The sequence below is a fragment of the Lycorma delicatula genome, chromosome 8, assembly GCF_047948215.1.
Source record: "Lycorma delicatula isolate Av1 chromosome 8, ASM4794821v1, whole genome shotgun sequence".
In the NCBI taxonomy this organism is placed as follows: Eukaryota; Metazoa; Arthropoda; class Insecta; order Hemiptera; family Fulgoridae; genus Lycorma; species Lycorma delicatula.
Window position 1 is genome coordinate 10358736 of NC_134462.1, and position 144179 is coordinate 10502914.

Sequence of the window (144179 nt, forward strand, 5' to 3'; positions counted from 1 at the left end):
TTTTTTCTTCTTGTTATACACATAATATATATATATATATATTATGAAATATATACTTAATGAAATCAAATCATGCATCAGATATTATGTATGTTTATATAATAAATAATAACAAACAAAAAAGTTTAACAAACTAAAAAGAAATAGTCAAATTAAACGAAATAAACAAATTCTGTTCAATCATTTGAAGATTATTAATATTATTATTATTATATAATATAGATACTTTTAAAATAATTAAACTAAAATTATACACATAGCATTTTGCATAATAATAAAATTCCACTTAAACATAATTAACTTAATTACATCTTCATAGTGGATCGTCACATTTAATAACTAAATAAATATTATTTATTTATTAACTCAATCATAATATCCTAAACAAAAATTTGTTCAGTTTTTATTTCTATATTTTTTCATTTCTGCAAATACAGAAGAAATCTTGGTCTTTCCTTTAACAGGAATAATAACAAAATCAAAACTAAACAGGTTATGTTTACATTTCATCTCCTCATAAACATCCTGTTTATTTTTTAATGGAATCTTCTTCACTAGACCAACGTTTCTCATGTTCTTCCAATTCAAATTCCCATCTTAGTTCCAATTCTTTTATATCATTAGCAATACCTGCTTCATATGAGTCTTCCTATATGTAAAACAAAAGAAAATTCAATACTACAATCCAATAATAACAGATATGAATTTAATAATATTTTTGTTTGGATATGCAGAAATTACAAACTGCAGTACATAAAAAACCAATACTGGTTAATACATGAAATAATAAACAAACTGCAAATTTCTGCTGGCAAAAAATCAGAATTATCAAAGTCAATTATCTAGGCTCAAATCCAGTAAAAGATATTGTAATGGGTAGAGAAGCTTCCAAAAAGAAGAGAGAAAATGAAGAATACCTAGAGGGAACGACAAAGGGATTCTTTCTAGAAAAGGAATTGTAGAAGGCACAGATAATGAATATTATTACGCTTAAATAATCTTTAGGAGAGGTCGGGTACTGGTATTTCAGGAAATAACAGATTGTTCATGGCCACTGTATACACTCCATGTTGCTACAGCAACTAGTTTATTTTGACAGCTAATCAAAAGTCAATTTTGGAGTACTCCCTCAGAGCCTGGAAATCTCATGATAAGACTTTTGTGAACCTTATGCAAAGGTTATTAAAACGACCACCGTTTTATATAATTTGTACTACCAATTTCTAGTGGCAGTAAATTTTTAATTTAAAAATAATTAAATGTCTGTAATTCCAGTGTACTCTGGCTGATATTTTTTTTCATAAAACATTACAATATTTTTCAGTTTGTTTTAATTCTTTTTGGCTTTAAAACAGGAAGAACTGGTGAGAGATAATTGCACATAAGACTGATCCAGCGATGATATCAGAGATGAAGAAGCTTCATGGGAGTATGAACATACGAGGTATGATAAAAAAAATATGGTGAATAATTTTTTATTAAAAAAAGTAATAAGGTTACGTAGAATTCGATTTAATCTCCTTCAAAGTACTGTCCTTGGCTAGCAATGCACTTATCCCAATGTTGACTCCATGACTGAAGGCATTTCTGGAAGGCGTTTTTCGGAAGGGCTTTCAGCTGTTCGGTCATGGGCCTCTCAATGTCAGCAATGGTGTCAAAACGTTTTCCTTTAAGCACAGTTTTAATTTTTGGAAAGAGCCAAAAGTCGCATGGTGCTAAATCCGATGAGTATGGACAGACAGGAACACTTTTTTCTGCCAAAAACTCGGGAATGAGAAGCGAGGTGTGACACGGTGCGTTGTCATGGTGAAGGAAGCCATTGGTCCATTTTTCTGGTCGCTTTCTTCGTATGTCGTTTCGCAAACGTTGCAGTACACCCTTATAAAATTCAGAGTTTACAGATGTTCCCCTTGGAACGAACTCTGATCGCACTATGCCCTCACTATAAAAAAAACAAAAACAACGAGCATGACCTTGATGTTGGATTTTGACTGACGTGCCTTTTTAGGGCGAGGAGATGAACTGGTTTTCCATTGGGAACTCTGCATTTTGGTCTCAGGGTCATAGCCATAGACCCAACTTTCATCTCCAATTACAATTTTGGCCATGAAGTCCGGATTTGCATGAAGATTACCCTTCAACTCTGTGCAAATTGACACACGATTTTCCTTCTGTTCATCACTCAAAAGTTTGGGAACAAATTTTGCACTCACTCGTCTCATTTGCAATTCATTAGTTAAAATATTTTGAACGGATCCGTACGAGATGTTAAGGTCTTCCGATAGCTCTCGAATAGTCATTCACCTGTTTGAACGAACCATTGTTTCCACTTTTTGCACATTTTCAACTGTTTTTGAGGTTACTGGACGTCCCGCATGCTGCTCATCTTCAACAGACTCATTTCCGTTTTTAAATCAGTTATACCAACTTGTACACAGTCTTCAAAGTTACCACATTATCGCCGTACACCAATTCTAACATTTCGTGAGCTTCTTTGGCACTCTTTTGCAACTTAAAACAAAACTTAATGTTAATGCGTTGTTCAAAATCCATGTTGTGCGACAGACACGATAAACATAACCTCACTCTAGCGGCCCTGGCAAGCTCGAACGTGTTACAACTTGTCCCTGCCTGTCTCAGTTGATCACGCTATTGGACAAATTACAGCATATGGATGTAGCGTCGGCAGTTGCCACTGCAAAAATTCATTCACCGTATTTTTTGATCACACCTCATAGGATTGTATTGGTCTTATCTATAGTGGAGTTTCAAAAGAGAGTAAACTAGTTTCATTTAGTAAATGAGAGTAGCGGTTTTAGTAAATGATTACTGGAGCAGGAGACTTAAGTCATAGGCTTGGCACAGTGAAAGGATCATGAGTTGCAGGTTCTAGATTGATAGGGGATCTATCTGTGGTAGTGGTTTATGCTCCAGAAGAAGGATGGGATGATGTTTCAGAAGAGTTCTACAGGGAATTGCAGCAAGTGATAGATACATTGAATAAGAATGATTACTTGTTGATAGGAGGTGATCTAAATGCAAGAGTGGGGAACCAGCCTATTAGTGATATTATGGGTCCACTGGTGAAACATGTTTAAATAGATATGGAAAGATGTTGCGAGATTTTGCAAGTTTTAACAGACTGTGTATTGAAAACACATTTTTTAAACACAAAGAAATTCACAAATATACTTGGACTAGTAGAGGATACAAGTCGCTTATTATTTCTTGGCTAATGAAAGACAGTCAAAGTTATTCCATGATGTTAAGTCTTTATAGAATCAGATATTGACTTTGATCATTATCTGATGCGTGGTGAAGTAGCTTTGAGACAGAAATGGTTTAAGGCTAACCCGGAAATGCAAAATGTAGGACACAGGAGTGAAAGAAACATCTTCTGATGGATCTCTCTATAAGATTTTTGTACCAAAATCGTGTACACCCCCATCTCAAGGATAACATATGTTTGGATGTAAATGATGTAGAAAAAAACTGGATGAAATATTAAAACTTTCTGAAACATCTGACACTTTGGGTATGAGGTATAAGTCTTTGAAAAAGAGAGGGTTATACACCTGGAATGATGATCTTGAAAGAGAAATTAATAAGAAAAAACACAATTGCACATAAACGCAATCAGAGATCAATAAAGAGCAATATAGACCTAAGGAATTGCAAACGGCTCTTGCTTTAGTCATAATAAGAAAGCACCAGGGACGGACAACTTGAACATGAAATTGTTTAAATTAGCACCACTGGAATTGCACACCCAGTTAGCAAGTTTCCTTGACTTATGCTGGAAGCAGAGGATTGAGGACGACAATGCGTTGATTGTACCTATTTTTAAAGGAGGTAATAGAGGTCTTAGTAATTATAGAGGAATAAATTTGTTAAATTCCGGTTATAAGTTATTTCCCCAGATTTTGATTAATTGAATTAGACTCACTGTAGAGACTGTGCTGCTGAAAGAACAAACTGGTTTTCGGAAGGGATGTTCGTGGACAATATTTCTATATTAACACAAATTACATTGAAGAGAAGAGAAGGGAATTTAACTGCAGTACTTAATTGATTATGAAAAGGCCATTGATAGAGCACTGAGAAATAGATTACGGAATATAATGGTGGAAAGAGGAATTCCTTTACAAATTATAGAGATATAGAAAACTTTATACCAGGAGAAAAGAGTAGCGGTTAGATTGCGATATGGAAAGGTTGAATATAGGAAGGTGAACATGGGCATTAGACAAGGGTGTGGAATTTCACCTATATTTTAATATTATTTAGAATATGCCATTAGGGAATCGAAAAATGTTAAACATTTTAAAAGCTGATGATGATATTCATCAGAATAATTTTGTAATGACACTTTTGTTTGCCTATGATCAAGTTATTATATCCAACAAAGAAGATTATCTACAGCATTCTTGTTTGAATTGAATAAGACAGTCAAAGAATATAATTTTAATATCTCACTGGGTAAAACAGTTTCCATGTCCTTTTCTGGATTAAATCTACTGTGATGTAAGTTAGTAATGAAGTATAAAATCATTGACCAAGTGAATGAATTTAAATTTCTGGGATGCAGTAGATCACCTCTTTTGTGGAAATGGATGTAAAAAATAAGATAGTAAAGTTTAATAAAATGTGTGGTACTCTATTAGAACATTGCATGGCAGGGTGAGGAATGACAAAACTTTATAAAAGCATAGCTGTTCCAGTGGATCTGTATGGCTGTGAAACATAGTTTTGACTCAGCTGATAAAAGCCGATTACAGGCTACTGAAATGCATTTTCTTAGATTTGTTATACGAATTAACCAAAGGAATACAGTATGAAATGACAAAGTGCGACAACAGCTGAATATTTTCAGCTTGAAGAACAAAATTATTGAATATAAAAATAATTGGAAACAAAATGTGGATAGAATAGATAATTTTCATTTTCCCACAAGGCTAACGCAGTACAAGCTGGTGGGATACAGGAAAATTGGAAGACCCAAGAAGAGATGGGAAGAAAATTGACTTTAAGTTTGCAACTTAAAGGCCTAAGGCTTGAAGTAGATGATGATGATGAATTTTTATTGGCAGTAAATTTTTAACTTAAAAATACTTGAATGTCTGTAATTCCAGTGTACTCACTGATTTTTTTTCTTCATTAAACATTATTTGGCAATATTTTTCAATTTCTTTTAACTTTTCAGCTTGGGATGATGTGTACAACACGTCATGTGCACTTTCTTAATTTCATGGCAACAACAATTTTATTCTTCAATTAGTGTTTTTGATAATATGCTATTCACAAAAATGAAAATGAATGATTGCCTTTATATATAATTACCATTCTTAGTATGCTTAATTTTTTTTTTCATTTCAATGTACAAAATACTCTCTTTTCTCTTTTAAACAAAGTACTCTATTCTGTAAAATGTGCTTTTACAGTAACATAATTTTTAATTTATTAGTGTAACAATAATTTTTTATTCTAAATGTTTTCCTTTGTTTATAGACATTTTTCCCCACAAATTTTTATTATTTAACCTTGTAATAAAATGTTTAGCAATCAAATTATTTTTCATGTTACAACCAAGTTATGGACATCACCAGATGTTTCTTTCTTGGAGGTTATTGTTTTTAGAGCCTTTTTATTGATCACTTTCCCTCTACATTTCATCTACCACCATATTTGTATATTTGAAACTCTGATCTCTACATCTTCCTTAATTTGGCCAATCCGTCTGATCTTTGGTCTTCTCAATATGCTTCTTACATTTACTCTCAGTCCAGTCCTGCAAATAATAATATTTCCTCAACTGTATCCTTAGTATAGCTAAATCAATCTCACCTTATCTCACTTATAACTTCTCAAGTTTTGTCTTTATACATTTGGCAGAATGGGACTGCACACTGTCAAGCTTTTGACAATTTCTGGCATCATTTTTTCTCATAGTAGTATCAAGCTTAACATAGTTACTGTAAAACAGTATAAACAAACACCTTGCTGAGTTACGCTTGCAAAAACATGAATTGCATCATGGATCTCACTGTTGGCAAAATTGAAAATGGCAAGTTCTATGTTATAGTGTTATTGATAATATAATTACTGATTAGAATTGGAAGCAAATGGGAATATAATCAGATTACAGGTTGCTGCACACCATTATGCTACCATTTTGCTATTACAACTGGTTTATTTCAGTAGCCAATATTAATTCAAATTCGAGCACTTATATTGTGCTTGTCTCATCAAAAGGGTTTTTGTGATTCTTTAAAGATAATGGAAGTTGACAACTATGAAACAAAGATAAGTTTCAATGAATAAATAACAGAATCAAGTTAAAAAAAAATCCCTGAAGATACAAAAGATAATAAATCCTTATAAGTCCTTATGTAAATTAGTAATAGCTGTATATTTTTTGTTAAATCATGGCCATTAGGTAGTTTTAATAACAAATTTCATTTGTAATTTAGAGGCAACTTATCATCAATCAACAAATCAACACACTAACAAAGATGGTTGATTCTGTAAATAAAAATTAACATACCAATATATTTATAGGTAATATATCCTAAATTATTTGTGAAGCTAATTTAAAAAAATAAAATAAAAATGATAGTAAAGTGAATAAGAGATAGCTTACATCATCACTCCTGTAGTCTGTATTATTCCAACCTTCTCTGTTATTATTGTTGTTATTATTATTATTATTCCAATTAAGATTTGTCAAAACTGGTGTACAGGAAACCATTTGAGTCTGAAAATAAAACTTTAGTTTTATTCAAAGCCCAAATATAAAAACTGATCATAACTGAGTAAAATGTATATGTTCAAATAAATGTGTGGTATGAAAACAGAAATAAAAGTTGATAAAAAAAAATCTACATGTGATGCTTATCAAATATAAAGCAAGTACCATATATTTACATTTTATTGTGTTAAAATGTTAAACATAATAAAATATTAATATCTGGTGATAGTACATCTTTAAATTTACCAGAGGAAAATTATAAAACACACTATTTGTTTTTTAAGGCAACAAATTCCTTATTTCTTAATTGGTTATTTTATATATGTATAACCTGCATTTTATTTTTCTTCCAATACCTACTTCTTAATTTTGATTTCCTCATTACAACAGTATATCTTGAATAAAAATTTATTTTGTGATGATTTATCTCTCAACAGAAACAATTATTAATGCATTTTAAATTATGTTTAGCAGCAACAATGTGAAACCATCTGCGTTCAGAATTTAAAGTATCATTCAGACATGTTTACCGCTTCTTAAAATAAAAATCTATTCTCATAATAATTACTGTTCTCTAATATATTACTACAAACATTACAATGAACGTTATTATTTTTATATTAGACTAGCTTCCTGTCGCAGCTTTGCCCATGTTATAAGGTTACTTTTGTTTCCCGTAGTGGTCAATCTTTTTATTTTATGTTTGTTAGTCAAGTAACTGGAGGCAGGCGCAGCCAGTCACATATACAGTAAAAGTGACAGTGACAGTGGCAGTGGCGACTGAGTCACAGTGCTCTATACCTACGCACCCCTTATAAAAATCAAAATTAAAATAACCTGAAAGTGGTTTTTAAATATTTATCTGAAGTTTGCAAGCCCAAATCTACTGAATATCTCATTTACAATAGTTGGGATTGGGAAAATTTACATTATTGTTCAAAAACATTTTTACTTTTCATCACCTTTCAAGGTCAAATTAAAAAAAATTAGAAATTGGTTTACTGACAATCAGGTTGATTTATTCAACCTGATCAGTTCATTTGTTACAGAGAAATTAAAAAAATAACAGAGTTTCAAAAAAATTCAAAATCAATTTTATACTGTGGAATTCGGAATGAAACTCAAAAAATCTAGAAATTGGTGTTTAGATGTTCATAATCAATCAGTTCAAGCCCAGCTCACAGTTAACAATTTATTAAAGTTTAGACTTCAACCAGCAAATCTCCACTACTACATTTTATATACATATATTTTTTCAAGATGAAATATATCCATAAACTTTCTCAGTTTTTAAACCAAAAAAGATGGGTAAAAATGTAGTAGCGATGGAACGGGTAGTTTTTTCTTAATCCCAAACAAAAAAAAATTCTCTTCCTTTTTTTATAATAAAGGTTTATGTAATATTGCAGTCACAAATAAGAAAAACTTACCAACTTCAATTCCTTTTCTTTCTCTCTAATGCCATGTTCAATCAGTTGTAATTCTTGAGAAAGTTTTTCACTTTCTGTCAGAACTGCTCCTTGCAACTTCAAAAAAAAAGACCATGAAGAATAATCAAGTAATAACACTATAATTTTTATCAGCAAAAGATAATATGAATTGATATTCAAATAGTATTCTTATTCTAAACATACTTTCAGTCAAACTTCTAAACTTTTTTCAGGAGTTCGAACTTCTTCATAGAAGCAAAGAATTCAATATTTGTTCTTTAAATGAAATATTTTAATCATGCATTTGAGAATATACATATATATAAAATATAAACAACCAAAACACAGTAATTAGATAAGTTAAAATTATGATATTAATTTACAATAAACTAGTTTTCACGCTATCCTTCATCTTCAGCTGGTATTAATTAACATGTTAATAAAACATATTATATGAAATATAAATCACTGAAACACAGTAATTAGCTAAGTTAAACTTACCATACATACTAATTTCCAAAATTGATACATTACGGATCAATTGGAAATTGATATGGTAAGTTTAACTTATCTAATTACTGTGTTAAGGTGGTTTATATTTCATATAATATTAAATATATAAATAAAATGTTTTGTAATATACTTTTTATCTAATTACAAAAAAAAAATGTTGTTTATATTTATACAATATGCAATATAAGAACTAGGCAACCCAGATATAAATAATAATGAAAAATACTGCACATGAGAGTCTGGCAATTATTAAATGTAAACTGTGAGCAAATTATTTTTTGTAATTTTTAACTAACCCTAGAAATGCTTATATTTTGATGATTTACTTTTTGACTACAGTAACTACTAAATTGTGACTTGTACTTATTTGAAGCAGCCAATATACAAGAGTATTTCTCAATTAGTTATACAAAAGTAACCTTTAATAATGAAAAAGAGTAAATAACTTACAGAATTGTTGAATACAGTACATATATCTTCAAGTTCCATTCTTGCCTAACACAGTTAGTTAATATGTGCCTGCATGCCACCTAGTGAAAACTAGGTGACATGCATGAATGAGTAATTCTATCAGTCATCATGGAGTCATATACTTGTGGAAAGCATACTCAGTTTTGTTTATGGTTTCATGTATCCAAATCAGCTGTTACCATTTAGACACAATTCACGACTAAATATTGCAAGCATTCACCTCAAAGACAGCCTACTATTGTGTGGAACAATCGTTTCATTGATACAGATTGTGTATCACATAGGACGCCAGGTCAGGGTAAACTTTCAATTTCTGAAGCAGCGATCTAACAAGTATTGCAGACAGTCATTTGTAGTCCAGGAAAATCAACGAGACGTGCCAGCTGAGAACTGAATATTCCTATGATTACAGTACGGAGGGTATTGCATAATTGACTGTTCTATATACTGTACAAATTATAACTGATCCAAGCTTTGAGTGAAGGTGATAAGAAAAACTAACTGAGTTTTGTGTAAACATGTTAAAAAAAATTGAGACAGGAGATAATTATCTTAACAAAATTGTATTCAGTGACAAAGCAACCTTCCATATCAGTGGTAAAGTGAATTGACATAATGTTCTGATAGGGGGTGAGTAGGATCCACATCACACAATTGAACAGATGACCCTAAGAAATTGTAAAACTAAAGACAGAAACATTTCATTTTCTCCTGAAATGGTTTTTATGTTAGACCCTAGGTTAAACTTGTGATACAATGCCACATAACAGATACAATCCACAAACATGTGGTGCACTGTCAGTTGGCAGTTGCAGCAAGCACAAAGCACAAACTGGTGCATCTGTTTGAGTCATCAGATTTCGATGAGTGAGCCTAGTGTGTCCTATTCACTAATGGCGGATAATAACGTCCTCTCGGTGGTTTTTCTGCATGAGCAGCTCTATGGTGATATAGTGTTCTTAACTGGTATTATTCATGGTAGCATTCCAATCACTAGCCCACCGGGTTGGTCTAGTGGTGAACGCGTCTTCCCAAATCGGCTGATTTGGAAGTTGAGAGTTCCAGCGTTCAAGTCCTAGTAAAGTCAGTTATTTTTACACAGATTTGAATACTAGATCGTGGATACCGGTGTTCTTTGGTGATTGGGTTTCAATTAACCACACATCTCAGGAATGGTCGAACTGAGAATGTAGACTACACTTCATTTACACTTACACATATCATCCTCTGAAGAATTATCTAAACGGTAGTTACCGGAGGCTAAACAGGAAAAAAAAGCATTCCAATCACTGTGCCACTCTTAATGAACCACCCGCTTCAGGAAACAGACAAGGAGACTGGAAACTAGCCTCCTTTGCTTCACTACTAGTGCACTCATTGCTTGTAATTCCTGTATGGCTGGGGATCCAGCAGAAACTCATTGTTGTGTTATGTCTAGTCATTTGCAAAATGACATAATGAATCTCATAGACAACGTAGTGTCTAGAGTAAACATCATTAATCGCCTGTAGGACATATGGAATCTGGGGAAACAAGAACATATCAATATTTTGGGCTAATTATAAGGCCTTATTAGTGGTATACAGTTCTACAATGAAAATACTGGTAATGCTGGTAAGGTCAAACATGTATGTTCTGTTGCCAACCATGAAACCATAACTAATAATCAACATTTTTAGAACCGTCTGTGTAAACTGTAACATCAGGATTTGTGCTATTTTTAATATTATAAAATCGTTTTGTAAGATTACTAGATTTGTGTTCTGTTTATTATAATGAAAAAGATCAAAGCAGTAATTAAAATGAGAATGGGCATGTATGGGACTCGCATAAGGTAAATGGTTTTTGTACTGTAAGCTGTCAGAAAATTTACGGTCCTTTGCCAAGTCAACTGTAACTGGCATATTGTACTTGGGCATGCTTGAACATTACATAATGCCACAATTATAGCAGGATGTAGGCACAGAATTAATTTTCCAGCAAGATGTGCGCTACCACATTATGATCATGCAGTTGTTGTGTATCTCAACAGCAAAGTACAGACTTGGATTGGACACTGAAAATTTCCTAGCCACCACAATAATGCGCTTCTCTGTATGGGATTAGGTTAAACACAGTATTTGTTCCTCTGCTTCCAGGAAATGTTGATGAGCTACAGCACTGGATAATACAAACAGTTATCAAGACATGCTTCATAGGATTTGGCAGGATATTGATTGATTACAGATAGGACATCTGCTATGTCACACTGAACACTTGTAAATAAATCTTTAAAATATACCTGCACTCAAGGTTATATAACAAATATTTCTGTAAGTTATTTACTTTTTTCGAGATTAAAGTTTACTTTTGTAATCTTTGGTATTTTCTTAAGAAATAGTTCCTTTTATTACTAGTAGAAATAAGTTTTGCAAAAAAATTGTCACCTAATTTAAAAAATATAATCATCCCACTGCAGGTAAAAAGTACATAATTTAGATGAGTTAAGATTAAAATGAGCTAGATGGAAACAGTATTTAAAGAATTGATAATATTTATAAGATATCCAGTAAATTTGTGGTTACTTTCATTGATTATTACCACTAATTTTCACAAACAAAAAATTTAAAAAAAATCCATACCTTTAGATCATTTATCTTCTTTTCTAATGAACGTATTTGTTGTTTAACTTTTTGAGATTCAGCATAAATTCTGGGGGGAAAAAAAAAATCACATTAAAAATAATTGTCTTCATATTAGAAACTTTTCATAAAAAAAGACTCACTTTATAACTTGACTTAAAAACCTAACACAGAAAACTTATAAAATTCAATATGTGAAAATGGCCAGACAGATATAAATTGAAGGTCTACCATCAGTGATAGTTATCCTTGAAGGTGAATGTTTAAGATCAAATTGTCTAGAATTATGGTTGGTAGTTTATTTTTAATGAAATGTTAGTATTTAATGTACTGGATAGTATATGTAATATCTAGAGGTGGGTTCTCTCTACAAGCTTCCTCTACACCACTCCTATAACCCAACATGCAGAACACATGTTACTGGTTGCCACAAAAGTAAGACCTCCAAATTATACAGATTTGTATTTATTATTATTATTTATATTTTTTTAAATTATTGTTTATTCTACCATATTCATATATTTTTGCTATTATTTATTTAAATTTGTCGTTTAATTATTAATTATTTATTTCATCTGTTATTCATTTTTTTACTGTATTAATTAATTAATTTATTTGAACTACTATATAAATTATTTTGTATGAAATCATTTTATATTTTTTGTAAATATAGTACGAATTAACATTTTAATTAATTAAATTAATTTTACATGTACAACTGAAGAAGTTTTATATAGTATTTCAGACTCATGATTATTGCATAATCACAGCAAATGATTCAATACAATGGTTGAGTGGTATGTACATGCTAGTTGAAAATATTTTTGATAAATTACTACACCACGTCAAAGAAAATCATAACTTTATAACCTAAATATAAACAAACAACTCATTTCATATACTCTTATATTACTTCATTGTTATTATTTATTCACAGCAAAACCTTAGTTTGGCAACATACTTAGAAAAAACATATACTTTCAAGAAATAAATTACTTCATATAAATCCTTAATTACGCATAAGTAATTTTATTTGTAATAACAGAGCATATTTTGTTACTGTAATAATGATGTGATAATTATATTCAGTGCAAGTCATTGCAAATTAACTGATGTAACTTTTGGAATACACTACTTTGAAACTGCTGGTGTGAGAAGTCGTGAGTGATGTTAAAAGCAGTGGAGGAAATGCCATAGCATACTACGAACCCACCTTCAGATATTACATAAACTATAATGAGTTCCAATGAACATTCTTAACATTTTTTAGCCTGCAGCTCAAAACAGAGTGGAAATATTTAAAAATATTCATATATATATATATACATAAAAATATAATGAATAGTCCTTTTCGTTCTTAATTAATGAAAGCCAATAAAAGTACAAGCAGCAAACTTACAAAATCCTCATGGTTAAATATAAATTCTCTCAGAATACCTCTACCATTGTCAAAATAAATCTCTGCAAATCATTTCAAGAGATTTACAACAATCATCAACTGAAGAATTCAACTTGATGGATACTTTTAACTTCTACATAAGAAAAGCTGCAAACATAATTTTGGGAAGCAAGAGGCCACTCTCATATAAACATATACTGCTTGCGAGTTACGGTTAGTGAAAGACTTCACCTGTTGTTTAGCTACCCCAGTGAAATGAGGCCATACTGAAATTTTTAGGATGTTAATTAAGGAGTAGGAATTATGATTTCTTATAGTTTTTAACCTGAAAAATTGAATAAAATAGCTCCCAGAACTATATCTGCAGAAGGCTTTTCTGAAATCTGGGGTGAAAACCAATAAATTGGGGTAAAAAACCCTGTTTTTTATTTATGTACAATAAATTTGTTAAATGAGTAATGAACACATAAAACTTTTCAACAAAACTTATACAGAATTTCATTTTGAACAAAATGGTATAAGGCAAGTTGAATAAAACTTAGAATTTTATTTAAAAACATTATACTAAGCCAAAGTGCATTACACATATTGGCATATAATAAATGTTTAAAAATTAGCTAGCCATTTTCAACAGATTTCTTGGCACACTTCTGTAATGCTTTTGTTCCCCTTAAGTTCTTAAGGGCTATCTTCAAGTTGGTCAGCAACAACTATAATGCGGACAATTAATTCCTTACGAGAATGTATTTTTATTTTGTATAAGGTATTTTCATCTATCCCCAGACGCAAAATTCTAAAGGTGTTAGGTCAGGCGATCTTGTTGGCAAGGAATATGGATCTCCATAACCAATCCATTTCTCAGGGAAATGATTTGAATGAGAGAAAATTGCACACGAGAAGAGGGGAGGCATGCCGTCGTGCTAGAAGTAGACTTTTTGTCTCAGTGCTAGAACATCTTCAAGCAGCTGCAACAATTTTTCTTGGAGTGCAAGTAGACCTCAGCATTTAAGCGGCAGGTAATATGAACGATCCAAACAGTTGATTGTGAAGAAGGATGCACCTTATATTGACACTTAATCAGTGTTGAAAATTGTCTTCCACCATTTCATGAGGATTTACTTCTGTCCAGTATGCTCATTATGTAAGCTAATGACACCATGTAGAGTGAAATTTGCCTCATTGGTAAAAACATACTTGTAGAGTTGTCAACTTGTATTTGACATTGCATAACTCCAAGCGAAGCGGACGGTCTCCTGGGTGTATATGTCGAACTGACTGTTTATGACAAGGATAAAACTTTATTTTTTTAAGTGTCCTCCAAATCATAGAATACAGAACTCCGATCTGCTTAGAAAGACGTATATTGATACTTGGAGCTGTGATTACGCTGAACTGTATCAATAATAATTTCATTAATAACAGTGTTGTGTTGGACAGATTGTTCACAGCTGGTACGAATACTAGGTTGTGATCCTGTTCAACATTACAAAAAGTTGTGCTAATTGTTTTGGGATCTGGAAAACATTTCATTTCTACTGCAGCAGCTACAACATTACCATTATACACACCCAAAATGGACACCGTTTCAGCATTTTCTGCTACTGTAAATGAGAATGACATTCCTTCAATGGCAAACCAGTCACGTTCAAATTATAATTCACAGAAAACCTTCGCTAATGACACTGAAGTTCACAGTACCCAATATTACTTAACATACCTTACAGAATGATTTTAACACTAATACAGTGTTGCACACTGTTCATCAGCTGTTATTTTATAGCGAACTTTAGCGAAATAATTTTTCAGTTAATTTATTGTATTTCTGTCATTAATAAAAAACAATTATTATCTAAGTGTTTATTTTTATTTTACAATTGTTGTGTAATTTCCAGTTCTTTTCTAAATTAACAATATTCTTTAATAATAAATTTTACTTTTACAAATTTTTCATATCACAAAAAAAAGGAACTGGTTTTTGTTTACACTAAACTACTTTTCTGATAAATGTAGTTTACCGTTTCTAAAAGCACTAAAAGTACTGTTTCTAAATAAAATTCAATTTTTTCTCATTTTTCTTTGTTTTATTCAACTTATCTTACACCACTCTTTTCAGAATTAAATTTTCTACAAGTTTTGATTAAAATTTTTATGTATTTATTATAAATTTAACAAATTCATTGAACGTAAACATAAAAAAAACAGGATTTTTTACCCCAATTTATTGGTTTTTATCCCGATTTCTCAAATACTACTTCAGATACGGTTCTGGAACCTATTTTATTCGATTTTTCAGGTTAATCCTAGCGAAATCTTTCACTATCCATAACTTGCAAATGAAGCATTTTAAGACATATGTTTTTATAAACTTTTCCATTATTTTCACGAATAGAATAGGTCATGAAAGTCCTGGGAGAATTTTGTGATACACTGTGTGCATAATAATTTTTTTTTTTATCAATTAGTGTTTTTTTTTTTTTTTTGTAATAACGAATTGGATGTTTTCTGAATAACCTCTGTAAAAATACATCAGATAAATAAAAAAAAAAAATTAATGGTGTGAACCAATATTTCATATGAGCAATCTACTAAGTTTGCTTACCATATCTCTAGTTGTCTAAAAAAAATTAATAAGTCTGTACAAGTATGAATAATTGGTTAGTTTATAAAGATTATTGATATTATTTCAGTACAGCTCATTTCACTCAATACACTAAACTGTTTCTCCGCTTGTAATTTATTTGGTGCATATCAATATTTGAAAATATTACTAATAATTAACATTTTTATTAATGATTTTGTAATTTTTATAAAGTTTAAAATAAGCTGTGATCCGTAATTTTTTCAGCGTTTAATTTTTTTTTTTCAATTTTGAGTATCTTAACTACTAGGCTCATTAGCTACCATTAAATTACAGCTACTCATGGAAAGGAAACCTGCATGCAAAAAATATACATTATGATGTATTGGTAATATATGAATACCTATTAGGCGTTTTCATTATTCATATTTCATATTTGCTTTCCATTTTTTCAAAGGTGCCACTATCTGAAATATTCCAGATGTTTTAATTACCACTTTTAAATATTAACTTAATATCCATAGTATGAGTAGAACGGATTAAGGCAATATTCAAAGAAACAATATAATTTTAAGTAGACCTTATTATATAATATATAAAATCAAATCAGAACTAACAATTTGAAATAATGCATTGTAATCACCGATGAACTAACTATTTCACTCATATCTTAGGAATAATTATAACTGGGTATATTGATTACCCAGTACCTACTTTTTTAAATTGTACACACACTTACTCTTTAGATGCAGATATCGTATCAGTTCTTTGAGTTGAAAATATCTGTGGAGGATCAATTATTCCATGTCCAATAGTAATAAAACCATCACCCAGTGTAGCTGGAGTCGGTGCAGCCATTATATGAGCTGTAGCAGGATAACCTGATAACAATTAAAAATATAAAAGCTGTTTATTATGTGTAAAAAATTAATACACAGATCTCTTAAAAAATTTTTAAAATATATATAAATATTTTTCTACATCACTAATAACTCATTTAAGAAGTTTTTTCTAAAATTATATAAGTATTATGTCATAAATCGACCACTTCTTTATGTTGCAATCCACACTTAATCAGAACTCATTATTTATAGATTATAATTATAAACAACTGTGACATTGAAACCATAATAGGTGTACATGAACTGATATTACTACAAAAGATAAAATCAGTATCTAGAATAACAAGATCCCATTATAGCCAAATTAGGAAAAGTAAGATGTTAGTTATTTTATTTCCTGCAGTCCTCTACAAAGAGCTTAATATAATGTTCCATACTGAATATGCTGAGCCCACTGAAATGTCTAGTTCACATTTATATCCATCATTTTTGTTATCGCCAGCTCACTTCTAAGGAAATTCCTATCTCTTCAGCCCTCTCTGAAAATTTTTTTAGAGTATCCACATTTTATACAAGTTTCAGCAATTTCAAAATTTTGGCAGTAGATTTTCCAATTTTCATACAAAATTTGATACAATTAGTTTACTCACAGTTCTACTGTTTTCACAATATTCAATTAAGGATGGCCACCAGCTCGATGTTTATGTATGTATTAGTTAAAAATGTATTAATGAGATAAGACATGTACTAACAAGGAAACTCGTATAAACCAACTTTATCAAAATGTAGGTAACACTTTTTTGGCTGTTATAGGAATTAGAGTGTCAGACCTCATATACAGACCAACTCTAAGAGAAAAATGTATATTTTTATCTTTAGTTTTTAAAAAAATAAATCAGCATTTCATTCTTAAATAACAGAGTAAAACTCTTGTAAAAAAACCTTTGACCAGAATAGAAAAAAGTGCCACTAAGAAAGTTCCATATAACCCAAGTCTGGGTTATTAAAGACAACTGAACCAGACTAAGGGAAGTAAAGGGGGAGGTGGTTCTCTATTGCTCATCCTAAATTATGTTTATTGTTAAACACTGGGATGTCAAGTTCACTGGAATGCAGTTCAGCTCAACAAGCAATATCTTCACACTCTTCATCACATCTTGACCCCATAGAGGAAGACACCCTCTTCCACCCCCTCCATTACGAGCCCTTATGGGCTTTACCAGAGATCATTTTCAAAACCTCGGCTAGGATGCCACCGATGCGAAGGCCATGAGCGACATTCCCATCGGTGTACTATTAATTAAAGAACTCCTGAATATCTCACACATTTCACCAAGTCTAAAGCAAGACTGAAAATACTTAACTAACAAAGGAATTGAACTACCTATCTATATAAGGTAAAAGTGAGTTCAACACAACACGAAACATAAAAGTATTACATGGAACAATAACAACATAGGAACATTGAAACAAAACAAAACAAGGACAAGGACAAGAACAACAACAAAAACAAAAACATAATTTACAAGACAAAACATCAATAAAATTAGAATAACAGAGATACCCAAGCAGAGCTCTAGATCCCCTCAACAATCCTTTCCTTTGCAAAGTACACTACAAAATGCTCCACTATTGCCCATTCAGCCTGGCTCCTCCCTAGTTTGAGAGATCAAATGGAGATCCAATGCCGACCTGATAAGATCAAGCTGACAGATGATCTCCATATGCATTAACTTATATTTCAAGCATTTACAAAATCATGGTAGATGTCGTCCAATTGTCCACATTGAGGACACACCCCAGAATCTACCAAGCCGAATTTCTGCATTTTGTCCCTAAAAGCACCATGGCTGAAAAGAAATGGCATCACATATTTATTAGGGTGCACCCAAAAGACATCCCGCAAACTAAGAGATCATGCGTATAACGCCCACCATCTGTCTCATCCCATCTGGCCTGCCACAAGGCGTTGCCATGTTGTTCAATTTCTCGAACTTTATCTGAAATCAACTCACTGAACTTCTTAACAACATACCACTGCTGCTTCTCAGATGTAATCAAATCTTATCGGTTTCACACCTGCAATCACCAGGATTGAGGAGCATCATCGTGGTCTTTCCCAAGCTAAACGTCATCTTGTGTTGATGACTCAACAGCTCAAGCATCCTGCAAGCCCGAGTCGCTCGGAGCTCAACCTCCCTCCTTCGACCAGCAGGAGTCCATCATCAGCATAAGCCACTATGCAACACTCACTGGACAACCTCAGCTGCAGAAGAGAATCAAAATCCACCACCCACAATAATGGACCCAACATGCTGCCCTGGGGACATCCCTTAGACAGCATCTTGCCAACCTCAAGGCTGCACTCGCGAACCAGTACATCCTGTGACTGAAGTAACTTTGCATAAATTGCAATTCACTTACAGTACATTCTCTTTTTTGAAGTTTGTAAATAGCAGAAGGCCACCATAGATTATTGAATGCTCCGGAAATGTCCAGGAAAATCCCCAGGACATATTCCGTCCCACTGGTTGTTACCGCACTCATCCCACAGAGTATAGCATCCTCCGTACCTTTTCTGGGATGAAACTCGTACTGATTCCCCATCAACAATCTTTGTGAAGTTAACCTCTCATTTATATGCAGATACAGAACCTTTTAAAAGACCTTGCCAATAACCAGAAGTAATGTCGAGGCCTATACGACAAACTAACAGCACGATCCTTGTTGCCATTTTTAAACAATTTCAATTTCACAATCCCCTTCTTCCAACACACAGGGATATATCCTCCAAACAACAATTTATTAAATACACGCATGACAACTCTCACACTCTCCCCTACCGAGCGAACAAGAAGCTCCACCATTATTCCATCAAAGCCTTACCCCTACCTAAACTACAGATAGCATGACGCACCTCAGCCTCAGTGATTTCTAAGGACACTGCACCCACACGGAACTGAGCAACCTCTCGCCGCACCCACAGATGGTATGCGGTCTCTCCAGCTTCACTATCATCAGGCAGTAAATTGTCTAGTAATTTGTGTAAAATCTCAGAAGTATCCAAAATTACACCAAACCTGGTCAAGAGAGCAGGCAGAAGAAAATCCTTTCGTCATTTGTGTCCCAAGACCCTATATACTACGCCCCAGAGATCCCTGTTCCCCTACTCATGAACAAAGGAAAGCCAGGAGTCCCTTTTCGCAGTCTGGACTTTATGAAAGTAATGACACCTCAGGGTCCTGTATTCAGCAACAAGGATGGCCTGACATTCCGAATCACCATCACATTGAGAAGTTCTTCGCAAGCGACAAACCACCCTCTTCATGCCGGACAGCTCCCTATTCCACCATAATGCAGTCTTCTCTCAACCAGAACTTCGGGGACTCAAACACTTAGCGGCATCAAGAAAAGCTGCCGACAAACCAACTGCCAGATCTTCCAAATCCAAAACATCCAGACTTCGATCCAAAACTCTGAGCCTGGCCAAAAGTAAATCAACAAATTTCTTCCAGTCTGCATGCCTGTGCAGGAAACAAACCTGCTGAACCAGAACGTTACATCGGGAGCCATCAGCAATCTCATAGACAATCAAACCATGATCACTCAAGCAATCATCAACTATCTTTTCAATTACAAACATTGGCAGGGATAAACCTACCAACGGTAACGACAATGTTCATTCCACCAAACAATCGATGCCCACCTACCATACCTACATAGGTGGGTAAAAAGCAATCGGTAAAAAAGCCATAGGTGGGTAAAAAGCCAGTGAATTAATAATTCACTGCCAGCATCAGTGAAACCACTATGCTACAAGAGTGACTTATATGCACCTATAAGGATTGGATCAGTATCAGAGACTCATAGGATTTTATCCCAGACCTCAAGATGACAATTGGCAGGATCTCTATACTGGTAATATGAACTAGTTCTTCACCATAGGGACTAGATATACAGTGAACATTAATCTTAGAAAAACCAGCTCTCTTTAATGTCTCTCATTTCAAATGCTTTTTATGTGTTACAGCCAAAGTTTAAGACAGATATTCTAAAGTTAATTAATATTTTCAATTCTACAATAATTTATTTCAATAATAATGTTAAAGTGGTAAATTGAAATAAACTCAAAATAAAACTAAGTTGAGAACACTGTATTGCACAACTAGCTGTCTAATTTAAAATGAAAAATCTTTGAACCTAACACCTGCATAATGCAATAATTGAGTTAAGAGTTACTACAATAACATTTTTATCATAAGGATCTTAAACTCTACATATTATTAATCCTTCTAATTGTTAATGAGTTGAATTACTTGCGAAGGGCAGTCTAAGCCAACACAAACTCAATAACATTAATCAACACAATGTCTTAATTTTTTTAAACATTTTTTTGTAGAAATGATTAAATGAAATTTTCAACCTAAAAAATAGATCCTTATTAAAAATTTCTTATATTACCATTAAAAATTTAGTACATAATTTCATGTATTTAATCAAGAAGTTATTCTTTTTTACTAAAATATTATAATATTAAATTCAATGAAAAGTATTGTAAAAAGACAATATTGTACAGGACGATTCAAAGAAACGGGAAATAAAAAAAAATAAATAACAATGAAAAATTTTTTTTAGAAAATGAATTTTATTTCATGTAATTGTACAAATGTTGTCAATTTTAGGATACATACATTTTAGTTTATTGTTTAAAGATGACATCTTGCAGGTGACCTCCTCTTCTATGTAAACACTCACGAAGTCTCTTCGTTAAATTTTTCATGATTTGATGTAACATCTCAACTGGAATTTCTGCAATTGCTTCTCGGATCTTTGCCGTTGTAGCTGCAGTTCTTCCGTTGTAGCAGGTCTACTGTGGAACACTTTGCTTTTAAGGAGACCCCACAAAAAGGAATAGCAAGCTGAGAGATCAGGCGATCTGGGAGGCCATCTAATGTCACCATTTCGTGAAATGACACGTTGTCCAAACAATCGGCGTACAGCTGCCATCGATATTTGTGCAGTATGTGACGTTGCTCCATCTTGTTGAAACCAGGCTGTGTAAAGAATTGGTGGAAATCTCTTTTGTTGTTCCACAACAAAGGTTTCAAGCATGGCTACGTAACGAGCCGACGTCACTGTAATCGCAAGACCGTTGTCATCCTCAAAAAAATAAGGGCCTATAACACCGTAAGATGACATAGCACACCACACGGTCACTCTCTGGCTGTGCAACGGACGCTGGTGTAGCTGCGTAGGATTTTCTTATGCCCAATATCTGAAATTTTGCTTGTTAACAAATTCACTGAGGTGGAAATGCGCTTCGTCTGACATCCACAGTTTGTGAGCAAACTCTTCGTTATCATTTATCTTCTGAAGCATTACATTACAGAATTGTGCTCGCACAACTGCATCGTTCGGTTTCAGTTCCTGGACGATCTGCAAATTGTATGGATAGTATTGCAAGTCCTTCACTAACATTCTTCGAACACTTGAACTATGCAATTGTAAAGATGCTGAGAGACGACTGATTGACCGATGTGGACTTCGTGCGACAGCATCTTGACAAGCTTGAACATTCTGTGGTGTACGGACGGTTCACTCACGGCCTGGAGGTTTCTTCTTCATTGCCGAACCGGTTTCCTAAAAATTAGATATCCATGTTTTAATTGCATGTGCTGATGGAACACGGTCGTGCCGTCCCAGATTAAAATGACGGCGAAATTCTCTACGCGCTCCCTCCACACTGTCATTGTTTTTGTAAAACGCTTTGATAGCAAATGCACGTTGCGCACCACTCCAAGGATCCATGACAACTAAATGGCAGGTTAGGTTAGAGAGGCTGGCACCACTTATTAAGTGGTATTAAGTGGTACCAATCGCCAACTGCTACCAACACAACTTTCAAAATTTCTGGTTTCTTTGAATCACTCTGTATTATCTTAAAATATATAAACTTATTGTACATTTTGTTAATTTTTAAGAAAAATTGTTTTGCAAGTGACTGAAGAAAAATGCACACATTTTAGCTTTGAATGGGATTATTATCATAATTATATGCAATGTCTTAAACAATTTGAATCTATGATGTAGCAAACTATTACAATAATTTTATCATTGTTGCTGCTCAAGTAGTATATTAGTTAAATCTGTACATTTATCTTGAGCACAGAAAAAAGAGAAGAAATTTTAGGGTAATTTCAAAATTTTTGTAGCTGTTCAAGATATGTCTGGCTAAGGCACTGGTGCTTAATAGGGGTCATTTTTCAATAGAAATAAAAAAAATTAACATTGGAGAGAATGATGCTGCACTTAAGTACCACCAACTGGGGGATTTTTATTGACATGAATACACCACATAATAAAAGGCTAACAAAACTGAGATTTACTTACTGTACAACACTTTAGTTAAGCTAAACAGAAATCAATAACTTCAATAAACTCATAAGAACCCAAGTATTTAGACAATATTTCTATTAACTTTTGCATACTGTTCTGTATACTAATGAAAATAAACAAGCGATAACTTGACCACCTTATTAGTCACTAAAAAATCTACATTTATCTATCACATTAACACATTTTTTCTCTGGCTTTACATGTTATATTTTTATCTTCATTTACTTCTTCTATGTGTAATGAAATATACAAAAAAAATCCACATAAATATATCTGTATACTTTATTTTTTTGTGTTGGTGAGTGTATCAAATTGTCTTGTATACTTGCATTTATTTATATTTTATCAGAATACTTGTGTTTGTCTAAAACCACACATAAGTCAGCTCAAATAAATAAAGCTTAAAAGCACCAGAATACAGTATAAAAAGTAATAAAAACAAAAAAACAAAATTTTTAACCTAGAATTGTACTGTTAACACATGTTATAAGAATTATTGAGCTAACAGTTTGATTTTTTTTTTGTCAGAGAGGAATGACAATTATATTATACCATAATAAATTAACAGATTGGTTGCAGTATTGACTTGCCTCATCAGTTTATCTGTACCTATAATATTTGTATACTAAAGTGTTTAAATACAGGTAAAATCTCAAACAAATAATTTTAAATACCCTGAGGATTATTGAAGACCCATGCAGCAACCGGACTGGGAGCAGGCAATGGACGGCGTAGAGTAGGTGTCGGGGTTGCAATAGTTCCATCAGTGAAAGGAGCAGCAGTCTGTAAAGCAGGTCGTACTGCAGTCCTGGATATTGGACCATACTTGCTTACTATGGGAAAATCAAATGGTACAAATTCATCATCTGTCAACACCGAATCTGGCCTGAAAGTAACAGTTATAACAATACATTTTTCAGTAAAATAAACATCTATTAAAATCACTGCAAGAATATACAGATTTATAAATGCATGTTTACATTCACATATATTAAAACTTATATTAGATATTCCAATACTGAAATGATTCTTGTTCTGGTTGAAAATTATAACAGTATTTTTCTGCCAAGTTTTGGTGAGTTTTTTTAAATTAGAATCACTCACAGATTCTTAATATAAATTAATATAAAAGTTAAAAAATTCTCCATATTTATTTCCCAAAAATTACTCACAAATAAAATAGTTTTTTAAAAAAACAGATCTACTTTACACTAAACGTTAAACCATAAAATATTAACAATACTTACTCCTGTAGCCATCTAGAGCCTAGCAGGATTTGGGGCTCTATTTAATAATGAAAGATGTCTCCTCTAGTTCTAGAGTATTCAGCTTTTTTCTGTGTTGTTTAAATGCAAAATAGTAAGAAAATTACCCAAACTGGTGTATATCAGATCATTTACAGATGGCAAGAAAATAATTACACAAACATAACTTAGAATTGCAAAATACTTCTAATTTAATAGCAATAAAGTCCTACATAATCCAAGACTCATGTCTTTGCTTCCTCTACAACACTTCACACTACTCCAACCATTCCCCTTCATCCACTGCTTCCCAACAAGACCAACTCCTAATTTACCTTCTCCAACCATAATTTCTTGGGTTAACTCTTCCTTCTGTTGAACAATCTATCCCTGAATTTAGTTTTCTGTATCCTTTTCTCATAGTTTTCATTCTCTTAGAATCAAAACACTTTATTAAATCTTACATTATTAATCATAAGTTATTAATCTTATGTTATTTTAGTTTTATTATAGTGTTTTGAAGTGCCCAAGCCAATGACACCTTTGGGCCTTTTGAAGCACACAATATCCTTACAGTTCATTGGTTTGCTGAGCTCGTAAGGCACTAGCTGTATCATATTTTTGTAAATGCTAACCTTTATTTCTCTCAAAATATTCCTGTTCTTAAGAAGTTTTGGACTGCAATTACAAAATGTTTATCACTGAAATGTGGCAAATTTTCAATTAAAGATTTTAACAACAATATTTATAATATTTATATTTACGTTTTTAAGTTTAGCAACTTAAAAAATTTTTAACAAAAAAATAAAACAAAATTATAAGTAATTATACCTAAATAAACACACAGTATGTTTGATGCTCAGAAAAACAAATACAAAAAATAATACCTGAAAAGCATAGGTCTAGCAGAACTAATGTGAGATACATGTGAATTGGTCCCAGTACTTGTATGAAGGATGCCCCCACCATTCCATATAGAATATGTTGATGTTGAATTTAAATTATCCTGAAATATAACAGAATCTAAAATAAAACAATGTATAAGATAAGATCTTCCAATAGAAAATCCTTTATCTGTACATGCCCTATATATATGGAGAAGAATGTAGTACAATACCCAGATTAAGTATTCTGCTGAAAATTTGAGGAGAATGATAGGTGGGTATTATTTAACATTTTACTGCATCACTATTCAAACTGGTTAGCTAACAATGATTTGCTTGCATTAAGCAAATGTTTGAAAATTACTTTCATTTTATATTGTTAACTATTAATTACAGTTTATATACAATTAATTTTTAATAACTATAATTCTGGCTTGCTCAATTATCAAGGGAGGAATTGGTGTAACAGATAAACTCTGTGTTGTAACTAATGAACAAAAACAGATAAAATAGTAAATTAGAATTGTCAAAATATTAAATCAGTAAAAACATATTCAATCAAACTCTAGCTAACTTAAAGAATTACAAACTTTTTAACATTGTCCACTTATTGTTTAATTAGAATAAATTTGGGATTTTAACAAAAGAAAGATATTTCAACTGGAATTATTTCTCTTGAAAAATTGAAAACTCTTGAGCTATTTATCAGCTGAATAAATAATTTTGTACAATAGTTGATTATTCTAAATATGATGAAGGGTGTATAATTCGTATTTTATTATGATTTGAAATTGCATTTTTGTTAACTTCAAATTTTTTTGTTATTCAAATTATACATGTTATGTCACATTTAATGACCTGTCTATAAAAATAGATAATTTTAAACTATTGTTTATTTATAATGATTTCATAACTGGCATTATGTCTAGTTTTAGTTCATTTTTTATTAGCATGCATCTGCACTTGTAATTGAACCTTACAGTCTGCGCGATATCTGTTTTAAAATGAGCATATTTGGACCTTTTCTATATGATCGCTAATTTTTGCTTTAATGCCTCAGGAATATAATCAGAAATGATTATTTCATTATGTGACAGTTAAAAAAGTTGTGCTTAAACTTTTATTAAAATACAATGTAAAAAAAAAATATCCATTTTTTCTCCTATTTCCCAAGATAACTGTTAATTTTAGAGAAAAGATCGAGAGAAAAAAGTTTTGTTATTAAATTTTACACACAATATCATCTGGTTGCAAATTGAAAAATACATTATTATTGATGCAAAAATAGCAATAACTGTCAAAAAATGAAAAAAAAAAAATTTCTGAGAATTTTTTTTGGGTACTTATATTATACATGCGACCTCAGATTTTGCCTCAAAGAACTTTTTCATATGATAAAGCAACATGCCAAATTTCAACAAAATCTACTGGACAGTTTTTGCACAATAATTTTGCAATCCAGATTTAAAAAAATAAATGTGATTTTTCAAATTGTGTAGAGCTTGAAACTCTCTAGATACTTGAAAATTTAATTACATATAAAAAGAATATTCAAACTTTCAAATGAATTTTGAAAAATTTAAATCGGTTAATAAGGAGAGCCTAGAGATTTTTTCAAACATACACCTAATTGTGTCAATGAAAAAAAAAACCTTTGGCATCACTCTGAACCTGTGCATGTTATTCCACCCAATACCAATAAAGTATACTCTAATCCAAGGAATCATCTGATATCCCTTGTAAGTTAACAGATAGATCTGTTGGGTAAATCTATGGGTATAAAAAAAATTTCCAAGCACGTTCAGTAGATGCTACAACATAAAAGCAGGGATTTTTTTTAATGTTTTACTGTTACTATGTCTGCTACATAAGGTGTAGTCTATTTTTTAGACCTGCATCATTGGTTAATAAATTGGAGTAAAATATATTACATTATAACTTTCAGATACAGTAAACTGTAATATCTTAAAATATGATAAATGTTAACATGTGTGTTTATAACAGGTAAATGTGCTAATCTATAACACTAATTGTTTTGTAAGCACATATGTAGCAGTGAAATCACATTTCCTTATAGTACAAGTAAATGTCTTTTTTTTTAACCTCAGAGTCTACCATTAGGTATTTCCTCAGAAGATGAGATGAATGATTAGTAGTGTGTGTGAAAATGCCTGACCAGGATTCAAACCCAGGACCTCTGGATGAGGCTGAGACACTACCACTTGTGCCACAGAGGCCGGCACAAGTAAATGTCTGCTTTTGAAAGTAAATCATCATTATAATTTATACCAATTAATGTAAGTCTGACTTTGAAGACCGTTTTGTAATCACAAAAGGTTTTAAGAACCTTGATTTTGAACAATAAAATATGACTACTATGTGAGGTGTGGCTATTAAAAAAGATTAATACTGTAAAATATTTTATTTTAAATTTATACATATTTAGTTATTATCCCCTTTAATATACACCCTTCCTCTAACCCTACATCGAACCATGTGAATTTTCCATTGCTTGAAACAACACTGGAGGTCTTCTTCTATGAGCTCCTTCAAACCTGTGCTGCTTTTTCTTTCACAGCTTCAACGGTCTGAAATCTTGTTCCTTTTAATGCAGATTTGACCTTGAAGAACAAATAAAAGTCACATGCTTCCAGGTCAGGTGAATAAGGCAAATGGTCTACACTGGGTATATTTGGCTAGAAACGTCTTGACAGACAATGCAGTGTGAGCCTGGTGCGTTATCTTCCACAGTTCAGGTCATTTTTTTTCTTTTTTTTTTCACGGAGTTGTGCAAGGACCTTGAATAAAGACTAGAATAGTAAACAGATGGTCAAATCAGATCAGATTACCAATATTTTATATGTTTTTGATGTGGAAGGGGCAACCAGGATGAACATCAATGTCTTCTTGGCCATCTTGGAAACGCTTAAACCACTTAAAAACCCACACACATGATAAACATTCGTTGCCATATACTTTTTTTAATAAACAATAAGTTTCAGTAGTGGTTTTTCAAAGATTCATATGAAATTTTGTGGCAATTCTTTGCTCTAATAAAACACAACATTTTTTCAGTATAACAAAACAGTGTTATCCAAACGAAGACCATGGGCAGACTAATATGTCTACAGAAATGGAGTGGCAACAAATCGAAAGAGGCTTCATGCTACACAGCTGTCGGTTGTACAAATTTGGAGCATGCACAGTTCTTCTATAGCAGCATTTAGACTTGTTATTTAATAGCTACACCTATATACAATTCAAATTTTATTACAGTAAACAAAAATTAATGTTACTTGTTGAAACTTCTAGTTCCAAGTTTCCATTAATTTATTTTTATATATTTATTTCATAATGAATGTTATACACTTCAACCATTCCTATAAAAGGAATACACAAATAAAACTGTTATTTTAATTTACATAGCTTGCTTGCTTCCACTAGAAGACAAATATTTTTCAGTGAGCCAAAAGTAGTGTATATGTATATATATATATATATACATAATTGTATTTGATTTCTTTTCTTACCTTTTTTATAAAATATTCTTTAGCAAATGCATGAAAAGTAGGCTAATCTAAGGGGTAAATAAATTTAATATTTTCTTGTCTTTACTTACATCTACTCTTAAATGTAATTTACATCTTACATATACATTAGGCAAATTAAAATTTTTATTCTTTTATACATCCAAGTTCCATTTACATCTTTATTTTATACATTGTAAATAAATGGGTGAGTGAATTGGGTTTGCTCTAAATTAGACAATTTTAGTATTTAAATAAAAAAAAAGATTTAGTACAATTTTAAATAACTATATTTTAATAAACTTTTAAGCAAATAAAAATTATACCTTGTTTGTTGTAGGTGAACACTTTCCCACTCTTTCTAACTGAGATATTAATTCTTGTCTTCTTTGTTGTAGTGCTGCTAAACTTTTGGATGAAACTCTCTGGACCTACAAACATTTTTCAAAATTATCAGTTATATGCAAATTTAAAGTATTTATCCATGTACATTTTGATTTTAACAATTCCTAAATTACAAAATAGCAGGGAATTAAAAAATTATTACAGCAATTTGTGAATTATTTTAATGTAGTTGAATTTCTCCCTAAATAATTCATATAGTTAATTAAAGGGTATAAAGAAGTAGCTGAGTGAGCTAGCATAAATTACTGACATGTTGTATAATGAGACAATGACCTCTCAGCTAATAATAAAGATAATAATTTATAATGATTTACTCTTGGTTAGACAAGTTGGGAAATCATCTTGTTATATCAGAAACAGAAAATTAGCATTCCAACCTATTCTTAATAAAAATTTTGAATGCTAGGTGAATATACCCAGAGAGGACTTGATCTACCAACAGCTTTCAAAAATTTGACTAATATTTTAGATTTTAAAAATGTTCACGATGAGTACTTAAGATTATAAATCATTTTTATTTGCCTGTAATTGTTTCTAAAGCACTATTGTTCAACACCATGAAACAAAAACCTATAGATGGTGTAGTTACAACTTCAGGTACTTTTAATAAAATAAATCTATAATAACATTTTAAAAATATTTTACTTTACTTTACAAATTATGACCTTTAATTATTCCTATGAACACAATATGTACAAAGATTAAAATGAGAAACAAATAAAGGACATTCTTTGTTAAAATAAGATTGGAATTTTTTAACATATGGGTATACAAAACTCTTTTATAAAACATCAGATTCTTTTCTGGTGACAATTTTACCCACAACCAGGTTTTAACTCGCTTAAATAAAAACAACAAGAATTCAAACCTTAGTAGGTGGAAGCCAAGCTGGTTCAATAGGACGATGATCAGTAGATTGAGGAGGTGCTGGAGCAGCATAATCTGGTTGAGGAGCAAATACTTGGCCACCTGAACTGAGAATCATACTGTGTGGTGCTGCACTGCTGCAAAGATACAACTTTGTTAGAATTTAAATAGTCACTGTGCATATAACATATATTAATATTATTTTAACTAGTTATATCCATTCTTTTTAAGAACATGAATCTAAATGTAGTACATCATTTAATAAATACGTAAATCATTTTTAGTGTTCGGTAGATTTAATTGTTGCACTTATCTGTTACTTTCTATTCTGTTCTGATCTGTAATATGAATGTATTTCGTACTTATATATTTAATTATTGTTGTTACAAATTGTTTGTTCCTGTACAGTTCTGTGTTTCTCATTGTTCCTCTGTAAATTTACTTCCACAACTAATCAACTAACCATAGGAGCCTTGTTACATAGTAAACCAATCTTTCATTTACTAAACTCAGTTAAAAATAATATTTTTATAAATAAATTTTTATTACTATTATTATTTCAACAAAAATTATTATTTCTATCTTCTGCTAAGGGGAGAGAAAATATTTTGGAGAAAACCGAAATATTGATCTTACATGGGTCAAAAAACACAACTGAATTTTATCATACCACAAAATATAAACTTTATCATTTAAATGTAACATTTTTATTGTATGCAAAATATTTTCTTTTTTTGGTTAACATAGATTTGCAGATCTAAAGATCTAAAAAATAAAAGAGTCCAAAAACTACTTTAGGAACAAAGCAGATATTTCAGAATACACTGTGACTGACTGTTCTCTTTTCCAACAATTATAACACAAACCATTATCATTTATAAGTGTCAAATTTATGAACTAATAACAAGTCAATGTATAATCAAAGTTACCAGGAAAGCTAGCTATTTAAACAATGTTAACTCAAGTACTTTTAAATCTTCCTTTCTATGACTTTGTATTAACAGATTTTTGCACTTTTCTTATATACTACACATACTTCTGATACCTGAATGACTTTCTTTTAATTTCTTCAAACATACCAAAATGGAATCTTAAAAACATAATATTAATATTAAAAAAAACATAATTTTCATTACCTATATATATCAGGAGTGTACGTTCCTGGAGTTGGTGGAAACATTTGTTGTTGTGCAGGTTGGTATGGTGAATGCAAAGGTGCTCCAGTTAATGGAAATGCATTGGTAAATTCATTAACACCTGTTTGAAATAAATAAAAACAATATATGATTGTGAAGCAGTATTATTTGGCATAAAACTTCTGGATTTTATTTAATAAATTATAAAAATTAAAACAGTAATTACAATATATAGTTAGATATCTGTATTACAAGAATCAAATGCTTATTTCAGAGGACACTAATGCTATGACTATCTTTATGTTATGATCATATATTAACAAACAAATCAGCATGCCAAATTTAACAAAAGGATCTTTAATCTCGGTCTAAATCCACAGTATTGCCAGAAGTCTAATACAATCTTCATTTAGCATCAACAACACTATTAGCTACAGCCTAAGTAGCTCAAACATCAGTTTATTACCTCATTTGGTTAGAGACAAAGCCAACAGGAAATTTACCTCTTAATGTAAGTTTCTGAAATATATAATTTCTTAAATACGCAACTATAAGTTGAGTTGAGTTTTTGGTAAGGTCTTACCAAAAACTCAACTGATCTTAACACAAATAAGATTAAGTATAAGAAATAATCTAACACTAGTGTTATTGTCTGGAATAAGTAACAGATAACAAAAGTTAATTTGTTTAAGATATGACATAATTAATTTCAATTTAACTTACAATCATTTCTGGAAGTAAATGAAGGAGTTTGAGATGTGAAAAGCATCTCGTCCAATATACTGTCATTGGTAACATTAACTAGCTCATCATCCTTATTATTTCTGCTGCTCATCTTCCTGTTTTTAGCTCTATACCTGAAACAAAATCATTAAAAAAACATATCAGTATAATATTTAAACATAAATACATTTTTACAAACAAAAGAATATATTCACCATTTTGTCAACCTCAATGACAGATAGTAGCACCTCAGCCTTTCATACAGTAGGTGGTACTGTGTTTAAATCCCAGTGATTTTTTTTTTCCATATGCTTAAGATTCAGTTTTCATAAAAAAGGGAGAGTAACTGTAATTAACAGCCTGAAGTTGCTAATGAGAATAACTAAACGTTAATAATAATAAATGAATACCAAATACACAGCACACTTTAATGAATTTTGGTTCTTTTATTATTAATATAATGAAATCAATAAAATACTACATAATTATGTTTAAATAAATTTGAAACTACAGTTTTTATCAACTCCATAAAAATAAAAAATGTGCCTAATGAGCCACATAATAGAGCAGATGTGAAAGTATCTGTCAGTAAGTTGCCTATCTAACTTTTTATGATGATCAAAATTTATTTAGAGCTATATTTTAACTACAAACAAGATCATTTGACAGCTGACATACAGATGGACAATACTGATGGACCAATTAAATATATTTACAACTAATTAAAGTAAAGAGAAAACTGAGGGACAAAAATACACAGGGTAACATGTAATTATGTTGAGAAATAATGTAATTATTCATGATTCAGAGAAAAACAAATAATCATAATTTTGTGGTATAGAAAAATAATTGTGTAACAGGATAATAGTGATATAACATCAGAATTACTATGTTTTTATGCGAGTAGGATTTAACAGGACATGTAAGTTAGCATACAAAATTTAAAAATATAAATAAATAACTTGATCTACAAAGTACAGAATAAAATTAAATTAGATAGGATGACATTTACCTTATATCATTATAAGAGTTCTGTAAAAAAGTAATGAGACTGGTTCAGAAAAACTTTTTATTTAAAATCCAATTATACATGGAAATATATACTTTGAAATAGTTCAATTGGGACAAATGGTTTTCCCACTCTTCATAGCAGTGTTGGAATTCAGAAACCGGAATATCCTTCAGATGGTTGGTTACATTTTTTTTAAATGTTTTCTTCTGTTCCAAAATGGTGTCCTTGAGGTGTTTTTTTTAAAGTCGGAAACTGGAAAAAGTTGCAGGGACTCAAGTCACATGAATAAGACGATTAAGGAACTCTACAGGAATGTTTTTCTTTGTCAAAAACTCATTGATTGAAAGTGCAGTGTGACAAGGTGCATTGTTATGATGCAGTATCCAGTTGTCTTTGATGGCTGGTCTCATGCGGGCAACTCTTTTACACAATCTTTCAAGAATTTCTCAGTAAACATATTGATTTACAGTATGTGCTGAAATCAGCATGGTTTTGATTTTTCTCATTTTTGCTTTTTTGGGACATAGTGAGTTTGAAGTGTGCCACTCCTTACTCTAGCATTTTGTTTCTAGGTCATACTCAAATATCCAAAATTTATCACCAGTAATAACTTTTTTTGGAAAATCAGGATCAGTTTTAATTCGCTCTAGAAGATCATGACACACTTCCACCCTGTTGTTTTTCTGTTCAACAGTGGGGTTTTTTGGGACCAATTTTATATAAACTTTTTCACGTCAAATTCATTTGTCAAAATTTGATGGACTGTGGTACGGGTCAAATTAAATTGTTCTGCAATCATTCTGACAGTTAAATCGCTGGTTGTACCATATCCCGTCTCTGATTCGCTCAACATTGTTGTCACTTTTTGACATTAATGGTCTTCCAGAGCATGGATTGTCCGCAACTGATTCCTGGCCATTTGAAAATGCTTTAAACCACCTACAAACTTTGGCTTGTGGCACAGCGTCATCTCCATATGCCCTTTTCAATTTTGAAAATGTCTAAGTACCATTCTCACAGAATTTAACACAAAACTTGAATTGCACAATGTTGCTCATAATTAGTATCACTCATTTTTGTAATGCACAACAAAAACTTGTTTCATGAAAAGTTTGTTTACCTGTCTCATGTGGCAACAATAGACTAAAAATATTAATACCTAATATAAATCAGCTGTTCATATAATATGTTTACTAGTAACTTTACAGAGTTGCCACTTTAGCTGTCAAAAAAAAACTAGTCTCATTACTTTACTTACAGATCTTGTACATACACCAGAGTACTTTCACAATTTTCATGCATCTTCAGATGATCCAATCTTTTAATTGTTCACTTAAAATTACATATAAATATACAACATTAACAAAATAAAATCATGACAAATACAATAAAACAAAATTTGTCAAAACTTTGGATATAAACTTTAAAATCGATTCAAATCAAAATGAAATTAAAATTAAAAAATCTTTTTTTCTTTCAAATTTAAAATCAAAATTAAAAGTTAAAATGATAAATATGTTAAAAAAGAATGAATATGTGTGTGTAGTTTGGCTAGCCAATATATTTTACTGTGTAACAAAATGCTTTTCACAGATGTATGTATGTTTTTAACAGATACTTTTCACAGCTCATCCTCCTTCATTTACTTCCAGTCTGATATGCATAGTAATACAACATTGGAGAGCCAAACCCACTCACACACACATTCACACACACACACACATTCACACACACACACACACACATTCATTCTCTTTTAACATATTTATCATTTTAACTTTTAATCAATATTTTTATTATTTGATGACATATTTTTATACATAGAATTTTCAATTTTTAACTTTAACTTTAATTTTGAATTTTAATCTTAAATTTGAAAGAATAAAGAAAACAAAATAACAATTTTAATATTTGCTGAAGATATGTTCTTGTAGTGGAAACCAAATTATCAATCTAACAACTCTGAAAGGTATAGATACATTAACTTAGTTAATACTAATACATTAACTGCTTTTAATTGGTATAAAAAGGTAATAGACATAATAAACCTAATTCAAAGAATATTTTATTTAGATAGTGAAATTAAAAAAGATGGAACATGTGAAGCAATACAATTAAATAATATGCTACAGTAGCAAAAATATCAAAAAATTATGATCACTGATATAATTTTAATTTGCCGTCTTATTTATGCCTTTCCATTTTTTAAAAGTTAAATCAAATTTACATTAGATTAAATCAAATTTCATGAGCAGTAAAACAAGGAGAATGGTTAGGTACTGTTCTGCAGAACATCCATGAACAGTAAGATCTAAAAACAATAACCATACATTATTGATCAATAGCAGAAACACATTTCCATTATCTACTAACGATTTAACTATAAAAATGAAAAAATGTATTCTGAATATTTATTTTGAAAACAAAGCAGTTAACTTCCTATAATGAGAAAGAATTCAGCAATGTGAATAAAATTTAAGGTTTCAATCCACTGTACAACAAAGAATAAAATTCTGTTGTACAGACTGATAAGGAAACTAAAGTGCTCCAGTCAATGGAAATGTCTGATATATTCATTAACATCTATTTGAAAGAGATAAATAGATGGTATTGTAACATAACTTGAAGTTTTTATATTAAAAAACAAACATATTTAACAAACAATACATCTTTATACTGTTTAATACATAAAAAAAAGAAGCATCATTATAAGTAATGTATTATCTCATCATTTATATATAAAAAATGATGAGTTTATAGATTTGGTGTTTGCTATCAGGTTTTGGTGGTTTGATCTAATATAATTTACCTAAAAACAATGAACCATTAAATAAAATTTAGAAAATTTTACTTACTTATCCAATTCATCTTCAGAATGCGCAAAAGTACAATTAGCACCACGAGGACAGTTGCCACGCAATGTTAAATCTCTGCACAAGCTTATCTTATATTTAGCATTGTGAGGATGAGAAGGAGGCTCTCCAGGTGGTGCTTTACGACTTCCATGTACACGTATAAACTCAACCAGACCGGCTACTACAACACGTGCACCTTCCACAGCTCTCCATACTTCTCTCCAACTACACAAGTTATTCTCTGAAATTTGATTACCCAAGATTACACTTCTATCACAATCAAAAACAACAAATATAAAATAATTATAATGTCTACAAAGTGAAATAAAGAATTTTATTCTTTAATAATGAATGACAATGTATAAATTAAATATGTATTGTTATAAGTACACTCTATTTATTTATTTCAAAATTTTTTTCCTCTAATGGGTTTTCAAATGGAAAAAACTTAAGGTACTTTCTGATTACATGGAGGCCATCCTAACACAGTGTGCTGCGAATGTTAGGTTGAGGTTCATTTGCTATCTATGTTGAAGAAAATACTTTTCTTAATAGATTGACACATATCATGGTCAAGGTGTTTATTTAGATTTGCATCTGGTTGAATACATGTGGCGATCGGCAGCCGGTGGCAACATATTCAATGAGCTCCTCAGTGACATCAAGTTCTGGGACTGTTCAAGCACAAAAGTAGTTTGTAAAAATTTTGTATGATATAAATGAAGGTCTATACTGTGTGTAAATGTTTGAGTATTTTTAAAAAATCATTCTTCCTTCTGACCAAACAAACAAACAACCAAATAATAAAATACTTTGTTGAATTAAATACCTCTAAGGTATTTAAACCTTGGAGTATTCAAAAACTACATAAACAGGTACTAACTTGTACTATTTTTACTTAATAAAATATCTTATAACTAGTTAGTTATTAATGTCAAATTTTTAGTTCTTTTAATAAACTGTGCAAAAAACTAATCAAAACTATATTAAAATATGTTAATGTAGACAATAATAGTTACTACAAGCAATTTATCCATCAGGATTCTTAAGGAATAAGTTACAATTAAAATTACTTGAAAATTCAAGTCAAATTTTTTTACTCCTCGAATAAGTTACAGTAATAGTTATATGAGTAAGTTACATTACATCAAAAATACAGTGAACCAGAATGTGGAGATTGACTGTACAGTATGCCTTTCTTTCATAAACAAAAAAATGCTTCAACTTTATTATTATTAATATTGTTACAAAGGTTGGAAATTCTAAAATGGCAAAAACAAAAAAAGTATGGTAGTCAAGTCATTTCAGTTTAAAAAATTTCTATTTCTATTCAACTATTACATTTTTTATAAATAATTCAGCATCATTTTCATAATTTTGGAACTACTACTACTTTAAAATCAAATCATAACATTCTAACAACCAATTAACTGGTGTCACTATATAAATTGTTATGAAGTACAGTGCTCTCTGGTTATACTGTAACCAATAGAAAATGATATTGCAAGATCTATCAGATCTTGTATCTATCAGATACAACAGAGTTTATAAACACTGAATATTTCAGTTATAAAAATAAATGAACTTTAATCATAACAGATCAGTTCAGACTTTAGTTAACAATAATAAAAATGAACTGCATATACATTCACAAATGGTGAAAATAAAATTATTTAGAATGTGAACAATATATGCCACAAATATACAAAATGTCTTACATTTTTTACTTGGAATAAAGATTTAATGCAGGAAGACAAAAATCAATTTACAATGTGGTTTGAGTAAATATCCTAGACCAAAAAATTCACCACCAGTAACAAGTCAAAGTATGAATTAAAAATTGACAAGCCAGAGAATTGAAATGAAGAAAGAGGTGGTAAGCAAAGTTTTTATTTATTATTTATCATTATATTTATTTAAAAAAATGGTTAATAAATACTTACACTACTCACTAATCTGGATGCAAAAATTAATGAAATTAATACAGAAATACGATATCCTGTCTATTACAGAAGCTAATCAATTATCAACTAATAGCAAAAAAAAGTACTGCTAATAAATATCAAATTTTAAATAAGCATAATAATGCTCTGTTAAATCAAGTGGTAGAGACTGAGGACAGAAGCAGGCAAAATTAACTATATATTATTATTCTTAAATTCAACTATGTATAATGAGAAGTTTGATGCATAACTTTGAAATCAAACTCAGGTTGAAACAAGGATATCCAATATCATCACCTTTATTAGTCTCTTTGTTTAATAATGATTTATTGTGTGTCTTGAAGGGATATAATCCATTAGAGATTATAAAATTAATGTTCTTTTAAAAACATACAATGTTATCATTATGGCTAATAATGTTTCAATGTTCAAAGGATGATCAACAATTTCCAATCTTATTGTGCCAGATGGAATTTAATATTAAATATGCCCAAATAAAATAAATTCTTTTTAGAAAAAAGGAATAGTTAAAAATAAAAAATGGAAATAGGAATGGCAAATGAGTACAAATATTTAGGAACAACATTCACATTATCATTATTAGGAGCACATTTTAATAAAACTGTAGCCATGAGGTATGGGATTGAATAGTATGTGGCAACGGCAAAGATTAACTTTAAATAATGACATGTCTATGTTTACTAAACAGTAAATTTTAACGCAGCAAGCAGGGCCACCATTACATATGCTGTGTGCAAGTTGGTGTTATTTAAAGGGAAGAAATAGGAAAATTTTTCAGACTTATTAAAAAACTTTTTCATTTGCCAAAGAACTCTCCAAACTAATTGTTTTGTGTATTTATAGTGGTGTTGACAGTATATGGTTTATATAATGGGTCTCCACTTTGATTATATTTTATCTCTATCCTGTTGACAGAATCAATAAGAAACTTTATCCACTTGATATGGATAGATTCTGTCAAGTAGAAGAATTGCAAAGAGGTGTTAATGTATAAAATAAGGTAATAACCAATAAATTCATTCATTCTGTATAAAGAAAGTTAAAATTAGATGACAGGGTAAGTTGTTAACTAAAACAATGCTTATGCAAGAAATTCTATTAGTAATATTTTCAAGACTGCAGGATGTTTGTTCCTACCTTATTATAAACCAAATAAAGATGAAGGGAGACAGGATGTTTTAATTTTGCAGGCAATTGTATGTTGTCAAAAGAAATATGGAAAAATGTGGTTTAAGAAGTGGGTGATTGAGAATAATTTGATAATGGAATTCTTAAATGGGGAAAACTATTAAAGTTCGGTAGGGATGTTAAGAGTGATTGATGGCATTAGCTATAGAAAATATCTGAAATAGGAATTCAAATTCTAAAAAATTTTAGTAGTGGATATTTCAATTACTACTAGTATTCTTTATAAATTATTTAATACCAAAATATCCTTCAGTTTTCTAGAAGATGTAGGCTAAAACCTCTGTGTACTAAAACATGTATTAGAGTAATTTAAGAATCTAGTTTCTTTAAGCTATATTAAAGCTTAGAAAGTGATCAAAGTGCACTACCTGGAGTCGGATCAATGGCAGCAAGCAATTCAAGATGAGGCCTTAATATGGACAAATTTTCAGGATCACCAGTTCTTTGCAAAGCGATAACAAGTTCTTGAACAGACTGAGCGAATGACTGTGGTGTTTGCAATTTATCAATAATACTCTGCATATGTGATTTATGTGTAGCATCTCCATATAATAAAGCTGACCACTGATCAGGTGCAATTCTGAGTCCAGCCTCAGTAGCTATCTGAACTATTTGAGCATCATGTTCACGACGCAATGCTTCATATGTACGGAATTCTTCTTTTAATTGCATCAGTGATGAATCACCTTCCCGCTTTGAAACCTAAACAGAATTAAAAAGAAAATATCATAAAATAAGATTAAAAAGATTTCAGAACCAGAGCTTTCTGTATGGTATAAATCACAATTTTGTTTTGCAATTTGATTGTTCTAAATGGTTTAACATGGAAAATAATTTAGGGTAAAAAAATCTTGATCGCAACTTATTGCATTCCTGTCATTAGTATTTCACAAACATGTATAACAACTAACAAAATTATGTAAATACTGACGTTTCAAATTTTCTGCTGTTGAGGAAAAAAAATCATCATAAGAAACACTATTGGGAGAATGAAGTAAAATTTTAGGTTTGCATATTGTCTGCTTATTATGGATTAATTGTTGGAAAGCATAAAGGATTGTGCAAATTAGAAAAGAAAGAAATAAAAGCTCTAAGAATATGAAATTAAATGGTAAGTTACTGTAAAGATGTAGGAGTTCATTCTCACACAGCAGTTTTCTCAAAATGTTGCTAAACTTAAAGTGCAAAGAATAGAAAGGGTACACATATTTTACCAAAGTATGAAAAATTTAGGATGGAACAGGGATATAAATAATAAGTATCGGTTCAAAATATTATTATAAAAAAGAAAACAAATGCATAACCACAAAAATGAAATAAAAAAGGAATATTAAGAAAGACAAGATATTGGTATACAATATGGGAAAGTAATGCAACAAAAGAACAGTTGGGTAAAGTAAGTGATGAATTGAAAGACGTGTGTGCACGAACACGCGCGTGCGTGCGTGCGTGAGAGAGAGAGAGAGAGAGAGAGAAATATGGTGCGCATTAGCAGAGTAGATTGTTTTACCACAAACACGATCAGAAAATTAAAACATTTTTAATAGAAAATCTTTTACTTATTTTATTAATGGAAATTAATATATGTATACTTTCCATTTTGTTTAATAATAGAAATTATCATCAAATAACAAAAAAGAACTAACCACACTGAAAAACAAAGTATATTAATATACTTGTAAACGTTATGAATTGGCGTAGTACTTAACAAAAAACAATTAAATAAAATAAAAATGTTACATGTAAGAAAAGAATATTTAATATATATATATATATATATTTTTTTTTTTTAAATACTGACTACACCAACACCTACCTATGTTACTAATAAAATAAAAGGCAAAGGCTAATAAATGTTTAAAACTAAAAAATCAATGTTTATAAATAATGTCTTGCATATCATAATTAATACAAAATTACTCAAATCAATCAATACATTCAATCTAGAAAGTCAGCCTAAATACCTTAAAACAGGAAGCTCTATAAAGAAGTTGTACGACATGCCCGATACTCGTTTTAGAAGCCTGAGGAAAATGGGGTTCCAACCGTTGTACAACAAACATTACTAAAACTTTCCTTGATAATGCAGTACCATCTTCTAATGCTAACAATACAAGTTTCAGTACTTCTTCTTGCATTGCTACAACAGAGAAAAATCAAAGGTAAATTAATATTACCTTCTTTTACACAAATCAACAACGTCAAATAAAGTTGCACTAATTTTACATCTTGATGATATCTATTAGAAAAAATATAACTGTCTGGATAACTATCATCATTAAAAAATAATTAACAATTATAATTTCTATTGAAAAATACCACAGAACATAAAATACACCACCATACTGTATCATTATTCTGGTTATGCATTTTCTCTTCACAACCTTAAGATTAATATTCTGTTAAATAAAAACATTTATCTAAAATTTTATGATAATTAAATATCATTCTGATTTTCTTAAATTATAATTTCAATTCCTTAAAAAACATAGTGCATTAAATATAAAAACACAAGAACAGCTTTATCTTATATTCAGAAAAAATTCTTTAGCAAATTCTATAACAGAAGAAATAAACTGAAACAGACGGTTACAGAAGAATAGCATGAATTCAAGAAGGAAAGAGGCACAAGGAATGCAACAGGACTAATAAGAGTTATAATGGAAAGTATGTAAAAAGAAAAAAGGTGAAAGAAGAAGACTGTGTTTTATAAATATGGAAAAAAGCATTAATCGGGAGAAATATCTTATGTTAATGGTAATATTAAAAAGACAAATTGCAGATTGGAAAGAGAGAAATTTACAAGTGGTAAATACAGCTACCATTTTCTACGACCTATTAAAATAAAGATTTCAAATAGTGAATGGTTTGGCTGAAGATCAAAAGGCAAGGGTACTACTGCCTGTCCTCAACAATGTTTGTGTTAAAGATATAATCAAAATGAGCTAGGGAGGTTGAAGAGATCAAAATGGTAACAAGGAAAATAAATTTATTCAAGGTTTACAGAAAATTTGGTAATAACAAGAGGTGAAACACTAAACAAATAATTTTAAAATTTTAAGACATTATGATAAAATACGCTATGAGAATGAATATTAAGAAAACAATCATATTTAAGGTCATCAATAAGCCAATGAAGTTAACAAAAGTTCAATTAAATTAAAAAGGAACAGAGAAAGTTGGAGGCATGTGGGCATGTAGGAAGATTGGTGAAAATGAAATGGGCAAACAGGGTAAGCAGTAAAAAGAGTGAATCAGAAATACTCAAAATAAGAAAGCACAAGCTGAGATGTACTATTAAAGAATGGTTGTATGAAATTGTGCTAAAGGATCAGTAGAGAATGCTAAGAAGAGGACAAAAGGAAAATTAAAAACAATTTGGAAGGTTTCTGAAAATCAAAACTTTCTGGAAATCAGAAGTTTAGCTGAAAATAAAAAAGAATGGTGGGTATGGTGCAAAGGACAAAAGGATATGGTGCAAAAGGTGCATTAATCTACTCTCAAATGTTCTCTATTCAATTATAATCCAAGATCTGGACACACAACAGAAGCTTCTCTAATAATACAAAGATTGTACTGTATTAGAGAGGATAAAGAGACCTGGATTGGATCAAGTTGATTGGATTGTTCTAAAAGTATTTTTATTATATTTATTTTTCAAGATCATTATAATTAATTTTAAAAGATTCTCCTATAACTAACAAAATATATCTTAATACAAAAATTATAAAGAGAATTCATTTTTTCTTTTTTTTTTACCAGGTCCTAGAAACTGACAGCCTCTAGCCCGAACAGCAGCCCACAAATTGGCTGATAACTGCTGTGGATTTTGATGCTGAAGAATCAGTTCTGTAACAGTCCTCTCTCCTAAAGAACGGGCCGCTCTCATAGCTCGTGATCGGCCTTCTTCTTCCATTAACTGGCAATTGATTAATGTCACCAACTTTCTTTGCATAGGGCGAGACAAAACTCCTGTCCCACCATTTCCTGTAAATAAAAAATTACAATCATTACACAAAACATGACAACATTACAATTACTAAAATAAGATAACATATCTACAATAAATAAATTTACTACAAATCTTTAAACAATGAACTTCATAAAGAAATAATATAAAATTACAGTATAAATACTGATTAAATTACTGATTATAGAGTATAAATACTTACATTTCAGTAAGACAATTACTGCTTATAAATTCTTCACATGTTTCATCATCTAATGGATAGATGATAAAACAAAGAATTTTTTTCTTCACTAGTAAAAAAAAAAAGATCTCCATGTAACAATTACATAAGAAATTTTTATTTATCTACACATCTTCGTGAACCCATCCTGACATGTATTTTTTGTTTTAAGAACAAAAACTATGTTACTGATTTCATTAATATTTTTTTATCCAATTGAGAGGATCATTCCATTCATCTAATTTACATCAACTTCATAGTTAAATATAAAAATTTTCATATTGATAATTTGTTCTACTATTTAAGCAATTTTCTTTCAAAAAAGACACAGATTCCATACTTATTATTATTATTTAGACTTATAAATTTCTTTTACAAATTACACTAATTATTAATTTGTGATATTAATGACAGATAATTTGAACTTTAATCATGAATGCAAAAGAAGACTTCGAAAAAATCTTCCGTTAAAAAAATGCAATTATATATATTTTTATATAATGAATACCTGCCCAAAATTTACATAAGTTCTTTCAACCAACAAAAAGGGCTTTACTTCCGTACTAAAGGGCATTTATATGTGTGTGTGTGTGTGTGTGTCCCTTATCTTAACACATAACTCTAGTAGTCGTCAGCTCAGATAACAGGCACCGGAATGTACTGATCACTAGTGGAAAATCCTGATTCATTAGTACATGTCTCGTGGTGGTCAGGTGTACACTTGTTATATTATTATATATTTCTTAGTTGTACTTATTATTAACACTTGTAATATGTTTATTTCTTTAATCGATATATATGCAAAATATATATATTACTAATATATTTTTTTATTTATGTGATTGACCTTTTTCTTCATAAAATAATCAACTATAACCAAAACGTAATTACCCAAATTAATCGTGATACAATTGGATAATTGTTTTTTCTGACCATCCTTTTCTGATTTCATTTAATTTTCATATTCATTATTCATCAAATATTCATTTTAATTTAAAAAAAGGAACTGATTAACACTTATTTTATTAGTAATTGTGCTGTTTTAATTCATCTTATAAATTCACATTTTCTATTATTATTTAATATTGAATTTTTATTCATTTTAAATACATTTTTATCGTTCTATTTACAGTCCATTACAGAGTACTCTGAATGAATTATGTGCAGTTTTTCTTTTAAGGGCATTCTTATTCTAATATTGTTAAATATCCTCTTTTCTTTAAGAAGTAAAAGGGTTTTTTTCTTGTTACAAAAGTCTTTGTTTACTAAAAATATGAAATCAGAAATACTAATTATTATTAACTCTGAAATTAACCAGAAGAAGCAGTGGCTTGAAAAATCAACAATAACTGAAAATCGATGATACTAATTGCCCACAGTCGGAAATAAGAACCAGTAAAGTGTATTTTAGTTCTTGGGATGAAGAGGTAATCAATTTTGGACACCTAATAATCCCATTCTGAGACACCACCTGCACGGAGGGCCTAGCTGTGGAGAGCGTGCCGTAGGCACGCTAGTAGTATAACAAACATAAAAAAATTTGTTATTTATACATTAAAATTATAAAGGATGAATGCAACAACAAAAAAGTACAACGTAGATAGTTTCCCTTCAGTCACAGATATTTTTTTAGAAATAGTGAAAATATTTTAGAGAAATATAAAACATAAGCTAACAGGTAATCCCAAAGATAAAGAACTATTTAAAATATATAGCTCTTAAGAAACTTTATTTGACAATTAAGAAAATTTATAATTTAATGAGGCAGATTATATGAAAAATTAAAGGAAAAAAATAGTGATAAAATCACACTCAAACAACCAGATTATTGGAGCATACTGTAAAATTCAAGGTCAGTTAGCTAGTAGCCGAAGAGCTAGAACCGAAAAAGTAGTTTGATCTTTGTAGTGGATGAAATTTATTGGAGATTGATGTATTACTAAGATATGTTATGAATCTCAGCGGGCTGACAGTTTTGTTGGTGCAGGGACGAGGTAAGACTGGTAAAAGGTGCCATTTTGCAAAGTAACCCTATCCATCAATGTGGTGCTTGAAAATTTATACAATTAAAGTTAACAATGTAATAAACCTAAGTTAGAAAGGGCTGACAGGTAGGCTGTGGCGAAAGGGTTGGCGGACAGGGCTAAAGTTGGCCAACATTTCTCCAAAAAAATTTCATCGCAGATGTCAGCCATTTGAACCACTTGTTCCTTAACATTTAATAATGCATGTGTAAAAATGGCTGACAGCATGGTTGGTATGCAAGGCAATAAAAGAGTCTATAGTATCGCACGCCCATGTATACTCTATGTGCGTGGTGTACATACTGTATGTACACACTGTATGTTACAAATAACTTACATAAATGCATTTTTTATGTTTTAAATGTTCATTAATATTTAACAATTTAATTTTAGAATAATTTATATCTTAAACAACAGTTTAAAGCCCTATTTACATACTCATTTTATGCAATAAGAGAATTTTGGCTTATACAATTTCGATACTTTTGTATGTTATATAATAGGATACAGGATACCGTTAGTTATACAGGTATATATTTTCAACCACTCACAAGCATTATTTGAAAGAGAATTAGAGCAGATACTTTGGTGACTTTCTTTTGGTCCCCAAAAAAGTTTGCTATTTATCAGTGATTAATCTTTCTCCTAGACATATCAGTATGCCACACTGGTACAAACATTAGAAATAGCTAAAGAATGTGGACAAATTGAAATACAATCAGCATTTGATTTGACTATTGCTAAGGTGCCTTAAAAATACAGTTTAAAGAACAACCACTTTTTGATCAAATATTTATTCATCCAGGCAAATTTCATTTGTTTACGATTTTAAAGTAGGCCCACAGGAAATACATTGATGGCTGTGGCCTTTCAACTCTTATGGTTTTGTCTGGGCTTTTAGGCAGTGGCTTATTAAATGGATTTCTTTCCGGTAAACATTATAACAGACTCAATCATATATATCCAATAATAATTGCAACCCTACAAATGCTGCATTTTGAACAATTTTTAAAAGCTAATCAACTTCTCATTAATAATGATGAAATATAGCAAATAATTCACAAAGTGCAAACAGAAAAAGTATCACCAAAAAAATTTGAAGAACGCTATACTTTAGATGGCAAACATGGCATGACTGAAAAGATTTATATGATTTTGATACAAAATTATTTAATATTTTCTCAAAACATTCACATTGATGACTTTGATACTTACAAATTTATAATACACAAAACTAACTACTTTGTTCGTTATATTCAATCAGCAAATTGGGCTTGATGGCTTGCATGATATCAAGATATGGAAATTTCGCATCCACAACTCTATGGGGAATTTTAGGGAGGAATGTTGGGTATTAAGAGAATGAGGAATCCATTTTCAAGAATTCCTATTGATTTGACCTTAGAGCAAACAGTAAATGCAGATGCTGCAAAACATTTAACTGGTATAACCACTTTACCAACTCAATTTCAGCTTGACAGTGATGGGCAAAAGGTAGCAATATTTGTATTATAATAATTTCCCACATGACATAACTGGCCTAAAAAAAAATCAAAACATAACCGCAGATTTAGAAAAAAATGAAATAATTAAGTCAAAAAACAAATAGAGGCTCTGAAAAACACTGTAAATCAGAACATGAACCTTTTTAAAAAACAATGAAGTTGATCATAATCAATTGTATCATATAACCACTGGTAAAGCCACTTTAGATGTCATGGCTGATTTCCTTTCGAACACTGAAAATAAAGGAAATAATCTGAGGGAATCATTTATTAATGTGTGCTAAATCTGCGAATATTTTGAAGAACCAATTAAGCAAAACAAAATACTAAATTTACATCAAAAAATGCCAAAAAAAATTCACTTATCCCATTACATCTATACCCATGTCAATGTGTAATCTTGATGGAAGCATTTGCACTACCCCAAAATTGAAATTAATTGAATGCTTATGAATATAAGACAGTACTGTAACAGTTACAGTACTGTAACTTCGCAAGGTGATAAAGAAACAATTGATGGATTTTATCTTTTACATTGCATCAGAGATGTGCCTAAATCATTTGGTAAATATAGTTAAATTAGTTTTACAAAAGATTAACAAATACGCGAGCAACAGAAATTCATTTAATTTTTTATCAATATTTTCAACCATCTATTAAGAGATTATGAAACATCAATGAAAAAAAATAATGAGGCTGATTTCTTAATATCAGGTCAGAACAAGCGAGACCAGTAGATTTCACAAAAGAGCTTCGCAATAATAAATTTAAACAGGGTTTGGTTCAATTCTTTTTAACTTATTGGTCTAATAATGAAATTGCAGTATTTATTAAAAAAACAAAAAATTATTTGTAAGTTTTTTGAATGTCATTTTTTTTGGTTGATGCAAATGTAAACGTTAAAACATCGATTGACTCTGCTTTTAGTTGCTCCACTCATGAAGAAGCTGACACAAAGTTGTCTACCACATATGTACAACTGAGAAAGACAGAAATATAATATTAAAATGCTCTGATACAGATATTTTAATCATTATGTTAAGCAATATGCATTATTTGAAAAGTAACTCAAAAATTTGGATGGAATATGGAGTTTCAGGAAAAACAAAATTCATTGATATGAAAATGCAAAAGATATGAAGATTTTGTTGAATCAATCTGCAAAGCTTTAAGCTGGCTTTCATGCGTTAACAGGTTGCAATTATAATCCAACCTTTTACAAAAAAGGAAAAAGAGACATTTTCAAATTATGTTAAAATCAGAGCAATATCAGAAAGCATTTTATACTCTTGGAGACACAAGATATGAGCAAGAAGAGGTGTTAAAAATGTTTATATGCAATTTGTATGAAATATGTGTTACGAAAACTATCACACTAAACGAAAAGTTAATGATATTCGGTTTGCACTTTTTACTTTGCAATATAAAATGCGTGACATTGACGAACTATTCATAAAAAAAATTTTTTAATTTTGATGCTTTGAGTTTGCTACCTTGTCACTCTTGAGTTGTATCACCACCACCTTTTTACAGCACATAACAAATATTTGGCTGAATGCACATAAACAAATTTTAACTGATGTAGATCCCAAAGAAAATGGATGGGTGCTCAACGATAAAACATTTTATAAATTTAAATGGTTTTTGAAAGCTGCCATAGTGTGTTCAGGAAATTGTACTAGAAAGTGAATCTGATACTATGAGCAATTCTGAATGTGAAAGCAATGAAAGTCTATGCGATTGGGATTGTAAATCTCTCAAGTGATGATAATGACAACTCTATAAATGAAGAAAGATGGATTCAAAAAAATATATCTACAAATTTACAATATCATACTTTTCAAATAAAATTGTATACTATAATATGAAAATAAAAATTAATCGTTTCAATATTTCCCACTCAGTCAAAAATTTGTTTTTTTGTTTGTTGATTTATTTAAGTTCATGGATTGTTGATAACTAAATAGCTCATTATATATTACTTTCATATATAAGTAGTAAACCATAAGTAACTTTGCCTTACACGCTAGGCATTCTCTCATAAAATGAGTACGTAGTAAATAGGGCTAAACTATTGTTAAAGTTAAAAATTATTGGCAAAATTAAATTGCTAAACATTAATCAACATATAAAGCATAAAAAAATGCATTTATGTACGTTATTTGCAACATACAGCACATATACATGGTACGCCACAAGCATACATGAGTGCACGATAATATAACCCTGTTTTACTGCCTTACATACCAACCAAGCTATTAGCTATTTTTACGCATGCATTATTAAATGTTAAGGAACAAGTGGTTCAATTGGCTAACATATTTGGGATGAAATTTTTTTGAAGAAATTTTGGTTAACTTTACTCTTGTACACCAACCCCTTCGCCCCAACCAACCTGTCAGCTCTTTCGAACTTAGGTTTTGTACATTGTTAACTTTCATTGTAAAAATTTTCAAGCACCATTGACGGATAGGGTTTCCTAGAATAATGGCACCTTTCACCTGTCTTACCAGGTCCTCTGTACCAAAAAAACTGTCATCCTGCTTGGATTTGTTACATACCTTAATAATATATCAATTGCCAATAAATTTCATCCACCACAAAGACCAAACCCACTTTCAGCTCTAGCTCTTGGACTATAGTAGTAATATTAACACAGAAAGGAGAACGTTTTCTAAGGTAGATCAAAGTGCACAAAGCATAGTGACTGAAGATAAAGTATATAAAAGGACATTTAACGATTTGTATAAAATTACAGGAAAGTGCATCAAACTGAGTGACTAATGGTTAAAAGAAAAAAGGATATGCAATAAGCATATACATGAACTATTGACATCAATTTAACTATAACTGACCTGATGAGAATGGTTTCAGGTACAATGCTAGTTCTTCTATACATTTTTTGGCTTGTAGATAGCAGTGTAAATCCTCTTGCGGTAGATGATTTAATGAAACATTTGACACTATCTGCTCCTCTGGTAGTGTAGCTCCAACCAGTTTTAGCAGGGCACAATTCACAGGTAAGCTTTCTATCTCTGTATTAATAACAGTCTATAACAAAAAAATTAAATAAGAAAAATACGCACTTTTAAAATAAAATAAAAAAATTGAAAAAAAAATTTTCATTTTTAAATAAAAGTTCACACTATAATTAAACAGAGAAAAAAAGGAAAGAAAATTATTTTGCAACAAATTTTGTAAACAGTTTAAAAAAAATACAAGTTATGAAACAAGAAACCTCTCCGACAGTTATAAACAAATAAGATGTACAAAAAACTTGCTTTTATAAACAAAATTTACTTGACAAATGTGTAACTGTGACTGCTCGAGTGGAAGGTCTACATGGAAATCATTTTTGGGGATGAGCAAAAGCTTTCCATAGGAAGCTCCCTAATCTGGAGGGAAAGCTATATATATTCAAGAATATATCTTAAGTGGTCAATGCAAGATTATAGATTAATAATGTGCAGCTTCCATCCTGGGAAGTCATCTTATCTTAATCCCTTGAAAGACCATGGATAGAATAGGCACCCACTACCTTGAAGGTCCCAGAAGTATCTTTCAGATTAAATATTTTATCTTTTTTCATGGTCTGTTGGTAGGTAGATCACAACATCCCTTTTTCATGCTGTAGTATGATTTTCATCTCTTCTTACGTAACATGTGCACACTGGAATTACCGTATTTGAGTACCCCCTGCCCACGAATAAGCCCTGCACCTCGATTTTCCGGACCGAAAATCTAAAAAAAAAATCGAGTATATACCAATATTTTAAAGTGCAACAGATATAAAAAAATACGTAAATAAGAAAATATTCACAAAGTAAACATTTAATTCATTCATTTAAATTACAATATTAATATTACATTAATAATTAATTACCATAAGTACTAGTTTAGTTCAGAATCAGTAGGCCAGTAAAACGAAAAGAAAGTATCATGTTGAAAAGGATCATTTCAATACACTTTTTAATATGGGATTTTATTTTTAATTAATCACTGTCACTGTCAATGTCTGTCTGTAGAAGAGTTACCGGTAGTCTCCACGTCGCTCTCCCAAAGGTGATCACTTCACTACTATCAAGTTCATTAGATATTCCGCATTTTTTAAAACTTTCCTTACTAATTCCTTGGAAATACCTTCCCAAGCATCTTTTATCCAAACACAAATCCGGTTAAAATCTGGGCGTTTGATTCTTCCTTAGGCATGAGAAAGAAATTTTCATCAGCCATATATTTACTGTACAATTGTTTTAATGCAGATTTGGACGGTTTATTAATGCAGACATCTAGTGGTTGCAATAGAGCTGTCAATCCACCTGGAATTATTACTTGGTCTGTCATAACCTTTTTTAAAATGTCTTTCACTTTATATCAGTCGTGTGCTCCCGATAACTATCCATTACTAGCATACTGGTATCTTTTTTATTAAGTAAATCTCCTGATCGCTTATACACATCGCCATACACACCTGATCCAATCTAAAATTGAAGTTTCGTCCATCAAACCTGATTCCTGTGCTCTGATAATAACTTCATTTACCTGTACGATAGGAAGAGTTTTTCTTTTAAAAACAATGTACGGAGGTAATTTTGATCCATCAGAAGTAATGCAAAGCATAACACTACACCTTTGTTTTTCATTACCACCAGTGAAAATCTTAACACTTTTTCACCTTTTTTGTTTACGGTTTTGTCAAATGGCATTTCAAAATATACGGGGATCGGAGTTTCCTATTTGAGAAGGCAAATAGCCTTTATCTTTTCTAAGATTTATTTTGTATTTGTGAAAATGTAATATCTTTTGTTCATAAGCGTCTGGAAATCGTTGAAAAATGGTCGTCTTTCGTCTTATTGACAAATCTTTTCGTGCAAAAAATCGTGTTATCCATCCACGGCTTGCTTCAAAATCAACTTTATTCAACGATTTCGCGAGCATATGATTGACACATTTCTGTCATGACAGCATAACCGCATTTCCTTCTTTCCATAACAAAGTCATACAATTTTTTTTTTATGTCTGTGTATTTTGGTTTTAAGCCAAGAAAAGCCCTTTTACTACCAGTGCCTTTCATCAGAAGTTGTTTCTTCTTACACCAGTCTTGAATGCAGCTTTCATCTACGAAAAATTTTCTTCCTGCCGCCCGATTTCCAATTTTTTCAGCCTCTTCTGTAACACGCAGTTTTTCAATTACTGTAAAAGATCGTAGACGTCCTTTTGTACTCATTTTAATGCCGTAATTAAATGACCGTATTAAACTTTACAAGATAAACTAAACAGATAAAATCCACATAACTGTCCACATATACCAACAGTGCAATGACTATGGCGAATAGACAATACGACGATGGGTAATTGATACTGTAACTGTAGTGTCATTAGAACCGGATGCAGCCTATATACAGAATGAATCAGTTTTATAAAATACCGTAACTTCGTTCCTATCGATAATATGAACAGGATGTTAATAATTAAAGATGAATTCTGTATAAGCGGCATCCGGTATTGATAAAAGAAAGCCTAATGTAATTATATTTATGTGATTGAATTTAAGTTCTTTTAAGAAAACGTTTACTTTACATAAGTTATCCTGGCTAAAGGCTATCTTTCAAGTAAGCCCCGCACCGTTATTTTTTTCTCTCCAATTCCAAGAAAATTGCTACGGTATGCCTAGCACGTAGAGGCCTATATGGTTTACTTATTAGTTACAGGTCTATAGAGTTAGTGTTTTGGTACTAGCATAGATTAGTAGGGACAACTCTACCATTGGATCTGTTCAGGGACTATGTGTCCTATTCTACGGCTAAACAGAAAGATTTACTTTGTACTGAGGTGCTCAACGTGTAGAGTTTGGTCTCATAATTCCCCCTAATAAATACGTAACATAATCTTAATTAACATGCTTATTATTATTACTGGTTACTCCTTATTAATCTTACCAAAACACTATGAGTCAGTTCTATAAGAGAATTTTCATGGCCAGTTAGTTTTACAATCAGAATTTGATACAAATTTAGATGGAAAAATGTTTCTGATATAAAAACAGAATTGATTTTTTTTTTAATTACAACTGAAAATGTAACTACAATTTTCAATAAATAAATAATAAAAACAAAATTGAAAAGAAAAATTATTTAACAAAAATGCCAAGTCAGAGTAAATCAACCACAGCTTATTTAATCGTCTGTTATATTTACATATAAATTGTTTATTTATTTAAGGAAAAATATAATTTGAATGCAACTGAACAAGTTCAAGGCCACTTCCTCTAAACCATTAAATAAAGTAAATAATTAAGAGTAAAAATAAATCCATAAAAAAACTTTGTAAAATAATTCTTTATAATAAAGAAATAATTCTGAATTATTTCTAAAGAAAGATCAAACAATAATCCAAGTAACAGCAAATAAAAACTGACAGTAACAAAGTAGACTAGTATATATTATTGTTGGATATCCTATAAAAAAGAGAAAAAATAAATGAACTTTAATAGCAGACATAATTATTCACAAAAGTAAACATAAAATATTTGCACAAAAAGAAAAAAACACAGAAAAACAATTTTTACTTATTAATAGGAAAACATTTTCGAAAATTACTTGTAATAACTTATTCAACAGTAATATGAGCATTCACCACTACAATTAAAAAAGAGAATTATTTAACAACTCAACAAGCTAACTTAAAACCAACCATCCATCCATACTGTTCACAGTGGAATGATGGTAAAATATTGTAATATTGCTTAGAAACAAAGCCAAATTTCTATTAAATGTAAAAAAAAACTATAAATGAAATTTTGTTAATAACTGACTTCCGACAATATATTAGATTGATATGGACAATATTTTTACAATATTTCAAATGACAACATAAAAAATTAATATATTTAAATATTACATAAAAATATTCACATCAGTGTGTTATTTCTAACACTAAATACAATCCTGTTGCAGCAGCATTAAGTGGAGAAAACAATCGGTTACTTTTTAAAATAGAAATACTGAAGGAACTTATTCGTAATTCAATACAGCAGATCCACATTCAAGGCTTAGGCCATGCAAGCAAATAGTATAGAGATCTAACAACTTAATTTAACTTTGAAGAGAATATTTTATATAACAAACCCCAAATATTATTTTGCATCATTTCAAATTTGCTGAATGTACTAGTTAATCAGTTAATAATATTTAGGTATAGATAAAATATAACCTTAATCAGAGATGACATCCAGCTTCAGAAGATCCTCTCTAACAATACACTACGCTTTTGTCTCTGCCTTGCATAAAGGCAGAGACAGAAAAAAAAACTGTATAAGATTTTTAGCAAAACAACCAGTCACATACCCATGGTGATGTACAGGTAAATTGGTTTTCATGAGATAGTAGATATACTTATAGACTTTTTGGTTGTGAATTCAAGAAAAGGTAGAATGTCACTTTTATTTTGACTTAAAAATTTTAATTTTAATAAACAATCAGTGTTTAGATTATATTAATTATATAGCACTGAGTGTTACTCAAGTGATTAGCTCAACTAAAATGGCAACAAGACAAAAACATCTAATCAAAAGTAAGAACGCTTCAGGACAAAAACATCTAATAAAAACTAAGAACGCTTCAGTTAATTTCTATATAAACTACATTTCAATAAATGAAAACAAAATCCCAAATAATGTCCAGAGAAACATTCATACTGGCTAACTCCAAAAAAAGAGCTGGTGTAATAGTTGTGCAGTTGGAGCCAGTGTAGTGGCAAAAAACCAATCTTTGGTATCCATATGGAGAAAATGAAAACACAAACAAGGAAAGAAGAGGTGGAAATAGACGATTAATTCACAAAGTTTTCTTTATAATAATCTACTGTTATAAGTTTTGAATTAAGAATCAAATAAGAAAATTATGTATGTCTAAAAGTTAGTCATACATGGTCAAGGGTCATTCAATAACTTGAGACAAGCGACTATAGAAAAATGTAATGAAACTAATACTGCTTTTTAACGTAACCTGCAGCTACAGATACAATTTGTATCTTTAATTGTGAAACAACACTAGTTTTTTTATTATGTGTGGTTTTCTTCAAAACTTGCTCTTTTAATTCCACAATAAAAATAACTAAAAAGGCAATAAATATCAGACTGATAAACTTCCATCAAGCAATGATAGATTTGTAACTTTCCCTCTTCTCTTCATCTAAAATTACTGCCAAATTTTTTAATTTTTTGCCTTTACTGTATAACATTATTTTTTTTAACAAAAAATTAAACATCGCAAATCTAGTTTCCAGACAAATTCCTTTTTTAATAATTTTTAGCTAAATTAAATAATTTCTGTATGGCCTCCTGAATTCTTTAAAACCTCATAAATACGAACAAAAAACATAACAGTATTATATTATTTGTTTGTTTACCAATAGAACTAAGTATAATAAACTGTACATTTTTATATATAAAAAGTTTTTAATAGTTTGACAATGTAAAAAATGTACCATCTGAAAAATGAAAAGGAACTCAAGAAGGAATAAAGCCAAGAACACGCACTTTCTAAAAAATGGGAAAATAAATAATAAGTTCAAGAAGAGTCTACTACTTTGTGAGAATTAATCACATAACTAATAAATTTTACATAGACAAAATTGATGAAGTCATAAACAGAAAGGAAAATATCCTTTTATAGGTGTAACATTTAAAAAATAAGAATTTGTAAATTTCAAATTGAAGAAGTTCCAATGTACAGTTAACAACTGATAATCTCTGACAATGCAGGATATTGCTTAAAAAAAATGTTACATAAAAAAAATAAAATTTAAGGATATAATAACTTTTTAGTGAAGAGAAATCAAGAAATTTCATCTGCAAAATTATTTTTAAAACTGAACATAATTGTCTTGTGATAGTTTATTTAATTCTAATTTTATTAGAGGATAAAATTTGTCTTAAAATTTAGCATCTTCTGTTAAATTTTTTTATCAAAATTATTTCCCCAATTTTAAAACAAATCAGTGTGAACTGTAATTATGATAACAAGTTTGAATTATAAGAAATGGCATTCCATTCCAACTCTTCAATTATTACATAACTACTTGAATTATTACATAATGTCATTTAAGAAAGCTATTACAATTTCAAAGAGATATGACAATTGATGTTACTAATAACTACCTCAGCAGCTAGTTCTTAGATGGCGCCACAAAAACTGTATATTAAAATAAGAAAATAAATAAAAAAGAATGAATAAATGGAATTATTTTTATTTCATTAACACCAAAATTGTAAATATCTTCTTTTTTTTTGTCTTCAGTCATTTGACTGGTTTGATACAGCTCTCCAAGATTACCTATCTAGTGCTAGTTATTTCATTTTGGTATCCTCCCTACAGCCTACATCCATAACAATTTGTTTTACATATTCCAAACGTTGCCTACCTGCACAATTTTTTCTTTCTCCCTCCAATATTAAAGCGACTATTCCAGGATGCCTTATGATGCCAGGATGACTATTCCAGTCTGTCTCTTCTTTTAACTATATTTTTCCAAATGCTTCTTTCTTCATCAATTTGCTGCAACACCTCTTCATTTGTTACTTTATCCACCCATCTGATTTTTAATATTCTCCTATAGCACATTTCAAAAGCTTCTAATCTTTTCTTCTCAGGTACTCCGATCATCCAAGTCTCACTTTCATATGAAGCTACACTCCAAACATATACTTTCAAAAATGTTTTCCTGACATTTAAATTAATTTTTGATGTAAACAAATTATATTTCTGACTCAAGGCTCGTTTCGCCTGTGCTATTCAGCATTTTATATCAATCCTGCTTTGTCCATCTTTAATAATTCTACTTCCCAAATAACAAAATTCTTCTACCTCCATAATCTTTTCTCTTCCTATTTTTACATTCAATGGTCCATCTTCATTATTTCTACTAAATTTCATTACTTTCGATTTGTTCTTGTTTATTTTCTTGCAGTAGTTCTTGCATAGGACTTCATCCATGCCGTTCATTATTTCTTCTAATTTTTTTACTCTCAGCTAGAATTACTATATCATCAGCAAATCATACCAGTGGATTTAAATTGTTCTTTAACATCATTAACTGCTAGTTCTATGTAAAGATTAAAAAGTAACGGATATAGGGAACATACTGGTCAGACTCCCTTTTTTTATCACGGCTTCTTTCTTATGTTTATCAATTATTCTGTTGCTGTTTTTGGTTCCTGTAAATGTTAGCAATTGTTCTTCTATCTCTGTATTTGAAACCTAATTTTTTTTTAAATGCTGAACATTTTATTTCAGTCTACGTTATCAAAAATGCCTTTTCTAGATTTATAAATGCCAAGTATGTTGGTTTGTTTTTCTTTAATCTTCCTTCTACTGTTAATTTTGTTGATAAAATTGCTTCCTTGTCGCTATACTTTTCCTGAAAACAAATTGGTCTTCTCCTAACACTTCTTTCACTCTCCTCTCAATTCTTCTGTACAAAATTCCAGTTAAGATTTTTGATGCACAACTAGTTAAGCTAATTGTTCTGTATTCTTCTCATTTATAGGCTCCTACTTTCTTTGGTATCATGACTATAACACTCTGATGGAAGTTCCCCTTTTTCATAAATATTATATACATTGTTTGTATAATCTATCAATCACTTCCTCACCTGCACTGCGCAGTAATTCTGAAGGTATTCAGTCTATTGCAGGAGCCTTTCTGCCATTCAAATCTTTTAATTCTCTCTTAAATTCAGATCTCAGTATTTTTTCTCCCCTTAAATATAAATAAAATCTAACAAAACTTAACCTTTGTTTTTCTTGTTTCTGTTTGTTTTCAGAACCACCATAAGGTATTACTTCAGAGGATGAATGAGGATGATATGTATGAATGTATAAATCAGTACATGTATGAATGAATGCATAATGTTATGGTGTGTGGTTTTGTGGATGGCACATTACTTAAACCATTGATGATAGGTAAATCTTGGAAGGCTTGCTGTTTCAAAAATAAACTTCAGTTACCAATCGAATGGCACGCAAATAAAGTCTTGGATGACATCTAACATAATGAAAAGATAGCTATATAATTTAAATGAAATAATGATTAGTGAAAATAGAAATACTCTACTGTTTTTAGACAATGCGTTGTGTCACCCTAATGGAAATTACTCTAACAAAAACTTGTGTTCTTTTCTCCGAACACAACTAGTGTAACTCAACCAATGGATCAGAAGAGTTATTAAAAATATAAAAATTCATTAGTGGAAACACACTCTGCAGTCACTAGTCGGCTGTATGGATTCATGTTCATCTCTTCAAGAACTGACGCGTAACTGTTCTGGATGCCCTAATGTGGCTGTCTTCATTGTACAAACAAATTACAAATAACTGTGTTAAAAATGCGTTTAAAAAAGCTGGTTTCTGCACAGAAACTGATACTGATTATGTTCCCAATACATGTACTTTGTGTAATACAACAATATTGCGTGAAATTGAATTTCTGTTGCAAGAAAGTGATCAACATTGGTCCACGGTATTCAGACTACATGGGTATTCCAGACTACATGGGTATTGATACTGATTTGGTAACCGAAGAAGAATTTCAGACTGTAGATGAAATTATTTTGTCTGAAACTAGAAAGATTAATGAAAGTTCAGAAGAACAAGAAGACGGACGAGGAGAAGAACAGTTTCTGAGAAGCATTGGGTATGGTTGCACAGCTGGAAGAATTCAAGATTTGTATAAACAGCAATGATTTGCATCAGAATATGTTAAACGCTACAAATATTATTGAAAACGAACGTTCCAAGAGTAAATTATTGAAACAAAACTGTATTTCATTATTTTAGAAAATTATTTTATTTTACCATTAGTATTACATCATGTTGTATTTTAGGCTAAGCATATTTCTTCTAATTACATGTAACTTTTAAATGAAAAATTACTAACTTGTTAAAATAAAAAACATCCTCTTTTAGTGTAACTTAACAAGTTTTGAAAATTAGTGGTTAATGTTCTCTATATGCAGTATAATTTTCGGATCATTCCAAATGTTCATCCTTGTCTAACTTCATTTTACATTTGTATAATTTATAGCACAGGACCTCATGATAAATTAGCTCTATTTTTAAACTCTGCAAGATGGAAACCTCTTCAATACAGAATTCTTACTTCTGTAAGATTAAGGTCCTGTCAGATTCTGTTGCATGCTCCTGCAATATGGGAATGACAAGTGAAGCGAGCTCTGTGTCCTCCGAGGGTTCAGCTGGGTCGAATTGGCCAGGTTCTGGCTATATATATTATATTAGTCTGATCAACCCAAGTACAGAATTAATAAAATAAAATAAAATAAAATAAAATAGGATGACACCTACCTTATTCCATAATTCAAGCAAGAGTGCTTTTGCAAGTACCTCGCATCATCAGTTGCTCTATCTAATTTTTCAAACTGTTCATTGCAAATTACAAATTAAATTTTTTTTAAATTCAAAAATTTTAGATTGTAGATTAAAATTTGCATGTATATATATATATATATATATATATATATATATAAAATATGAAGTCATTAATAAAATTAAATTAAAACTCAAAATTAAAATCATTAATAAAATTAAAATTAAAACTCAAAATTAAAATCAATAATAAAAATAAAATAGAAATCCATGTAGACTAGCTAGCCAACATTATGCAACTGTAGAGTTGAAATACTATGAATTATCAATGTCTAAAGAAGTGCTGCTATCTACAGCAGCTTTTATATGATTGTGTCATCCTCATAGTCTGTATGCTTTTTTTTGTCTTATGTCATTTGACTGGTTTGATGCAGCTCTCCAAGATTGCCTATCTAGTGCTAGTCATTTCATTTCGGTATACCCCCTACATCCTACATCCCTAACAATTTGTTTTGCATATTCCAAACATTGCCTGCCTGCACAATTTTTTCCTTCTATCTGACCTTCTAATGTTAAAGTAACTATTCCTGGATGCCTTAATATGTGGCCATAAGTCTGTCTCTTCTTTTAACTATATTTTTCCAAATGCTTATTTCTTCATTGATTTGCCGCAACACCTCTTCATTTGTCACTTTATCCGCCCATCTGATTTTTAACATTCTCCTATAGCACCACATTTCAAAAGTCTGTATGTAAGTTGATCAAATTAAATTTACTTTTATATATAAATGTAAGATCTTTCTGAAATGTCAAAAACCCTATTATTTGTATGAATATCGAACATTGAATGTGTATTATTAATAAGATGATCAGAAACATTAGAGAAACCCAATTTTCTACTTTTATAACAACTTAAGTGTTCATCAAATCTAGTTTTAAAGGATCTAGTGGTTTTACCTGTATAAATATGGTCACAAAAATTGCACTTATTTTATAAATACCACACAAATTGTGTAAATCATTTGAAGCAGTACATAAATTATTTTTTAAATATTTTATTAAATGGTTGTCTGGTATGCAGGTTTAAATAAATTTTTATCATAAGCCCTTGTTATGTTTTTAACAATATTATCAGTATATACATAATTTAGGTATACATTGTCAATTTTCTGTGTGTTATTTATTGGTATTAAATATGTATTATTGTTAATTTTCGACATTTATTTTTTGTATATATTATCTACTAAAGATTCATTAAAAACATTATATTTAGCAATTTTTTTAATAATATCTATTTATTTAATTTATTATTTCCATTATACTGTGTGTAACTGATTGCTCTTATAACATGTTTGTATATGTATTAATTTTGTGTGACCACAGATGATTTGAATATCTATATGTATGGTGGTTTTGTTGGTTGTGGGTTTCCTATGTACTGAAGTTATGAATTGATTATTTTTATTCCACTATCTATTTCAATACAAACATCTAAGTAATTTATTCTTCTATTTTGATCAATTTCAAAAGTAAATTTCAATTCATTACGGTAAGAATTTAACTTGTTCAAAATTATTAAATGTTCATTATATAACAGGATTATAGGCCACAAAAATTTCATCAACATACCTTGTCCAAAGTAAAATATCAGGAACATAAGTAATGCTATAAACAATTTTACTTCCAAATTTTGTAAAAAAAATCTCACATATGCCCGACAATGGAAAGCCCATTGGTGAAGTATTTTCTTGAGTATAAAATTTATCATCAAACTTAAAATAATTCTTTTGGTAAATATTTCTAACAATAACATTATCAATAAATAACAGGGGGGTCTTCATTATTTTGTATCAACCTATTTTTTATTATGCTAATTGTTTCATCTATGGGTATGCTAGGGTACATGTTACTAATGCATAACTAACTATCCTGGTGTTATCCCCAATTTTGAAATCTTTTAATTCATTTACAAGTTCGTATTCATTCTTTATATTACATTTATAATCTAAATTCACTTTGATTCTAAGTATTTTATCTATTATTTTGGAGATGTTGCAAGAAGGGGCTGTTGTGAAATTAATTAAAGGTCGTATAGGTAAACCAGGCTTATGTTTTTTGAAAGTCCAGTTATACAGGTGCACTTGGTTCAAAAGGATACAATCTACAGTAATATGTTAAATTATTATCATAATTAAAATATTCTGTTATTTTGTAATTAGACTTTTAGTTATTCTTAAAACTGTTTGATGGGGGTCATTTATTTCTTTAAAATTATTTTCTATTATATACTGTTCCATCACATTTTTATACTTTTCAGAGTACATGATGACAGGTGTGTTTGATTTATCTAATTTTAAAATGATACTATTATTGCTATTCAATTTATTTTTCAAATTGTATATTAATTTTTTTTATTAAAAACAGGTTTATAAGTTAAATTTTTATGTTTGATATAATGAATTTTTATTGATATCATCCTATTTTAAGTTTTTTTTAATAATTCTGTACTTGGGTTGATCAGATTAATGTAATTTGTAGAGTGCAGAGGAATATGATTCCCAAAAGGATCAATTTTAGAAAAAAAAAAAAAAAAAAAAAAATATATATATATATATACAGAGTTAACTCAGAACAAACCAGCTCTGTATATGGAGAACTAATGAAAATTGGAAAAAAAGAAACACCATGCAACACTGAATCTTGTCAACTTGCATCTCAGAAGGTTAGTTTAATAAATTTGTATTATTACTTTACATCTGTGCATACTTAAGGTAAGCTATCATTGCACATAAATCCTATTTGCATTTAATAATTAGCACCATGAGAGTTTTACTCTATTTAGTCAGTATAGTCAAGAGTTTTATGTTATGCCTTTATAGTGTAGACCAACAATCTTAATTCCCTTACCTATCAACATCCAAAGGATTACTTCTTTAGCAGAAAAACAAAATATAATTCTTAATCTTTAACTATGTAAAAACTTAATACTACTGACTAATCTTCAAAATACACTGCATGAACAGATAAGAACAGTTAAAATATACTGCGTGAACAGTTCAAAAGAACTAAGGAATAGATAAGTTACAAAAAAATATCTGCCTACAATTAACACAAGTTACCTGAAATGAAAGTTAGATTAAAAAGCTATTTTCTTTACTGCATGACTTTCAAATAAAGTTTGACAGAAAAAGTTACTATTATACAGTCATTAAATCAAGTTCAATTTATTAAGAAATAAAAAGAGCAAACAGGATAGTTATTTCAAGGAGTTTTAAGGAACATATGACCAATAACATTTCTAAAATAAGACATGGCAAAAAAAGTTCTTAAAAATTACCTGATCAAAGGGGCATTGCTTTCTATGGAGATTTGAAAGACAAGTTTTACAGACAGTGTGCGCACAGCCAAGACTAATGGGGCTACGCACAGTTGCATCAAATTCATTACAACAGACTGGACAAGACAGAAATTCTGTCCACTGTGGCGCCTGGATCGGCATTCTGAAAAAAAAATAAACAATGGTATATATTACATATAGATATACTGATTCCAAATTGCATGGCAATCTCTTTGGAGATGATTCTATAGCTAAGAATAAGATAAGAAAATTCATATAAACGTAAGTCACAAAACAGTTTGTTAGAGAGTAATGACTGGTGAAACATTTAGCCCTGATTTCTGCCCCTTCTGTGAAATTACTATAATTCTTGGGGTAAATTTATTTTTTGACCTAAAAGATTGAATAAAAGTGGACCCAAACCTCTCTCCTGCTTAGGTTTTAAGAAAAACAGATTAAAACATGAAAACGTTTTGTCGGAAAATACACTTTTTTAGGTTTGGAATAAAATAACTTTGTTAATTTACCAAAAACAAATAAATTTCTAATTAACTTTATAGAGAATTTAATTCTGAGAAAATTGATGTAAATAATATCTATTAAAATTAAACACAAATCTGAAAGGTTCAATTTCAATTAGAAATAAAACACACAAACTGGATCGGAAAGTGACACAATTTTCATCAATGTAAAACATAATGTAAAAGAAAACAAAGATAAAAATTATCAAAAAACAGAAAAAATGAATAAAAAATAGATTTAAAAAAATAAAAATCTAATTCTTTTTGGTATTTTTCTAAAAATGATTAAATATCAAAATGGTTACTTGATATTTCTTCAACACGTAGCACAATGTGGCCATCATTCTGTTCAATACATAGTTTAACTGTGTGAATTCATGCCAGCCGAGCACATCTAATAGCATCATTATTATTTTTCTTAATAGTAGCTCCAGCTTCTACTATATGTTGTCTCAATTCTTCTTGTGTGCCAATACGAGCTGAATAGACTAACAACTTCCTCCAACTCCAACGAAAAACGTCTGCTGGTGTAAGATTGAGGTGGCCGTTTTACTGGGCTGTTTCGACCAATTCATTGCTTACTAAATGTTATTTATCACATCACGACAATAATGAGCTCTTCCAAGAGTTCAATCAGATTTCTTTATAAAAAATGTAAAAAAAGAGCCTATGAGATTATCAACAAGAAGACAACACCATGCAAATGAATAAGTACGTTGGAAATGACTTTTAGCAGTCTTATGGTGACTTTCTTCTGCCCAAGTGCGAGTGTTTTGATAATTTACAATGCCATTTCTTGTAAAACGGGCTTCATTAGTAATTAGAATATTACTTAGGAAATTGGGATAATGTTCACATTTTCTAATTAACCATCAACAAAATTTCATCTGTTTATCAAAATCAGGTGGTACTAACTCTTGTACAAATGTTATATGGAATGGGTATAATTGTTGGTCCTATGACATTCACCACACACTTGATTGCAAAACATGAAAGCGATGTAACAACCTTCTGGAGCTTGAGTGGGAGATAATTGTAATGCATTCAATACTGCATTGGCATTTCTCACAAAATGTTCATGACCAGCATCAAACTGTTATAGTTTAAGCATACCTGTTTCTCAAGCTTACCTCTCCAAAGCATCAAATGTTACAATTCAGTATTCTTTGATCTGGATAATTTTCCCAGTATTCACGCACAGCAGCCCACCCATTTTTATTTACGTTACCATAAATTAACAACATGTTCATCAACTCTCAAAAAGAAAATAAATTTGTGATATCACTCATTGCGAATGACAGATCAAAAACTCTTCAAATGAAGATTCAAATTTATTGTTGATCAGCTATTACTGTCAACCTATGAAAAAATTTAAAAAATTAATATGTTTTAGAAGGATGTCTTTCAATTTTTATAACTTTTAGCATTTATATGTAAATTGTTCTGTTTAAAATCGTATCGATTTTCCAATCGAGTTTGTACATTTTGTTTCTAATTAGAGTTGAACTTTTCATATCTGTGTTTAATTTTAATAGATGTTATTTACATCAATTTTTCCAGAATTAAATTCTCAACTAAAGTTAATTAGAAATTTTTATTTGTTAACCTACAAGTGTATTTTCTGGCAAAACATGTTTGTTTTGTATTATTTTTCCATTATTGTATTATTTTAAGTTTGCAGATTATACATAAAATGTTTTGAGGGTTACTTTTACCTTTGTCAAGATTATTTTAAAAACCATACAAAGAAAAAGTAAAAGTAATATTGTGTAGTATGATTCTTATAACATAAAATTTTACAAAGCAATTGTTATATTTCAAGTTATTTTAATAAAATTCAGTAGGTATATAGAAAAAAAATGTAACAATTACTCCAGCTTTGAATAAACATTTACTACACATATTCTGAAAAAAGTTACAGAGTTGTGTTTGATCTCATCAAACTAAATTAAATAATAAAGAGGCTGCCAAAATTAACAAAACAACTCTGATGATTTACATCTACATGAAGTTAGAACCTTCATGTATTCAAATGTAAATATTGGCAGTTCGATTGTTGGTTTAATTTGAATATATGTTAGTGAAAAACAGAGGTCTAATAGGTTTAAAGTAAGATTTATTCAACAATTCACAGAATTTATTAAGACACAAGTTTGAATATTATACAGTTATAAGCCATAGCATCTTAAAATCGGTTATTAATTAATGTAGAATAGAATAAAATTTTACAGTATAAAAAAAGAGTATTTAAAATTGGTAAAAAAGTCAAACAATTTGAGTGTAAAAACCAAGTAAGGCAAAGTTGGTACAGAATGTGGTTATTAGGTTTGTATATTGGTTTAAATATTTCTTTATTGTTAATTTTTAGAAATGTCTTCAATATTAGTGTATAAAGATATGCAAGTATGTAGAAGGTACGATATGCCCTTATATTCTGCACTAGAAGGTTTATATTAATAGAATTTAAACTGCATATATATCCTTAACTTAACCACCAACCACAGTAAGAAAACTAATACCAATAGTCGACTTTTGCGGGATCCCACATTAGTTGGTACAAATTTTACAATTACATCAACAAATAACAAAAACAAAAAAGAAATAAAAACTTAAAAATGTCGCACAACTAAGTTCATAAACATTGAAAATAAATTCAGTATTATTACAGGAAATACCGTTCACTGTTCTTAAATTCATTACAATCGCAACTAAATTTACAAACTAACACTTTTTTTAAAAATTAAAGTAGTCCTAAATCTCTTCCTACCAAGAAAAAACATGCTATTATAATCCATTACCCCCTAAAAGTATCAAATTCTAAATGTTTTTTTTTCATTTGATAATCTAAGATTATAATTTTAATTCTGAAAAACTTAATGCTACTTATTGCCCTTATTAATTTGTTTTTTTATTAATCTTGCAAAATGAAATCACAAGAAAGAATCTGATCACATTTACATTCAAATTATATTAGTATTATGCATAGCAGCTAAAAATGTTATATACCTTCTACCTATTTAAGAATATATGCAGATCAAAATGAATAACGAAAAGAGCTACCAATAAAATTAAATAATCTAAGAATTTAAATTTTAGTTGTAGATATTCTTTTTACATGACCATATCATGAGATAAATATTAAGGTAATTATGATGTAGGCTGTTTTCTAACAAGACTAACCTTGCACAAAATAACTCTGTAGGTTGTAAATAAATTAAATTACTACATTACATTTTATTTCTGCAAACTGACACTCAAATTGATTTAGGTAATTACAAAAAAAAACATATGATCCTAAAATCTCCAGTTTAACATCCTAACTTCCTGCAAGTCATATTTTGTAGAATATTAATTACTCACTTACATAGACAGTAAATGACTGGGTGCCAATTAAAAGTAGACATTATTGATGATAACACTTTCCAAAAATCTAATAAGAAATGATAATACACCCGGCAAGAAAATATTAGTTAAATAGTTAAATGCAATGTACTTCCTATATGAAATCCAGGGTCATTAACCTGGTCAATTTTACGACGGCAGACGAGCTAAATATACAATTATACACAACAAATAACATTTAAATATTATTATGCAACTGAAATACAAAATATAAAATATTCCCGGGCAATAAGTAAATTCTGATCGATAAAAATAATAATTTTTTGTTCACTCACAAGTAACTAGACCATTCTTCGATACGAATAATAGGCACACACTATTCTACCTTAAGAATTCTCTATCTGTGTCATATGTTATTGAGCATAATAAAACTTGAACAATTAAACTAAAATTTTATGAATTAAATCATTTGAACACTATACAAACCTTCAAAAATTTCGCAAAACACATTAGGTAGCCTGGCAGGCAGCCATGACACACCATTGTTGACAGTTGCCGTCTGCTTGAGAATAGTCCACAAATATCTCACATTAGCAGCACTAGTTTTATACACTAGCGCTCTATGTGCGGAACGCATATTATTTTATTACTAAAATAAAAATACTGTAATTTTTATTAAACAGCATATAAATAATATATGAAAATACAATAATATAAAATTACTTCTAAAAAATTTTATTGATAAACAGATGGAAATTTTCAGAACATCTATCTCCTTTTCCCTTACTGATGGCAGGAATTGATAATGAAATTATCGTGCGTAATTTTAAATTTGATTATTATTATATTTTATTTTACTAGCACTCTAACTAGGGAACAATAAGCAAGCCCCAACACGGCCCAATGAGATGAGAATGTTATATATAAATGACATGTAGTTTTGTACAGTTTCAGGCTCACCAATCCTGAGATGTGTGGTTAATTGAACCCCATCCGCCAAAGTACACCGGTATCCACTGTCTAGTATTCAAATCTGTAAAAAGCAACAAATTTTACTACGAATTTATCCTTAGAACCTTCGATCAACTGATCTGCGACAAGTTAACCACTAGACCAGCCTGGTAGGGTAAATTTTTCTTAATACATTACAAAAAAAAACTGGTTCTGAGTAATGTCAGAAATGATTACTTTATTCCAGATTTGTCTTAAAATGTTTATAGCAGAAATAACCCACTTTTTCCTATGAAATTATTAAATATTTTCAATTTTACAAATGTATCCTCACTATTACATATAATCCAAAAAAATGGATTAGTGAAGTATAGTTGATAGATTTATTAAACTATTATAGATAGAATAAAACATCACCTTGAAAGAATTAGTATACATTACAATTTAATAAATTATATAGCAATTACATTATTAAAATCAAATATCAATATTTTTAGGGTCCAATGAAAATAATTTTAAAGTGTATACCACATTTAAAACTTGTTCAACAAAATATTTATGCTGTATATTTATTAGTTACCACAAATATCTGATTACAACTAATTGGATTTCTCCTCAGCATCTAAAATAACAAATAGTTATACAAAATCAATCATTTTAAAATCATTTCTGGCCCTTAGTGGCTTAACAAAATGAGAAACATTCTATGCAATATATTATTCATTTGAAGTATATAGTGAAAACCAAATACTTCTCCTCTGCTACCTTAAGCAATATTATTTTGAGTATAAGCAACAGTTAAGAAAATGTACAGATCTACTTAGCCGATTGCAATTTTGGGATAGATGACTCAATTCATTGCAAAGATGGCTTTGCACTGGAAGACAACCCAATTTTGGAGACCGCTGCTACATCTGAAATATATTAGTTTGGTAGATGATATTCATGTGATTCTTCTTATATATTATTTGAGAACTTGTTCCCTTGTGTCTGATGGGAAAAATTTGTGTTTCTAAAAATAATTAACTAATAAATTATTATTAACACACAAGATATAGAGACTACCAGATAAATGTGCACATAGAAGGTAATAATTTTAACTCCTATCATTGATTTGGTGTATACTGACAAAAAATATTGATCTACTTAAATATTGTTTAAGAATGAACAGTTAGTTTAATTTCAACAGTTAGTTAAAATTAGGAAATTCTATTATCTTAAATATATTTGTGTAATTTTCTATTGATGGTGACCTCAACACAGCTATGCGCTAAGGAGGCACCTATCCTTAGTACATATACTTTTATTTTTTAAGTAATTAATGGTAATAAATAATAAAGCATTAATCTACGTTTTTTTGTTAGTCTCTTAAACTGTTTTTTTGTTTTTAGATTTTTTTTTTTTTTATTAGATCAAATCTAAGAATTTAGTGTTCAATTTTTAAGAATTAAATTTTTTTAATGAAAATTCATTTAACACTACATTTAATTAATTAAATTAGTTTAAATGTAGTAGTAATTAAAAACAAAATTAAGGATATTGTGATTTTAATTAACTTAAGATAAATTTTGTAAATTAGTTTATTAATGTTAATTTTATATTTTTCAGTTATCATAGTTATATGTTACTGTATATTGTAAAAACATTCTTTTTTGTATATGTATTATGGAATAAAGAATTATTATTATTTTTAATAATTATAATCCTGATATTGTTTGTTTCTCTGAACACAGCCTTTCTGAGGAAGAAATAAATTTACATGACTCATCTAATTATGAATTTTCACACATTCTACCAATAAAATGTTTGGTAAAAAATATTTAAAAAACTGAACCGACTTCAAAAAGAAAAAAAAAACTTTAAAACATTGCTCTGAAAAGGAAAAAAAAATATTTTTCCTTTAAGCTCTTAATACAATCTTTCCCAAAACTTATTTTTGAAACTGACAACAAATTTTAAATGAATTATGAAAGTGCAGATTACAAAAATTATTTTAATTAAGGCTTCAGGGAAATTCTAACATTTTATGCATCTTCAAAAAATAAGTTCCAAAGAACTGAAGACATAATGGAAAAATTATGTTTTTCTTTTTAGTACAATATATATGCACGAGGTGTGATTGGAATGTTTTAGGACTAAGCTTGTAATCAAAATGGCAGTACTATTGTGATAAATTTCCTTCAAAATAATCCCTTCTGACTGAACACATTGACTATGATGGTGTTTCCACTTTTAGAAACAATCCTTTAAATTTTCTTTCTTAAGGGTGTTAAGAACCCTCCTCGTACTTGACTGGATGTCTTCAGTTGAGTCAAAGTGGTTCTGTTTCAATGAACATTTCAATTCAGGAAAAATATGTAGAAGAAATTTGACCGAATTGTCAAAAATTTGTTTCATTTTTCATTCATTTTGGAAAATATTGATTTTCCAAAAATTAATTTCCCTTATTAATACAGGTTTTCGGTTCTTGGCAGATTATTGAATCTGCCAAGAACCGAAAACCTGTCTTCACTCACCAGGATGCCATTCTCTACTGAATAAAGATATCATGATCTTTTCAGGGTGTTTCAAGGGTAAAACAAGATTCCCCTTCCACACCCGCAGGCAAATCTAACTCTTAAATTACATACACATTATTTTAAAATGAAAAGTACAAAAAAATTTATTTCATTCATAACTTCTATATTTTTTTAATATTTTATTTTATTGTTATTATTGAATTACTATTTATTTATTGTCATTTTATTTTTACAATCAGAAGTTAATGATCATTAATAAATCAATTTATTTAAATTAAAAAAAAAGAGATCAAGTCTGATTCGAACCAATGTGCCTTCTTGTAAGATCCATTCATTAATTAAATTTTATTTGGCTATAACTCTGGAACCAATGAAAAGAAGTTTAGATTAAAAATCAAAACTTTTTAGATTTTGGGCTTTTTTGGACAATTTTGGTCCAGTTGATTGCAAACAAAAGGGGAGGTGCACAACTAGATGTTACAACAGTCCTATATCCAAAATTTCAACATCCTACGGCTAATCATTTTTGAGTTATGCGAGATACATATGTACATATAGACATCATCCCAAAACTGATCAAAATGGATATTTCCATTGAAATCTGAAAACCGAAATTTTTTGCGATCATACTTTCTTTACTTTGTACAAGGAAGTAAAAATTAATGTTATGAAAAATGTTTTTCTGCCTTCTACATAACTACATAAATAAGATACAATATTAATCTGAGAGTGAGTGAGAAAGAAAGAAAGAAAGGGGAGAGAGGGAGAGGGTGAGAGAGAGAGAGTGAGAGAGAGAATAAGGTTTGCCATACCAGCTGTACATGTACATCTAGATAGATACCTTTCCTTTAAATTGTATATGAGAAACAGCAACTTTTCCCAAAAACAGCAGTGTCCACTGGTCATAAATATTCAATAATATATCAATAACAATTTTTTTTTTCAAACACAACTGGGTTAACTTTATTTTGTATTGATTAATTCACTTCATAAACTTGATCATACATGAGAATATAGAAGACATTTTGCAATGTATGAAAAATGCCTTGCCTGAGATACCAGGTGAAAGGCTGATATGCTAACATTCCAATATAAAGATTGGCAGTAATTCACTTTAGAAACTAAGAAACCCAAAGAAAATTGTATTTTGAAGAATAAGAACTTTCTAAAATGTTTCATTGTCCATAAACTGTGTTAAATGTTTCACTCTATAAATGACTACATGACTATTGATAATAACATAACTAAAGCTCTATTAAGAGGTAGGAATATTATGGAAGAAGCAGAAATTAAAAATTGTTAAGGTGATGATAATGCAGATGAACTCAATAACAGAAAATTAGAAGAAATGTTTCATCATATTAATAAATTAGAACAATTTGTTGAAAATAAAACTACAAAAATTTATAAAAAAGAAAATTTTTAACACAAAATATGATTAAAAAAAAAAATTAGTTCCTGTAATTTTGCATTAAAACATTTTTTTACTGAAAATTAAGTAGTTACATAGAAATACATAGAAATTAATTATACAATACATAATAAGAACACCAACCATTTATTTATATATATATTTTTTGTAAAACTGTTATAAATATAATATTAAAAACAATCAAAATAAAATAAAGATATTTGATTTAAGCAGTGACAGGAAAACATTTTGAAGGATACAGCTCATCCAGCTGCCTGAATTCCAATGCGTACTTATTTCTTTCATTGTAATATCCTATTTCATGACTCAGGAGTGCCTGAAGCAAAAGAAAACAAATTAAAATATTGAAAATTATTTACTACATCTATCATTACAACAGCAAGAAAGCCCTTTTTGGATTATGCAAGTAGTCAATCAATACTCTTTTACTCCTTTTTACAAAGTGATCTTAGATCAAAGTCATCCAGTAAGAACAGGAGGTGTATGAAGCCAAAATTACAAAAAAAAAATTAAATATTTTCCTCTTAATTTCTGGTAGTCAGTGGAACGCTGTTAATTTTGACAAAGCAAAAATCAAAATAGATGACTTATTGCAAATTTTTTTCTGAGATGTTATAAAAAAATATTTTATCAAGACTTCAACATACATGTTTATAAATAAACATTAGGCTGATTAAAATTTGTTGGGTGCTAAATAAAACAAAAGCCCATTATATGATGCAAGAAATAAATATCAAATGTTCTACGTGGGAAAATCATACAAAATAATGTTTGATGATAGATATATTCAGTGAATTATCACATTCTAAAGTGTATAATATTTACAGACCTATAAATGTGTTTTCTATGAAACATGTTTAGTTGGAGATTCAATATTTACATTTTTGACTCGCAAACAATTTGAATAATTTTCACTTCTACCTCCTTCATGAATTAAGTTGAAAGGTTAGTAAGATTAGGACAGACCTGCTTATATCCATTTTACTTACTGTAAACTGTAACTGACTAAACTTTCATCAATACTTATTTGTTAATGCGGTATATAATGGTGGCGGAATACATTGTTAGCATGGTCAACTATAGGTTGATATCTAATACAAGGATCATAATCTTTGTGGCCGGGAAGTGGACAAGTTCCACTATTGACTAAATGGATAAATTTTAAGGAAGACTTAAGAGGCAACATAGACCGACCTCTTTTGCCAAGCAAAATCAGTCTGAATCTACATGTGAAAAACATTTTCCCAAACCAAGGTGTAGCCTGAGATGAGTCTGCATTCCAGTAACATTTTAGGGTTGGCTTTCTGTTTATACCTGTACTCAGTATGCAAGCAATGAATCCTTTTATTTAAAATTCAGTCACATTTATCCACTTTTTGTATGGTCCACATAACCTATCTTTACTTTTATTCAAATACTGTTCAGCAGACCTATTTGTATCTTTCACAATAAGTTGTAACAAAATAGTTGTAAATAAAAAATTAAAATAATTAATTGGATCAGCATAATTACAGCATTAATTACGGGCATATGTTTTGGGCCAGGAAGCTCCAAACATTTATGTGGCAATGCTCTTTGGATTCAATTATAATTCAATAATTTTCATTCTCAGATTCGTTATCACTATCACTCGCAGAAATTTTGTCACTATTTTTTTCATCTGATCCACTATCACTTGATAATTCATACTCACTTTCACTTACTTCAAAAATGTCTTCTATATCATGAAAACTAAGATTAGATCTGCCCATAGTTTTACGATAAAAACAATTACAAATAAAAAAAAATGAAATATTAAAATAATGTACTTGAATTAACCTTCAAAAACATTTAAAAGAATGAATTTACCTCGAAATAATGTTAAAACAAAGAAATAAAGCACATAACCTTCATAGAAACATCAAACATGCAAAGCGTCACGATTTGATATATAACTGTAAAAGCATCAATATATTTTGGATAAAATATTGATAGATATATATAAACACTACCATCATATTCATAGAGTTCTAAGCTTTGCATTGATGTATAATCATCCCATCAAGTGGGTAAAAAATGGGCTACATTGACTTCTAAAGAGAGTCCTGATATATTGGGACCTTTCTGACTTCATTATAGGGTCTTGATAGATCGGTACCTTGAGGCTTAAGGATTAAGTACCTAAGATACTAATTTGCTAATTACTTTGGTTTGGTCTATTTCTCAAAAGTGTTTTATAATAAGTAGAGCATATATACGAGTGATGTACACACATACTCATCATATTAAACAATAACAATAAATTCACTGTACTTAGAACAGTAAGATTAATTTTTAATAATACAAAAAGAGATGAATGTAAAAAAAATACTCTACATGTAATAAAGTACCTGTAAGTAAACAGTTTCTTTAATTTTACTATGCGCTTCAACTTTTTTAAAACTTGTCTTAGCTTTATCAAGTAAACATATTGCTTCACCAATTACTTCATTCTAAAAAAAATAAAACATTTAAAAAAATAACATGAAAAGAAACAAGAAAGCATGAAACATAAAAATTGTTTTCATTTAAAAAGAAAAAATTCAATGAATGGATGAACTATAAATATATTAAAAGAAGTAAAACAATACAAATGTGCAAAAGAGGGATTAATCAGAAAAAAACAAGTTTTTATAAAACCTATAAAAATGTTTTTATAAAACTTGTTTTTTCTGAATTCAAAATGACAAACCATCACATCATACTTGAAGATAATGATTTAATTAAAAATATAATAAAAATAAAATCTAACAGTTGGCAATAATGACATTAGAACAAAGGAAAATAACATTTTAAAGATTACATCATTCCAGTCCTGAACAGCAAAATTTACATGTACGCTCATAATATTATTCAAAATTTTAAATTATAAAACAAATACTAGGTAATGAACCTGTTTTCCAATTATAATGAAAAGTTACAAAACAAATGAATTGAATTGTTTTGGGATCTGCAATCCTCCGACTCAGAAAATATATTTCATATTCTACTGCAGCAGCTGTAACATTACCACTACATACACCCAAAATGAAAACCCTATCAGTGTATTCTTCAGTTGTAAATAAGAACAGCATTACTTCAAAGGCAAACTGATCATGTTCAAACTAAAATTCATACAAAAACCTTTTGCTAACGACAGCACAGTTCACAGAACCCAATTTACTGAATGTATCTTACAGAATGATTTTAATACTAATACAGCAATGCGCATTGTTGATCAGCTGTTGATATTTTATTACAAACTTTGAAACAATATTTTTTCAATTTATTTATTGTAATTCTGTCATTAATAAAAAGAATTATTATCTAAGTAATTTTTTTAATTTATTTCTATTTTACAATTGTCATTTCCAGTTTTTATTTTTTTATTTTTTAACAGTACATTTTCTTTTACAAATTTTCCACATCACCAAAAAAGGATTTAATTTTTGTTTACATTAAATAAGTACTTTTCTGACAAATATAGTAGTAATATACTGTTTCTAAATAAAATTCAAATTTTTCTAACTTTTTTGTTTTATTCATCTTATCTTAAACCATTTCATTCAGAATTAAATTCATTTACAAGCTTTTTTTAAATTTTTGTTTGTTTATTTACTCATTTAACAAAGTTATTGAATGTCAAACATAAAAAAGTGGGTTTTTTACCCAATTTATTGGTTTTCATCCCAGATTTCTAAAAAAAAAAAAAAAAAAAATTGTATATATGGCTCAGGGACGTATTTTATTAGTTTTTTCAGGTAAAAAGCTGTAAGAAATCGCTCACTAATTTTGCACCTTAATTAACATTCTAAAAATTTCAGTATGATCTCATTTCACAGGAATAGCTGAATCCGAGCAAAATCTTTCACTAGCTATAACTGCAAACAAAGCATTTTAGGAGATACATTTATATGACTTTTTTCCATTATTTTCACCAGTAGAATAGGTTATTGGTAATAAAATTCCTGGAAGAACTTTGTGATACACCACCCCCCCCCCTCTCACTCTGTGTGTAAACAGCCAATTTTTATTTCATTTTATCATTCATCTTAATTTCAGTACACTGCTTCATTATAATTTCATTTGTTTAATAGTAATTATTAAGTGAATATGCCCATTCCATATTCTTGTTCCTACTTAAACACAAATTTTTAGCTTGTGTATGTATTCATAAATAATAACAGAAATAATTAGGCAAACACAATGATACTGATATAATAACATAAGAAAGATTCTCTGGTTAAAAACACCAATGCACAAAAACAAACTTGTATAAACAAGTATTAGACACTACGTCTTACAGAGAATCAAACCAATTTAGAATGGTAAAATAACCTTTACTCTTTTAAAACAGATTGATTAAGTTAAAAATAAGTAATTGGTTAACAAACCTTTGCACTGGATCCTGGAGTAGTAACAGATGCAACTTTACACTTAGCAAAAAGTAACATAGCAGCTGCTCGGTCATATTGACTTCCATGAGACAAAACAACTAATAATGACTGATCCATCAGTTTTAATGCCTGATTCGGTAAACCCATTTGCAACTATAAAAAGAGAAATATACATTTACTCAACAAGTTAAAAAGAGTTAATGATAATAAAACCAAAATACTGTATAGAAAATTTTTGTAGAAAATAAACTGAACATAAAAAAAATAAGTGTAAAAAATTATATTTTGTACAAAATATTTTAACTTAAATACAAAGTAAAAATAAAGATAATTTAATGCAATGAAGGTATATCTTCTTTAAAGAAAAATTTAATTTTCAAGAAAATCAATCTATTACGAAAACTAATGGGTCAATTTACATAATAATTAGCATGCTGAATTCTAGATCTTACAGTTTTGAATTCAATTCCTGGTAAGGATGTGATTTTTTCCTTCTAGAATTTCATTCATCTCATTAAATATGTTTAAAATTATATCTGAGGTAATAATAGTAAAAATAAAATAGACAGTCCTAAAAAAACAGTGAATAACAATTGTCTTGAAGATAATTCCACTATAAAACCTTTTTTTTAGGATATACTCTTTACATCATTCATTCTCAAAGTGGGTGATAACGCCCCCTTGTGGGCACTGGAGGCCTTCAAGGAGGACAGTAAAAGGCCCACAGAAAATTGGGGGCATTCAGGTGATCTAAGAAGGCAATGGCTGATTAAAAAAAGGCAAAAATTATGTTTTCCTCATAATTCAAACTAAAATTAAATACCTACAACACTAGTACAAAAAATTAAACAGACACCTATATTTTATGAGAAAAAATGACTGTATTCAAACTACTTTAACTTTCCAAACAAGAGGCTTAGAGACAAATAAAAAAAAAAAATTAAAGTTTGAATACTCTAATTTTAGACAGTAAGCTTCAGATTTAAAAAATCATCAAATTAAAAAAAAGGATCAGTGAGAGGAAAATTTTAAAGTTTTTCTTGGTGTTTGATCGAGCGCATGGGAGAAACAAAATTTTTTCAGTAAACTGCATTAAAATTGCATAAAATCTTAAGAAGTTAGCAAATTCTTTTTTTGAACATCTCTCTAGGATTTTTCTGAACTGAAATAGTCCACTTTAAAGAGAAAAGGCCATTTTTGTCTTTAATGCTGCATACCTCCTGATCTAAGCAACATAATGATACAAATAAATATGAAAATTAAAGGTTTTGATCTAGCTTTACTGACAAATTGTGAGGTCTTTAATGTAGCGTTGCAGTTTTTGGCTTTTGTTCATTTTGTGCTGAGGTATTGAAATCTTTAAAGTCTGAAACTGCAACATGTATCACTCACTCTCAGCTTAACCCAAGATCATGTTATAGTCTCAATCATTGTTTCAACTCGGAAATAGGATATGCCACGTATAAATACAATAACTGCAATTGCTGTTTTTAAGAGCGCATATTTAAAACAGAAACTGAAATTATTATTTTTAACAGATTATAATCTGTTAGTTTAAAAATTAAATTAAAAAATTTTGGGGGCGCTAGAAAATTTTTGATTCTCAATGTGGTCGGTGGGCGTAAAAGTTTGAGAATCGATGATTTAGATATTGATATTAGACATATTCTTGATCACCATTTAAAATTGTACTAAGATTAACCTTTGCCATCCAAGGAGATACCAAAGTCTTACATTTAGAGACACTGGATTAAATTCAGTTAAATAAAAATTGGGATTTTTTAAGTAGATATAAATTTAATTGTAAACATATTAAATAAGCCAGTTTCAATCATTTTGCTGTGATAAATGTAACTATGGTTTAACAATATAAAGAACGACTCAAATTTTATTACCATAAACGAAGATAATATCACTGCTTGGTTTGTTGAGCAATGCATCATTGTCTATTGTGTATTCTAAGGTGTTTCCAAATACTAATCCTTCTATAATACTGGGGGGAAATAGTATGACAACTGGCTATATAAAAAACTATTCAAAGAATTCCTTATTTTACATTCTAAAAAGTTAAAAAAAATTTAAGCCATTTTGTAAGATACTAGAGAATGACATACCAGAATGAATCAGTATGGAACCGTAAAGATTTTCTGTAACTGCATACGATGAATTTCAAGATAAATTGGAGGGTTAAGAATAAGCAGTTGTCATGAAACAATATTTACTGTTTTGTCAGAAGTATGTTTCTTTTTGAACATAAAAATTCAGAAAGCAAATAAATACTGCATTAAAAGTATTAAAATTTAAGAGCTAGATCTAGTACACTATTACAAAACAGATTTACATCTAAAATACTCTTAAAATCTATCAAATTCATCACATTTTCTGATCAGGTAAGCCATTTTCAAAAACCTGACTTCCAGTTTAATTACTCTAAAGAAATTTTATTCATTAAAGAGAAATAAAATAAAAAAAAAAATATTTATATATATATATATATATATATATATATATACATACATACCTGCAAGTTTGCTAATTCCATAATAACAAGAGCAATAAGATAATCCAAATAATGGTAAATAGCAATTGATAACGCATTTGTTAAAACTAATGCAGCAGCACATGGACTTGCTTTAGCAACAAGAAGTAATGCCCGCACTTTCAATGACGGACAAACAGTTGGACTGCTGTCCAGAACTTCACTCACAGCATCCATAACACCTTGATTGTCACCTTTCACTAGTAATAATTCAGCCAATCTATGAGAATCAAGAAAAAAAAATCACATTAATTACCTACTGCTGTATATTTTAACAATTATCTTTACCACAAGATTGGTAAAATATTTTTTTTAAAAATAATATGCAATAAAACAAAACATTACTACTTTCTTGGTGGAGCTACATCAAAAACGTTTATTAGCTTTTGAGTATAAAGTAATACTATTTTCATAAGAAAACCTTATTATAAAAAACAGTTAACCATCCTCTCACACAATTCACTTCAACAAAACTAATGTTTATAAGAACCCATACAGTAAACAGACTATCTATATTTGTTGTAAACAAATATCTTTTTTGTTGTTGAAGATGATATAAATAAACTTAATTCTCATAAATAATGATAAAGTATTCTTAGCCATGTAGCCATTTTAATTTAAAATTATTTGTTCACAAGAAAACTCGTTGCAAAAATTACAGAAATGTTATAAAAAAATATAAATGATAATTATGTTCTAAGACGAATAAATTTCTTCTGATTCATTTTATCCATATTATTTATTTATTCTTATTATAACAATAGGGTAACATCAAATTATAGTTACCAGTAACTTCTATATATATATATTTTTTTTTTTAATGGATAAGAAATTAATTTTGTAGCATCTGAAAAATGCCATGTACAGAAAGGAAGATGCTACAACTCTGCCACAGAAGCTGACAGAATGGTGAGAATCAGGTATGTTGATTTTACTTTATAATCAGGTACAGCAAAATTGCCTTCCTATCACAATACCTCAACTCCTCTGAGAAGTTATTCAGAGATCCCCCAGAATGCCAAAAAACTTTAAAATGTGGCCCTTATTGTTTAACTGACAACCATACAGAAGACATCCCATTAATATTATACTGAGGACAGGGATTGGTGGTTAACATCCCTACTGCATTTTAGCTAATGTTTGTATTATAATGTTTTATAAACATTTTAAATTATGTTTTTGAGATTCTGAAATTTATATTCATGAATTTTAATTTTACTTTTTAAAAATCATATCCTACTTATAATAACCGATTTAAGTTATTAATTAATAATAACAATGGTTTTTAATTTTTAAAACAATAAAATTATATTTATTCTTTCCCTCGTTTGGTTTTATTCAACAGAAGCAAATATTTATTAAATGGAAACAATTTTTGATAAGTAATCATGAACCATGACTTATAGTTTCCATTCACTGGATTAAAACTGCTAATTGTGTTTTTTCCAATTCCTTATTAAAATTCAAAGAAAATTTGTTAAACCGCATAATATAATTGTTATTACATTATTGTTAAAATTTCTATGTTTTTGATTTTTAATAATTTCTTTTGCCCATATAAAAGAACCCTAAGGAGAATAAAAAGACAACACCATAAAGACACACTGAAGTAAACAGAAGAATTCAATAAAACAGTTGAGAAACTAAATACAAAACCTTCAAAAATCAGCTCCAAAAATACCAACCCAACCCTACAAATAAAGAAACAATGAAAATGGCAAATTGGCCCATAACAATAAAGACAACGTGGAAATCCTAGCTAAATATTTCAACAAACAACTAAATTGCGAAGAACCAGAACTCCTAAATTTCAACACCAACATCCCAATAACAACACCACCAGAAAACATCAACCCTACTACAATAAAAGAAGTTTACCAAGAACTGGATGAAATGAAGAATTAAAAAGCAGTGGGTGAAGATCAGACTATTGTAGAGATCTGAAAACATGTAGGAAGATCAGTAAAAATTGCCCTTTATCAACAGGTTGACAACATCTGGATTAAAAAAGAACTACCAGAACACTGGACGACAGCCCTCATCCATCTGCTACACAAAAAACAGGACAGAACAGACCCTAACACAGAGGAATCTCCTAGACGCAATATACAAAATTCTTTCAGGAATCATCCTCAACAGGATCGAATGACAACTAAAGAAAGAACTAGGAGCATACCAGGGAAGCTTCAGATCCTAGAAGAGCTGTTCAGACCAGATCATGAGTCTCAAACTAATCATGGATTACAACAGGAAAAGAAACAGAGACATGGCGATAAAATTTGTAGATTTCAAGAAAGTTTATGACTGTATCCACAGAGAATCACTACTAAAAATTCTAATACACCTTGGACTACATACCAGATTAATAAACATGATAAAACTGACCTTCACGAATACTAAGATGAAGGTAAAATTCAGAGGTGAGCTCTCGGAACATTTGATATCAAAACAGGACTGTGCCAAGGCAATAGACTCTCACCACTATTATTCAACTGTGGTCTAGAACTGGTAATAAGGGAATGGCTCAAAAAATTCCCCAAAAGTAAAAATAGGCCGAAAAATCAAAGCAAACTGTCTTGGTTTACTGATGACTTGGCACAGCTAGCAAATGACATCGACACAATATTTTGAAATTCTAATATCTGTGACTTCGAGTTCGAAATCACAGATATTAGAACTTCAGAATATTGCAAATAAAACTGGCCTCAAAATATCAGTCAAAAACACAGAAATTATGCCCCAAAAACAAACATGATTAAAAGACGTAAACATAAACGGTAATAAAATCAAAATAGTAATCCAATTTAAATACCTCAGAGAAATAATAACAAACAACCTAAATGAAAAAACCTCAATCCAAATAAGAAGAAACAAACTAGCTGAAGCTCAAAAATTAACCTGGTACACTTACAATAAAAAATTCTATCAATAAATGCAAAAATAAGATACTACAATACAGTTATAAAAACCAGAAGCACTTACGCAGCTGAAACACTCTTCCACCTGAATGAACAATCAAAGACAGACAGAATCTAGACAGAACAAAAATTTTTCTTTCAAAGAATTAGAAGAACCTGGATCAATAAAAAGTACTAGAAAGACAGGCAGTGGTGAACTGTGCCCAACAAAGTCATGTACAAAGAATTAGAACCTATCACTAATACTATGCATAAGAGGATACTAGGATTCTTTGGACGTATCATGAGGAAGCAAGATTCAAGACTTATAAAACAGCTATTACAGTTCAATCTCAACTCAAAAATCACCAAGACAGGATGCAGGATCAGATAAATAAGAGAGGATCTGAAGGAAGGAAATTGGTCTTATTCCAGAAGATACCACAGAAAATATAAAATTAAACAAGAAAATCAAGAACAAAAAAACTTGCTTCACACTCACAAGAAACAATTTCACAACATGAACATTTTCAACACTAAAAAGGGCAAAAGAATAGAACTTATGAAAAAGTACTGGGAGGACCTCAAGGCCAAACAGTTCCATCGAAGAGAGTTGGATAATGGACTGATAAAGTGTTCCTATCGATCATAAAAGATAGTAATAAAATAAAATATTTTAAATAACAAGGTACCTAATATTTATAAAGTATTTTATTGTACAAATTTTTATTCTTAGTTAAATAGATAGTTAAAATAATACATTATACTAAAAAATTATGCTTAAAGGGATGTAATGAACATTTTTGGCTGTAGCTGTTATAGTTTTTCATTTTCTCCCTTTTTAAAAAAAATAAATTGATTGTAACATATTTAGGATAATAAAATTGACATAAACAGATGAATAATAAATAATCTTTACAGAAATTAAAAATAGTAAATATTACGTATATTTGAAATTAGAAAAAATCTAATAATAATATCTATTTACATTACACAAAAAAAATTTATATTCATGGTTAAAAATTACAAATAACTGTAATTCCAATATCAAATTTCCTGAATTATTGTCATACAAGAATTCAGAAAGTAAGTTAACAGACTTTTATCATAAAAATAATCCAATCAATATCATTCATTTTACCTGATCAAACTTTCCCACTTATCCAAAGTAGACAGCTGAAGAACAGCACTGTGAGCTACCTGCCACTGTCCTTGATACAAAGCTTGAGTATAGTACAATATTTGTTCAACTATCAACCACCACTCTGAGTTTGGGTACATTCTCCTAGCATGATCTAATACAATTGTAGCCAATTTATACTCACCCTAAAAAAAAAGCTTTTTTATAAAAATAATTTTTTTATTATATCTTTCATAAACTAAACTTTGTTTTAAAGATACAGAATTAAAAATGTACACATTTTTTACATTTATCATTCAACTGGTTGGATGTACTTCTTAATTTTTTTCATTACATAACGCTAATCTTTTACCATAAAATTTGTCTTTAAAATCTTTTCATCACTTCACCAAAATTTCTTATTTTTAACATTTATAATACCGCTCTTCCAAAGCTTCTATTCTTGAATTTCTGACTTTCCTAAGTCTATATTTCACTGTAATAAAATGTTTCAATACTAACAAATATTTAAAAAAACTATTTCTTATTCCTGAACTTATACTTTATATCAACAAATACCTTTTCTGAAATAATGGTATTTTTTGATTGTCCAGCCTTTGTAATCTTCTTTTTTTTCAATTATTCCTCTACACTATGTTTTCTACATTAATTAATCACTTTTTTCAGTCACTTTTCATTTTTTTTTTTCTTGTTGTATATGTATTTCAAATTGTATTCGTTTAATAGAAACAAATCGATGCCATTCTGTATATTCTCATTTTTAGTTTCATCTAAAAAACAAGTGTTATCAATGAATTTTAATGTCTTTTATTATTTTTTTCTTTGAGTTGTTAATCCATTCCCAAACTTTTTCTATAAAGATAAACTTTTTCTCACTACTTTTTTTATTAAGAGTTTTCCTGGACTTCAACTTCAATCAGCAGTACTTCCTCCTCATTACTATAGGGAATATAAGTAATATTTTTTTGTATATATTAACCCTATTTTTCCCTAAGATTTCAAAACTTTATTCCACATTATTAATGAATGTCTTTATAAGACTATGAAATCCCTTCACCTTTCTTCAGGCTGCCTTCAATAATCCAAGAACTGAAAATAACTGTTGTTTCCATATTCTTTCTAAAATACATATTCATCTAGTACACCTTATAACTTATGTGCTATGTTATTTATAAATTAGTATAGCACACATCTCAGTAATCCTGTTTTGAAAATGAGTTTAACAATTCATTTTCAAAATGAATGGGCAATAGATGTTTAGTTCTCCAGTTTATCAGTTCCTAATTTTATTGAGGTGACAAAACAAACTCACTAATCTGAACTAGTCCAAACCAGTTGTGTGCAATTTCTAATAACATCTTTAGGAAAAACACAGCTAATGAAACTATAAAAATAAACAATTAGATTCAGTTTAATTATTAAAAGTTAATGATTTTGCATGTCATATCAGAAATAAAATAGTCCATTTCTTGAAAACAATTCATTTTTTACACACACATTCGACTTATGTATTCTGTGCCAGATTGAAATTAAGAATAATTTATAAATTTTAATTAAAACTTTATTCTAATAGTTCAATAAAGGACAGTTCCTTAACTGAACCTCATTAGTATGAGGTTAAATGTTTGCATACTGTAAGTGAAATAACTCTCAGTCACTACTACTACTACTACTACTACTACTAAGCTACTTCGGATGGGTTTTCTTTTGAAGGTATTGGCTAGAGGTAAAAAAAAAACAAAAACAAATTGCCATAACCTACAGTATAACTACTACATACAACCTATATTCAGAAATAGATACAAACTTTACATAAAATACCCAGGAAATGTTATGGAACACCTAGCTTTTAAACTCAACTAATTGTACTGAAGTATGAGTTTGGATAGCCTAATTTGGATTGTTATAGACATGCCATATTAAAATTTTCAATAATTTTGAAGAAAGAACAACAAACAGAAATTATAAAAAAAATCTCTGTTGAATGTTCTAAGGATAATTCAGTAATTAATATCTACTGTTTTGGCACTATGTAACACATTACTGAAAAGCAAATAATTGATTTTCTGAAAATTACTAATTTATTTTGCTATTAATATTCTACTGATACAGTTGAGACCAAATTAATAAATACTATGAATAAACATATTATAAATATTACTTTATATGCTCAGTAAAGAAATTAAAACAGAAAATTTTGAATAGTTAACTGTAAATCAGTAACTTTGGGACATTAAAAATAATTTCTGGATAATCTGGATTTTTGCTGAACTAGACCTCAAACATCATCATCAAGTCTGGATTACCTCATTCCTACCTTTATTGAAATCTGAGGGCACTTCCCCAGTTTTTTATATTTGTATACTAACTGGTACAACCTATCGATTGCTACTTCACCTAAACGAAACAGTAATTCTATTGTATTCATTAACTTCAATAGATGATTCAATCTTGCAAAAATCACTTAAAACAATCAATACATCATTTAAAACAAATAATCCAAATATCCTTCCCTCCATTTCAAACATTTCTGTATGTCCGTTATAATACTTAAATTATCATTAAAAATAAGTATAAATACTTACAAAATCGATGAGCCTATTAGCAAGGTTACAAATAGCTTGACAAGTACCATCAGCCATGTGAGTAACAGAACCATCAGGTGTATCGAGATGCAACAACAACTGGCTGCATAATGTAGACATTTCTGATTTGCCGTATAATGCCCATAATGCTGACTTATGTGCAAAACTCATACCAAACATATCTGGCATAGAAAATTGGCAATTTAATACATCACTTCTCATAACAACCTGCATTAAAAAAATTATCAATATACAGATACTCAGAATTCAACAAAAAAAGCACATAACCTGCTTATAAATGTTCCCTGCTTGTAATAGCGATGAAATCTCCTCAACTCAGAAAAGGCTAATGAATGAACTTTCACGTTAACTAATATTTTATAATTCTCATTTGTAAAATTACATTCAAAATTAAGGAGTTTTTTAAATACCCTTAAATATCCATGTTAAGTCGTGCCATAAATGTACTGCTTTCAAAGCTTTAAATGAATTACCCAAAAATCTTAAATTTATCTAACCCAATAACTGCTGAGTTTCAGTATATCCTGGTAGATCAAACACGACTTAACTTGGTTGCAATTTTCATCATGCTGTGTTACAACCTACTACATTCACTATAAATGGTAACAGTTATTACTGTCCACAGGTGTTAACAATAAGGACAAATCAATTGAAAAAAGCTATTTCAATGTAGATAAAATCAGTAGTAAGTATATTAAACAAGTTGTTTGTAAACATCATTTAACACATTGGGTTATATTGTTACAACTATTATTTTGTTATTAAATTCTTTACAGAAATTAAGTTATCAAGATCAAATTTTTCTGTCTGACTGTGATGATAGTGTTAGTTTAACTGTAAAGAAATTTATTTTTGTCAATTTTAAGGTGCCCTGTATCACTCTTTTCTCATGAAACACTCTTTGAGTACATACACATACATGCATATTTGCTAAATTAATGTTAATGTTAATTAATGTTGCTAAATTAATGTTAATGATAATTATAAAATATACATCAAAATAATTAATATGATTAAAATCAATTTATGATATGAATCAATTTTGATTTATATTTATAACTACAATAACTATAAACTTAAAGGTTTATTATTAGCTTCATTTTAACACTAAGATAACTAAAAAAAGGATTAATAACAATTGTAATTGTGAAGAAAACAGACTACTTACCTCAAACACTAAAGCAGGTTTACCGCCAGTAATACCAGCATACTGAGCGAATGACTGAAGCCCCAAAGATGTTAAATAGTTTAAACTTAAATCACTACATTTAGAAATTGACCTTTCCATAAGAATTTCCTGTAATAAAAGACAGATAACACAAAATTATTTAACAATAAGATGCATTATATCAAGTCAACTTAAGGATAGCATTGAAGGTTTTATTTTGATAAAAAAATATATGTGATAACTATACAACATAAAATCATTGTCAGAGTAAACTAATTGGTTGCTAGACTTAACAAAATAGTTCAAACACATTCTTGTTTAGTAATAAATACCCAACAGTAATGTAAATGTATATTAACTTTTGAAAAAGCCATTCACTTTGCTGCAGTTTTTCAGAATCCATTCAATAAATTACACTGAGTATGGGTAAATTTGTATCCTCCTGCCATTTTTAAAAATTATTGTATGTCTGTAAAGTTACCTTAGTCACATATCTTATCTGTTCAGTCACACCTCAATCGATGGGTTGAATTTTCTCATTATCCAATTTAGAATTACTTAAATAGTGTAAATGAAGCAAGCACAACTGAGAAATATAATGTTCCTACAATTAACAAATAAAGCAAGTAAGGGTTTACAAAGCACCCCTTTCTTTTCTTTTCTTTTTCCTGTTTAGCCTCCGGTAACTACCGTTTAGATAATTCTTCAGAGGATGAATGAGGATGATATGTATGAGTATAAATGAAGTGTAGTCTTGTACATTCTCAGTTCGACCGTTCCTGAGATGTGTGGTTAATTGAAACCCAACCACCAAAGAACACCGGGTATCCACGATCTAGAATTCAAATCCGTGTAAAAACAACTGGCTTTACTAGGACTTGAACGCTGGAACTTTCGACTTCCAAATCAGCTGATTTGGGAAGACGCGTTCACCACTAGACCAACTTGGGTGGGTTTTACAAAGCACCCCTAGTACAATAATTATTATTTATATTATGTATTATTCATCGATATTGAAAGTGCTTGTGCCCTTCATGTGTACACATTGTTTATATTGTACAAGAATTACTTTTCTATAACACTAAATAGGTTTATGTAGAAAAAGCTAACCTTATTTTCATCACATAATTTATACAACCATGCTTGAGCGTGCTGTAAACATAAATTATCTTTAGCTTCATGTGCCAATGTAACTGCTTCTTTTAATGCATCAGTAGCTGCTTTTCTGAAAAGCAAAAAAAATACAAAAGTTAAAGATACATAGAAAAAATACACATTTTGTTTGTTAAGATAGCAATTTATGCTCCTAGGACATGAATGCACGGACAGACATATGGGTACTACACCACACACACCCACCCACCCATACAGACATACACGCGTGCGCGTAAATAAGTTTCTCATCCGACTTAGAATTACTAAAATAAATATAAACAAATATATGTTTACATACAGATATACGAGGTCTGTAAATAAAGTAATGAGACTGGTTCAGAAAAACCTTTTATTTACAAACCAATTTTACATGGACTCTATCACCTTCAAAATAGTTTCTTTGGGAAGCCATGCAATACTTCAAACCATGCAATATTTCCCACTCTTCATAGCAGTGTTAAAACTCAGAATATCCTTCAGATGGTAAGTTATATTTTTTTAAATGTTTTCTACTGTTCTAAAAAGATGTCCTTTGAAGTGTTTTTTTAAGGTTGGGGACAGGAAAAAGTTGCAGGAACTTAAGTCAGGTGAATAAGGTGGTTGAGGAACTGCTGAAATGTTTTTCTTTGCCAAAAACTCATTAATTGAGAGTGCAGTGTGACAAGGTCCATTCTCATGATGCAGCAGCCAGTTGTCTTTGGTGGCTGGTCTCATGTGAGCAACTCTTTTCTGCAATCTTTTAAGAATTTTTTGGTAAACATATTGATTTACAGTCTGTCCTGTAGGCAAAAACTCCTTATGAACAATGCAATTACTATCAAAGAAACAAATTAGCATGGTTTTGATTTGTTCATTTTTGCTTTTTTGGGACGTGGTGAGTTTCAAGTATGTCACTCCTTGCTCTGGCGTTTTGTTCCTGGGTCATAATAATCAAATATCAAAGATTTATCACCAGTAATAACATTTTTTAGAAGATCAGGATCAGTTTCGATTCACTCACGACACACTTCCATCCTGTTGTTTTTCTGTTCAACAGTGAGGTTTTTTGGGAACAATTTTGCACAAACTTTTTTCATGTCCAATTTGTTTGTCAAAATTTGATGGACTGTGCTACAGTTCAAATTCAATAGTTCTGTAAACATTCTGACAGTTAATCACCAGTCCTACCAAATCAATTCTCTTATTTGCTCAACATTGTCGCCACTTTTTGACATTAACGGTTGTTAGATATTAGACAATGTGAATAAGAGAAAGTAAGATTCACTGTTTAAACAGTACATAAAGTTTATTATTGATTAATACACAGTTTAACACTTAGACAATAATAACATATTTATAATAGTTTATAGCTTATATAATAATGGTTATAGTAGTTTAGAATTGTTTAAATTGCATTTAGTAATGGTTCATTCTTAAGAATGATTTTCGTTTACTTAAGTTTAGTAGTGTATAACATGAGTTTAAATCACTCATAAATGTTATATTAGCGTAGTAGTTCGCGATCAAGATGTGACTGCCTCTCTCCCACTCACTGCAATGAAAGGAAAAAAGGGAAGAGGAACACACACTAACTCAAACGCTTAACAATGGTCTTATAGAGGGTGGATTGTTCGCAACTGATTTCCGGCCACCTGAAAATGCTTTAAACCACCTAAAAACCTGGGTTCATGACAGAGCATCATCTCCATACGCCTTTTCAATTTTGAAAAAGTTTCAGTAGCATTCTCACCAAGTTTAACACAAAACTTGATTGCACAACATTGCTCATAATTAGTATCACTCATTTTTGTAACACACAACAAAAACTCATTTCACGAAAAGTTTATTTACGTTTCACGTAGCAACAATAAACTGAAAATATTAATACCCAATCTAAATCAGCTGTTCATGTAACCATTGTAAAGTTACTAGTAACTTTACAATGTTGCCATTTTTGGTGCCAAAAAAACTAGTCTCCATTACTTTATTTACAGACCTCGCGCGCGCGCACGTGTGTGTGTGTGTGTGTGTGTGTGTGTGTGTGTGTGTGTGTGTGTGTGTGTATAGAGAGAGAGTGAGAGAAACTCATAAGATAAACATTTTCAACACTAAAAGGGGCACAAAGATTGGAATGTATGAAAAAGTACTGGGAGGATTGCAAGGCCCAAACAGTCCCATCTAAGGGACTTGGATAATGACCGACTAAAGTGATCCTATGCAGTCATAAAAGATAATAATAATAATAGAGAAGAGAGACTGTGAAAATACTATACATACTATTACTATCAGGACTGTGCAACATGATCCATACACAAAAAAACATTTTTTGGATAAAAATAGACCGGCAGAATGAATGGCTCATGGGGAAGTAGCCATGAAATAGCCCATGTTTATGGGATAAGAAAGGCTTATGGGGAAAATGAAGGTTCAGAAAAGTTGACAAACTGATACAAGCAATATGGCACATATGTTAAAAAGAACGAAAGCCTAGGATCCTACAAGGTATGAATTATTCAGAAAACTTAAGAGTTAGCGTAAGTTTTGAAAAACTGGTGTTATGACAAAACTGCAGGGAAAAAAAATAATACAAGTTTTCTTTACTCTAAAGATCATTAAAAAAAAATTATGAGAACAGTAAAAGAATATTTGAGAAGTAAACTGTAAAACTAGAATGTAGGGATATAAGATTTCTAAAAATAATCAAAAGGCTGTAAAAAAAGTAATTTCTTTTAAAGTGGTGCATAAGTAGTGGAAGGACCATTTTAGCATAGGCGCAATCTGCACACTAGTAAAAATCCAACAGTGCATCATATCACTGACTTATGTGATAAAACTATTTAAATTTCTGCAATTATAGATCTCACCTGCTAAGAATTAGCTGCTAAAACCATTTACCTTTTGGGAAAAATGCAAAGACTGAACATGGTATCAGACAACAGTGCTACATGTATAATAAACAGTGCAAGACATAGCAGATACTTTCTAACCTATACACTACACCATAACGCATTCATAACTATGTATGATACAGTGTAAGTTTTTTAATATAGTTTAGATTGTACAGGTTACATAAAGTACACTTTAGTCAAATCTTCTATTAAAAATTTATATTAGAAAATCCATTTAAACTAGCTCAACTTCCACAAAGCTTTTAACTCATTGTTTATTGACAAAACTTTCCTTAAAAGGAAATCTCTGATTAGTTATTATTACTTTAAAAGGTTAATGCACACATATTTTATGAAATTTAGCTCATGGTGTTTGATGAAGTTTTGATAACCTGGAAACAGAGGAATTGTACAATTCTGCATGATGTTATCTACCCGGACTTCAAGTATTTTTAAAGAGAGATAGTTTAGAGGTCAAGTTAATTTCTAAACAAAAGATATTTTGAATACTTAAGAGTCTGCAATAGACATAAATAATGGTTACAAAACTGGCAGAGACAAATTAAAATGCACTGCCAATATAGTCAGCACAGGAAGCAGAATGACAAGTACTGAATCACCCTTTTTTTAAGTTGCAGTTCTATTTTTATTAACATAAATTCCATAAAAGAGTAATCCATGTTGCTGAAATCAAATTCTAAACTAAAGGAACTGAATAATTACTGTAAAGATATATATATATATATATATATATATATATATATATATATATATATATATATATATGTATAGTTGTAGTACGTGTAATAAAATATGCATATAATCAAGCACTTCTGCCAGTTTACATTATAGTATGGTAGTTAACATGATTGTTAACAAGTATGTAATAAAAGGACCAGGATTCATCAATTCTAATACCACACAGATTTCTAAATAGTGTTATGTTTTTTAGTTAAAATGTTCAATTCCAGTTTTTGTGTAAATGGTACTATGTATAATAATCGGAGTTATGGGTTTTTATATATCTTAATTTTTATTATTACTTTTTTTATGTAATCCACTCCTTAACAGAAATTTTCTTTGAGAGAATTGAATTTTTTTACTTTTAAGTGGTAAACTTTCCCTAAATAACAACTTTAAAACAATAAAAATTTGCATGAGATATTCAGAAGTATATTCACATACTAAATCATATAAAAATCAATCAAACTAATCAGAATGTTTTAAGAGATTCCTAAAACAGATTTTACATTGAAATACTCAAACTGAATTTTCAATAAAAGCTACATACATAGAATTAGTAAAAATTAAGAAACTACAATCACTACACATACCAAAGTGTGCGCATGCACACACACACACACACACACACACACACACACACACACACACACACACACACACACACACACACACACACATATTATTTTTTTAAAAGCAGTCTTTTCATAACCATATTCTTCTGTACCAATACAAATTAATTTATATATATAAAATCAACCCAAATATAGAATAATTTGTTGCCAAATGGTTTCGACAGCACATGGCACTTAATAACCTTATGGTAGCCCTGAGAAGGGCTGTTGTTGTCAAACGGCTTCGACGGCTCATAATTCATAACCTTGTGGTGGTCCTGAAAAGGGCCGTTTTTTGCGTTAGCTCTGAGAAGAGCTGATGGGTCTGGAAGCTTGTCTCCAGCGAAGTCAGGGAACAGCAGCTGGATCCCCACTACAGCGTGGCAGTGGTGGCTCCCAGAGTCCCACAGTGTCGGGTCGGCATCGGTCGTCCTTCGCCAGCGCGGCCAAGGTGGTTCTCCCTGAGCAATTCGCATCATCAGCTGCATACATTTATATATATATATATATATATATTACAAAAAACATCATAAACTTGCAAACCATGATAACATTCCACTTATTCACTTATAATTTTATGTTAAAAATATTTTTAAATCAATTAAATTTTATTAAAAATCTTTAAAACTTTTATTTAAATTATTTTTTTTTTAAAATCATAATCAAAACAAGAGATAAAAACATAAAATATAAAAAATTATAAATTATCAATTAAAATCAATCAAAATTAAAATGTAAAAATATAATTAAAACAAAGATAAAAATTAATTCAAACTTTTAAACTAAATACAAAAAAATTTTGCTTAAGTCTTTTGTCTTTATTTTAATTTTTATATTTGTTTTAATTACATTTCAATTATTTGTACCATCCTATTTCAATTATTCTGTACTTAGGGTTGATCTATTAAATATATATATATATATATACATAACTACTAATTTAAGATTTCAGAGCTTTCTTAATTGTTATCTTACATGTAATTGTTAATGAAGTGGAAATAGCAGTACTGGAAGTTTTGAATTCAAAAAGTGCTTAAACTCCTTTTACATATAAGAAGCAATGAATGAGATCAGTGCTAAACTTTCTTGAATGTTATGAAGTTGAAGCTTTTATTGAGTACACCAGGTTATGAAACTTAGGTTTCACAACATAAATGCAGCGGCAAAAACAATCGATTTACTTATTGAAAAAGAGACTGCAAATGTTTTTTGTGTAATGTTATTCCATTAACTTTTATGACAGATCATGTAAGTGAATTTTATGAAATATGAACCACAATCAATTCCTAAATATATTGTTTGACATTAAAACTGGTCAGTCATTCATTCAAAATAAATATGATGTGTTGAGATCTTTCCTTACATAGTAAGTTTCAGTGTATTTGGACTTTTATACAAGAACAAAGTGGTTTATAACTTATACAATACGGAGAAGATAAAAAATGGATTCCTGACTAAAATAATCCTCTTATTTTATATTGTTTACAATACGATAATAGCTGCATAATCTCCTTTAAATTTTTTATAATATTCTTACCCATTATCTGATTTCATGTTAATAATTAATTCTATTATCAGTTCCTGACAAAAAAAAATCCTGCTCATTTTTTTACCTTGCCTCAATAATTCCTGTTACAGCCGATTTATATATTTTCCTTTATTAAACTGCCACTCCTGCTCAATGTTCTAGCATTCTATATCTGACTTGAAGAGTATTACAGTCCTTATACTTCCTGATCTACTTTTGAATAGTCCCTACCTGAAGATCTGAATGGGAGAACCATTTTACCCAACATATATCATATTGTTCAAATGGAAAAGGAATGAAGAAAACATTTCGGTGGGATTACAACTATAATTTTTCATTGGTTTCAACTATTATTACTCACAACCTAGTTCATGTAAAGTTTTGGATTTATATTATTCAGGTCATAAAAATTACCTTACAGTTAGTGCCCTCAGCAACTACTGAAAGAGCTACTGTTCCATTTCAGAGCACAGCATCTAGGCCTTGACTCTAAGAGCTATGAGTGCTTCATACCTAAGAGTTATGGTAGCATCTATGGTACAACTATGTATTACAAAGACACTCTTTCAACTACCAACAATTTAGTCTCATGATTCTTGGAATACATATGTGTGTGTGTGTGTGTGTGTGTGTGGGTGTGAAATCAACAATTAATATACAGATATTAGTGCAATATATGCAATTGCGAGGGATTAGCACCCTACGAAGAGAAAGATGTGAAGTAAAAAATGTAATGTCAATGACCAAAGCTATGTTTAATAAATTGATTCCTTTTACTTTACCAGGTGACGTGATATATACTGTTGAGCAAAAATGGGAAAGTATACAGATTGGTAAGAAAAACAGAAAAAACTTTTTAAAGTCTTTGTGCCTTAAGGAGATATTAAAAAAAATTAACAAACGAAAGAGATTTAAATAAATAAATTGTAAATAATCTGCAAAAAAATATTTATTCCAGTGTTCTTAAATTCAACAAATTTATTTTTGTCAGACAGATGTTGAAGCATGTGTACAAACCTATGTATGTTGGCCTGTATTTGATCATATAACTCTGGACTCCAAGATCTTTTCAGGATCACAAATTACTAAAAATTTTTACTTAATATTCACCCCCCCCCACCATATATTTTCTTATATATTTTTCCCATACATTTTTATATTTTTTAGCTATACCTTGCTTCAGCAAAGGAGTTAATGAGAGTGATTTACATCTATATTTTCTACATCAATAGACCTTCAAACCACAATAAGAATTGTTTTTCCATCCTACTCAAATGGTCTGTGGTAACAAAAAAATATTTTATTTAAAAAAAAAATATTTTAAATTTATATCCATCTCATACGTTACCCATTGCATTTAAAATGTAGAAATGTTAATTTTTTGATAGCCCTTACTGTTTAGTATTTTTTGAAAAAATTAACCAAAAATGTTGTCCCCCATCCTAGTTAATTTATTATTTAAAATTATGGCTATTTTTTTTTTTTTAACAATTTAAAGAAATAATTTTTTTAAATTTATCACAACTAAGGATTATTTTCTTAAAAATTAATTTTACATGAATGTTTCCCCTTGAATATAGTAATGCCCAAAATAAAAAAAAATAGCAATTTCAAACTATTAATGCTTAGAATGTATTTTGTTAAACAATAAAGTCACTAGAATAACTTAATAGCCCCCCCTGATGGGGGAGCTCCCAGATAAAAAACATTGAATAAATTGACCTTAAAATGATTGAAATGAAAATATAAATTGCATAACTTGACTGGCATAGCCAGGAAATTTATGCAATTCATTGCTGGCTTAAAAAATTGTATTTTTTTAATACCTTGTTATCCATAACTATGACTATTTTAACACAAATATTTTACAGTATGATCTTTAGCCTTAATGTTATCTCTCAAGTATTATAATTATAAAACTAACAGAAAAGGGAAAAATACATAATGGCCATATTATGATCAAAGCAAATAAATGTAAGATATGCAAATAAATAAATAATACATACATAAGTAAATAAAACATACTTCTGACCAAATCGAGCATGAAGAATGGCAATATTAAGAGCAGCATAACGAAATCCTTTATTCTTTTCTTCTTGCAATGGAATAGTTGTAATTCTGTCAAAATAATGGTGTAAACTATCAACAGCACCACAAAGTTCTTTAACCCTGAGACAATTTAAGTAGCTCAGATAATGCTACAACAGAAAAAAATAAAATATGAAGGCACATAAGTGTAAAGTACAAAGAATTAATCCCTAAATATACAAGAACATGCAAATGATTGAATCTTTTTCTTAAATAGAGAGAGATGGTTATGTTGAACTTCAATACATGTTTTGAATATTTGAATATAAGCGGATGGCCGAAGAAATCGTAAAACATACGATAACTCATTTTATTATTCTCTAACATATTTTGCATACTAATCCCTAGATTAAACTTGCGATGCAATGCTGCATAAGACACAATCGACAAGGATGTGGTGTACAGTTAATTGGCAGTCACAGTGAGCACAAACTGGTGGATTGGTCTAAGTCATGCAATATCCATGTGTAAGCCTAGTATGCCCTATACACAAATAATAATGATAATAATAAACTGTATAAATGGCAAATAATAAATTCCTCTTGACAGTTATTCCTGCATGAGGAGCTTCACGGTGAAACAGTATTCTTAATAGGACGAAGTTTATTGTTGATTGTAGCATATCATTCACATTGCCACTCATCATGGATCACCCTCTTCAGACAAGATCATTAGAAAAAACATGATTAGCAACAGGAGGCTGGAAACAGCCTCTTTTGCCACACTATCAGAGTGCTCATTGCCTGAAATTCCAATATGGTTAGGGGTCCAGCAGAAGTGAGCTTCTGATGTTGTATTACGTTGAGTCGTTTGAGAAATAACACTCTGAATCACACAGACAATAGAGTGTCTGGAGTACATGTCACCAATCACCAGTAAGGCACTTGTGGAATCTGAGCAGACAAGTACATGTTGAAATGTTGGGCTAATTATATTTAAGGCCTTATTAAATATATTTAATAGCATACAGCCCATGATGAAAATACTGATGATGCATCAAGCATCTTTAGAGCAAGGGCCTGTGATGACCAATAAGCCACACAGCCATAGTCTAAGCAGGAAGAGACCAGAGCAAACAAGATATCACTTATGATACTTTTCTGTGGTACTTCGTTTTCTAGTGTGAAACTTTCGGATATTGTCGTTCTAACTCAAATTTGAAAGCACCAATTGTTGAGGAAACCTGATGAATACAAGGAGAGTCCCTTGTATACACCATTCATGAAGTGCATTTAGGATTCCTCATCTCCAAGCCATGTTGTACGCATTCTGCAAATCAAAAAATACAGGAACCAGGCGTTGGCAAAGCAAAAAGGCATTTTGAATAATAGCTTCCAGAGTAACTACGTGATCAATACCTTGGTGGAAACCACACTGTTATGGGGCAATTGGAATATTTCTCAAAAAATTCCGCACTAGATGACAGTTTACCATTCATTCCATCTTCTTGCACAGGGTACTGGTCAAGGAGATAGAACGATAATGATTTATTTTTACTAGGTTTCAGTATGCAGATCACTAGTGCTTCTGACCAAGAATCTGGAAATACGTGGTCAGAGAATACTCTATAGTAGATACACAAAAGATGTCAAAGTGCAGTATCTGAGATGTGTGCTAACATAATAAGGCTGATATTATCATTTCTGAGGGAAGTGTCACAAAATTGTTCATGGCATATCTTAACTCATTATAAGAAAATAGTATGTTTAATTCATTTTGCGAGTCCCTAATCACAAATGGGATATTTTTATCTGAAACTTATATATCACAAACTCAGGACAGTATGATGATGTAAGTGAAATTGCCCTAAACGACCTTCCAAATGGGTTTACCACATCAATTGGCACGGTAAAAAGGATTCTGTTGCTTTCCAATCCATAGACTGCAGCGACTGTACCAATCCACATATGGTTCAAACCTTTCACCATACACAGATGATGGTGTTATCCAAGAAATGGAATCAACATAACTCAGCCATGATTTTCATTTAGCACACTGAAACACTCAATGGCAAACAGCCCTCACATTGCAAAAGGCACAGAGCAAGTCATTTGTAGGTTTTCAATTGAAATTACATAAAGCCACGTGCCTTAGCACATGCCTGCAGTCTTCATCTCATCAAGGAACAGCAGGCCACCTTGATTTTCCAGATGTTAAAGGAATGAATTCATTCGTGCTATCAAGAATTTGGTGAGTAAACTTGGCAGGTTGGAAGATCACGCTACCGCTCTTGCCATACTGGCCAAAGGAATCCTTGTACCTGATCCAGTTTGCTTTCTGAAACACCCACCTGTGTGGCTGACTCTGAGGTAAATCATTATTACCAACTGAGATAACAACCTGTCTATGATCACTTCCAAAGAAATTTTCAGACACACCAAGCAAGATGTGGGAGCAGGGTTGCTGAATACATGGAAAGATCAATGCACAACAATGAACCAAATGTGAAGATGATACAAACGTGATTGATCAGTAAGCAAATCGATCTCAATAAGCAGAGATCTAAGTTCTGCCTCAGTCAATCAACTATAGTACCTTGGGAAGAATATGATGTTCAGCCCCATGAATAATGATGGGCAATGAAATCACAACTATTAAGCAAGGTAAAGAAATCTGTGAAAACAAACTGGATAGATCTTCACTGATTTCGGAATTTGGAGGAAGGTAAATATTGCAGATATTCATTTGGAATAGTGCAAATATCTTCACTGAGACTACAGGGCTGTTTGTCACTAATGGAATATGGGTGCCTATTATGATTTCTTTCAGGAAAACAGCCACACCTTCACGTCCTTTGCCCTCAGTTTGATAGTCGCATCTTTCGCAGACATATTCATGAAAGGTCACATATCCTGGGACAGCTGAATCTTCTGCAGACACAGTATTAAAGGATGTTCTTCCTTTTGCAGGATTTCAAATCATGGTGAGAATGGAGACCACAAACATTCCAATGAATAACATTCGTACCCATAAATACTATTTTCCTGTTATTACAAAATTGTGTGCAGATTATTTGTCAAATACTAATCCAGTTTTTCTTTTTTCTGTTAATAATTTTTAAGAAATGCTTTGCTTCTTTGCACACTTCATTGGCCTCCATATCCTCGAAATGTCAAGATGGTGGTGGGGGACTTGGAAGCCTGGAAAGCTGGAGATACCGTACCAGGCGACAAGTAGGGATCTTAGAAGTTTGCTGTGTTGTTGGTGGATTGATTGAAGTGGTTTTTGGTAAACCACTTTCAGACTTTCTTACAGAAGTATCTTCTTGCTTGTACTCAATGCTGTAATAGCAGATTGAGCGATTTTACTTGGTCTGACAAGGCCTCTATTATTTTTGTTAACTATTTGCACAATGCTCATTTGTTCTCTTTTTATACTTTGTTAGAGAGAACTTGTACAAAACTAACACCGGGTTGTACTGGATACCTCATGTTGAGGGATTTTTACATTCTCAATGAGCCACAGAAAAGGATACTTTTTGCTCAATACAAATCCTTAATATAGCTTGTTCCTCCTTATTAACAGGGCATTCTCGAGATCTCGCCAAATGTGAGCCCTTTCAGTTAATACACTTTTCAACTTCTCTGCAAATGCTATACGTCCTGTACAGTTACAATCAACACAAACTTGCACCTTAGTGCAACCAATTTTGTTGTAAACAAAACCCTAACACTGAAAGCAGCATCTTGGGTTTGGTATATACAGTCACATATAGACAGATAGGTAGCCCACTTCGAGAACCAGTGAACAAAACCACCACAACTCAGTTCCAAAATTGTCAAACGTTTTTTCGGGGTACAACCTAGAAAACAAGGCTTATTATTAAATTGTAAATATAAAAATTTTCCTAGGCAAAAGAAAGTAAGACAGGCAAAGTGAAGTCAAACTTATGTTTCAACTGCTACTAAATTTTACATCATAGACATACTCTAGGTCACAACTACTATTACCACGCAGTTCTCAATTTTTTATTTTGATGCATTTCTCTACATGCACATGCTTCAAGCTTATCTGATGAAACAGTCTTAAAAAATTACACAACTGAAAACACAATCATTGCAATGTCTCCATCCATTCCTGCAACTAATTCACGATTTTCTTTACTAAATATGCCATTTGTCAGCTTTACCAAGCACCTTATTCTCTTTATATGGCTCCTTGTAATTTCTGGTATTGCCCAAATTGAAAAGTTACTTAGAGTTATGATTTGAAAGCTGAGGTGATAATTAAAATGTTGCTGACATAAGATCATAATTTGAAGGTGGTAAGAGCAAGAGCAGCATTTGTGAGATAATTTTGTTTTTAAATGCATGTAGACGTAAAACTTTTTAAAAAGATTTCATACATAATACTTTTAACATTCAGGTAACCATCTTTCTTGAAACAAAAATATTAACTAATAAATTTTTTTTTTGTGAACGTCTATATGCCTGCAAGCACCCATGATGATGATGAGGTAGAGTGTGTATACGAAGAGATTGATGAAGCAATTAAACACGTAAAAGGAGATGAAAATTTAATAATAGTTGAAGATTGGAATGCAAGCATTGGAAAAGGCAAGGAAGGAAATATAGTGGGTGAATACGGGCTGGGCAAAAGGAATGAAAGAGGGGACCGACTTATAGAGTTTTGCACGAAGTATAATTTAGTAATTGCCAACACACAATTTAAAAATCATAATAGAAGAACATACACTTGGAAAAAGCCAGGCGATACTGCAAGGTATCAGATAGATTAAATCATGGTTAAGCAAAGATTTAGAAATCAACTCGTTGACTGCAAAACTTACCCTGGAGCAGACATTGATAGCGACCATAATTTGGTGATAATGAAATGTAGATTGGGGTTTAAAAACCTGAAGAAAAGGTGTCAGATGAATCGGTGGAATTAAGAGAAGCTTGAGGAAGAGGAGGTAAAGAAGATTTTGGAGGAGGACATTGCAAGAGGTCTGAGTAAAAAAAGATAAGGTAGAAAATGTAGAAGAAGAATGGGAGAATGTTAAAAAGGAAATTCTTAAATCAGCAGAAGCAAACTTAGGCGGAATAAAGAGAACTGGTAGAAAACCTTGGGTTTCAGACGATATATTGCAGCTGATGGATGAACGTAGAAAATATAAGAATGATAGTGATGAAGAAAGTAAAAGGAACTATCGGCAATTAAGAAATGCTATAAACAGGAAGTGCAAACTGGCAAAAGAAGAGTGGATTAAAGAAAAGTGTTCAGAAGTGGAAAGAGAAATGAACATTGGTAAAATAGACAGAGCATACAGGAAAGTTAAGGAAAATTTTGGGGTACATAAATTAAAATCTAATAATGTGTTAAACAAAGATAGTACACCAATATATAATACGAAAGGTAAAGTTGATAGATGGGTGGAATATATTGAAGAGTTATACGGAGGAAATGAATTGGAAAATGGTGTTATAGAGGAAGAAGAGGAAGTTGAGGAGGATGAAATGGGAGAAACAATACTGAGATCTGAATTTAAGAGAGCATTAAAAGATTTAAATGGCAGAAAGGCTCCTGGAATAAACGGAATACCTGTAGAAGTACTGCGCAGTGCAGGTGAGGAAGCGATTGATAGATTATACAAACTGGTGTGTAATATTTATGAAAAAGGGGAATTTCCGTCAGACTTCAAAAAAGTGTTATAGTAATGATACCAAAGAAAGCAGGGGCAGATAAATGTGAAGAATACAGAACAATTAGTTTAACTAGTCATGCATCAAAAATCTTAACTAGAATTCTATATAGAAGAATTGAGAGGAGAGTGGAGAAGTGTTAGGAGAAGACCAATTTGGTTTCAGGAAAAGTATAGGGACAAGGGAAGCAATTTTAGGCCTCAGATTAATAGTAGAAGGAAGATTAAAGAAAAACAAACCAACATACTTGGCGTTTATAGACCTAGAAAAGGCATTCGATAACGTAGATTGGAATAAAATGTTCAGCATTTAAAAAAAATTAGGGTTCAAATACAGAGATAGAAGAACAATTGCTAACATGTACAGGAACCAAACAGCAACAGTAACAATTGAAGAACATAAGAAAGAAGCTGTAATAAGAAAGGGAGTCCGACAAGGATGTTCCCTATCTCCGTTACTTTTTAATCTTTACATGGAACTAGCAGTTAATGATGTTAAAGAACAATTTAGATTCGGAGTAACAGTACAAGGTGAAAAGATAAAGATGCTATGATTTGCTGATGATATAGTAATTCTAGCCGAGAGTAAAAAGGAGTTAGAAGAAACAATGAACGGCATAGATGAAGTCCTACGCAAGAACTATCGCATGAAAATAAACAAGAACAAAACAAAAGTAATGAAATGTAGTAGAAATAACAAAGATGGACCGCTGAATGTGAAATAGGAGGAGAAAAGATTATGGAGATAGAAGAATTTTGTTATTTGGGAAGTAGAATTACTAAAGATGGACGAAGCAGGAGCGATATAAAATGCCGAATAGCACAAGCGAAACGAGCCTTCAGTAAGAAATATAATTTGTTTACATCAAAAATTAATTTAAATGTCAGGAAAAGATTTTTGAAAGTGTATGTTTGGAGTGTCGCTTTATATGGAAGTGAAACTTGGACAATCGGAGTATCTGAGAAGAAAAGATTAGAAGCTTTTGAAATGTGGTGCTATAGCAGAATGTTAAAAATCAGATGGGTGGATAAAGTGACAAATGAAGAAGTATTGCGGCAAATAGATGAGAAAGAAGCATTTGGAAAAATATAGTTAAAAGATGAGACAGACTTATAGGCCACATACTAAGGCATCCTGGAATAGTCGCTTTAATATTGGAAGGACAGGTAGAAGGGAAAAATTGTGTAGGCAGGCCACGTTTGGAATATGTAAAACAAATTGTTAGGGATGTAGGATGTGGAGGGTATACTGAGGTGAAGCGACTGGCACTAGATAGGGAATCTTGGAGAGCTGTATCAAACCAGTCAAATGACTGAAGACAAAAAAAAAATAAACAAATTTTTAAAGTATAAATTAACATTTATCCCCAATAATAAATTATTTTTGGGTGTTCAATCAATATAGAACTTTTTTTAACAAAAAAAGATTAGAAAAGATGTATTCTTATGAGTCTTTATTTTGGGATTTTTCAGACACTGGTTCAGTTGATTACAATAAAAAGGGGAGGTGCACAACTAGATGTTACAACAGTCCTAAATCCACAATTTCAACATCCTACAGCTAATCGTTGTTGTGTTATGCAAGATACATACATACATACGTAAAGACATCATGCTGAAACTAGTCAAATGAATTTTTTGTGATCATAATACTTCCTTTACTTTGTACAAGGAAGTAAAAAGGTGACAACCAAAAACATAAAATAAAAGGTGACACTAACTGCAATCGTTTTTTTTTTTGCGTTTTCAAATCTGTTAATAAACAATAATGGATAGAAATAATAATAGATATGAAGAGAGAAATGACATCCAAATAATTTCTCTCATAAACTTTGAAACCATTCTTTAAGGTTACTTATATTTTACCAAAAATATTCTCATAAAAGTTATTCTTCCGAGTTATGCATTATTATATTTTCACGTAAGCTTTCCTTTTTAGGGAACTGGCAAATATTTTACTTGTTTAAGCATTTTCCTTTCCTAATTTTACATAATTGGAAAATCTTGTATCTATACTTGCACATCAGTACCAAAACTATCTTGTAAAAAAATTTCATTTCATACTCATATATCAGTTTATTCCAGATGCATATAATACTAGAGTATTACATTTAATATTTTTACAAATATCAAACATATTTAAAAATTATAAAATAAAATAAAAAAAGATTTCAAAAGTTACCGCTTCAGCATGTTCAGGGTTAGCTTTCAAAACTTCTCTTATTTTCTGTTGTAACTGAGGTGGAGGTATAGCAGAATTATCATCTGATTGTATGAGTGTTGATTGACGTGCAATAAACAATTCTGCCTGCCTACGTGACCAAGTTCCAGCAATCTTCTTATCTCCATCATTTAAATTGCTTGATTCACGAACACTAATATTCCTAAAAAAAATAAGGAAATATAATTTTCTGTTTTTTTAATAGAATAAGAATCATAGACTTTATGAGCATAAAAACCCATGTATCAGATTTAAATAAAGTACAAACATTTGCTAAATTTTTAACAGATTAGGATACCTTCAGAAGTTTTTAACTTATTTTCCCTTACTTTTCCTAATAAGTCTTTCCCCTTTCCTAATAGCTAACAGTCTAAATAAATTTGCATCAGCCCAAATGGCTACTGCCAAAGGCTAGTTACTGTTCTAACATTATTCCATCTGCCAACATAAGGATTAATAGTATAATTGATTATATTATCAAAACAACTATTTTGGCAATTATTCCATGAAAACTGTTCATTGTCAAACAAAATTATGTAATATAGTATCTTATGAAATTAATACAAATTCTAATTCAGAATATAATCTAACCTAGATTTCATATTAACTAAACTTATGAATAACATTGCTACTTTTCAACATGCTGTAATGTGTCAAAAAGTAATTTTTGAACCATCAATAATTGAGAAGAATATAAATGAGTTAAAAGACATGAATCCCTATGTAACTGAACTAGGCACACATGGTATGGGTTAGTCTATCTATATATCTATTTTTCTCATACTCAACTACTACAATTTAGATGCTAAAAGTTTATTTTATTCATTATTTTACAAAAAATATATATATAGACAATACAAAATGATTAACAGAAACAAGTTTCTTGACTAAGTGTTAAAACAATATCGCTGAGAACAGGTTGACTGAGCTTGCAACTAGCTGGTTAATCATATTACATATATGATTAATTAGTTCCACCATAGATAATTTGAGTTTTATAAACGTCAACATTGCAACCTTGATTTTTTACTTTGTTGGAACTATGTAAAAAAGGAAAAAAAATATAAATATATATGTTTTATTGCATTAATGATATTATTAGGATCAAGATGTTTCTCAGTTTGTAATGATGTTCAGCTACTGCAGTAGTTCATTTATTTTATTATTTATTATTCATTAATCAATGAATTAGATTGAATATTATATCTAATTGTTTTATTTATTTATTTTTTTAAATTTACAGTTCTAACTTCCACTACTGGTTAACATTAAGTAGTGAAAATAAAAATTTTGGAGAAATAATGATAAGAGAAATTTATAAAGGTTTTAACCTTTTAGAAATTGAATTTAAAACATGACTGCAATCTTGTAATAACAAATCAGATTGTTGAGTAGAACAAAGATCCATTTCTTCTGATATTTCATTTCTCATATCAACGTTTGATGATAATGCTGGAACTGGTGATTGAACTTGTATGGACCCAAGCATCATTGATGAAGCTGATGCAGAATTACCTTCAGATTCTGAATTAATTCCATTGTTTAGATAATTCTGAAATGCTTTACATGTACCAACAAGTTGAGAGAATGCCAACTTATCAAAGAATAGTTGAACTCTCCTTAAAAATACTCCTGAAAGTCAAACAGAAAAGCTCAATTAATAAGCTTCATTAAAAAGTAAAAATTATAAAGCACAAATAGATATTACATTGTTGTTCTAAGGAATGCTACTTCATGTAATTCAATAAAATTGTTGAGAAAAGTTGGGGTGACATCTCTGTGCCATTGCAGTATTACACTTTACTTTGTCAGGCAATATTATAGGCTTTCATTTACTATCAAAATATCATAATTTCAATACAGAATACCTCATTTTTCATTATTTTGAAAATAATTTTGAATATCTTTCTTCACAAATTAACAATATTCAGTACTAAAATGTTTGGGTCATATTTGTACATTTTATCTCAATATCATTAGTCAATCATCATACTTCATCAATATATGAAAAATATACCATAACATAGACATTTTTTAATCAATATTCGGATCAGTTAAATATTTTCACCTGAAGCCAGAGATTTTGAGAATCATAGTCCTAAAAAAATGTTTCGAATGAAAAAAAATCACAGTTTATTAGTTAGTGTAAAGAGATGCAAGAATGTTGTACACTGTCATGTTCTCATGCAATTGAATTTTATTCTAATACTACGGGGGGGGGGGGGGGGGGGGGTTTGTGAAAAATGTTTTTACGTTATCGTCGCCCAGAAAGCAAAAATATAAAATATAATAAAAAATAAAATAAAAATTTAAACTAAAATATTAAAAACAAAAAAAAATAAATAAAAAAACTTAAAATATTACTATATTTCTATATATATATATATATATATGCTGATACATTCAGTACAGATGCTAAAAGTTTATTTTATTCATTAGTTTACAAAAAAAAAATACAGACAATACAAAATGATTAACAGAAACAAGTCTCTTGACTAAGTGTCAAATACATGTGTTAAAAACATATCGCTGAAAACAGGTTGACTGAGCATGCAGCTAACTGGTTAATCATATTACAATATGTGATTAATTTATAAATATATTTTTTTTGTCTTCGGTCATTTGGCTGGTTTGATGCAGCTTTCCAAGATTCCCTATCTAGTGCCAGTCATTTAATTTCGATGTAACCCTTACATCCCACATCCCCAACAATTTGTTTTACATACTCCAAACGTTGCCTGCCTACACAATTTTTCCCTTCTTCCTGTCCCTCCAATATTAAAGCGACTATTCCAGGATGCCTTAATATGTGGCCTATAAGTCTGTCTCTTCTTTTAACTAAACTAACTTTGTGTGCCCACCGTCGATTGCTAATAGTGTTTTGACAATCATCATTCCACCAAGGAATGGAAAGACGTCTTGGGTTTCCCAATGTTTGTGGAATACATCAATTAGCATTCTCAAGTGTCAGGGACGTAAAAGAGATTAGTTCGTCAAGGGCGTCTGCACAATTGTCATACTGTGATGGGAAGACTTTATAGTAATAATTCCAATCTGCCTTTTCAACAATCCATCTTTGTGGCATTTTATCCTTTTATTCTCTTTTTATTGTGCAAGGTTGACACCAAAAGCAATAAGAATTGGCCTGTGGTCCCTGCCGTGAAGATTGTCACAAGCAGACCAATTAAGCGAGGGAGTAAATTCGGTGAACATAAGGAAAGGTTGTTGGACAGTGTATCAGATGATGAGGACATGAATGTGTACGACTTAACATTCAGTAGACAAAGGTCCAAGCCTTGTCTCACTCTGTTTATCATATTTCCTTGAGAGGAGCAGAAAGATGAGCCCCAGGAAATGGACACTGAAGTCTCCTACTATTAATGACAGTGATGGGATTTATGTGAGATTTGACATTTCTAGAGCATTGAACTCAGAGTTCAGTGAGATACAAATTAGATATGCAATTTAAAGGGGACTGAGATTTTTACAGCAACAGCAGGAATGGGGGTAGCTAGTGGTATCCTTTTAGCCAACACCTCATTCCGCATAAAAATAGGAACACCATCACTCTCTCTACTGTCTACAAGGCAGTTGTATCTCTCACAGATATAGCCTCTGAGTGTTACTGCATCTTGCTGCAATACATGCATTTCTTGGAAGAACATTATTAATGGTTTATGTACGCGCATCAACACTCTAACTTCTTTAATGCGGGACTGAAGACCTCTAATGTTCCACTGAATAATTCTCATAAATAAAGGTAGTTAGATACAGAAATATACAGATAAATATATGAAAAAATTAGTTGTAAATGATCTGGTTTTTCTTTTTAAAATTTTTTGTTTTAAAAAAAACTCTGATGTCCTGGGGTTGGGATCCCACTAGTATTAGTTTCACTAACTATATCTACCGACTTCTTAATCATCTTCGTTAACTCAGAAATAGCTGCAGTAAGTGAAGTAACCTGATTAGATAACATCTGAACAAGCTTTTTCAACTCACTGCAGGATCTGCACTGTTGGTTTCCTTCATTTACAAGTGTTTTACTTGGTGTTGTGGCAGCAACACCAAGTAAAACACTTGAGACATCCAGTTTAACCAGGTTTCAAGAGCTAAGTGTCTTTTTATATTCTCTTTGGGCAGCTAGGAAAGAAAGTTTTGCTTGGTAGATTTTTAGGATTATCTTCTCTTCTTTAAAACATGGGCAATCTCAAGATCGAGCTGAATGTGTTCCCCCACAGTTAACACATTTTTCTTCCTCCTGGCAATTGTGACCTTCTTTGGCACAGCAAGCAAAAATTACAGTTTTTGAACAAGATGTTGTGGTATGGCCAAACCCTTGACTTTGGAAACATCATCATGGGTTGGGGATGAAAGGTGTTTATATACCCAATAGTCTACCCAAACCAACAGGTAACCCACTTTAATCTTCTCTGGTGGTACTACAAAATTAAATGTTAATATAAGGGAAATTGTAGGTTCTTCCATTCTGTTCAGTTATTTGTTTCACCTCCACGACTTCCTAGTTAATAAGCTCATCAACTATTTCAGTTATACTCATCTTCAGAAAGTCACAGCAAAAGATTACTCTCCGGCTGGTATTTAGTGTCTTGTGGCATGCTGCACTTATGTTTATGCCAACCATATTGTTGAGACATAATAGAGAGTAACTCTGTGCATCATTAAAAGTTTCTATCAGAATCGTACTATCTCGTAATTTTCTGATGTTCTTCGGAGAACCACTTGAACCAGTTACAACTTCATTAATCATAAAGGCAAGACCTTCTGAAGGGAGCCAGCTTCTTGATTATTTTGAAGAACAACAAAATGAATATTTTTATATTTTAAATCTGATGCTTTACAATTTAATGTACTTTCTTCAGCAAGACTATTATCCTTGTCAGACAAAGCTGACCAAGGCCTTTTCACTATTGGTGACTTTTTCAGATAGACCACCAACCATCATAGAATTTATTGTGAACTTGAAATTTTGGTTCCACAAGAACTGGCGATATAACAGACCACTCCTCAGAGCGCATGCATACTGGAGCAAGAGCTAAATACAACTGGGTTCACCCAGCTGCCCAGAGGACATCATTTAATACTCACTAAGTACAGCCATTCACCCATTGAAATGATAGTTTCGACCTTGGTTATGGTTGTGTTTTGTAAGATGTCAAAACACCACCAAATGTAAATGTAAGAAGAAACAATGTAATACGTTGTTGTGTAGTTATGTAAGGGTATATGTTGTAATTTGTGTAGTGTTCTTGGTGTAGTGTAAGTATGTAGTATAAAGGCTGCAGAGACTAGGGCCATGGGGATACCAAGCCCCCAAAGTCTTAAAAAGTAAGACTCCCTGACGGGGTAATGCTTATGTTGACAAAAAGAAAACATAAATACATTTTTACATATATTTTTAACTTATTTATTTCAATATTTTAATTTCTCTGAATGTTGGCAGCTACATTCATAAATAAGCAGCTACATTGATAATGCCTATGTGTGTATATATATGTAAGAAGAATTTTTACTCTTTCTGCTATAAAATGCTCTGTTGTCTAAAATTTTTACCAATTTTAATAATAATAATTAAAAAAACCATTTTGTGGAGTTCCCTGATCGGTTTTAAAAAGAATTTTATTAATAAATAAATATCCTTTTATATCTAAAGATGCAGATATACTCTCTATCATATTCCAGCTATAAAGAAACATCAGATCATAAAGAGTAGTGGTTTATAGTCTCACCTGAGATCTAAAATTTATCCATCAGACTACAAACTACTGTTCTCATGCCTTCTTATTTACTAATTCTATTGCAATATCAAGGGTTTACAGTGGTAAATTTGTGGTTGAACTGTTAAGTGCAGTTTTGTAATATAATTAACTGAACTACTTGTAATTCTACATACACAATCCAACATAAAATTTCTTTTAAAAAATCAGGTAGTTAAATGGCACAATTTATGCTGTCAGAGCTGTAAATGGTTCAGTTAAAACAGCAAACATGAAACACAACTGAAATCGTCAAAGCTTTGTTCACTTACAAAATATCACAAAACAACCATACTATGACAACTTGTTTAAAAATAAATTACCAATGAAAGTGTAATATATCTTACCAGTTGGGCTGCTTTTATTTATAAGAGGCACAATGTTAGCCGGTTCAACAATAAAACGACCCAAACTAAGAATTGTATCCATAATACTACCTACATCTTTGTTTGCTAAACTAATTAATTCTTTTTTAAAATTTTCTAGGTGCTCTGATATTAATGCATATTTTCCAGACTCTAATATTTTAATTAATTCACAGTACTCCATATCAGGACACTAAAAATAAAGAAATCAGACACAGTATTAATAATACAAGTAACACTTTTTTAGTTTCACCCAAAGAACTATATATTTCTTATAAACTTATAAATATTATTTGTCTAATACAACTTAATCAGGTATTAAAACCCTGTACTATGTAATAAAAAGATATATAAAAATAGAAACACACATACACACACAAAGTGATTTATTCAAGCACTGTTTACACTAATGCTAGATTATTCCCTAAAGCAATAATTTAAAGTATGCAACTTTAATTTTTTTACATATATAAGAATAGGAAAATGCAATACCAGAACTCTTGATTCATCCTTGGTTCTCTCTAAATGTTGCCAAAGTAATATACTGGCAAGAATGTATTCAATTTCAAAAAATTCAATTACTACTGTACCGTGAATGAATAAGCACCAAATATTTTAATTATATGGTAAAATAACATGGCTTTTTTAATCTATTCACATAACTGTATACTTTTTTATTAATGTGAATTTTAAATTGGGAATAGAGAACCATGTTTACTTTTGTTTTTAAATGTACATCCACCCAATACATTTACAATGTGGAATTTTGTTTTTTGTTGTATTTCCTTCATATCTCTCTAATGAAAAATTAAAATTTAAAGTTATATTGAAAAAAAGGACGTTTGTGAAAATTAACTTTTGACAAATCAATGGGAAATTCTTTTTTAAATGAGTCTACATCATCAAATTCATAAAATTTTGCAAAAATAATCTCACATTTATGAAAAGGGTCATATTCTATTTTCAAATGTATTGTTTTACAATCATCTTCTATAATGTAATAAAAACAATCAATTTCAGATTCTATTTGCATTGGAATACACTCATCCAAATCTACATAGGTTGAATTTTTAAATCTAGGTGTTGAATTTGGTGAAATAATTTTATTTACGAAGCTTCATTTTTGGTGTCTATATAAAAGTTTATTTTTAAAATTCATTGCAGGTAATAGTAGGTTTTTTGAATTCTGTATAAAATTAACAATTTAAAATATTTTAAATTCAAATAGACTATTGAAAGTAAATTTTTACACAAATATTGGCAAGTTATCGAAAAACGCTGTTTTTTTTTTTACATTTTGCCCGTTAGAAATTGTTTTTATACTTTTGTTGCCTATTATTCACAAAAATTAGTCGGCCCGAATTCGGCCCAACAAAATACCCTACATAAAGTGAATCCAAAGGGTACAAAATCCATTATTTCTGGTTAAATTTAAACTTTTTCAATTTATTGAAAATATTAAACATTTTTTCAAAAAGTTGAAAATATTTAAAAATAATATTTTATTGTTGATGGAAAAATTTTATTTTTATATAGAATCAAATGACTCTATTTGTTTTTTTCTTTTCCTCTGTAATTCTTTGTATATTTTCTTTAAATAATTTATATGTTGTTATAAAAAACCTTTTCTTATTCTTACCAAATAAATGACAATGATCAAATAAACTTTGCACCAATTCATCTAAGCTATAAGATAGAAATTGGTACGAATCTATAAATCGGTATGATATTTCATTCTTGAGTGTTATAGATACAAGTTTTTCACTGTTGTTTGCAATAGAAGAAATTTCAAATTATCCTTCAATTCACTCAGCGCCAATACACTATGATGTGAATCGTAACCGCGTAAATAATGAACTACAACTGGAATAAATGTTTCATGTTTAAAATTTAAATTGCAGTATTCATGGCCCGGTCCAATAAATTTACCACTTGTATGTGAATGGTTACACGGGTTACATTAATTTCATCTCTATATATAACACATTTTGTATCATTTTCAATTTTTTTATCTTTTCCTCATAATACACTCTTTATTAGTTGACAATTCCTTTTTGAAATATTCATATTTATTACATAAATCAATGAGAACTTTTCAACTACCTTGTCATCATATGTAGTGGCCCTGTATAATTTTGATTCGACAATACAACAGTTTACATCGATAATTACATAGCAATATCCAGATGGTTTATGGGTATGAGTTTTTGTAGTATTACTAGTACCCGGTTCGGGGTTTGCAATACGGTTTGGAATTATAAACGATTCGAAATCTGCATATATAACAAACGGCACGGGTAATGTTGAAGAATAGTTTTTAAACGATACTACATTTCCTCGTCTACAATTCTCTCCTACACCAATCCATTCCTTTGGCATTGTAATTCTCTGAACCTTTCCTTGTTTACAATCTTCAATACGTTTTGCAAACTTTTCTTTAGCTTCCCTTTCACTTGACCAAGATTTAAAACAATACAAACAATAGGGGCAATATTCGCATTTTCTACAACTTTTATTATTACCACTCAACATCCTTGACAAACCATTATATTCGTTTGTCATATTTATTAGAGTATAATGGGAGCGAATTAATTTAACATCGGTTAATAACAATAACCAAACGACATTTTTTCGATTATTATTCACACGTTTTATATATACATCATTAAAATTAAATGATTCTTCGATATCATAACGCAAGACATTTACACCAATATCTGGGTTTTGTGCTTCAAATTTATCAATATCTTTAACACAAACACGATATTCTATTCCTTTCATGTTTAATCGATTTTCAAATTGTTTATAGAATGAAACACGACACTTATTTATATTACAAGGAAACAGATGTGCTAGAATTGACCATAAAAAACATTTTTCATCATAATTTTGTACATTTATTATAGCGTATTTTTTTAATTGAGCTTTTGGTGGATGTAAATATGTACTTTTACCCCCATAAAGTGGATCGAATTCTGATATTGAGAGATCCAAGCTTAATATTTTATTCATAGCTCATCCGCTTCCTATTTGAATAAATCATTCAAAAGATTCGTTTTTTCATAGGCTTGTAAATACTACTCATTCAAGACGGTTGGATTTTCACGTACATTTAAAGCAAATAGAGTGCTGCTGTGCAAGTTAACTGTACAAAAATCGCATTTATCACCCACACATTTTTCCAACTCTACAACGACTAAATATTTAATATTGTCTCCTTTATATTTTTCAACTTCTAATCTTATAGCGTTAAATACCACATCTTTCATAGTCATTAAAAATTCATAAATATCTACAAAATTTTTTTCATCAACATTCCACGAGTGTTTTATTAAAGAACCACCCATTGCTCGTTTTGTATTTGGTATTTGAATATGCAACATAAATTCAAAAACAGATATTTCTTTATTTAGTTTGTTTCATTTCAAAATATTGTTCAATGAAATCATCGAAAGCGCTTTCAATAGACAACTTATTTTCCACGAAAAGTTTTATTTTTTCCAATTTTATTGATTTATATTATATATATTTATATTTTATTATTTATTTTCCACATGAAGTAAATAAATCTTTATTATATTCACACATTAATTGCATAGTAAATGGATTAGAAGTGTATTTTTTATACAAATGTTCAATATCACCACTTATATTGTGTAAAAATGTAATTAAATCATACTTATTGGACAGATTTTTGTAACAAAATACTAATTTACTGGCATTGTCAATTCGTTCAAAATTCATGCTCTTATTTTAATGAAAATAATTTTAATAATGATGTGTTACTGTTGTTATGCTGGCACAATCTTCTTTAATGTATTGAATAATTTACTTGGGTTTAATGCTTTGATCCCGCTTTCGCTGAAAGTAACGATTCCCGATTTTTTTAAATTAATTTAAGTGATTAAAACTGTTAACCAAGCGCATTTTCAATTCATTTCACCATCAATTTCAAAAAACGTTGTGAAAAGGGCGTAACTCGAGAACGCTTGAGATTGATTTAATTAAATCAATGGACAGGCAATCCCTTCACAACCTATTTCCAAGATCCAACAACAAAAACACTGATGCATACATCTCTTGTCATAATTTCTGACTGTCTCACACATGACAAAATAGCAGTGCACCTTTTCCAGAAATATTTAATTGGTTTCATGCAGTCTCATTTTACCATAAATCCAAGCGTGATCTACTACTACAGTGATCTACTACAGTAGATCTACTACTACACCGTACTACTACTACTACAGTGTAGTACTACAGTGATCTCTCAATACAGAAACAGACTCAATTTTGTCAACCTCTGTTACCATGAATTAGACTTTGGGATCAAAGCAGGGTAACATTTTTTTGCCACATCTCATAGCAAAAAAGTGCATGTGATGGTATGGGAGGAAATGTTAAAAGACTTGCAGCTACAGCAAGTCTTCAAATATCCTACAATGACCAGATCATGACTCGACAGTTATATGACTAGGCAAATGGACACACTCAGTCAATATATTTCCATTAAAGTACAATTGAACAGCATAAAGGAGAAGAAGAGGCTTGAAAGGGTAGAGCAATGACAGCAAGAACTAAACCAGGTACCACTGAACAAGAATCAGGTGCAAGTGAGGTTGTTTCCATTTTTTAACTCAACAGTAGTAAGAACAATAAATATTGAGGATGATCTTGAATTTACAGAAATGGTTGGGTTCTTGATTTGCAGATATGATGGATACTGGTGGATGGGGTGTGTTCTAAACTCAAATGAGGAAAATCAAAAAATGAAGATGAAGTTCTTACACCCATGTGGACCTTCACCTTCCTTCTACTACCCAGACTTTAAGGAATGTTCTTAATGTGTAAAGGAGTGATGCTATTTCAAAAGTAGATCCAGGCTATATCCAACAGGAAGAGTTCTCAATCTCTCAAAGCAAGAAATGGACAATGCTAACCAGAAGTGGTAAAAAGAAGTGTACACTGTGTAATTCTGTAAATATATTTGGAAGCTATACAAATTGCAGTTAAATGGTGAGTACATACAAGTTTATTATTTTATTTCACATGATCACATTGCAATCCCATTATGAAATGTTTACCATATGCACAATAAACACTTCAGGAAGCAAACAATTTTTTTTTCAAATGTTTAAAAAACACACTTTTGGATATATTCAAGATCAAATAAATTTTTTGGTTACCTTGAACTATTAATGTCACAAAATCTTTCCAAATGATACATCACATGAAAAGCCATTCCAAGAGCTTTAAAATGACACCAAATTGAGCTCTCTAGCTCTTACAAGCTGAGAAAATTAATCTTTTGTAATTACTTGAACTTTGCTTTTTGCAATTTTTTCAGTGCTTTATGAAGTCCTACACAAAACTGATGACTGAAAAAAGTATTTTTTTGCATCACTTTATAAATCTGATCAATCCTGTGAATTTTGTTGAAATTGGTGATGATCAAGTTATGTGGCTTGTTGATCTGTCATGGAATGACCCAATTCAAATTTGAAGTCCCCCCCCCCCAAAACACTATATAAGCTAATTTAAGTTATTTCCTTTTCTCTTTTCAGTTCTGAATTATTAGTCTAATTATTTGTATATTATGTTAGTACAAGTCAAAACTGTTATATTGTGTTAGGGTATTTAATATGCCAGCCTCCGTCATGCAAGTGAAAGCTTCTTTTTTCATCCGAAAAAAAGTATTTAACACAATATATGTATGTTGTACACATGAGGGTTTTAAAGGTTTTATTGTGAATTATTATTCAGATTCAATGTTGAAATATGACTATATTATACACCTACAATTCTGCAAAAGCATATCACTGGTGCCTTTACCCTTTCAAAATTTGAACTGCTTTATTATCTAAATAAAATGAATACATTTTTATAATAGTATTGAACTACAATGATTTAATATAAAAAAAATTTAACATGACAAGATGATCTATATATCTTTAAAAAAAAAAAACGTAAGAAAATTATATTTTTGCTACTGTTTCACAGTTATGAAACATTGTAAAACAAATTAAAAGCTAGAAAACCAATATATCATACTCAACAACAATGAAATAGTTGAAAGAAATTTTACAAAACTTCAGCACAAAAAAAAATTAAAGTAAGCAAGTAAAATTAAATTATATATTATTATGGTAATTGTTTCCCCAAAATTAAATTAAAAGCTCTGATACTATACTTTGATTATTAATTTATCATTAGTCTCTATAAAAAAATTAACAAAAAGCACTAAAGCAATAAAACTTATGATATAGTACTATGCGCTTACTTGTATTAACTTTAATATCAGCATACAAAAATCTCTTCGGTGTTGGGGCTCTAAAGTTACTGGGGAACCATCATCAGTTTCATTCATTCCATTAAAATCATTTTCTAACTGATTGTTATTTTCTGTAAAAAAAGTTAATAATAAAAAAAATCACAAAATAAACCTCAATACTTAAATAATAAAACAAATAACCAGCCATTGAAAAATTAGAAAAATATTCATAAAAAAGCACAGGATGAAATTATAAACTACTTGTCCTCATATCTTTAACATCTGAATAAATTAATTCATATAATTTACTACTTTAGTAATAAAATTAAATGACTTTAATAAACTCACACAATACATTAAAATTTAAAGTGCATGTTTTAAAAATCTGACAGTCCATTTCTGAGTTTTATCTTCAAGCTTTCAAATAGTATTTAATCAGACTGAGTACATTGTTTATGTCAGACTTTATGACAAAATATAAGTTTCAGATTTTTCAAACATACTGATACCATGGCTTCTGCATTGAAAACATTTTTATAAATTTATTAAAAACATCCTTTTAATTTAATAAAACAAATCATATAATGTTGTATAACCAAAAAGTATTTTCTAACCATATTAATCACGATATGAGGTGTTTTTGATATGTTTTTTAAGTGTTTGATCAGTCAGATTTGTCTTTCTCATCAATGGGCTATTGAAATATAGAGAACATCTGATTTAAGTCATACTACTTGTGAGTTATGGAGTACATCTAATTAATTTATCTTTAAACTTCCCTCTTAGTTCAAGGAGTAGGTTTATAAAGTATCATGAGTCATTGTATACCTTATATTCTGAGAGCCTTATTTTAGGTGATTCTAACTCACAAAATAAAAATCCAGTTGTTTTAAATATTGAAGAACTATGTATCCTAGTATTTTATATTTATTTGGGCTGAATGTTACTTTATTAACTTTAATGTTTTCTATTTTGAACGTTTTTATGAAAATAAAAGGCTGGGTGCATCATTTTTTGTTTTTATGTAAACAGAAATAATTATAATACAAATAAGAAAGTATTTACAAATCTTTGTTGGCAGTTTGTACAATTGATTAACTGGGCAATTAAAGCCAGACGTACTTGCAAATAAACCAGTACTGTAATATTTCAATTATGGTACAATAAATACAACACAAAAAAATACTACTATAAAACTCTTTTAAGTATCAGTCTGATAATAGTAATAAAGTTTGCTAGTAATATTATAGTCAGAATAAAGTAATTTAAGAAAGACGTTTTCTTTAATGTAGATGATATTCAAATTTAATAATTAAAAAATTTCAAGCAGAAAAAAGTAGACTTACTTTTTGTTTTCAACAAACAAAACTCTTGGATTAGAATAGAAACTGATATTTTGTGGGGGGTAATATACTCTTTTAAAGACTGGTTCAATAATGGTCCACCAAAATGAAATAAATCCTTCACCGGCATCGCGTAAAGAGCTCATTCACAACACACTTTACTGCAATATTATAATACTGTAAACACACTGTTCAAACTAAATCTAGTTAACAGCTGATCTATCAGGTGAATGGCAAATTAACGACAATCAATTTGGGATTTATTTCTAACAGGTAATAGTATTATTAAGAGAAATTAAATTTTTCATACTTAAATAACAGAATTATTCTACAAGTCTGCGAATGCTGAAATAACACTATGAATTATCTGTTAGTAATACAATGTTACGATATGAAGCAATAAAGTCATAGCCTTATGTATAAACGTATTAATACATGAGTATGAACATTGGTAATAGTTTCCCGCCGCTCTGTTAGCGAGTTGGTTTGTTGACGTGCATTTTATCAGTTCTCCACATTTGCATATTTAATTACCAAATTCTTGTTCTTTAACATCATAACTACTTGTATAAAAATTGTTGGTATGCAGTGATTTACTTCGTTTTACTGAAATAAATATAGTGTATCAGAACTAACCTCTCAATCTTTTTCGGTAAGTAATTAACGTGTATATAGATAGTAAACTATCGGAAGAATATTAATCATGATTATTCCTGTTAATATAGAAACTAATACACCTTTAATTTATAAATAATACATTTATTTTAAAATTTATCATCTTAATTTCATTTTATTGAAGTAAATAAGTTTTTGTTGTGCAGAATACCACTGTTCAAGTATATCCATCATACTTGTTTAAAATTAAATTTAATTATTGACACATTCCCAGAATTTAAAATTGTATATTTTTAATACGTTAATTTAAAAGCTTAGATAAAAATCCGCAGTTCATTTTGGAATTTTCTGTGTGAAAGAATTAGGATTATTGACAAATATATTGATAATTCTATAATGCAAATGTTTTTTTGTGCTAGCATTGTGGCAGTTAAAAATAAATAACAGTATAGAACATTAATATTATTTTTATAAAAGATTATAATTAAATTGGTATTCATTCTTCCAGAGTGAAACTATTTTAGGCTGCTTTTAAAGTGTTTTAAAAATATGTTTTCATTTTGGAAGGTGTAATTTTCTACACCCATTTCAAAAATATTATTACTGAATAACTGATTCAGTGGTTTTTCTTCTGTACAAGGAATAAATTAATTACAATGTAAACCAAGATAAAATTAAGGGCATATGTAAAAGTTGTGTAATTTTACTTTTATCAACTGATGTAACCACTCTGTGCTGACACATACTGGCAGCCATAAACATATTAGAAAAAACTTAAAAATAAGATGTACTAGTAGAAAAATAAAATCTGAACTAATAACTCTAACAAATTATAATAGAGCAAACTTGTAGCGTCACTTTTGACTATAAATGTGCTTAACAAGGCCTGCCATTAGATTAACCTATTTCTTGTCTTCTGAGTGAAATATTCTTATAACAGTTTGAAAATACTTGAGAATCTGTTAGAGAAATACTTGTACAGTGCTATATGTTAGATGAGACTTACATAGTGTCACCTATGTTAGTTAGTTAGTCACCTAAGTTAATTAATCATACTTCTACACAAAGGCCAACACAAGAGAATTTTATATCTCACATTTATTATGTACACTTCAAGTTAGATTTCATTGTGAATTATGAACACAGCAGATCAATAAATTCCTGTTAATTTACCACATTAAAAAGTTTGTTTAAAAAAATAAAAATCATTGCATAAGTGTGCCATCTCTGGTGATAAAATGAATTAACCATTCTGTTCAATACAAATGTGCAGCTTTTTCACATTCATGTTATACAAAAAAAAAACAAAAAAAAAAACAGTGCTATGTCAAAAAGTACATACTGCTAATTTTTATCAGCAAGCATTAATCAAAACTTAATATTTTTCAGAAAACTAGATTTCTGTCTTGCATACAAGACCCCAAAATATTAACTAAAATTGATAAGTACTGCAGTTAGGAATTTATGAATTGACCTTAAGTTACTGTACTAATTGCTATGTTGGCCAAATTGCATACATTTTCATGTATGCATGAACCTATTAGGTTGAGCCTTTGTAGAGCACCTATTAAAAACACAAAGCACATTGAAAAGTATAACAACACAACATGGAATTTTTGTATGTAATATGTAAAAGTTATAAACGTATAAAACACTTGAACATTACAGAATTTACAAGTAGAATCCAAATTTTACAAAAAATGATTTAATCATTCATGACGCGGGTAGAAATTAAAATTGGAAAAACTTAAAATTTAAGAGAGCTGGCAATTGACTTCAGTGACATTGAAATTAAGGAAGTTATTCCCAGCAGTCTAATTATGTACATTGAGATTGTTTTAATGAAAATAAAATGAAATAAGCTTTAAAGGCATAACCTAAACTTATAAACACTATGCCTTGAAAAATTTTCTTATTTTAGTTATACCATTTTTAATATATATATATATAACTAAAATTATGTATATTTTTTTTTGTTGCAGTTAAAAATGGCCAAAGTTCAGCTAGGAAATGTTGTTGTGTTAGATAATCCGTCACCATTTTTGAATCCATTTCAGTTTGAGTTAACTTTTGAATGTATTGAAGAACTTAAAGAAGGTAAAATATCAAAGAATTTTTTTCAAATATTTTAGGTTAGAGAGTGTATGAACTTTAATTATGTGTATTTTCTGAATTGTGCTATTGAGTACGGGTAGAAAATTATGCCTGCAATCTAACATGCCATAAAACTCTTAATTTGCCTCCTTTTTAATTATTCCTTTCTATACACACAGAATTCATCACAGAGTTCCAAAAAATCAATTTATGCTAGGAAATTTGATAATTTTTGCCATTTTCCTGAGTTAACCCTGTTATTGTGGAGTCATCATACCTATCAGTATAATTGTATAATTCCTCATCCATTTCATAATATATAAGAACAATTTTTTAAAGCTCAATATTTTTTTAAATAAATTTCAGATTTGGAATGGAGGATGATCTATGTTGGTTCTGCTGAAAGTGAAGAGTATGACCAAGTATTGGATACAATATATGTTGGCCCTATACCAGAGGGAAGACATATGTTTGTGTTTCAGGTAAGAATAAGACTAGTTTTCATTCTATGATTTTTTTTAATCATTTTCTTAAAAAGGAATATAATAGTGTATTTGCATCAGCACTATTTATTTGTTCATGCAATACTCACAAATGTAGTCTTATGATACATAGATCATGGCACTTTTATGATTCAAGTGACCTTGGTTTTAATAGGTTTATTTAAAAAACTATTATATTTGAATTAAAATGAACTGAATCAAATTTAAATATAAGATTTTTTATTAGTGATTTATTATTACTATCTTCAGTCAAATATGGATAGCCTTCAGCACGTAACACTGTTTACATTAATCCAGCTGAATTTAATGCTGATAGATTTTTGAGTTCTAAAAATATATAAAATGTAAAAATGTTTGTTAGTATTGAATTGAACTTGTTTGTGTGCTAACTTGGGTTGCTAGACTCTTGATTGACTAAACAAACTGAGTTTTATTCATGTTGAAATTTAATCAAACTATCTAATACTGTGGACAGCTTTTAAGCCTTGCATATTTTTGTTATGACAAACTATCTTCTGTATCAGTTTAAGTTAAATTTATAAGGGTAGTGGTGGATGTTTTTACACAGGACAGGTAGAAAGGCTATAGTTTAAAAACTAGAGAGTCTATCTGTTAAAAGTCATCACATATTTTGATTAATCTGTTTAAAAAGTGCTATAAATTTAAAGAGTGCTCTATTAATTAATTGTTTTTCCCATCGCTGCAGATTCTGAGTGCACCAGGACAGACCAAAATCCAGTGATCTGTTTTTTGGGTGGAGCTACATGGGACTAGCACTGTTAGTTTAATGAAACTTGCAGAGATTCTAGACTAAGTTTGTTCACAAAAATCTGTTGCTATCAGCAGGGCACTGGCGAACATCAGCATATTTAATTTGTATGTCTCTTGGACAGGTTTGCTGAATACATAATATTTTTACTTCCAACAAGATTGTTGATGGGAGAACAACAATTAATTTTGTTTTCTAGCTGAAAATGAAATCTGACTAACCTTTGGATAGCCTGTACACTCCCAAATTGACTGCTGATATTCCATGCATTGTATTTAAAATATAAAAGGGCTTTCTTGCAATCTGTAGTTAACTGATATGCAGTTACAATCAAAACATACTGGCTGACATTTAACCTAGTAAACTCATCAGGAGTAGGTATGGGGCACTTTTTGGTAATATATCATACTGCAATAAGGGTTTCAGAGTCAGTTACTCAGTCGAGGCTTGGATTTTCTACAATGTAGACACATTTCCCTGATGTCTGGTTTTTATTAAGTTTGTATGTCTTTTTCCTGATTTAAGATTGACTGGATCTGCAAGTTAAAAGTTTTAAAGGAGTAAATTTATTATTTTTTCGAGTCTTGCATATTATTGAAATTTTTTCTATTACTTTTTTATACTGAAATAGTTGATTACAGTTTATAGAGTCTTTAAGATTTCTATTAAATTTAATGTTACAGTGTGTGGTGATTTTAATGTTAACTTTTTAGAAAATTGTAATGTGACAAATGAACAATGTCACAAATAGTATGCAGACTAAAATGTTTAAACCTCTTTCAGTATGAAGGACTATTTAAATTTTCCTGCCAGCTAGCATTACCAGAACTTTGGTCATGTATGTAGACAACACTTTTTCAAATTTACTGTAAGGTAACTTTCAGTCTTTTTATGCAGATTATGGTCTTTCTGATCACAACTTTCAAATTGGAGTTTCATCATTTATTATTGAGTCCATGCAATGAGAGAATGATTACGTTTATCTTTATAATGTTAATCAATAAAGATTCAATCAGGAATTTAAGAAACAAAGTAAAACAAAATTAGTTTTGTTGAAAAATTTAACAATTTTCTTAATGCTTTCAGAAGGACTTCTTTCTAGCTAGCTCTTTACTGAAAAGGAAACAATATAGATAAAAAGAAAAACACATGGATTGTTAAAGGAATTTTAAACTCTAGCTCTATGCTAAGAAGTGTCTAAATCTAATTTATCCCATAACTTCCAGATTTATTTGAAAAATTGGAAACAAATTTATGCTAAGTTATTCATAATGCTTAAAGATTATGATAATTAAGTATCTAATTCAAGCAATAAATATACAACTTTGTGGACAGTTTTCCTAAGTGAAAATGAATTTGAAACTAAAACAGGTTAGATAATGTTACCAAAAATACAAAAGGTTTTAACTTGTATTATCTCGACTCCCTCTAAAAATAGCAACCATAATAAATTCTTTCCCAATATTTCAAACTATAATATTGACCTTTTTCAAATAAATACATTCATCATGAATGGTTTTTTGATGAATCACTGTTTTTATTTTGCCATATAATCAGAAGTTAAAACTTGTATTTTAAATAATAAGTTAAAATATTCAGTGGGTTGGTGATATTCCTTTCAGTATTATTATCCTTCATAAAAATTTAATTGATGAATCTCTCAACAATAGAGAATTTCCCAGCTCCTTTAAAACATATAGTTTTCTACTCCTTAAGAAAGGTTTAGCACAATTAATTTACAATTTCATTGTTGTACATTTTTATAAATATTTGAAAAAAGTATGAAAAGTAGATTTTTAACACTAATTGAAAAGTATAATGTATTGACAAACTTACAGTATAGTTTTAGAAAAAAATTGTCTACCAGCCATTCCCCAGTTTTTAGAAAATCTTACTTCCAAAATAAAATCTTACCTTCTTTAGAAAAGGTTACATTTTCAATTTTTTGTGATTTCAGTAGCATTTGATAAAGTTCCACATTATTTACTGATAAAAAGTTGTTTTGACATCAGAGGAGTTGCTTACAGTTTGTTAAATTCATACCTTACCAATCAAAGAAGTAGTTGAAATTTCATCTTTTTATGAAAATAAACAATTAAAATGTAAATCCTCACTTAATGTAGAACAGAGTGCTACAGGGAAGAGTCCTTGGCTCCGTCTTTTTCTTATTTTTATTTATTAATAACCTGCCTCAAAATCTTGAACCATTCATTGTTACCCTGTTTGTAATATGCAACTTTATTTATGTCCGATGATAATTATTTAAAAAGAATTGAAAATTTTATGATAGGAATTCAAAAAACTATTCATTGGATGCACTCACTGTGATCATCTAACTTTAAATATGGATAAAACCATTTCATTGTACTTCTCAAGTAGACATAACGTTTCTATTGGCATGTGTAGAATTCCCATTAATGGTAACAGTGGTATTTTTATTGCCCATAAAGTGAAATTTCTGAGTGTTTTATTAGATAACAAGTTTTCTTGGGATGATCAAATTGATGTAATTTACAACAAAATTAAACCATAAGTTTGCTTTGAAGTGCCTTAAGAAAGTGCTAAGCTTCTCATCATTACTAAAGATTTATTATGTTTATGTATATTAAAATATAATACCATTGCTTGGAGTGCCCTCAAAAAGTCAGAACAAGTTTTCAAGATATAAAAATGGGCTCTCTGATCATCATTTGGTTCCCCTAATTATGAATTCCTAATTATAAACTGATATTTAGAAAATGAAAATGTTAACTTACTGAGGTGTTTATATTTATAAATGTGCAATCTTTGTTAAAAAGAATAACCACTTCTTAAAAAATAATATCTACCTTTATGAAACCAGACAGCAAAACCGTTTTCATATAATTCAACACAATACTTTGGCTTACGTAAAAGAGCTTTATTGTACTTTCATTGTCCTTTTTAATAAATTGCTGAACCATTTTAAAATTTTACTACAAATTTATTTAAAATGTAATTAAAAAATTTTCTTTTCAGTAACAGTATTATTCTGTCAACAAATTTTTAAATAATACTAATTAGAATTTTCTGCATTCTGTTCAGTGTGTCCTTCTGTATGCTCAAACAGATTTTAATAACAGCTGAATTGTGTATTACTTAGTATTTTTTTAATTTTTTTAAAAATAATTAACATTGACTATAATTACATCTATTTTTTATCTTTTACATTAATTGTATATTCCATGATACTGTTCTGATGAAGCCATTCCTTTTTTTATCTATGGATAGTATATCTACCCATTCGTGATACAATCTGTGTAATATTGTTATGTCAGTATGGTTTATTCACTATGGTATTATAGTGTCAGTATGGTAGTCACACCCCTTGATGGTCAGCAGGTCAACTGCTTCTTAGTGTGTAGTCAAGTCTGAACAACTGTTCAATGACTGTTCCCTATTCTATCTAGGAGGGATTAAGTCCCTCATAAATTGATAATCCGACCAGTTATGTAATCTGTATCTGTGTTTAGTAAGAAAACATCCATAAGTTAAATAAACAAATACTAAGAAGTAAATTAATGTGGCATTATTTATAACTAAAAGTTTAACCTAGCTTTATTAATTAACATTTGATGCTGTTGTTTCATTTACGCTGTTTTTTAAATTCTGTTCAATAGCTAATTTTAGTAGATTGTAAGAATTTGATTCTATTAATAAAATAGACTTGAAAAATTATTCTTTAATGTTTTTCAAATACTCAAACTTGTTACATAGAATATGAGTATGTTATTGTGGAGGGTATGTGATAAGAAATTAGGTACCCTAAAAACTTCAAACATGGCATCAGATTAGTTGATACGTTTAAAGTATCTGGAAAAATCAAAAATTCTCCAAACACCTTTCTGTGGGCCAAACTAGTGTTTGTAAAAAGAACTCAGAAACATAAAATTGTTACTTGGGCTGAATATCACTTGCATCTTGATGAGCTTGTCATTCATTTGGATTTGCAGAGGCAATAGGAAATCATTCACTCATGTTACTTGGTATCATCCTTATCATAAGGTATTCTGCCAATTGGCAGATCCCTGACACAATTAACGCCTCCAGTTCTTTCTGCCCTAGGCCAGTTCTTTGGTAGCTTTATAACTTCCATTCTTGATGTCATCTATTATCTTCAGTTTTCTTTTTTCCCCAATCACAGTACCCTCAATCACAGTTGTCTTCCTCTTAATATAAGACCAATCCAGTTGTCCTTCCTCCTTTTAATTATTTTCAACAGTGTTCTTTCTTCCTTCACCTTTTTCAATACATCCTCATTACTAACTCTTTCTACCCACTTAACTTTCTCCATTCTCCTCCACACCCGCATTCCATAGGTTGGATTTTATCCTTCTTTCTCTTTCTCAAAGTCGATGCTTTGATCTGTATAAAAACACACTCTATATGTTATACTTGACCAGCCTTTTCTTTCGGTCCAAGTCTATTTTGCTACAAAGCAGTTTCTATTTAATCAAAGGCCTCCTTTGACATGGCTATTCTTACCTAGTTTCTGTATCACTCCAGTTATTTATCATGCTTCCCAAATATCTGTATTTCTCAACTTGTTCTTTCCCTTCCTTTGTTTGAACTTTCATATCTTAACTTTTGTTTTCCCTACAATAATTTTCATGCCATATTCCTTCATCACTACTAACTTAAATATCACCTCTGTAACATTTTAGTCTCGTTCACAAGCAACATCAATGTCATCTGTTTTGCCTTTTTTTTTTAGATTTTCATTATTCTCACATTCTTTCCTCAACCATCAACTTCCTTTTGCTTTCTGTACTTCTCTCTATAATTCATTATTTAATTTCTTGTACATTGATCTATTACTTATTGGTTTTTGCCCTTTTACCCACATTGTATCCTATTTTTTCTCAGCTGTTTTTTTTTTTCATAACCTTCTTTATTCTTCCCTATGAATGTTCTGACCCTTCATTTTCTTTTTCCCCTGAATAATAGCTTTGTTTAATAATTCTATTCTATCTACTCCCTCCTGCAATTCATCTGCATTCCATTTTTGAATCTTTTTTACCATCTTAGTCTTGAGGTTGATAATCATGGTCACATGATTATCATGTGACCATGATTATCCACTAACTCTCTTAACTGAATTTCTATATCTACTTTCCACTAATATGCAATCAGTCTGATACTGGGTTCCATCACCTAGCATAATCCATGTGTACCTTCTCTTATGACTTTTAAACCAGGTATTGGCTACAAAAAACTTCTGTTCCCAACAAAACTCCACCAGTTTATCTCCTCTTTCTTTCCCTATCACTAGACCATATTTACCAACTTCTTTCCCATCACTACCTTCTCCTATAACAGCATTCCAATCTCCAATAATCATTCTGCAACAATCCTGTGCTTTTTCAATTAACTTTTCAATATTCTAATACATCCTTTCTGTTTCTTCTTCCTCATGTAGACATTTGCATACATACTATGCCAATGAGTATAAACAACTTTCTATACTGCAATTCCTACTCCATTTTTTCCTTTCTTAATGCCAGAATAATATTTGATAATTACTTCACTTCTCCCTTCTCATTTAACCTCTCTCAGACCTATTATATCAATTTTATTTAATTTTATCTCCCTTTTTCAGATTCTCCAGTGCCTGCTTGCAACAAGGTCTTTACATTCCACATTCCTCTTCGTAGTCTTTTTTGTTTGTGCTTTTGATCCTTCCCTTGTTGCTCATTTTACTTGCAGAACATTTAACAAAAGAAAACTTCATCGTGATGTCTTTCTAGGAATATCACTAATATCTTTAATGCAATGGTTATCCATTTCCTTCTATATTTTAATATTGTTTACCTCATACAGATCATCTGCCTTTAGAGACAGTTTCCCATCTTACACTGGACAATAGAGTACCCTAAACCACTACCGCACATCCACCATCACAGATGTCGTTGGCTCTGTGATGGCTCCTTATACTGGGAGACACTCACATCCTACAATCGTTAACCACTTACTGCATAAGTGTTGTCCCCTCTCTACCACAGGTAGGTGATTATCAGGATTTCCTGTTCATAGAAAGCTAGGACTCGTGTGGCTTTTCCTAGTCTCTCAGAATCTTTAGAAAGGGTTACTGGTATGAGGCGCATGTTCTGAAGATGGATTTCCTTTTTTCAGGAGTGCCATGATTTATGACAGGTTGACTACAATCATTACAGTTATGACACTACTCTCATACAAAATATTACATTTTTTTCAAAGAAGTAACCATGCAATTGGAAGATTTTGACATAAAATATATTTCCTTGATTTATACTTACATTTGTAATCTAAAAGTTGATTAGAAAAATATGATTTTTAGTTATTTTTATGTTTCCTTATATATTAATTATAATTTTTTTTATTCTCATTTAGGCTGATCCACCTGATGTTACTAAGATTCCAGTTGCAGATGCTTTAGGTGTTACTGTAGTGCTTTTAACGTGTAGTTATAGAGGACAGGAATTTGTACGTGTAGGATATTTTATAAATAATGAATATACAGAACCTGAACTAAGAGAAAATCCACCTGCTCAACCACAATTTGATAAGGTAAGGTTTATGTCTAATTTTATTATAGGGATTTTTCTTTTTAGTCATATTACCATGCATAAGCTTGCAATTAATATTTCTTCTTCTGATTTTTTTCTCTTAAAATGAAAAAAATATTTTTTTTTTCATTTTAAGTGCACATGCCTTCTTTCTTCACTGCATTTTAAATTCAGATTTGATATTTTCTCTTCAATCTGAGGGTCCTTTTATTTTATCTTTACAAACACTTATCTTCTTCTAAAACTTCAATTTTGATATGTTTTTTCCCCATGTTTTCCTTAACTTCTTTAAACCAGTTTGTTGTTTTCTGTTTCTCAAAATAGTCTTCTAGCTTCTTCGCTCATTTATCTTTATTTATTCTTTTAATGTAAAGGTTCTCGTTAACCTTCTCTTAGCAGTGTTATTTTAAAATAAATACACAAATATTTTTTTATTTATAATAAGTTAATTGTCACATCAAGTATTTTTTAATTACTTTCAGTCAGATAGGGTTTTGTTGTAAAGAAGGAGAGGAGTTTTAATTTTAGAAAATAAAAGTTGAAAGTCTTAAGTTGGTTAAAATTCATCATCAACGGTTACAAGATCTCAATAAATTTCAATTTTTACACACATTTCTCTGAATATATTTCTTTAACCAAATATATCTACACTAATTTTTTCATAGCTCTCTAAATAGGTAGTCTATTAGGTTTAGCAGATGGTCCTAAAAAAAATTGGTCTGTGTCAAATTTAAATGTATAACTTCACTTGTATGTAATCACTGTATTTGAATCTGTGATCCCCATTCATACCTTATTTAATATTGTGTTTAAATAATAGTCTTACTACATGTACAAGAAGGATTATGGAAAAGGATTGGTTACATTAAATCATTTTACTGCTCACATCATTATAAGACTGTTTTCTATACAAATATAGTCTGATAATTACTACTTTTATCCTATACTGCGTTAGTCATAAAATTTTCTTGCCTTTTTCTTTCCAGTTTACCTGTCGATGGACATTGTGGATTGAAGGACTTGTTTGCTGGAGTAATAAAATGTTGATAATGTAAATTAAAAAGTTTGTTTGGGATTGGTTCAATTGTACACATTATACTTCATGTAAAGTTTATAAAAAACAGATTTTTACTGGTTTAATTTATAAGCCTTGCTTGAAATCGTATATTTTATTTAATATAAGTTTCATTTATTTTTTGTATTTTCCTTAATTCACTTTTTATTAGCCTGTCATCATCATTAAAAAATATGCAAGATCATGTCTCCCAGAAACATGAATTCAGTAAATATTTTCTTTTTTTTAACCTCCAGGAGCACCATTAGGTATTGCTTCAGATGAGATGAATGATTTGTAACATGTAAAAATGCCGTCCCTGACTGGGATTCAAACCTGGTAGATCCAGATGAAAGACAATACATTATTTAATGATCGGCAGGTTTGATCTTTGAAATAACACAGTAATTAATAAGTTTATGTGAATGTGCTATGACTCATTTATTAGTGATAGTAGAACTGTATGCCCGCCATAGAAGAAATGTAATTAGAGACAAAAAGAGCAACAATTTGTAATTATATTTTTATAACTGACATTAGCACATGTAGGAATTTTAAAAAGATGTCTTCAGACTGTAAATTGTATACAAACTTGCCTTTCATTAAAATATGTAATTAAATTACACGATAGTGAAACTGTTAACAACACAACACATGGTAATATGTAATTAGCAAATTGCTTAATAGGAAGAAACAAAATAAAGCATTAGAAACAAAAAAAACCTTGATGAAAAGGTTTTATTGCCTTGTCTGAAATATAGGCTTAAGTTTAAAAATATAAAATAATAAGTTAGTTTATACAGACTAAGAAAATGTGTTGATGACAAGTGAACTCTAGCTATCACTAGAAAACAGCTTTAAAATTTATAAGCAATACATTTAAGATAAAAGTATTTTCACTATTTATTTTGGTACAATTTTGTAATTTACACAGGATATAATTTTTCACATAATACTTTTTGTGTTCATTTAGGTGGTAAGGAACATACTGGGTACTGAACCAAGAGTTACAAGGTTTAAAATAAATTGGGATGACTCAGAACCACAACAAACTGAAGAGCAGCAGCAGCAGCAGCAACAGCAACCACAAGCACAGCCACAGACCTCATCGACCGTTGGATTTAGTGAGAACAGTTGCAGCCAAAATGCAATGGAAGTTATGTAAAGTAACATTATTTTTCACATTAATTGTACTTTATAATCAAATTTTCATTAAAAAACCAGATAGTGTGCTTTAAAAAGTTGGATTGTGTCACTGACGTTACCCAGGTGATTTACGTTTGTTAAAAAAAATTTACTTTGGCCCTTTAAAGCACTGGTGTATATTTAAAAATGTATGTACTTTGTCCTTAAATTTTGCATAAGAGTGAGCTGGTTTTATTTTTTATTATTTTCTTTATTTCATTGTTAAAGCAATTATTGTTAACTTTCATTCCCAAAAAAAAGATTGGTGAAAAATTTTTATTAAAAAAAATAACAAAATAACAACTACTTTTATTTCATAAGTCATTTAAGTGTAATAAAACAAAAATTAAAGACTGTTTAATTAGAGTAATTTTAAGCGATTTTGAGTCTATATTGAATTTATTTATTTTTATGAAATTTTACTTATATATATAAATATACACACACATACATACATACATACATATTTATAAATATATTTAATATAATATTGATAAATTAATATATCTTATACAGTAGGTTTATGTTGAAATAGTTTGATCCTTAATTCTAGGTGAATTATGTATATTAAATTTTTTTCTGTTTTTACTTTATTAGAAGCAAATGTTATAAATATTTTTATGGTGCATATTCAAGCTGGAAGTAACTTGATTAATACAGAATCTCAATTACGAAAAATTATGTTCTATATTCAGTACAGTGCAACAGAATTTTAAATATTAAATATTCACCTTCTTTGCTGAATCTTCCAGGTAGGAATTATGATTAAAGTTTTTTTTTAATATCTTAAATATTACCAGACAGGAGCTTAATAACAATTTCTTATTTTATGGGAAAAATCCCTTCTCTTAAACCAGTAATTATACAATTTTCAGTTTGTGTGTGAAAATAAATTAATATCTTAAAATTTCTTGTCAGTATATTGATTTACTGTGATCTATTGTAAATTTGCCCAAGTTAAAATTGTTGAATTCTATTGAAATGGAAAGCAGTTTTCTAAGAAACACTGCCTGAGTATTGGTAAAAGTTCTTCATTTAAGTGAAAGGTTTAAATTACTTTTGCACTTTATAAGTACTAGGATGCAAATTATAAAACATCTAGAATAAAGAAAACTTATAATTGTGGTATCTAAACATACATTTTAAAACATGCATTATGTGCAATACAAGAAACAGTTTTGTGTCAATAATTTAACAAACTTATATAAATATTACATTTTGTGTATGACAGTTTATGTAGAATCTTGATATTGAACAACTAGCAAAATTCATCTATCTACCATTTCACATGGTAGGTGTAGTTTTCTTGTATTATTACAATTATTATTTTTTTTCTTACTCATACATTTAATAATACTCATTATCTTGTTGTCAACTTGGTTCAAGTAAGAGTGTCATGTAATCAAATTATAAACTGAAAATGAAACCACGCGGTAGTAGAAATTTGATTTTTTTTGCCAATTTATTTCTAGCTCAGAGAATACAGTCAAAGAATAAGTCTGTGAGGCCTCGTTTTAGTTACCCGAGGTATATATATATATATATATATAAGGATTCAGCAATGAATTTTTCTCTTTTAGTAATGAATTTTATAATTTATCTTCAAAATTTAATAAGTATAATATACCACAAACAATGGTAATATAAAACAAAGATAATTTCTTTTCTTCATTAAAAAAAATGTTACTGTTATGATGTATAACTGTATAAAGTAGAGGTAATTGACTTAAATTGACCAGTTTGTCAATTTTTTATTTTGTAAGTATTAAAATTAATTGGTTTTTTTTTATAAGTAGTTTTTTATAGTTTATCAAAGTATTGACAGATCAATACTTTGATAAACTATAAACAGAATAAAGTAAAATCAGCATCAATTTTCATTTGCAGTATAGTATATTCATGGTACATGCTTTTCTATTTCACTACTAAAATTTCAATGTAAGTGGATTTATCAGTATGAAGTGAGTTAAAAATCAATTGTAAGTTAAAAATAAAAAGTTATGCATTATCATATGACAATTATCTTTTTTCCATTTGCTTTTTTATTTATTGAATTAAATATTTTTCTAAGTTCTCTCCTTTTTGAAACAAGATTGTCAATTAGAAAAGTTAGCTGAGCCATTTTCTTTTTTTTTCAGAAATACAGCTTATCATGATAAAAATATTTAAATGCTTCAAGCAGATTGATTATGCAAGTAATTTAATGAGTTGCTTTTTTGTCTGATACAGTTAACGTTATATTTAATAGAAGTAAAGGAAGAACTTAATAATCGTCTATGAATTAATGTTGTAAATATTTTTTTTTTAATGTTACCTGTATATTATATCAATTTTATCTCAGCCTTTTATTATTATTATTGTAGTGTAATTTGTGGGAATTCATGACTAAATTGTTTTTTGGTTTGTTTTCTTAAATATTTGGTTTGTATTTTTTTTTATGTATTCTAAAATTGTATGCAATATATTTTTTCTTTTAAATTGTATCCAATATATTTTTTCTTTTAAATTGTATCCAATATATTTTTTATGTTACATAACAAGTGCCTTGTCTCTAAAATTTTACCAGATTAGAATTTAATATTAAAATATGCTATGTTTTTATTCCGATTTTTTTTTTTTTTTTAATAAAGATTATTGTTTGTAACTTATTTGATGTTATGTTATATACTTCCTGCTAGATGATTTCTTTTTTCCTGTAATTCAGCTGTTACAAATACGTTAGTGGATTTTTGTGAAGTTATCCTATCTTTATGATTAGTGGTATATTGTAACAGTTAGTGACCCAAGACAAATATTTTTGAAAATTGCACAGTTAAATTTAACATCAGCAAGAAACTCATGTTGAACAAACTAGGGAATATGAGAAGTGAAGTGTTTTTCTGTTTCATTCTGCAGTGAGCCAAATACATTAATACAAATAAGCATGACAAGCCTACCGAAATACAGCCAGCAATAAATAATGCTAAAAATAATAGTTTGTATGATGAGCATTGCTACCCAGCTAAAACAATTCTGACAATGCCTAATATGAGGGCAACACATTAATCACAGAATATTTACACATTTGACATTCATTTAAATGATAGACAGATAATTTAAAGCAGCATCCCCTTGTTATGAAACTGTGCCATATTACATCCTCTATTTAGTGGGAAGAAAATTATCCACTTTATTAATTGTAACCAGTAAATAATATATGTATAATCAGTAAATTAATATCCTTTAAAGTTGTAAAAGTCAACGTATGACACCAACTGTCTGAATTTGTAAGGCTTTTGCAATTAGGGTTTTTAACCGTTATGAAAAATTGTACCTGAATTTAAATTAAAATTACTATATAATAGTGTAGTTTATTTTATGATAAACCTCTTTATTGCTTATATAAAATATACCACAGTTTTATTATATTTGTTGTTTACATTACATTTATTCTGTGTGCAGTTGATGTACTGGTATACTTTTATTGTCTTCAAGTAATGGGAGTTTATCTTAGCAATGAAGATATGTTTTCATGATTTCACTACAGGACAATTCCATTACTGAAACCAAGAACTTGATCCTGACAATAAATGACTGTTGGTAAGATGTTGACAAGAAATCTACCACTTACAAGCATGGGTGGTTTATACTATAGTTTGAACTGAAGACAGACTGTTGACTTTGTAGAGCAGCTCAATGTGCCCCCTCCCCCCCCCCATGATAGATCTTGTAATTGAAACAAACTTGTATTACCATTAGAACATATATTGTACATGTGCTCAAATTCGACAGAATACTTGATAGTTCAGGACAAAATTTGAACATGTAATTTTATGGCTGTAGAATCTTGATATTGAACAACTGGTAAAATTCATCTATCTACCACTTCATATAGTAAGTTAGGTGTAGTTTTCTTGTATTATAATATATATTTTTTGAGGTAAAAGTCAAAACAAACATGATTTATTTTCATTTAAGAGACCAGTGAAATATAAATATGTTGATAATTCAGAACTGTAGACAAAGAATGTACCTGTATAACATATTTAACGCACACATCTGTGCAAAACCAGTAATTGTCATGTAACAAAAGTCACTCAAGTTGAGAAAATAATTTCTTTAATCATTAACTTGTTTAATACTGGGAGTTCAGTCTCCCTTCATGTCATGGATTGTCTCATTCAAATTTCTTCTTGTACATCCCCAGCTGACTATTCACAAAGACACTGATGGTTAACAATTTTCTAAATGTGATTATAATAAAACATTGTATTTGGCAAGGTAAGAGAACTAGAAGACTACATATGTTAGATTTTTATGGTGTAACATGGAAGTCTGCCTCGCAAAATATCATATTATCACAGATATTATTTATTTACTTTTAGTAAGGTAGGTGTGTTAAGAACCTATGATTGTTGAATTTTATCCAAACTATTAATATTGGTACTTAATTTTAGGTTTATAGCAAAAACTTTTACATTAAATTGAGATTGATTCTAATCTAGTCAGCAGGAGAAAATCAAAGTTACTTTCTTTGGGTATTTTTTCTTGGAAAAGACTTAATGCAAAAAGAAATAATGCATTTGATGGCTAATCTGGGTGAAAGATTATCAAAATTAGTAATGAAAGATATTTTGCCTATTATAATACCAGTTAATGAGATAACAGCAGAAAATAAGGTGCTAAAAAATAAAATTGATATTTTAAATAAGCTTAATAATGGTTTGTAAAATTGGATAGTAGAGAACAGAAGCAGGAAAAACAACCTGATTTTTTAAACGCTTCAACTATGATGCGAACCAAGTGAATTTTGTTGTGAAAAATTTATCAAATATCTGGGGACTCTGCATGGGAAATCTTTGTGTGATAAACAATGGCTTCCTTACTGCACTACAATGCTGATGTTGCAATACATCTTGAATAATTAGAAAAGATTAGATTTATAAACTTTTTTTATTGGGAACTAGAAAAGGGAGGACTAGGTTATTTTTTATAAAGAAATAAATTTTATAATTAAAGCATAATAATTTATTACCTACTGTGGATGGTTAGTCGAGCATTCTGTAAATGGGACAAAGAAATGGCATTTTAGAAGGAGGAGAATATAAATTATGAAAAACCATCATGGTCTGCAGTGGTGGCTCATAGCTAAAATTAGTGAGGCTGCTGCTCCAGAAAATCTTTTTCTGGGCCTTTTCAAGGCCATGGTTAAAGTTTTATGTAAAATAAAAGAACCGGAAAAAATGAATCAAATAGAATAGCTGTAAGCAAATAATCTAATTCTACACTTTATCATGTTCAAAAATATGGTACACAGAAAAACCATATTTGGTTGACTGAATAAATAATAAAATGTCAATACAGATAATATTTTTTAGTATTATTAGATAATAACTTAATAAAATGTTTAATTTGAATTTCTATGTACACAGAAACAAATGTATAATTAGTTTTTACTAGTTGCCTTCTCTTTTGCCCTTCCAGTGTGTTTTTGGACAGATTTGGCAATCAAAGAGCCCTTGTTTTCCACCATCTTCTGATCGCTATTGAAAAAACAACTAAACCACTTTCATATTCCTTCCACCGACTAAACTAGAAAAGGGAACATTTCATACACACGCAAAGTAAAAAAAAAAAAAAAAAACTACTTTCCACTAGCACATCAGGGTTGGCATTGCAGGAGCGACAGTGCTCTCTCGCCCTCGCGTGCAAATTCCTATGTGCACAATAGCTAAACACCATGCCGCTAGAACTGTGAAGCGCCCAGTTCCATACAAAGATTTTTGTATCTTTTTCATAAACTGGGGGATGGCTACTGACATTAAGCTTAAGGAGGATTATATATTGTACAAGTATAAAGAAAAAAGGATTCATTATATTATCGATAATATAAAGTGGAAATAAGGATGCTGCAGTTCCATAGTGCCTTTATGCAAGCTGCCACTGATGGTCTGTATTTGAGGTAATAAAGAAAGTACAAGAGACGGGCAGTAAAGAAATGGAAAATTAGATTAAATGGAATGTAAAATGTAAAACAGGAAGAAAATTAGTGGTACAAAGTTGACTAAGATAATGTTGGGAACTAAGTGTTAGAATGTAAGTGTCAGAAATAAGGAGCAAGTCTTATCAGAATCTTCTAAGAAATTATCTGTTGTTTTACATTTGTAATTTGATGCCATCCAGTAAATAATTAAAGAGAACCAAGCAGGATTTTGCATGAGTAATTTGGCTGTTGATAATATTTTTGTGAATTACAATTTATTAAAAGTACCATCTGAACATAAAATGAAAGAAAACACTGCTATTTGTATATCTCAAAAAAGCATTTGAGAGCATGGAGAGATGCACTATTCTGTAAACTGTATGAATCAGAGATTGTATAAATTTGTGGATGTTACTATAAGCATATAAATTCTGTAATACAGCATATAGGGGATTTATGTGCAACATTGAAATTAAACATCTGTTAAAACAACGCTGTCTTGCATCATCTTTATTAATGACTTATTTTGAGATGCTCATCTGATGAGGATTTTAAGACTAATGCTTTTGAATGTAGATATAATGATTACAGAGATGTTACAAAAGGATAACTGACTATCTTATTGCACCAGATAGAATTTAGCAATTAATGTCGTAATAAAAAATGTTAGTCTAGGAGGGAAAGGTAATAGACTGCAAATGAAATACTTGGATGAAAAATTCAAATCATTATCATTAGGGAAGCATTTTTAGAATAAAACTATGGCTGTATGGTATTTATAGTTTGTGTGTGTGTTACAGCATGATTTTAAATGAGATGTCTATGTCTTCTAAATGGGAAGTTTTTAAAAGCAGAGCCAGCATTACATGTGCTGCATAGGTGTTATTTAAAAAGAAGTAGAAAGTTTTTAAATATTTATTAAAAATTCTTTAGTTTGCCAAAAACTTTGTAAATTTGGTACATATAGATTATTTATAACGTGATATTAACATTATGTATACACTGCGTATTCATTTAAATTTTGTAAGTGACAACTTTCATAAATGCAGGTTTCCGTAAAAGATCGCTAACCTTTTCATCAATAAGACAAGTGAGCGATTACATCTGTGTAATGTTCATACTGTCAAATGGATAGATTCTGTAAACAGAATGATTCCAGAGGGTGCTGATAAGGGAGGTTATACGAGATAAATACCAGGATCTGCCTCAAATTCATTCCTTGTAGGGAAGGTTAAAATTAAATGACAGGATGAATATTTTATTTAAAAGATTCTAATACAAGAGATTTTAAGTGATATTTTCAGACCTAAGGATCTTTATTCCCACTTATTCATAGACTGGGTAGATGGATGATATTTTGAGGGTAATTATACAATATTAGGAAAAATACAAAAGTTGTGGTTTAATAAAGAAATGATTTGGTAACGAAGTTGTTAATAGAAAAAAATATTAATGTTTGGGAAGAGTGATGTTAAAGCAGTGTTAAGAAGCTAGAGGAGGTATGATATGTGAATTTAGCTTTTAAAAAATAGTCTGAGTTTGGATATTGCATGCATCTTATTTTTATTTTTTATACCATTTTATATTTATGTGCACGGGAACTATATGCATATGATTCAAATGAATTTAACTAAATAAAAAGAATGTTAAATTTATTTGAGAAATAAATTAATTTGATACGACTCATGTTCCTGCCAGATTGTGTTTAAAATTCAAATTTGTATTATTTGAGCATAACTTACTGTAACGTTTGATGTTGTTTCTGTGTATTAAGGTTTTATTTTTGTTTATCAGGTTTTTAGGTATGAAGTATCTAGTATGTTATTTAATGAATTGTTTATGGATCTTTACATTTTGATACCTAAGGAACCCAAAAACCAGATGGAAATTTCCTAGACGTTTCATATGTATATGTGTGTGTGTTTTGAGTGTCGCACTCTAATCTCCTTATATCTCCAGAACTACTATACCAATTTTGATCAAACTTGATCAGATTATTTCTATATATGGGGCATTGATGCCATTAAACTTAAAAGGTCAAGGGGGTGAGGCTGTAGAGCAAGATCACTCTCAGTATCTTGAGATTTCATCTAATTAAGGTCTTATTTTTCTTAGGCACATTTTTTAACAATTAAAAAATAATATTTGCAAAAAATATTTTATTTTGTAAAATCATACTCACACCCCAAAAAATCCTCTATGCTCTAAATAAAGTAGTGGGTGTAGTGCGTCATTAGTACCTCCTCTCACCACAAGAAGCGCTGCTGTTGTAACATTACAGGCAAGCGGTAGAATTTATAAATAAATATTTAAAGTGGTCGCTAGTACTGCCATACCCACATGGATGAAATACAGTATGCGCACGCACTTTACGTAGAATTATTGAATTAAATTAAAAAATACATATTTAAGTAAACTGATAAATATTATAAATTAGGTTGTGTATATATCCCATGCATCAGAAAAAAGCCACGTGATGGGAAAGTCCTACAACTGTGTTGTCAGCTTTTTTAATTTTTCTCTTTGTCTTAGCTTATAATTAATTTTAACAATAAAGTCATATTACTAAAAAAATATTATTATTATTAATTGGACACTTAATAAATGTTAGAATGAAATAAATTTTGCTTTAAAATAGAAAAATTATAATATGGAATGTAAGAGGATACACTCTAAATGTGAGTTTTAATATTATGCTAAGTAAAAGGAGTGTTTTAATAAAAGAAAAATAGGGAGTAAAAGTAGAGAAATTTAATCTTATATTTGAGAGGGACATTACTAATTGCAAAGACAATTATGGAGGGTTAATTATGCAGTCATACCCTGCCATTTTCCAGTCGCCCATTTTTAATTTTACTCTATGGACATATTTTTCTAATGGTTAATTTTATGTAAATTTTTCACTGGATAAATTGTTTGTTGCAGTAAAAAAAAATAAGGTAGGTTATGCTCAATAAACCAGTGAAGAATAATGTTTAACAGCACTGTACGCCCTACCCTTACACTGGTACCGTATACCCAGTGCTACATAACAATTTTAGTAATACCCAGCAGCAAGTTGTAACAATTCTATTTAACTTGTTTTCAACAAAAGCTTACTCATATAGTTGAAATGGAATAATACTTTTAATCAAAATAATGATCTACCATTTTTTTTTAACCAATTTAATGGTACTGAATATTTTGATAACAATATTTTTATGATTTTGTCAAATAGATATCTTTTTTTAGCCATTTTTTAATATAAAATACATCAACATTGTTGAAAATAATATATTTGTGATTTTTTACATATCTATCATTTAAAATTAATTAGTATTAGTTAAAATAATAATAATAATATAAAAAATACACGCATTATTATTTCTATGCCTGTAGATGCAATCCAATACTCCCATATTTTATTTGCTTAATGTTTTAAAATTAAATTAATTTTTAAATTCATTGTTTTTCAGTTTTTTATAGAATTGGTTAAATTTAATAGTTTGTTGGCAACTTTGCACACCATAATGTTTTGAAGAACACATCTGTAAATGACGAGATAAGACTACATACAGCAGAGAGTATCTTGTAGTTGGACACAAAACACAATGTGGTAATTAATGAAAAAAGTGATTTATATTTTACAAAGAGTAACAAGGACTTGAAAATTACCTAAAATATGTTACTTCATTAAGAACAAAACTTATTTATTTCCATAATAAGATATTTGATAAGGAACTAGCCTTATAACCACAATTTAGCCTTTAATAACAAAGTTCACTGGATATTCTTGTCGCTGAAATGTAGAATAGCATCACAACTATTTTATTTTATTAAAAAAACTATGAATAAGATACAATCATTCACTGCTGAAAGCTATTAATTCACAGAGGTGGTCATACTTCCTTTTTAATCACTGTTATAAAGTGCACATAAAATTTACTATATAGAACAATCTTTTATTGTTTTATTGAGTTTATCTTTTGAGTTTTATTGTATGGGACCTAATAAAGGCTGAATGGTAATAAGAAAAACCAGTGACTGGCTAAATAATTACATTTTTGCGACTTTATTACCAACAAATAATAACAAGAGAAATGTAAATATTACTTGTATTACTATGCAAACTAGCCACAGTAATTCTCTTTTATTATAATGAATTATGATATTTTAATTTGATACAAACATGTATAAATACATCATATATATGTATATAATTATGCTTACAATAAAATACAACAGTCTTTATGAGTATCACTCATATATATTATTTTTCTTCCAAATCTACTTTATTCTTATTTTTATTTACTATAAATAGTACATTTTATATTACATGAATATCATTTTCATCAGACTCCATATTTATTTTAACTTTTAGAGAACGACGACTCAATCCCCAAAATTTATTTGGTTTTAAATCTTTACGTGTAGCAATGAATTTCCATCCCATATGAATTTTACAATGTCTGCAATGTGCAATACACCAAGCATACCTTCAACAAAAAAATAAAAACACGGTTCTAAAACAAATTATATAAGAGGAAAACATATACTAAGTTTAATTTTGTAATCACAAAACACATGATCTTTATAGTGGTAAATCCCATCTCAAATTGAGCTTCTATATCACATGACATCAAATTTTCAGTCTGATTAAATTGTTGATATAACTATTACTTCAAATGGTAGTAATATCAGTTTCACAGGAAATCAGATTACACAAGCCAAACAATTCTTAAATTAATAACTACTGCTTTACTTTTTATTATGAGATGAATGACATTACAGCGACTACATTTTGTTCCTAGACTTTTTTTATAGACATGGTTTTCCTAAAAAAAAAAATATATGTTGTAGTTGATATTAGCAATGTTCTTATAAAAAAAATTAACCATGTTTTCTTGCTTTCACTGTTTTACTATAAATTTAAAACAGCCAGATGACAGCATGCAGCTGCTGTACAAAATATACAAATGTTTACAAGCAAATGAAAATTTCTGGATTGGACTGATTATTTAATTTGACTTTTGGAATTAATTAATTCATTCATATTTAGTCCTAAGGATCTTGCATTCTAGCTATAGAAATTAATGATCCATTTAAAATAATTCACCATCAATCTAATCACAGCTCAAGAAGCGTAGCCTTTTGCAGCAGAACCTAACCTCTAACCTATTATGAAAATATTTTTTAAAAAAAGAGTTCTTTCTGTTTTAATAGATTTATACACAATTAAAAATACCACAAGATTAAAATAACATCATGAATAAACTAAAACGTTTGTATATACTTTATTTAAATTTTACACTTGCCCGTTTGATAAGTCACTTGAACTATAACCAGAGAAAATGATATGGTAAAAATGCAGGCAATTTGTACTACCTTGTTTTCATACTGTACCACTGAGCAGGTTAAGAAAGAGTAAAATAATGGAAAGATTGAATTCTGTTGTTTGTGCAGCCAAGAAACAACTGATTTTTATATTCATATTCATAACATTTACTCGCACTAACATTACTCTTCCATAAAAATTATTCAACAGTTTTACAGTACTGAGACTGTATCTCGATGTACACATCGTGATCTAAATTCTTTACATACTGCAGCAGTAGGCATTAATAATTGTTATAATGAGGAACAAACTCCATGATAGCATTAACCACATGAATTAGAAGTGAGAGGTTATTGCCACAAAATATGGTGCTACTGCAAACCCACCTGATGCAGAGGTACGATGATGATGGAATGGAAAATTTACTTGAAACGATGTAAGGAGAGGAAGAATAACACAGGAAAATTACAATATTAGAAGCTACAAGTCGATATTGTTACATAGCCAGAGGTTTTTCAGAAGGGCGATGATGGCTCCATGATACATGATCAGTAAAACAAAACATGATTATTGTTTTTTACTGATTGTTTAAAGTTATAATAAGTATAATTACATAATTAAATTTTGGGGGATTTAAAATAACAGCAGTACTAAATTTTAATTTTTTTTACTAAAAATTTACTAACTTAACATTAAAATCTGAGATGCTTTCATGATCTACTGTCAAAGTGCTGACATGATTTTTAACATTCTTTTTAGATAATTGTCCAATATTTCTCTGTATACATAGTCAAAAATAGAAATAAAAAAATTTGTTATCTTACAAATGTTTAAGGATTTAATAACACCCCTTGAAAAGTACCTTACCTCCTCATTATTGAATTAGATTTGTGTTTCAAAGTAAGGAATTTCCCTCAACAGAGCTATAAAGTTTGGCTCTTTTTGTCTCAGGCTATGAAGATCAAGTCAAAAAGTTTAATAAATTCTAAAAAAAAGTCTAACAATAAAATAGTTTAGATACAGATTCAGCTATTTGAATCCAGTATCTAACTGTATGCATTTTATTTATGTGAAGTTTTAAACTGGACCAGCAGATTAAAATCTGGTCCTTAACTGACTGACAAAAATAAGTACTAGAAAATAATGATTAAATAAATTCCGTAAATACATGGTCGACAACCATTAATCATGACTGTCTCTGTATCTATCAATAGTAATGCTTTATGAAACTAAATATAACTAACTTATAACTCACTTCTATAGGTGTACACTAACACTTATGCAATTTTAACAAATCAGTTATAAGTTTCTTTTAACAAAGACATTACAAAATTGAAGTACAGCAATATGCTAATACGGTCATCAAGAGGATATGGATTTATCTATGTTTCAGACATAAAATATGACTTCATAAATAAAAAAAAATTAATAAGAAACTAAAAAAACTTACCCAGGAAACCAGCTGTATCTCGTGGAAGAGTGACCAGAAACTACCAACCCTTGTGCTTTGCTCAGTGTGACTGTTTCATGTAAATAACCATCTGGATTGACATATGTACCTTGAGGTCCTTCAACGGACATTGCAAATACATTCTTCTGGTGACCTACTATGTTACTACAATTTGTACATGATAATGTTTGACACTGGAATTAAAAAAAAGACATATCATAAACATAAGTACTTTCATAAACTTTTCTTAACACTTTAATAAGGTTAATATTATCAGTATATAATTCCAAATGTCAAGCAGCAGCAATAACTGTAAATTTAATGTAGAGATTAATAATATCAGTTATAAAAATTGATAATTGAGATGTGTAAAAAGATTGAAATTTTAAAAATAAATAACATCTCTCTAGATTCCTTATGTTTCAAACTCCAATCTTTCATTCTTTTTACTTCCCTGTAAAAAGTAAAGGAAGTATTGTGATCACGAAAAATTTCAACAGAAATAGAAATATCCATTTTGACTAGTTTCAGCATGACGTCTGTACATACATATGTATATATGTATCTCACATAACTCAAAAATTTTTACGATAAACAATAATTCAATAATAACAATAAAAAAAAACATGAAAATATCAGAAGTTATTAATGAAATAAAATTTTACATACTTTTCATTTTAAAAAATGTGTATATGAAATTTAATACATGAACAAGAAAGTCATAGTGGCCACATCAGATTATTTTAAATTACTTACATACTCAATAAACTCTCCAACGTCATCTATCCTATTACTTGTAGATAAAAATATTCTCGTTTAAAGAACAAGGAAACTGATGCTCAAAAAGAAATTGTTACAATGTATTTGCTTAATCTTCTTGATGTGTTGGTTTTTCACTATCATAAATTAAAAATATTGTAGTTTAAAGCACAGTAAAAGTTAGTAAAAAAATTTGAAGTAGAAATGTAGAAAATAGTAGTAGTAGTAGTAGTAGTGTGAGATTTTTTAAACTATGAAAAACAATATGAATTACTTCAATCCAGAAAATTAGTTGTAATGCAAGGCAATTCTGAAATTCTATTATGTGTGTTAATTTCCAATAATTGGTAATGAGGAAGCTTTTTTACATAAAAAATTTTTATGTTAAAAAAATTAATTAAAATGAAAAAATTTATCTATACATAAATTTTTTTGGTGATACATTTATTCAGAAACACAATTTCAAATACAAAAAAGAAGAAGGGTTCTCTTTAATCAGACAGGAAAACACCAGTTTTGTCTCAATTAAAGAAAAACTTTCCTTATGTTTTATATTTTTAATGTGAAATTAAACCACTTATGAAAATGGATCCAAAAAAAATTCATTAACGTAAAATTTCACAATTAACAACTCTATCTCTAAAAGATAACCGGAATATCTTTTTAAAATTATTTTTGGCACATTTTATCATTGAGATCAGTGTCTCTCCCATAAAAATTATTCTAAAAATATCCCATAAAAATTATTCTATAAGAGGAGTACCAAATGATTTTTTCAAAAATTGTTTTAATAACTTTTACTTACTGAAATATTTTTTCTTTCAAAGTACTCTCTCCACGTGACTGAATGCACTTGTCCATGGTTTTCCCACTGCTGGAAACATTTTTGGTATTCCTTAAGAGGAATGTTGGCCAAGATACAAAAACATTTTGCGTTCTTTTATTCATGCAGAGAAAGTTGCACGGATCAAGATGGGTTGGGAAGGGAGAGGGACAATGGTCATCTAGTTTTTTTTTGACAAAACTGTTTGATGCAGAGGGTAGTTTGGGTAAGAGTATTACAGTAATGCAAAATCCAATCGCCACTCACACCACTGACCATTTTTTATTGCACACCTTCACACAATTTTCTCAATATAAACAGGTCGAATTACTGATTTACATTCTTTTCAGAAGGAAAAGATTCTCTGTGAACAATCACATTCACTTTAAAAAAACCCCAATCAACATTGCTGTCACATTTAGTTGAACTTGATGTGCTTTTTTTTTTGATTTCAGTATTTTCAGTAATCTGTTGGATTGATTTTTGTTTCATTTCTGGTCACAGCTATAGACCCAAGTTTCATCCCTATCACTACTTTAGAATTAAAAGTCTGGATCATTTCAAAGTTGGTCCTTCAAATCATGGGATACACTAACACAACTGGTTTTCTGATCTGTGAGCAACTGAGACACAACAAATTTTGCAGCAACATGTTTCGTCTGTTAAAACTTGTTGGTAAGAATTTCCACTACTATAGGTACTATAGTGTGATATAGGCATACAAGT

General features: G+C 29.9%; 4 protein-coding genes across 12 annotated transcripts in view; 1 reads left to right on the forward strand and 3 right to left on the reverse strand.

The window, feature by feature from the left end:
- Nucleotides 1–428: 428 nt before the first annotated feature.
- Nucleotides 429–66662, reverse strand: roq (RING finger and CCCH-type zinc finger domain-containing protein roquin). Of its 3 annotated transcripts, none has more exons than XM_075373697.1 (18): nt 66591–66662; nt 62242–62404; nt 49378–49573; nt 42563–42790; nt 40768–40943; nt 39172–39505; nt 35652–35892; nt 31785–31918; nt 31062–31182; nt 29927–30059; nt 28980–29084; nt 25130–25248; nt 23673–23884; nt 16500–16641; nt 11784–11853; nt 8179–8274; nt 6641–6754; nt 429–649 (listed from the first exon to the last, which is right to left on the reverse strand). In XM_075373697.1, exons 2-18 carry the CDS (start codon nt 62401–62403, stop codon nt 530–532), a joined length of 2703 nt encoding a protein of 900 aa, XP_075229812.1. In that variant the 5' UTR covers nt 62404; nt 66591–66662; the 3' UTR covers nt 429–529. The 3 variants fall into 3 exon arrangements, with proteins under 3 accessions (XP_075229812.1, XP_075229811.1, XP_075229813.1); XM_075373696.1 differs by having other exon boundaries at nt 29927–30062; XM_075373698.1 differs by lacking the exons at nt 429–649; nt 6641–6754; nt 8179–8274; nt 11784–11853; nt 16500–16641 and adding an exon at nt 21331–22242 and having other exon boundaries at nt 29927–30062.
- A 4394-nt stretch (nt 66663–71056) lies between these two features.
- On the reverse strand, nt 71057–116573 carry ida (anaphase promoting complex subunit 5 ida). The gene is made up of 14 exons (XM_075373479.1): nt 116366–116573; nt 115029–115150; nt 108731–108941; nt 103938–104238; nt 102568–102769; nt 94682–94854; nt 86862–86976; nt 85752–85880; nt 84563–84790; nt 81978–82162; nt 77922–78159; nt 75398–75553; nt 73376–73477; nt 71057–71322 (listed from the first exon to the last, which is right to left on the reverse strand). Exons 1-14 carry the CDS (start codon nt 116490–116492, stop codon nt 71212–71214), a joined length of 2400 nt encoding a protein of 799 aa, XP_075229594.1. The 5' UTR covers nt 116493–116573; the 3' UTR covers nt 71057–71211.
- Nucleotides 116574–116716: 143 nt separating this feature from the next.
- On the forward strand, nt 116717–131656 carry asf1 (histone chaperone asf1). Of its 3 annotated transcripts, XR_012757394.1 has the most exons (7): nt 116717–117014; nt 118960–119074; nt 119438–119553; nt 126731–126907; nt 128934–129121; nt 129743–129897; nt 131284–131656. XR_012757394.1 is itself a non-coding variant. In XM_075373198.1 (6 exons), the coding sequence occupies exons 2-6, from the start codon at nt 118966–118968 to the stop codon at nt 129789–129791; spliced, it is 639 nt and encodes a 212-aa protein (XP_075229313.1). In that variant the 5' UTR covers nt 116717–117014; nt 118960–118965; the 3' UTR covers nt 129792–131656. The 3 variants fall into 3 exon arrangements, 2 of the variants coding, with proteins under 2 accessions (XP_075229313.1, XP_075229314.1); XM_075373198.1 differs by having other exon boundaries at nt 129743–131656; XM_075373199.1 differs by lacking the exons at nt 129743–129897; nt 131284–131656 and having other exon boundaries at nt 116723–117014; nt 128934–129726.
- Nucleotides 131657–139189: 7533 nt separating this feature from the next.
- LOC142328814 (protein cereblon-like) overlaps nt 139190–144179 on the reverse strand; it is a 38120-nt gene continuing 33130 nt past the window's right edge. For all 5 annotated transcript variants that reach the window (XM_075372865.1, XM_075372862.1, XM_075372864.1 and 2 more), the window contains 2 exons: nt 141872–142065; nt 139190–139582 (listed from right to left, as the gene is read on the reverse strand). In XM_075372865.1, coding sequence (XP_075228980.1) covers nt 139414–139582; nt 141872–142065 — 363 coding nt within the window. In that variant the 3' untranslated portion in view covers nt 139190–139413. The remainder of the gene's footprint in view (nt 139583–141871; nt 142066–144179) is intronic.

What these genes read in the sequence shown, in the direction of transcription:
- roq (XM_075373696.1), bottom strand. Translation starts at nt 62,403, where the DNA reads ATGCCGATCCAGGCGCCACAGTGGACAGAATTTCTGTCTTGTCCAGTC. An exon ending in AGAAGATAAATGATCTAAAG is followed by an intron (nt 8,275 to 11,783) that starts GTATGGATTTTT and finishes TTTTTTTTGAAG; the next exon opens with TTGCAAGGAGCAGTTCTGAC. An exon ending in CAGACTACAGGAGTGATGAT is followed by an intron (nt 650 to 6,640) that starts GTAAGCTATCTC and finishes TTTTACATATAG; the next exon opens with GAAGACTCATATGAAGCAGG.
- asf1 (XM_075373198.1), top strand. Translation starts at nt 118,966, where the DNA reads ATGGCCAAAGTTCAGCTAGGAAATGTTGTTGTGTTAGATAATCCGTCA. An exon ending in GACATATGTTTGTGTTTCAG is followed by an intron (nt 119,554 to 126,730) that starts GTAAGAATAAGA and finishes ATTCTCATTTAG; the next exon opens with GCTGATCCACCTGATGTTAC. An exon ending in CTCAACCACAATTTGATAAG is followed by an intron (nt 126,908 to 128,933) that starts GTAAGGTTTATG and finishes GTGTTCATTTAG; the next exon opens with GTGGTAAGGAACATACTGGG.
- ida (XM_075373479.1), bottom strand. Translation starts at nt 116,492, where the DNA reads ATGCCGGTGAAGGATTTATTTCATTTTGGTGGACCATTATTGAACCAG. An exon ending in CTAATAGGCTCATCGATTTT is followed by an intron (nt 82,163 to 84,562) that starts GTAAGTATTTAT and finishes CTTTTTTTTTAG; the next exon opens with GGTGAGTATAAATTGGCTAC. An exon ending in CTCCAGGATCCAGTGCAAAG is followed by an intron (nt 73,478 to 75,397) that starts GTTTGTTAACCA and finishes TATTTTTTTTAG; the next exon opens with AATGAAGTAATTGGTGAAGC.